The following is a 104,835-nucleotide window of genomic DNA, read 5'->3' as shown; positions in this document are numbered from 1 at the left end:
TTTAAAGTATTGTTATTGTGAGTTCCCCACGATGACTAAGTTGGGCTCAGTCACAAGTAATTTTGTTGTGGTTGTCTTAGACAGTAATGAGTGTGTTTTAGTTTGCCTCGAGTTTTAGGTTGCTGTAAATTTAATGTGTGTGATGTTTCTTACAACGTCATGTTGAGTCACTTGCTTTGTGTCTACCTTTATTAGGGCCTTAGCGGGGCGTGTTAACTGTATTGTTATCAATGTGGATGTTTTATAGGTAGACCAATGGCTTCGTGCTGCTCCTTGTGTAGGATAGATTGGTTCTACAATGATGATTTTTATTGCAAGTTATTTTAATTGGCTAATTTCTTTGTTAGACAGTGATTAATTTTGGTTTTGAGAATTGATTTAGAATTCTAGGATTAGTGGTAGTAGGTGGGATTAGTATTTTACTCGAGGCTTTTGATATCTTCAGTAGTAGTCAGTAGTATTTAAACATGTATATATTGATGTATATATTTTTCCATGCATTTCCTTATGTTTTCTTTTTCTTTTTTCTCTCCCCTCCCCCCTTCCAGTGAAGTTGTTTGTGCAACTTGGCTTGATTTGTATGGATTGTTTTGTTTGATGTTTGGTGCGGATATTAGATGGCATTTCGGTGGCAGTACTGGTAAGGATGGTTGTCTGTGTGTTCAGAGCCTAGACTATCCGAGGTACCGAAAGTACATAATATCCCATTGAATGTTGTGTTTTGTTTGTTTGGCATTGGTGATTTTTTAGTGTTGCATTAGGATGTTTTGAATTTGACTTAATGTTTACGTTTTTTTTTTGTTCCATTTTATTTCATGCAATAAATTCTGTAAATTGTTAGTTTTTTTGTTTTATTTTTAGTAGTTTGTGTTTTTATTTAGACTAAGGTTAAGGATAAGATTTGACCACCGTGGGTTTCACCACGGTTGCACTGACCAGTTACTAGTTAAGCCTAGGGAAGTGTAGATAGATAATATGGCCAATTACATAGGTTTATTCTCATCAAATGAAATATGGTCATTTGTTCTTAGTCTTTATGTTAATCATCATCATCTTCTTTTCGTGTCCAAGAACATGACGTAGAGTTCATTTTTCAGAGACTTCTGCACCTAAAGGGATAGTGTGGTCATCACTATGCCCAGCCGTTATTTGCTTTCCATAATGTGTCAGGTACACATCAGAGCTGGGTGGACTTAGGAACGTTCTACTGATTTTAACCCGCATTCAAACTCGACTTATTTTAGCAAATACTGTTAGTTTATTTAACCACATGCCACATACATTAATTTAACCTGCATTCAAGTTCGAGTCTTAATTTTGTAAATACTATAAGTTTTTTTAACAAAAGAGTTAATAGCTGGCCACATACAACATGAAAAACACAACCTCAACACAGAGGCGTACGCAGGGGGGGGGGGAGCACGGGGAGCGGCCGCTCCCCCTCTGGCCATTTTCAGCAAAGTGGCGCCTTTTTGGAAACTTTTTAAACTCAAAGTTTTAAACAATGATATTTGTTAAAAAAATATTTTTGGTCGGCACATCTATGTAAATCACAAGATTACTTTTCATGCAGCAATTAAGCATTATTGTACTAGTCTAGTACTGTCTACGTTTACAACACGTATTAACAGCTGCATCAGTTTGCCATTCTAAAAATAACCATTATGATGCAATGCAATGTTTAAAAAACATCTACGGGTGGTACCACTTGACAAGAGGGGTGTTAAGTTTAAATCCACGGTATAATGTATTTGTTTACGAATAATTGAATTCGAAAATGTTATACATAAAACTTCACACATAATTACTTTATATATACAGTTTGAATCGTGTGATTGATTTATAAAAAATTACAATACAGAAACAAATACAACTACTGTGACACCTCTATTTAAATTTACTTATGGGCAAACTGCGTAGCGGTGGGGAAAGTTCAACAACGTCATCACGATGAAGTAGTAGTATTCTTACAGTTTGGACGATACTGATTACGATTACAAATTATATTAAACAGTATCAAATTTAAATTAACTATTTTTTTAGTTTACTAGATCTAGATCTATATTAAATTTGAATAAGGCTATATTTTGTATTTAAAAAACAGCTCAACTTAAACTAACCCTGATAGCACTGTTAATTATCCGCTCAGCTGATGTATCGTTTGAACTTGTTTCCAATAGTTAGTAATTATCAAAAAGTAATCGCACCATTTAAATTATTTGGTGTATCATACTAACTATTTTGCGAATAAGACAACAGTTGCGCTTAGAATTCGTTAGTTAAAAGGTTATTAAATGGAAAGGAAACCAGAAAAGAATAAATATTCGGGGTGGGAGAGGAAGAGATTGAAAGAAATTTCAGATCGCCAACAATCGTCATCCAAATGTGTCAAACTGGATACATATTTTTCAAGCTGTATGCCTTTAACTGCTACAACAATACAACCAGAGGTTGATGTGTCTCAAGATACCCAAGTACAAAATGTACAAGCAACAACATCATCTAATATGCAGAATCAAGTCGTCGAGACTCAAGACAATAAGGTAATGTCTATAGACATTTTAGAAGACACACATTTAGAAGAGGATATTGACAGTACAATGCCAGTCAAACTTAAAGCTATAATCGATATAAATCTGGAATATCCTACAGATCCTTTTTTGTTTTGTGAAACACCCGTAACACCGGATCTGGTACGTGCATTACTTGAGTTTGGTCCTTGTCAACCAGGCCTCAAAGATACTTATAAAGATTTTCCCAAAAATGTAACTGGTCGGCACTTTAGTGCCAGTTGGTACAAGAAAAAAAACCACACAAAATGTGGTCGTGAAATAATACGACACTGGCTAGTATATTCGCCCAAGGCAAATTATATGATTTGTTTTGCTTGTTGGCTTTTTAAGCACAAGTCAGAAACTTGGGGCGATCCAAAATTGGGTTGTAAGAACTTTGCAAAAGGTCCCGACAAAATTAACAAACATGAAAACTCTGAAAGTCACAAGATTGCAGAGAGAGAACTTTTAATTACAAAGTTCCGACTTTACAACGACAGAACCATAATATGTGACATTTTAACACAAGAAAAAAGAAAATAGAAAAAAACAGAATAATACTGGAAAGTATTATAGATGCAGTTCTCTATTTGGGAAAACAGGGATTGGCGTTTAGGGGCCATCGTGAATCCCAAGGTTTAGGAGAAGCTACATTAAATGAAGGCAACTTTTTGGAACTTATTAAACTCATTTCTAAGAAAGATGATTTGCTAAAACAACATTTACTTTTCGGTGACAGAAATGCAACATACTTAAGTCCGGGTATGCAAAACGACTTAATTAAGTCTATATCAGCCCAAATTTTAAAGAAGATAGTAGGTGAAATTAAGATAGCTAGGTATTTCGCTGTAATTGTAGATTCGACTATCGACATTAGTAGAATGGATCAATTTTCTTTGTCAATCAGATATGTTACTGAACATGGAGACGCCATCGAAAGATTTATCCAATTTTGTGAGCTTCCTGAAGCTAGTGCAGAGGTTTTTTTTTAAAACGCCTCTTACAGCAGTCACAGACTTAGGGCTGTCAATGACCATGTGCTATGGTCAGTCCTACGATGGAGCAAACACCATGTCTGGTGAAATATCGGGCGTACAAAAACGAGTTAGAGAAATAGCTCCACATGCACTCTTCACACACTGCTGTGCTCATAATTTAAATTTAATTCTCTTAGATGCTGTTTTGTCTAATATTCAAACACAGCTGTTTTTTGGAGTTCTGGAAAGCATATATACATTTTTTACCGGAAGTCTACCTCGTCTTTCTATATTGCAAGAGGAGCAACGCAACAACATAGAAGCATTTTCATTAACACTGAAACGACTTAGTGATACAAGATGGGCTTCTAGAAAGACAGCAGTAGATTCTATATTGCAGAATTTACCAGCACTTGTTCTTGCATTGCGAAGAATAGTTGACGGTGAAGTTAAAAACTCTACTTCTAAACAGATTGCCGAAGGAAAGGGAATTCTTGTTACAATAGAGACCTTTGAGTTTTTAGTTGTTTTAATGTTTTGGAAAAGAATTCTGCATAAGGCTTTTAACGTATCCATTTATTTACAGAAGAGTAGCATTGATATGTTAACAGCCTTTCGATTAATTCAGATTTTTGAAAATGAGATGAGTAGCTGGAGAAATGAATTTGAATCAGAATTTGAGCAGATTGAGAACGAAGCCACTGAGCTCGCTGAGAAATGTGATATCCGTACGGAGTATAAGAAACACAGGTTATACAAACAGAAAATATTCCATGACGAACGAGCAGAGGATACTCAGATATCTGACTCTAGGAAAAAATTCATTGTTCAAACTTATTTAGTGTCACTTGACTCTGTCATAACTAGTACAAACACAAGTTTTCAAAATTTTAAAGATGTGTCTTCCAAGTTTTGTTGCTTAGACCCAAAAATTTAGCATTAGATGACAGTTTAATACAGTTGGAGCAATTAGCAGTGACGTACTCGGATGTTGTTGACAGTGTAACTGAAATAGTGCAGGAATTCGTATCATTTAGAACATTTTACCAAGAGGTTTTTAGTGTAAGCAGTGTAAACAAGGGAGTTTCAACTGAAAAAGAACCTCTAGAAATAGCGGTGACAGTAAACAGCATTCTGAAATTCATGATAGCTAATGACTTGTGTTCCATGTATCCAAACCTGGCCACTTTGTATCGTATATTTCTGACTTTACCAATAAGCAGTGCCGGAGTAGAAAGATCCTTCAGCCGTCTTAAACTCCTGAAAACATACATTCGTTCTACTATGAACGAAGACAGGTTGTCCAGCTTAGCCCTGATTACGATTGAACGACAATTAGCTTCTGATGTTGATTTAAAAGACGTAATTGATCATTTTGCTAAAATGAAACCTCGACGAAAAAGGATGTTGTAGTTCTAACAGAAGTCCTAGAGTACAGGATAAAACAAAATTGCTATCAAATATAGGCCTAACTAAATTATTGTTGTTTCTTTTTAAATTTAAAACGAATACCGTTTTGTACAACTGATTAAGCAATACAAATATCTTCATTTACGTGTCTTATGCATTCCAATTTTTAGAAGACATAATGCTATTATAAAGTGAATTGTACGAGGACGACAAAAACAGACTACGCCCTATATTATATATATATATATATATATATATATATATATATATATATATATATATATATATATACGTATATATATATATATACGTATATATATATATATATATATATATATACGTATATAGAACATATTACAAATTCGGCGCCTTTTTTGCTATTTTTCGCTCCCCCTACACTGAAAACCTGGATACGCCTCTGCCTCAACACCAACGCAATTAGAAATGAATCTCAACTATATTGTTTTACTGCTGAGAAAATAAACCGGGAGTGATCTCCCCTAAACTTTCTCGAATATTCTTATACGAGAAAAATGGCCCGTTGAGGAAGGATACAACGGGCGAAATAAAATGGCTAAAGTGAATGTTAAATTTTATTATTATTGTTTTTCTAACAACACTTTCTGTATGTAAATTCCAAGGAGGCCAATCTGTTTCGAATGCTGGGGTGTATTTTACTCTCTTGTGATGCTCCAAAGCCTGTACTTGCAAGTTAGGTAAGGTCAGTGTCAGATAACTTTTGCTTGTTAGGACTTTAGTTACAAAGGAAACATTTGACATTTTAAACACTTGTTTTACTATTTTTTATCAATTACAAGTAAAATAAAATTTATAAAAATGATTGACTTATGGGTGTTCTGCAGTAGTGAGTCGTTTTCTCAAAAAAATGGTTTTGCCATAAACTTCTATAGCCCAACTGCACAAGAAGTGCACAATCTGTGCTCAGATAGCACTAACGATCTTTATCTATAGTCGGTTATAAATTCAGCTGGTTGTAGCATATTTTCTCTATCATTAGCAGGTTTAGGTCATTGTGTCACCCTCCCCACCCCCTCTGCGCTCTTGTCGTCGGGATTGGTCAACTTTCCTCATAAAAGACTATGTAACTCACTCTAATTATTATTTAAGTGCAATTATCATTTTTCTGTATACATTTTGCCCCTTTTTTTTTCTTGGTGTCACTCCCCTAAATGGGGTCACACGGAGTGGTCCGCATTTAGAAACAGCCTGTTTTATCCTGACTGAGCAATGGAGATAACTCATTTGTAAGTTTGTCCTTGCCACATGAAATTCAAGTTATTTAATCTTAGTATTGTTGTAAAAATTGTTAGTTCATTTAACAACCCAGCTAAAACCATGCCACACACATAATGGTGAAATAGAAATCGATTGCAACACACAACTCAAATAGAATCTAAAAATAATCACATTTTATTGCTGTGACAAAAGTAATGTCAATATTTATTTAAGAAATTAACAATAACTAAAAAGCAAACAGGAAAAAATATTGATAAACAAAACTATCAGATTATTCATAATACCGCTTATTAGTTGACAATTTAAAATACAATACACATTTTCGATAATAAAAAATGATTATTAATTTTTTTAAAAATAACTTTATAGATACAATGACAAAAATAAATTTAAACGTTACTATTTTTAGTCGTGATGGCTGCCAGTAATAACAAAGCCTAGAGAAAAATTAAAATGTTATCATTGTGGAAAACTGATGCTTTTCCAATTTTACATGACATTTTATAAAAATATGGTAAATATATTTAAATGTATAATAAGTTTTATTAATAATTCTTAATAAAAATACTTCTAATACTATCGGTAACACTGCAGATTACAAAATCCAGAGTCCTATATTCAAACACTTATGACAGCACTAGAGAGGCTAAAAAATACCTGCAGCAAAATTGTGCTGCAGTGGATCCCGGGCCACTGCCAGATACAGGGTAACGAGATCGCAGACCAGCTGGCAAAAATTGGGGGAAAGAAACCACAACCGGAAATTTCGCTACACCCAAAAGAAATAAAAAGAATTATAAAAAACAAACAAACGCAAATGTGGTCTGTCACACACCCTCACTACATTAAAGACGACGGCTATTATAATTTAACACGAAAACAACAATACATAATCTTTCGACTTAGAACAGGCCACAACAGACTAAATCAACACATGCACAGAAAACTGAAGGTTGGGTGTAGCGAAATGTGCCCTAGTGGCGAGGCCCCGGAAAACACGGAGCATGTACTCCAGGAATGCACTTTGTATAGCCAGGCACGAGACAGACACTAGCCCCAGCCCACCCCACTCAGGGAAAAATTATATGGGGCACCTGACAAACTGGAGACCACAGTCCGGTTTGTCCACGAAGTTGGACTTGTTCTCTAAATCCTCCACCATATTCACAATTAAGAACGAAGAAGAAGAAAGAAGAAGACTGCAGATTAACTTGAGTTTCTACACACATTTTTAATATAATTTTTAAAAGCGAAGGCTTAAATCCTCATTAAAAATGTGCATCAAGTTAGTTGAAAAATTACAGAATCAGCAATATGAAAAAATTTAGTAGGGAAAAGCAGAAATACTTTTGTTTTCATTATGTTTTTTTTTGTTTAAATTAACAGTACACAATGCATATGTAAATGTGCATAAAGACCTAATATCCACCTTAGCTATATGTAGTAATTTAGTAAAATGTTGTGTTGGATATGACAAGTGATAAAAGAAACACATATTTGAACTAAGGTACAGTATGCACTTTAAAATCTAACTGTAGAACTGTTGCACAAGTTTGATAAATAACAACATAGAACAATAAAAATGGGGTTTAAGTCTTGATTGCTAAGCTCAGCTTGCTGTGAATCATTAGACTCAATGGTAATTTATAGAAGTGTGATAGGTGAATTTATTTCTCATGTTTTTTTAAACTACATAAATGTATAAAGTTGCAAAGGTGTATGGACAAACTGATGTAATGACAAGGGTACTAAACTATCAAAAACTTGTATGTAAGTATTACAAATGTGTAGTTTTTTAACAACCTCAACTTGACATTTTCCTATTTCAGGATCTTATTTATCTTACAGTATGGCTTCATGGCAGTAACTCCAGTTACAAAAGAAATATTTGACATTTTAAACACTTGTTTTACTGTGTTTTTATCAATTACAAGTAAAATAAAATGTTCTGCAGTCGTGAGTCGTTTTCTCAAAAACAATGGTTTTGATATAGGCCTAAACTTTATAACCCAACTGCACAAAAAGTGCACAATCTATATATAATTATCTTCTTGAAGACGATAGCAAACACCAAGCTGTAAGCACGCTCCCTACCCTACCACCCCCATCCCTACATGGTCTGGTGAACTGTGGTTCACACTAAACTAAATGTTTACAATCGTAGAGCCAGGTTTAGTGACGGCTATTAGGGGCAGATAATGTAGTTTGAAACTATTTTAAACTTAGGGGAGGTAACTAATAGGAGTTTGCTTTCAGGGGGGGGGGGGTGTATCGTCCTTAACGACCATCTGATAGTGTTTTAAAGCAAATATTTTCAGTGGCAGCATTGGTACTGTCGAATTCACAAATTATGAATTACTGAAAAATAGAAAATAAAACAACTAAATAGCGGCGCATGATACGCCTTGGGTCGGCTCGTCCAAATTATTACTATTATAAAAGCTTATAGATTAAGTTTAAGGTGCCAGAAAGTAGGTTGAAGTATCCATAACTTAGGTTACTCCTTTTTTATGATTTTTACCTCCCCTCCATCCAAAATCTTGTCTGAACTCTGTCAACATAGAGTATTTTAATTAATTTCTATTACAATTTATTAGAACAGTTTTCTAAATCGCAAATTATCGGCTAAAATTCGTTTTCTAACATTGCTTTTTTAATAATGCAAAAGTGTGACGTCACACTATCTGACATTCCCCCCTCCCCATCATCATACACCATAAAAAATTACGGACCCCCCACCGCCTACGAGTGTGACGTCATTTATGGACGACCCTTTGGCCTGTAGCTGTATGGATCCTGGATGTTACTTGTTTGTGTAGTTGTATAACATAAGTGTGCTTAAAACAGTGGGTGGAGAAGCATTTTTAGGACACTTCCGCCTTAATTGGGAAACGGAAAATTAATTATATCAAACAACTACATATAAAGTCGGTGATGAATGACTAAACTAATGAAAATAAAATACATGAGCTTATTTTGTATTCAGCGTTTGTCAGAATAAAGAGGAAGTATTATGATCGTGCTGGATAATTAACAGATATTTTGAAAGATTTTACAATCTTTCACCTCTCTACTTGATCATGGAAAAGGAAACACTGCGATTTTGCCTGTATGTCTGTAAACACGATTACTTGACAGAGCGACCTCTCCCGGCGCCCGGGGACGAACTATATATATATAGGGGTCCATGGGAGAGGTTATAACCCCCCCCCCACAGGGCCGGCGCTACATATAAGGCGAACTAGGCGGTCGCCTAGGGTGCTGTCCGTAGGGGGGCGCCTAAATGGGTTGGAAAAACAAATTGAAAGTTTGAAGGGGGGGTGCAAATCGAAAGTTTGACGGGGGTGCAAATCGAAAGTTTTTTTAGGGGGTTCCTAATCGAAAATTTGTCCGCGGGAAGGGTCGCTACGCCTCTGATAATACGGGGGTACGGGGGTAGGGGGGGTGGTGGCGCTTTTAATAAGTTTTGCCCCAAAATTAGGTGTTTTAAACGGACGCGAATTTTGAAAATTCATAATAAATTGTTTTGAAGATATGCACTTAAATTTTTTAGCTCCGTGCCCCAAAATATGGAAGAAGATTATGAATTCATTATTTATTGGGCTTAAAATATAATATTTTATGGAAGGTGGAAAACCTACGAAGGGGTTAGTTTTTCAAGATGGCCGCCGTTGTCATAGTTACCAAGAATTTTCCAAGAATTTTTTTAGTGGAAATGCATATGCGGATGTATCTTAATAAAGCTGTAAAGAAATAACTGTTTCTAACGAGTATTAAAAAAGTTTTTTTTCGACCTGAGCCCCCCCCCCCTTAAGCTATCCTCGAAGAACTGGATAATCTAGTATGATTTAGAAAAATTATCGGAGGACTCAACTATGACGCATTACATATTTTCTTATAACTTGCGGTAACAATAAATGCTTGATTGCACATTAACTCGAACAGTTTTTTGTTATTTTTTTAACTTCAATTCTTAACTTTGCCTTGGAGGTCAGTACAATGTGTTGCATATGTTTAATGTTTAAAAGAAATTTTAAATAATTCAACATGTTGGGGCTTAATCAGCGTTTCCATGTTTCAGATGATGCCATTCAACTATCTGCCAAACCTGGCGTGATAGACCTGGGTCTGACGTCATTGACCGTTAGGTGTGACGTCAACCAGACCAGCCAGCAGAACATGTCCGCCATCTTGTCCAGCATCGTATCACGTGCGTCCAACAGTTCCAGCCCCTACACAGAGCTGGCCTCAGTGATCACGTTTCTAGGTCAAAGGGTCAGTGTCCTGTCGTCTGAAGGTCTCACCGCCAACGGTTCCATTCAACCCACTGGTCACTCTTTTCTAGAGCTACACTGGGACCATTTAAGAGATTTGCAGGCTGGACACTACTTGTGTACAGTGCAAGGTCCAGATGCTGTCGGACATAATATCGATTGGATTGCTGTAACTGACGTCACAACAAGACATCCTGCAAACGACGAGCTCCAGGACGAGATCCGACAACTAGATCAGGATTTGAAGCTGGCCAATAAAAAAACTGGCACATCTTACTCTCGACCTTTCCAACATCAACCAGACAACACATTTGTTGTTTGGTCCAGGTTTCAGTCATAACAACTCCACCTTCGCAATTTCCAGAAACGTCTACATGAATGTCGGCGCTGCGGAGAATGTGTGCAAGTTTTACGGAGGTTACCTTGTGGAGATAGACGACGCTGAAGAATACGCGGCAGTACTGGCGTACTACTTAAACACCACTAGCTATGTGGATTCGGTCTATATCGGGATCTACAGAGATGCCCTACCAGGAGAATTTAACTAAGGCAAAGCGGGACAACAGCACTTTTTTTATGTTGGCCGAGGAACAGCCGATGGATGATACAGAATATGAATGTGTGTATCTGTTAAAGAGATTTAACTGGAAGATGGTCACGTATTTTTGCATTAACCATTATCAGGTTTTGTGCGAGTTTCCGCGTGCCGTTTAAACATTGTTTAAATATTGTTTAAATAGTGTTTAAATATTGTTTAAATAGTGTTTAAATATTGTTTAAATATTGTTTAAATATTGTTTAAATATTGTTTAAATATTGTTTAAAAATTGTTTAAATATTGTTTAAATATTGTTTAAATATTGTTTAAAAATTGTTTAAATATTGTTTAAATATTGTTTAAATATTGTTTAAATATTGTTTAAATATTGTTTAAATATTGTTTAAATATTGTTTAAATATTGTTTAAATATTGTTTAAATATTATTACATCTTGCACAATTCAACCAATATAAAAATGTTAAAAGTATCGCTAACATTTTGACACTTCTACTTTTTATTACGTATCTATTTTTCATATACATAACTTAAAAAAAAAACTCTACTATATGTGAGCGGGTGAATGGATGATTTATTTTGTATTATTTTATTGATTGCGAATCTGTGAGTGAATGGTCCACTGGGCAGCGGCTACGGGGTTTCCCCTTCCGCTCGAAGCGGTCAGTATAAAAGCTGACCGCTCGGATAATTTCGTTCTTTTTGACCGCAAGAATGTAGGTCAAGTCAGTTGTCTGTGGTATTTTTTTTATATTGTATCTTTATGTTATTTGTATGAATGCGACTGCCGATGTATTCTCGTTTTATTTCTTTTTCGTCTAAACGAGATAGTGGGCATCGGCATGTCTGTTCCACACGTGGTGTATTCTTTTTGTTAGTTTAAAATGTGTTTTTGGTATTTTCTAAACCCTTGGCGTGTTTTATACCACGTGGTTTTGGTCGTTTATGTTTAGGAGGGTTTCCTAAACTGGTGCGAATGCGTGTGTGTGAATATACTTGATTGTTTTACTTTGATATGATGTGTTATTGTGGGTTCCCCCACGATGACTAAGATTGGCTTAGTCAATAGTCGGTTGTGTTAGACAGTAATGAGTATTTTAGTTTGCCTCGACTTTTAGGTTGTTTAAAATTAATGTGTGTGCTGTTTCGTGCAATGTAATGTTGAGTCACTTGCTTTGTGTCTGCCTTCATTGGGGCCTTAGCGGAGTGTGTTAACTTCAATGTTATCAATATGGATGTTGTATAGGTAGACCAATGGCTTCGGGATGCTCCTGGTGTAGGAAAGATTAGTTCTACAATGAATTTGTTTTACACGTTATTTTTAAGTTGCTAGTTCTTGGTTAGACAGTGGTTAGTTGTGTTTTTGAGAATTGTTTTTAGAATTGTAATAGTAGGGATTATTTTACCTCAAGGCTTTAATGAAACGTTACGCGAATCAGCATTGTTTGATCGGGTCGCAGCTATCCGGGTTTTCTAAAGAAGATTAATTTTGACGATTAGTCCTGAGCCGTAAATACTACTACAACTTTTTTTTGCTGTTTCAACAGTTTAAGACAAAGTTATGAAACATGCCTGTCTACTTTAAAAATCCAATAGCCGACAAGTCAAACACGGGAACACATTGTAGGCCTATCTATCTTTAGAAATTGTTTATAGTATCATCCAATCGGGTCAATCGCCTAGCATCACGTGACCACACACTCTGCTGTGCCACACGATGTGTAGATCACGGCAGTTCGATTCAGTCGGACGACGGCCGATGCGTTTATTTTTATTTTCGTCCCATTTAAAAACTACTATTCAATTATTGGCGGAACAAAATCAAATAATTTCGGTCGGGTTTTACGCCGCGGGTTAATAAAATGTCTTGAGATTTCAGGAGAATTTTTAAAATTTCAGGAGAATTCCAGGAGGTTTTTATATTTTTTCAAATTCCAGGAGAATTCCAGGAGATTTTTACGTTTTTTAAGATTCCAGGAGTTTTCCAGGACCTCCTGGAATTTCAGGAGGCCGCACGAACCCTGGTCAAAGCCCATCCAACCTCTTCACCTTTTCCGGAATCGGAGTTTAGATTATTATAAAATGGCCTATGAGGTTTTTAATACGGTCGTCTGTACGGGCAAAGGTTTGTTTCGACCGTTGATTTATTATACAATTATATGTTTGTATCATAGTGAAGATGTTATAATATTATGTACAAATAAAAAACTTAATTATACACACACCTGCTTTAGTTTATTTTGACTGCAACTTCTCAAGCACAAGAGTGACTTTCCCTCGTCGGCTTCGTGAAAGACAAAGAAAGAAATCAGGTAAAGCTAGCATTATTAAAATGTTAATTATTCGCCCCGTAAATACACTGCTAGTTTCGATACAAATCTATCCGATTACAATACGATCCTTCATGTACTTCATGAGAAAGAAATGAATCGATATTTTATATGTCCGCCCAAAACACAGTGGCCACGAACGAGACTTCACGAAGCGAAAACCCTAATAGATCTAGAAATCTATAAAGTAATAAAGTTAAATAAAGTATAGATTCTAGATTAGATCTAGATACGACGTAGATCTAGGAACCTTTTTTTTTACATATGTTATATTATAGGCCTGCTATTTAGTCATTTACTATTTATTTAACAAACTTACTAAATAATACTACATGACACATGAAGTATTTTGTTGGATTATTATTTATTAGTATTAGGCTACGTGTTATTAGATCTAGTTTGTATTATACTTTTGGGTAATTAATAATACTAATAGTGTAATAGTCTTAGACATTTGTAGTAAATTTATAAGTAATCTATCATCATTTTATATGTGACTCAATAAATTTTAGTAATTACTAGACTACCCGTCATCCCTTGGATAACTGTGGGTTTCTGGGGTCATCCATCAAAAAACATCACGTCTGTCACTCAGAGGCATAGCAACCCTTCCCGGCGCCCTGGAACAAACTTTTCGATTTGAACCCCCCCCCCCCGCAAGATTTCGATTTGCAACCCCCCCCTCAAACTTTTGATGTGCACCCCTTCCCCCCCCCCCCCCCCACTCAAACTTTCGATTTGAATCCCCCTAAACCTTTCAATTTATTTTTCCAAACCATTTTGGCGCCCCAACATATGTCCTTCCGCCCCCCTTCCCCCCTCCACCTCCCCCGCCTCCCCTTCCCCCCCGCCTCCCCCCTCCTCGCTACGCTACTGCAGTGTCACTTATCGTCACAAAAAACAGACCCCACATTCAAAAATATGTTTTTTATCTTTTAAAAACACCGAAAGCAACGATTTCGGACTATCCCTTCATATACTGACGTCACAGGTGACCTACTCAACTCTACTTCACCTGCCCAGTGTCCCGCCAAGTCTCAGACAACAAAAACGATTCCAGCCGAGCATGTCTCTGACCACACTATCCCTTCATTTGCTTATGTCAAAGAAACAGATGAACCCTACTTCACCTGCCCTAAGCCCCGCGAGGTCCTGATAGTCAACCTTATCATTCACATATAGGGCTTAAGAAAAAATAATTGAAAACGTAAAAAAAAAAAAAAAGTTCTATTAATGTGAGCGGCTGGAGTGTATTTTTATTATTTGTAACTTAGAAGGCGAATGTATCGTTTCGTTTCATGTCGTAAACTGTTCGTCGTTTTAGTTGTGTAGTCCCGTATTATGGCGCCGCTGTCTCACTGTTTATGTTCCTGGTTATAGCTAGTTTATATATATTTCGTTTATATTGTTGTCATTGTTTATATTAAGTGTCTTTTTATAATATTCTGTTGCATGTTTCGTCGTGTTTGGTTTGTTATCCGTGAATTAGGGACTATTTGTTTACGTGTAGTGTGTGAGGTGTGTGGAAGTCGGTTTCCGGCTTGTTCAACTCTGTCTTTTGTGTGGAAAGCAGCGGTGAAGGGAGCAGGCAGTCTCTCTGGTCATCGGGTGAAAAGAATAGCAAATTCGCACCATCCAGCCTTATTTATTTTGTGTTTGTGTTCGTCATAGTCCTGGACGAAGTCCGAAATTGGGTGTTTTGTTTGATGTAAAAAGTTTGTTTCGTTTGGTTCTGTTTTGTGTCAGTTTTATCTATTCTTTTTTTATAACTTTTGGTTCCATATTTTGTTGAATAAATCTATATTAGTCATTCTTGATAAATAAATTTTATTAACTGTAAAAGTTTTGTTTTATTTTATTATCTTATTATTTAGACTAAGGTTAGGGTTTAACCACTGTGGGTTCTACCACGGTTGCACTGACCGGACAGATTAGTTAAGCCTAGAAGGGTAGATTTTAGGTATCCCCCCCCCCCCTAGCAGGGCTTACAAATTGGTAGCACGAGTGGGGTCAGTGCTTTAGTCTAGCTAAATTTTTTTCTGATAGGACTATGTGTAGCTTAGATAAATTTTTGTTCTTGATAGGCCCTTTTTGGAACCATATGTGTTTAGTTTTTGTTTAGTGTAGGAATTGTTTGTAGTCTTAACACCCAATTAGGACGAGATGGCGGAGGCTGCATCGACCAACATAATCATCGTCCCACCCAGGGAGGTCCACATTAGGAGGTTTCATGGAGACAGCCATGCCTCTGAGGTGGATCGCTTCATTGAAGAAGTCCGGGCTGCCTGGAAGGTCAGGAAGGATCTCACGGCCGATGAGCAGAAGGACCTCCTCTGGCAGTACCTGGGCGAGGCAGTGCGGGAGGAGCTGAGTTGCAGGGGTGACGACCTGAACCGCGACCCGGAAGCCACCATCAGGCTCCTCCGGGAGGTGTATGGCGAGAAGAGGAGCGTCTCGCAGCTCATGGCTCAATTCCAAACGGTGCAACAGGGCCCACATGAGTCAGTGAGGGCCTACTCACACCGCCTACACCGGGCATTCAAGACCCTTGTTGCAAGGCAGGGCACCCTGCAGGTCCCACAAACCGACACTACTATATCTAGATATAGAACCTAGATAACAAAAAAATCCCATGTATTCTCGAATTAGATGATCATTGAAGCTAAACAAAGATTTATATAAAATAATTAAGGCCCGAAATAGATTCTAGATGTAGAATTTACATTAAGTCTAGATCTAGAATTTACATTGAGTCTAGTGACCTAGATCTAGATCTAGAATCTAGGCCCTGCCCTAGGCTAGATTCTAGATTCATAACTTTCCTTCGACAGCTGATCTTTAGATCTAGAGAAATTTATTGTAAAACTAAATGAAAAAAGACAGTTTAAAATTGATATAAGTGTTGGAACGTAATAAATACAGCAAACGGACGTATTGTTTAAGTTATAGCCGGCAGAAAATTAGCTTTGTAACGCGTTAAACTTTTGAATGGGCCACAAAGTCTATGATGGAGTCCGCCATTTTTATTGTACCAAAAAGTAAACACATCAAGGGACGTCACTATTCCCACAAAGTTTAGTCAATGTTTTAACATTTTAAAAAAAAAATGGGTTAATCTACCTATGAATAAATCAATAAATTAATTAACGCCTTTAAATAAATTTGTGATTAACAGTCTGTCTGCATTAAAAAATTATTCTCTACCTACATACTATTTTACAGCTCTCCAGATAGAGTCGAACATATCACAATACTCGATCGGACAAACAAACAAACAAATAAATATTCAAACATGTAAACAAACTTGACTTTTAGTAGTATATAGATTAGGAGGATTTATGTTAGTTCACATCCAGTGACTGATTAAAACACCCAGTACTCTTGGTATTTTTAATATAGTATAGATGCGATAGTATTGGTAACTATTAATTTTAATAATTTATAGATCTAGGCCTAAATCAAAATAGTAAAAATTCTAGATGATCTAGCCTAAAAAATGTTTATCACAAATGTGCCAAATACATAATTGAATTATATTAGTAATAAAACAGATAGTATTAGTTACCTCACAAGTTAAAGACAGTTACAAGTACTATGGACGTTTCGACCCAAGGTCTTCGTCAGCACACAACAGTGTGATTACAGATTAGACAAATAAAGACAAACAGTAACACATTTTTTGACTTAGCTCGACAGTGAAAACACGTCTTGTCTGCTAGCCACGATATCCAAAAGAAAAGACGCGTGAGAAGGACGCTTGGACACCGTATAGGGGTGGGGTTGGGAGCGTGGTGTATGCGGGAGGGGGGGTTGTTAGGTGAAAGATATCTGTTCATTCAAGCCATCGGGTGCCCGTGTACCAAATTTAAGTATTAGTCGCGTTTCAGTGCTAAGGCGATTTTTGAAATTGTGGCAAAACCGAACGGCGGTTACACAAAAGTCCTTTTTTAAAGGACTTTTGTGTAACCGCCGTTCGGTTTTGCCACAATTTTAACATTGCTAAAGAGTATGACCTACACTTAACAACACATTTTAGGTATAAACCATTTAAATGTGAATTGTGTGAAAAATGCTATGCAGATAAACAATACCTAAAAGCTCACATTAGATTGCATAATGGAGAATCAATTGACAAATGTGAGAAATGAAATTACGTAACACCTCATCTGTCTACTTTCAAGAAACACCAATTTATTCTTTCAAATCTTCAAGCAGACAAATGTGTTGAAAAATTGCACACTTGTGATATTTGCCAAAAATGTTTTTATTCTTTAGATCACTTTTTATCTCATCAACTGGTACATATACCTACCAAGCTTTATATATGTGGTCATTGCGACAGAGGATTTAACTTACCTGATGATTATGATCTACACCTGACAAAAACACATTATAAATATAAGCTTTTAAATGTACAAATGTGAGAAATCTTTCACCAAGAAAGAAGCAATAAGAGTTCATACAAGCAAACACACAATGGATTTACTGTTTAAATGCTCTAAATGTGAATACACAGCTAACAAATAAACTCCATTCTCAGTTCACCAGAGAAACCACATGAATACAAAACCTTACAAATGCAATGCTTGTGACTATTCAACTGCTTCTGAAGGTACTCTAGTAAATCATTTAAGGATTCACTCTGGTGAGAAGCCTTTTTGTTGCAACCTATGTGATAAAAGATTTAGTAGGCGTTTACATTTACTCTCCCACAAACAGTATATCCATCTTAATGATACCGCTGATGACACACTATGCATAGGATAATACTGCTGTGACTGAAGAAATGTAAATTTATGCTGCAAATTTTTTATTTTTTTATTTTGACATTGTTAGTAAAACACTGGTGCTTTTTGCATGCCACTAATTCTGTTTATACCCAATCACAGTTAGACGTTGATTGTGGACGGGGGGGGGGGGGTTAAATCTGCTCAAGTTACAGCTATTTCCAACAGTGGGCTTGTGTTTCTTTTAATGTCATCGTAACACAAAGTGTTTTTTTAACTTTTAAAAGTTTTTTTGTAAAAGCTTGTCATATATTGAGTAATGTATTTAGTTATGTATTCAAAGTCTGTGTTATCTTCTTTCCAATGTGAAGCTTATCTGAAGTTTTGGTAACTGTATTTTCTTATATAACTTGTAATAATTTGATTTACATAAGCACCTTTGAAGTTAGAAATGTTTCTGACAATATTTAAATTAAACTGTATAATAAAGTGTAAATAAACTTCAAATAGCAGCACTTTTGTTTTTGTTATTAGTTGTAGCCTAAACTCTATTACTACCTGTTAAGCTGTTTAGTTCTATCAATTTTATTTTTAAGAAGTATTAATATTTTGCATAATTAAGGTCTTAATGTTTTGTACTGGGCTTTGTCTATCAGTAGAATTGATGTCACAATCAGCAGTGTTTTAACACCATAATAAATTTCATATATAATTATTTTATCAAAATTGTAGATCCCTATCAACTTTTGAGCGATTTCCGATAACCGGAAGTGGTACTTTTTCTACTTTGAATTTTTCAAAAGCCTATAACTTGAGTACTATTTCAGATAGAAAAATGAAATTTCACATGTAAGTAAAAGATCAAATTTTCAACCATTTGTCAAATTTTGAGTAATTTTCGTTGACCGGAAGTACTAATTTACGCTATTTCCGTTTCCAAAAAAACGCATGTAAATTTATAAAGTACTAACAATATTGCGCACTATTATAAACATCTTTATTTGGCGTTCGCTTGGTGCGCAATTCTTTTTTCTATGAGATTCTATTCTATTTTAAAAAGTTTAAGTATTTAAAATGGATTAAAAATCATAACTATATCCGGAGTTCCCATCCCCTGTTTTTATATATAAGAACTTGAATGCAGGTTAAATTAATGTATGTGGTTAAATAAATTAACAGTATTTACTAAAATAAGTCTCGAGTTTGAATGCGGGGTTAATGTCAGTAGAACTTTCCAGAGTTCACCCAGCTCTGATGTGTACTTGACTCACATTATGGAAAGCAAAGACGGCTGGGCATAGTGCTGACCACACTATCCCTTTAGGTGCTGAAGTCTCTGAAAAATGAACTCTACTTCATGTTCTTGGACACGAACGGGAATAGAAGATGATGATTCACATAAAGACTAAGGACAAATGACCATATTTCATTTGATGAGACTAAACCTATGTAATTGACCATATTATCTATCTACCCTTCCCTAGGTCAGTGCAACCGTGGTGAAACCCACGGTGGTTAAATCTTATCCTTAAAAATAAAACAAAAAAAAATTTACAGAATTTATTGCATGAAATAAAATGGAACAAAAAATATATAAATTAAGTCAAATTCAAAACATCCTAATGCAACACTAAACAATCACCAAACAAACAAAACACAACGTTCAATGGGATATTATGTACTTTCGGTACCTCGGAGTCTAGGCTCTGAACACACAGACAACCATCCTTACCAGTGCTGCCACCGAAACGCCATCTAATATCCGCACCAAACATCAAACAAAACAATACATACAAATCAAGCCAAGTTGCACAAACAACCTCACTGGAAGGGGGGGGGGGGAGAGAGAAAAAAGAAAAAGAAAACATAAGGAAATGCATGTAAAAATATATACATCAATATATACATATGTTTAAATACTACTGACTACTACTAAAGATATCTAAAGCCTCGAGTAAAATACTAATCCCACCTACTACCACACACTAGTCCTAGAACACTAAATCAATTCTCAAAACCACAACTAATCACTGTGTAACCAAGAAATTAGCCAATTAAAATAACTTGCAATAAAAATCATCATTGTAGAACCAATCTATCCTACACAAGGAGCAGCACGAAGCCATTGGTCTACCTATACAACATCCACATTGATAACAATACAGTTAACACACCCCACTAAGGCCCCAAATAAGGGTAGACACAAAGCAAGTGACTCAACCTGACGTTGTAAGAAACATCACACACATTAATTTTACAGCAACCTAAAACTCGAGGCAAACTAAAATACACTCATTACTGTCTAAGACAACCACAACAAAATTATTTGTGACTGAGCCCAACTTAGTCATCGTGGGGAACTCACAATAACAATACTTTAAAATAATAAAGTAAAATACATAAACGCACTCAAACCAGTTTGGGAAACCATCCTAAACACAACGACCTAAACCACGTGGTCTAAAACACGCCAAGGGTTTTAGAAAATACCAAAATACATTTCAAATCTTTCAAAAAAGAACACACCACGTGTATACCAAACAAGCCGATGCCCACTATCTCTTTTCAGACGAAAAAGAAAGAAAACGAGAAACATCGGCAGTCGCTTTCATACCAATCACACATATACAAATACAATAAATAATTATCATTTAAAATTTTTTTTTAAAAACCCACGTTTTCTGATTGAACAGTAAGCCAGAAGAGGGAAAATACCGAACCTTGTTTTTATCAAATTACAATTACTAGGTTATGTCCCTTTTTTGTACAAATCAACAGCAGTCTAAAATGATCAATAAAATTTTTCCATAGATCAATTTAGTAATAATAATAATTGAATATTGTATTGTCATTGGAAACAAAGCTTCCCTGAAAATTTAAGTGCGTTAGCTAACTGGGAAGTGCCCGAAATTTCGATCGCAATATTTGATGGAAAGACAAACAAACAGACGCGAAAGCAAGTTAAAGAAAACGTGGGAAAAAACAAATACCTTCACGCACGAGGTGAGCCCACACAGAAACTGACCTGATCTACATCTCGCCTCGGGTCAACTGAAAGAAATTATCCGAGCGGTAAGTTTTTATACTGACCGCTTCGTGCGGAACGGGAAACCCTGTAGCCGCTGTCAAGTGGACCATTCACGCAGATTCGCACACAATAAAATTATAATTATACAAAATATGACATCCATTCACCCGCTCACACTAACATTAGTAACACTGACCTTACCTAACTTGCAAGTACAGGCTTTGGAGCATCACAAGAGAGTAAAATACACCCCAGCATTCAAAACACATTGGCCTCATTGGAATTTACATTCAGAAAGTGTTGTTAGAAAAACAATAATAATAAAATTTGACACACGCTTTAGCCATTTTATTTCTTTAAATTTTCGTGTTAGAATTTGAAAAGATTCACTACATTAGAATTTACATTACAAGGCTATTTTTTTAATAGTAAGGAATACAAAATTAAATAATAACTAGCCAAAAATTACATTATGTTGAAACTAAGATACCAAAATGTAACAATTGCAGCTCTAGTCTTCCTTTTCTTCAAATTTATAATTTTTATGCTGTTTTTGTAAAAAAAAAAATAATGTCATTTATGACATTGAAATGTGTGGTTAATCTTTAAATTGTACAGCCTATATTAGGGGTTCCCAACCTTTTTTTACTCTAGAGCACATTCTAAAATATCGGTAGGGTGGCGGGCACCACCTATTTTAAATCGACAAACTCCTTCCATAACTTGTCATTTTCCCATAATTTATTATTTTCTTATAGTCATAATGTATTAATAAATAATAAACAAAAATGTTTCAAAATAATAAAATTATTTGGCATTTTTTTCAAATAGCATACACACAAAGAAATGTGTTTGCAAAACGTAAAGAAAGTAAACAAAACACATAAATACAAAGAAAACATGTAATTAAAAAATATAATAAAGTCAATGTGATCTTTGGCATCGCAGTTAATTGGCCAGAGCTTCATAATTAGGAGCCTATTACTATAATCCTGTTAGCAGAAAATCATAAAGATGCTCATCGGTGAGTCGAGATCTATATCTTGATTTTATTAAGTTCATGTTTGAAAATAAGATTAGCATAAATATGTCGAACCGAAAAATGATTCAATTTTATATGCCGCTTTTTTCAACAATGGGAACTTTTCTCACTTCGGGTTTTCTGCCTGTGAAGGCACTAGCCGTTCCAGGTTAGCGTAAATAGTGCAGTCTGGTTCGCCGCTAGACAAGTTGGGACAAGTATCGAACATATTTAATAAACCTAAAAAAAAAATTAAAACTGTAACAAATGAATAATAATAAATTATATTTTAAAATAATGCTTATGAAAAAAATTCTGTCTTTGTCGAATAGTTAGAGGCGGACACATACGAATCGTTCAGCGGGCGCCATGGCGCCCCCGGGCACAGGGTTGGGAACCCCTGGCCTATATGAATAAGTGAAGAAAATTATTTTATACTCTTTTCAATCACACAGCATGCAGAGAGGAGTCTGAGATTTGGCATAAAGTTCATATTGAGAAGGTGTGAAGAAAGATAAAAATCTATATATAACATGTTACAAATGCATTTAAAAAAACTTTAAAAAAACATCTAGCAAAAATAAGAAAGTGACCATAAGCCTTAGCAATGGTTGGACCAACATGAAACTTGGGGTTAGTTCCATAAGACATGTAAATAGTGGGGAGGGAGAGGAAGTTTCTACATTTGGTCTGTTTGAGTTATACATTGCAGCCAGTAGAGTTTGGTCATAGGATTTGTGATTCTATACCTCTCAATATAATGATTAAAGGCATTTAGCAAAAGATGAAAAGGTTTTTACAAAAGTATTTTGTCTGCTCAGAAGTTTTGATGTCACTGTACCTGTTGGCCAGATGCCACTGTGACTGCCGGCCTGATGTCATTGTACTTGTCTAATGGAGGTTGTTTTACCTGTCAACCTGATATTCTGTCTTGTCGCTGTTTGTCTGATTGAGCTGTTTGTGAGTAGTGTAAATGTGTAAAGTTAAGAATTGTTTAACAGTAGGGCCTACATATATTGTAAACATCTAGTAAATGTAAATAATACATTGAACTTGAACAGCGTGCTTTATTTTAGTTAGCTTCTGTTATTGTTAATGTGTAATTTGTTTCATCAGGTTCCTTATCCCAATGAATGTGCATTGTCAATTTTATATAATCTGAAACAGGCAAATTAACTGTGTGGCCTGAACAAGACCATGCCGGTATAAAAATAAAATCCTGGGTCCCTAAAGTGATAGCTTACTTCCTATCATACATATTTACAAATAACACAAAAAGAAGTAGGATACTTAAAGAAAAAATGTACACATGCAGCTGACAATAGGATGCTATTTCCTTTTACAGTCAGAATACAATTTCTTTTTAGAGGATGTATAATAATTGACGAGGTATACTCTTTGACAAAAGAACCTTTTTATAATACAAATATTTATTAACTATGGCTCACTATTGGAAGTTATGTGCAGAGAAAAATTATAAGAAATTTAATAATTTGCTATAGATATTAATTGTTTATGTTAAAAAATGATTTTAAATTGGTTTTAAGTCATGATGAATTTCTTTGACTATATAAAGTAAATTTAAAAGAAAACATTTCCTTACCAACATCACATTCCTCTGTCTTACATAAAGAATGAATTTTTTTTTTAGAGTTTTTAAATCTAAGAAAATCTTTTGTGTAAAACATCATTTCGACTACAACTTCTAGAAAACCTTTAATGACAAATACCACTTTCATATAGCTTGTCTCATAAATGAACTTTTTCATGTGCACTTAATTAAGAACGTTGAAAAAACCATTTATGGCCCAAAAAAGTTAAACAATACTGAGTAAGTCATTTAGGATTAACATCAAATTAATATGGCTTTTTTCCTCAAATGAACAAAATTGTCTTAATAAATCCCACTAACAAGCAGACTTTATAAGGACAAACATCACATTCATATGTGGCCTTTCATCTGAATGAATCTTTTTTGTGTTCTTAAATTAGAATATTAAGTAAACATTATATTTAACATCACATGCATATGGTTTATCTCCAGAATGAACATTTGTATGCATTTTTAAAACAGAATTTCTAGAAAGCCTTTTCAGACAAACATCACATTCATATGGCTTATCTCCAGAATGAACAATTTTATGTCGTAAGGGATCCTGCGTATCCACAAATTTTTTATGACAAACATCACATTCATGTGACCTTTCTAATGAATGAACTTTATATTGCTGTAATAGATTATTCTTATTTGCAAAGATTTTATGTCAAACATCATAATTATATGCCTTTTCTCTTAAATGAATCTTTTTATGTTTACCTAAGATAGAACTTCGAGTAAACCTTTTATGACAAACATCACATTCATGTGGTTTATCTCCTGAATGAACCTTTTTATGTGTTCTTAAATGAGAACTATTTGAAAATCTTTTCAGACAAACATCACATTCATATGGCTTATCTCCAGAATGAACAATTTTATGTCGTAAGAGATCCTGCGCATCCACAAATTTTTTATGACAAACATCACAATTTTCTCCTGAATGAATCTTTTTATGTTTACCTAAGTTGGATTTTCGAGTAAACCTTTTGTGACAAACATCACATTCATATGGCTTATCTCCAGAATGAACATTTTTATGCATATTACTTTCAGAACTTTGAGAAAATGTTTGATGATAATAAACAATTTTATTTCCGTTGTCCCTAGACAATTGTAGATTTTCTGAATGAACTTTTTTATGTCTTTTTAAATTAGAACTTATAGAAAACCTTTTATAACAAACATCACATTTATATGGCCTTTCTCCTGAATGAACTTTTTTATGTTCTCTTAAATGAGAACTTTGAGAAAACCTTTTAAGACAGACCTCACACTTATATGGCTTATCACCAGAATGAACTTTTTTGTGTAATGATAAATGTATCTTCTGACTAAACTTTTTATGACAAACAGCACATTCATGTGGCCTTTCTCCTGAATGAACCATTTTATGATTTCTTAAATAACAAATATGAGAAAACCTTTTATGACAAACATCACATTCATGTGGTTTATCTCCTGAATGAATCCTTTTATGTGCTTTTAACTGAGAACTAGAAAATCTTTTATGACAAACATCACATTCATGTGGCCTATCTCCTGAATGAACCATTTTATGTTCTCTTAAATTAGAACCTTGATAAAACCTTTTATGACAAACATCACATTCATGTGGTTTATCTCCTGAATGAACTTTTTTATGTAGTTTAAAATTAGAATTTCTAGAAAACCTTTTATGACAAACATCACACTCATATGGCTTATCTTCAGAATGAGCATTTTTATGCATATTACTTTCAGATCTTTGAGAAATTTTATTTTCGTTGTCCCTAGACAATTGTAGATTTTCTTCAAGTCCATTTTCTTGTATATCCTCAAAAAATAAAAATTCTGTTGTGAAATCTTGTTTTAAATTTTCAGTAGTTGATAATTCTGGTTTTAAACTTTCAGATGTTAAAAATTCTGCTGATGCAGCAGGTTTCTTATTAGTTTTTTCAATTGAAAATGTATTATCAGGTTTAACATCTTGATACTTTTTAAATGACATGTTAGGTTTTATATCCTGAACATTAAAAAATGATAATTCTGGTTTTACTTTTATGTCATTAGAAGAAGAAAATTCTGAATTAATATCAGGTTTAACATCTTGAGAAGTTTTAAATGACATGTTAGGTTTTATATCCTGGAAATTAATCAATGTCAATAATTCTGTTTTGATGCCAGCAGAAGATAAAAATATGGCCGATAGATCTGGTTTCAAATCTTCAGAAGATGAAAACTCTGTCAATTCATTTGACTGTATATCTACAGTAGATGAAACTGCAGCTAACACATCTGTTTCCTCCTCCATGCTGGGCAGCTTCTTAGATATGAACTGATGATTAAAAAAATGTAAATGTTAAACTGGTGATTAAATAATCAAAACAACTTATTACTAATAACATGGCAAAATTTGTAACACATGCCAGACTTTTATCAGTCTGATTACTAATGATTACTCAGTCAGATGTAATTTTAAAATAGACAACCAGTAATGCAAAGTAATCAGGACTGCATATTAATATCTGAAGCTACCAGTTTCTTAAAAATTCTTTTAAAAAATAGAAATACTAAGATATTAATAACAAAAATCAAAACTTTATTTGCTTTTGTTAGTTTTTAAATGTAAGTAATAAGTGCTTAATCTTATCCAAATATGTAATAAAAGTGTTAAAATTAATTTTAATTACAGTTCTAAATTGTCATAAACAGCTTAATAAACACTTGATCTCTTCAGGCAGCTTGGCACTAATTTGCACTTTTTGTAGTTATGTGACAATATTTGTACACAATAGGACTTGTAATTTCTTGCAACAATTGTAAAAACTTTCAATGCTATTTTATTTGTATGGCTGGCAACTAATATATGTGCATGCATAAAAGTTTTGTGTATATGGATTTATTAATATGTTTACAGGTAGTGCAAGGAAGGCTAGGGGACGATACTGTTACTCTTCTAAACTAGCTTAGCTATTTTAAACTACGGAATGAACACAACACCAATGGTGTCCTCTTCCAGTTTTAGAATATAAAGAAATGAACTTTTTCATTCAAATTTGACTTAGATCTAGATTTTATAAATTTACTTAGCAAGACCTACACTATGTATACAATTTTCTCGGTCAAACTAATGGAGAGGTTGCACACACATGACCAAAACCACATGATGTTTACATCCGTCGCCATGTTGATGCCCTAGCCAAGCACTGGTCTTCTCTATGTATTTTATATTGCTAGTCTTTAAGTTTGTTTTAAAAACTAGCCACCCACAGAACAGTAACAATATTAAAAATTTGAAGAAACTTAAATTCTTCAGGAACCTATTTTTTTTATTTTTGTCCAGCTAATTGACAATATGAATATAATAAATAACTGTAAACATCTATCGGAATCTATCCAATCAAAAGTGAAAGTCACAACTCCAGAGAGTCAGCCTCAAGAAAACCCAAGAATCTAGAAAGTTCGACCTCACAACAACTGTTGTGGTCTTGGATGCACACTATTAAGTATGAAAAGGTCTATTAGTCATTAATGTCAACTATATTGAAAAAAAAAAGAAAAATTACTATACAGGCATATATTAAAACAATACAAAATAACTGTATTAAACAACAAAATCAACACAACAGACATGCGAATAGACAATTTTTCAAGGGAAACTACTCTATTATTGTTTTTGAAAGATGGCCACTGCTTGTATTTACTCATTGTTGTCTCGAACGGGGTAGTTTAAAGTTTACTCCAGGATATTTTTGGCTGGTTTGGTCATAGATTGTGATTTGTTATTCAATTATCTGTTATATTATGTAAAATATGTCATAAATATGGCCAAATGAAAGAAATATTCATTAGTTACCTCCATCGCACATTACTAGCTAGTAGCTACTTTGGAAATTATGATGCTAAACTAAGGTTTTACCGAGAAGAGTTATGGTGACTTATATTGATTAATATTATTATTATGAGATCTCATCCAACTTTCTCAGCCATCTGCATAATTTTACCCCACTAAGTAGGCTGTTCGGTTCAACGCTTCCGGGTTTGTCATTTTCGTGGCATCTCACGGCTCATGCGCTTACTAAAATGGCGATCAGTTTCGCTTTCACTAAACAGTAGAGGGATAAAACTAATAATTACGAGGCCATCGTTAATTTTAGACATCGGAACTATCCGTTTCTATTTCAGTCTGTTATTAAAGAATTCCCAGATGTACTTTTGACCTAATTTCTTTGATTGTCTCGCAAGCGGCGCGTAAGTGAAAACAGCTCTATGTATTCTTGTCTTTTAAATCAAATAACTCTGAAATATAGCTTTGCTCATAAACCAGCTTATGTTGCTCATAAATTTTAAAGTATTAATTTAACACACATTACAATTAACTGGTAATAATTTATGGGGTTAATGAAATTTGCTCGTGAGAAAACGATCACCCCCAATAATGCCATTTTATTATAATCTTGTTTAGTGAAAATGAGGCGCGGGAAAATGTGTGCTGCGCAAGAATCCAATCATTTGGCTAGATTTATGACTGTTTTTTTATGTCACACCTAAAAATAGAATGTTTACACTTTCTTTGTTGATGATCGTTTTTATTATTTTATAAGCTGAAAGTATGATTGCAGATTTTGTAACTTGTTATACTTACCCTTTATCAATTTTAAAATCATAGCATGCTGATTGTAAACATATCTAGCCATGAAACACAGAAATATAAAGTTGCAATTGCGATGACGACACAATAAAAAATTACGTGTTTTCCGTGACCTTTTTTTTTCACTAAATGATCAATCTAAGGTAATCTATTTTTTTGGGTACGTAAAATCGCCCGCGGTTATTAATGTACGAAAAAGTTACCTCATTGTCAAGGCTTTAATAGAAGTATATCTATATATATAATTCTCTTCTTGGAGCCGTTAGAAAACAAGCTGCAAGTGCCTCCTTGCAGTCCCCTCTCTTTCTCTCAATCACTATCACTACCACCCCCACATTGTCTGGTGAGCTGTGGTCACGCTAAATGTTTACAAAGCTAAATGTTTACAAATCGTAGAGCCGTAGAGCCGGGTTTCTATTAGGGGCAGATTATTTAGTTCGATTTTAAACTTACAGGAGGTAACTAAGAAATAACTAAGAGAAGGCTGCTTTCACGGGGGGGGGGGGGGGGGGGGGGGGTAGGGTCGATTTTAGGGGAAAGGGGGGGTTAGTGTTTTAAAGCAAATATTTTCAGTGGCAGCATTAGTTCTGTCGAATTCACAAATTATGAATTACTGAAAAGTAGAAAATAAAACAAATAAATAGCGGCGTATGATACGCTGCGGGTCGGCTCGTTGTAATATATTTGTGTCAAATAGTATAAATAAATAATAAACCTAAATCAATGGCTAAATATATCAATATATGCCAGAAAATAACTTTAAACAGCAGTGTTTGCGAGCAAGATTTGCTATATAAACAGCAGCCATTTGTAAAATAGAGTGGCTTCCCCCTGAATCTCGCGCTATATCCGCTATAAGTTTACAAAAAAAAACTTAAACAAGAAGGCTGCTATAGTAAATGAGCATGGTTGCATCTATTGGAAAGGCGCTTGTCTTCATTTATTACTGAAAAGTTTTAATTCAATTGTTTAAAAACAGGTACATAAATAAAACAAAGAAAATTTTTTGTATTTTTCAAAACATAAATCCTCCTCAAAATGTGAAATAATTATTAAAATTTAAGGAGTCACCCGTTTTTCACATTACTACATGTACCCAAAAAGATTACCCAATCTAATAATACTTGACCTAGGCATGCAGTTTTGACACTTAAGAGACCATTATTTAAAGTTTTTAAGCTACTCAAACTGTACCCATGTTTACGCTTGACCTTAAATGTCGGAAGCAAAAAAAAAAAAAAAAAAATCTGCCAAAAATAATTTTGTCATCTTCAAATTGCTTAAAATACGCAGAAAAAAACGCCATTTTTCGCGTGATAATTATTTTTAAAGTTAATGTTAAGGTGGTCTATCGAACAAAACAGAAAAATTGCCCAATCGTAGGCCAAGGTGTGGTAGCCATGTTCCGGTTAGCAACCATGGACGCTTTCAAGTTAGTGAGTCTCGCTACTAATATTAATAAATTGTAATTCTAGTTCTAGAATCTAGATCTAGATTCTAGAAGGGCATTCTAGGGCAATATCTAGATCTAGAATCTAGTGCTAGGGAGGCCTACTACTCTAGATAAAGTACTACTAGACTCGCTACTATTAATAATTATGGTCGCCTGTACGGGCAATGGTTTGATCGACTGTTGATTTATTATACAATTCTATTTTTATATCATAGTGAAGATGTTAGGCTTTAGTATTATATACAAATAAAAAAGTCAATAATACACGCACCTGCTTTAGTTAATTTTGACTTCAAGCACAAGAGTGACTTTCCCTCGTCGGCCTCGTGAAAGACAAAGAAAGAAATCAGGTAAAGCTAGCATTATTAAAATGTTAATTATTCGCCCCGTAATTACATGGGCAGTTTCGATACAAATCTTACCGATTACGATACGATCCTTATTTATAAGTATCATGAGAAAAAAATGATTAATATTTTATGTCCGCCCAAAACACGGTGGCTACGAAACCGCGAGAACGAGAATTCATGAATCGAAAAGCCTAGTATAAAGTAGATCTAATAAAGTACAAATGTTTTTTAAAAAAAGTTTGATCTTTCTGCATAATCTGAAATGACCAGAAATGAGTCTCAATCTCTACTTAACTAACTACTAGATCTAGATCTAGATTCTAACTACTTCACTTTATTAGTACGAAGTGACTACTCGGAAGAAAGATCTAACTAAATCTCTAGATTTCTATAGTACTATAAAATTGTAATTCAGGAATTCTTGTTCTAGAAATCTAGTTCTAGATTCTAGGAGGGCATTCTAGGGCAATATCAGAATATCTAGAATCTAGTGCTAAGTAGACCTGCTACTAGATCTAGATTCTAGATCTAGTACTTCTAGTGGACGTCCTACGAGTAGGAACCTTTATAACTTTATTTTATTACATTTACAGTACTATACTAATTACTATAGTAGATAGGCCTACTTACTATAGATACTAGATAGGCCTGCTATTTAATATTTAAAAAATTATTTATTATTATATTTATTATATTTATTTACAAACTTACTAGACTACTACTAGATCTAGGCCTACTAAATAATACTACATGACACATGAAGTATTTTGTTAGAATATTAGGTAAAACCTTAATTTAGCGTCGGTTATTATTCCGGAATGGTATAGCAGTAAAAAAAAAGGAAAACTATGGCAAAGTCTGTCACACAGTTCCGGAAGTACTGTAAACCATACTTTATTTGGCGTCATCTTTTATTTTTAATACAGATCGTTTAAAATTTGGATAGATTTATTTTAATTGCGTGTTAAATACTACTTTATCACTCATTTTGTATAGGCCTAACTAGTTATTTTTAAGTGTTTCAGCTAAATATTTCTGCTACTAAACATTGTTTAACAGGGTTTGTACGCAGTCTGGAAAAAGTCTTGAATTTAGAAAAGTGAATTTCATCAGACTTTAAAAAGTCTGGACGGGTCTACACTGTGGAATGATGTTTTTCGGTGGGTATCGCAGAAGAAACCCGATTTCTCAGTTACTACATCATTGGGGGAGGGGGGGGGGAAGTGTAAGACTTGTCTTTTTGTTGTTGTTGTTGCGTGACTGACCGTGAAAATGTTTAGGGCTAGACTAACCCGCCCACCTAGTAACTAAGGTCACTGATGATAATCACTGATATCTAAACGTCTATGAACTCACTGTGACCCCAAGTACGTAGATGGTGCTGTTTGGCTAGGTGAGGGAGGAGGGGGAATATAAGTTACGGTACAGTTCATGATATGTCATATTAGACTGGGCTACTGTGACCTCACAGTGACCCCTCCACCGTCTCTTGTTGTGTGTGTTTGGGAGGGGGGTGGGATACCGGTAGTTTTTAATAGCAGACAAAAGTTTCTCAGCTAAAAGTACAAATAATGGCGTGGTTACAAAGGTCTTGTTTCATTTTCAAAATAGGGTAAGATCCGTTTCTAGTCACTTTTACTATTTTTGTAATCATTTAATCATTTTTACTATTTTCGTAATCTAGATTTTTATTTACTTGGCCTAGCAGCTAGCTAGATCTAGATTTAATTAATTAATGGCCGCAAATCAGCTGCAAGCCAAAAACGTTAAATTATTACATTTGACTTCATTATTTAATATTTATATTTATTATATTAATATATATTTCTTTTCATTTTTAGATCTACTAATTTAAATCTACTATTATTCTTGTTTCCTTTTGTCGATTAAACTTAATAAAATTAAAACATTAAAAAATTAATTTGCTACAATCGACTTTCACTTTGTTTATATTTAAATCTATTTCAATGTTCAAATAAACCATGGTTTACCGTAACTCTAGTTACCGAAACTCAACAAACATTATCCGATAATTTCCGAAGCTAAACTAAGGTTTTACCGTTCCTAGATCTTCGTCGTATCTAGATCTACTAGGCATGCTGCCCAGCTTCGCTTAGGCTTTCGAAAACATTGAGAATTTGAATGCTTAATTAATTCGCCCGAGGGTCGGTCTACTACCTCAGGAGTTATGAAGAGGTTCCTACGTGGACAACTTTTTTCGATTTATAGCTCATATAAGGCGCCGGTCAGTCGAGGTCAGTTTTGACCCCCTCATCGTAGACTTTTCGGCCAACCGGCCCTCGTGTTCTGTGTCCCCAAGGCAAGATCCTGCCAAATTTGAAGCGCCTGCGGCGCCGGGAAGTGCCCTATCGGACACCCGACAACTTTGCTTTATATATTATAAATAGCAATGTAAACAGAAAGTGATATTTCAGCCTCACACACACACAACAAGGACCATTATTCGACCACACAGGCGACACGTATAGGGAAGACGATACAGACAAACAGTAGCTTCCTTTTAAAAAAGGAAGCTACTGTTTGTCTGTATCGTCCCATTCGGGGTTCAAAGGTCACGCCAGCCCGCGTCTACCGTGTACAAGTAGGATAGTGCTCTGCCATGAAAGCTTTATTTTTGTAGAGCCGATTGGCAGAATCGGCTACACGTCTGACTTGATGCATGGAAGGCGAGGCGATTAGGTGCCGGGTGGAATGGTAGGTTCGGATCCCGCCTGGGTTCTGACTGTTCTGTCTTTACTTGGACTATATTATGTACCTTTGTCTACCCTTGGCGTTGAAATATCACTTTCTGTTTACATTGCTATTTCAGTTACAACGCCTGTTTCCACCCCCCGCCATGTCTACTCTTTATATATTATAGAGATTAGCAAATTGCAAAGATAAACAAAGATTTCAATAAAGTAATTAAGGCCTGAAATACTTTAGTATAGAAATGTATTGTTTGAATAGATTCTAGATCTAGGTAGGGTCTACATCTGTGTAAGTCTAGTTTTTTCGTAGATCTAGATCATCTAGATCTAGATCTAGAATCCTAATCGAATTTTTTTTTTTAAGTTTAGCCCGAGCAAAATAAAAAAAAAAAATAGATTAACCAAGTTGACTTGGTGCGTCTCGAACCCGCACCACCTGCGTGAGTTTAAGTACACTATCATCTCCGCTATATAGGCACCTTAAAAACACGGAGAATAAAAGACGTATTTTAAAATCTTAACTTACGCGAATATGCCTATTCTTTCAAATTAATTTTTTATCCCAAATTAGCCAGTTCCAAACAAAGACTTTGTATAAAATAATTATGTCTTGAAATAGTTTAGTCCTAATATAGAAATTTATTTTTGGAATAGATTCTAGAGAAGTTAGAGGCTAAATCTAGATCTTAGCGTCTACGTCTCGATCTAGATCTAGATATTGCGTAGAATTGTAGATTTAGATCTAGTCTAGATCTAGAATCTCTAGATCTAGAATCCAAATAAATAAAATAAATTTTATGAGTTTAGGCCGGAAAAATTGTATTGTGTACATTTCATAGTGTACGTAGATCTAAAAAAAAATTAAATGAAATAGTTCATTTCTTTTTATTCTAAACACGGCATTTGACGTCATTAGTAAGCAATAGTGACGTCACAGTTTTATGCGTTCTTTTACACATCTATTAATGCTTTTCCGGTTGCATAAATAATACTGTTTCTCTACATTCGAATACGCCTTTATTTTTTATTTTTCTTCTTTAAATAAAATTGTGGTTATACATTTAAAACATCTAACATATTATCTTCAACAAAAGTCCGTAAAAAATTCTTCATATATCGCTGCCGATTCTGACGTGATGTCCGGCGAAAATATTTTGCGGACAGACAGAGAGAGAGAGAGAGAGATGTGCGAACGTGGGGTTTTATATATTAGGATAATTATGTCTTGAAATAGTTTAGTCCTAATATAGAAATTTACTAGGCATGCTGCCCAGCTTCGCTTAGGCTTTCGAAAACATTGAGAATTTGCATGCTTAATTAATTCGCCCATATAAGGCGCCGGTCAGTCGAGGTCAGTTTTGACCCCCTCATCGTAGACTTTTCGGCCAACCGGCCCCTGTGTTCTGTCGCCCCAAGGCAAGATCCTGGCAAATTTGAAGCGCCTGCGGCGCCAGGAAGTGCCCTATCGGGCACCCGACAACTTAGCTTTATACATCATCTAGATCTAGATCTAGAATCTCTAGATCTATATGATCTAGAATCTCTAGAATATCTAGATCTAGATCAATATCTAGATCTAGAATCTCTAGATCTAGAATCCAAATAGATAAAATAATTTTTTTAAGTTTAGGCCGAGAAAATAGTATTGTATAGGCTACATTTCATAGCGTACGTAGCTCTAAATCATATTTGAATGAAATAGTTCATTTATTTTTATTCTAAACTCGGAAGATGACGTCATCAGTTTCGTGCTCTTTTTTTAGCGTAAACAATAAGTGACGTCATTGTTAAATGTGTTCTTGTCCCAAGTTTATACACTTTTCCGGTTGCATAAATAATACTGTTTCTCTATATTCGAATACGCCTTGATTTTTTATTTTCCTTTTTTAAATAAAATTGTGGTTATACATTTAAAACATCTAACATATTATTTTCAACAAAAGTCCGTAAAACGTTCTTCATATATTGCTGCCGATTCTGACGTGATGTCCGGCGAAAATTTTTTGCGGACAGAGAGAGAGAGAGAGAGAGAGAGATGTGCGAACGTGGCCCATTATAGATTTAGACTAGGCATGCTGCCCAGCTTCGCTTAGGCTTTCGAAAACATTGAGAATTTGAATGCTTAATTAATTCGCCCGAGGGTCGGTCTACGACCTTAAGAGTTATGAAGAGGTTCCTCCGTGGACATTTTTTTTCGATTTATAGCTCATATAAGGCGCCGGTCAGTCGAGGTCAGTTTTGACCTCCTCATCGTAGACTTTTCGGCCAACCGGCCCTCGTGTTCTGTGTCCCCAAGGCAAGATCCTGCCAAATTTGAAGCGCCTGCGGCGCCGGGAAGTGCCCTATCGGACACCCGACAACTTTGCTTTATATATTATAAATAGCAATGTAAACAGAAAGTGATATTTCAGCCTCACACACACACAACAAGGACCATTATTCGACCACACAGGCGACACGTATAGGGAAGACGATACAGACAAACAGTAGCTTCCTTTTAAAAAAGGAAGCTACTGTTTGTCTGTATCGTCCCATTCGGGGTTCAAAGGTCACGCCAGCCCGCGTCTACCGTGTACAAGTAGGATAGTGCTCTGCCATGAAAGCTTTATTTTTGTAGAGCCGATTGGCAGAATCGGCTACACGTCTGACTTGATGCATGGAAGGCGAGGCGATTAGGTGCCGGGTGGAATGGTAGGTTCGGATCCCGCCTGGGTTCTGACTGTTCTGTCTTTACTTGGACTATATTATGTACCTTTGTCTACCCTTGGCGTTGAAATATCACTTTCTGTTTACATTGCTATTTCAGTTACAACGCCTGTTTCCACCCCCCGCCATGTCTACTCTTTATATATTATAGAGATTAGCAAATTGCAAAGATAAACAAAGATTTCAATAAAGTAATTAAGGCCTGAAATACTTTAGTATAGAAATGTATTGTTTGAATAGATTCTAGATCTAGGTAGGGTCTACATCTGTGTAAGTCTAGTTTTTTCGTAGATCTAGATCATCTAGATCTAGATCTAGAATCCTAATCGAATTTTTTTTTTTAAGTTTAGCCCGAGCAAAATAAAAAAAAAAATAGATTAACCAAGTTAACTTGGTGCGTCTCGAACCCGCACCACCTGCGTGAGTTTAAGTACACTATCATCTCCGCTATATAGGCACCTTAAAAACACGGAGAATAAAAGACGTATTTTAAAATCTTAACTTACGCGAATATGCCTATTCTTTCAAATTAATTTTTTATCCCAAATTAGCCAGTTCCAAACAAAGACTTTGTATAAAATAATTATGTCTTGAAATAGTTTAGTCCATATATAGAAATTTACTAGGCATGCTGCCCAGCATCGCTTAGGCTTTCGAAAACATTGAGAATTTGAATGCTTAATTAATTCGCCCATATAAGGCGCCGGTCAGTCGAGGTCAGTTTTGACCCCCTCATCGTAGACTTTTCGGCCAACCGGCCTCTGTGTTCTGTCGCCCCAAGGCAAGATCCTGCCAATTTTGAAGCGCCTGCGGCGCCGGGAAGTGCCCTATCGGGCACCTGACAACTTAGCTTTATACATCATCTAGATCTAGATCTAGAATCTCTAGATCTATATGATCTAGAATCTCTAGATCTAGATGATCTAGAATATCTAGATCTAGATCAATATCTAGATCTAGAATCTCTAGATCTAGAATCCAAATAGATAAAATAATTTTTTTAAGTTTAGGCCGAGAAAATAGTATTGTATAGGCTACATTTCATAGCGTACGTAGCTCTAAATCATATTTGAATGAAATAGTTCATTTATTTTTATTCTAAACTCGGAAGATGACGTCATCAGTTTCGTGCTCTTTTTTTAGCGTAAACAATAAGTGACGTCATTGTTAAATGTGTTCTTGTCCCAAGTTTATACACTTTTCCGGTTGCATAAATAATACTGTTTCTCTATATTCGAATACGCCTTGATTTTTTATTTTCCTTCTTTATATAAAATTGTGGTTATACATTTAAAACATCTAACATATTATTTTCAACAAAAGTCCGTAAAACGTTCTTCATATATTGCTGCCGATTCTGACGTGATGTCCGGCGAAAATTTTTTGCGGACAGAGAGAGAGAGAGAGAGAGAGATGTGCGAACGTGGCCCATTATAGATTTAGACTAGGCATGCTGCCCAGCTTCGCTTAGGCTTTCGAAAACATTGAGAATTTGAATGCTTAATTAATTCGCCCGAGGGTCGGTCTACGACCTCAAGAGTTATGAAGAGGTTCCTCCGTGGACATTTTTTTTCGATTTATAGCTTATATAAGGCGCCGGTCAGTCGAGGTCAGTTTTGACCCCCCCCCCCATCGTAGACTTTTCGGCCAACCGGCCCTCGTGTTCTGTCGCCCCAAGGCAAGATCCTGCCAAATTTGAAGCGCCTGCGGCGCCGGGAAGTGCCCTGTCGGACACCCGACAACTTTGCTTTATATATTATAGAGATTAGCAAATTGAATAGATAAACAAAGATTTCAATAAAGTAATTAAGGCCTGAAATACTTTAGTATAGAAATGTATTGTTTGAATAGATTCTAGATCTAGATAGGGTCTACATCTGTGTAAGTCTAGTTTTTTCGTAGATCTAAATCAGGGGTCTCCAAACTTTTCAGTCCGAGGGCCGCATTAACTATCAAATTTCAGTTCGGGGGCCAGTTTCTTTCAGGCTTGTCTTTGATTTTTCTGGGCAAAGTTCCTCATCATCACCAACAAACGATTTTTCCTTGGTCAAAAACATCTCCGCGGGCCGGATGATAGGACTTCGCGGGCCGCATCCGGCCCGCGGGCCGTAGTTTGGAGACCCCTGATCTAGATCATCTAGATCTAGATCTAGAATCCTAATAGAATTTTTTTTTAAGTTTAGCCCGAGCAAAAAAAAAAAGATAGATTAACCAAGTTGACTTGGTGCGTCTCGAACCCGCACCACATGCGTGGGTTTAAATACATTATCATCTCCGCTATATAGGCACCTTAAAAATTTCGGATAATGAAAGACGTATTTTAAAATCTTAACTTACGCGAATATGCCTATTCTTTCAAATTAATTTTTTTATCCCAAATGTTGAAATTAGCCAGTTCCAAACAAAGATTTTGTATAAAATAATTATGTCTTGAAATAGTTTAGTCCTAATATAGAAATTTATTTTTGGAATAGATTCTAGAGAAGTTAGAGGCTAAATCTAGATCTTAGCGTCTACGTCTCGATCTAGATCTAGATCTAGATATGAGTTTAGGCCGGAAAAATTGTATTGTGTACATTTCATAGTGTACGTAGATCTAAAAAAAAAATTAAATGAAATAGTTCATTTCTTTTTATTCTAAACACGGCATTTGACGTCATTAGTAAGCAATAGTGACGTCACAGTTTTATGCGTTCTTTTACACATCTATTAATGCTTTTCCGGTTGCATAAATAATACTGTTTCTCTACATTCGAATACGCCTTTATTTTTTATTTTTCTTCTTTAAATAAAATTGTGGTTATACATTTAAAACATCTAACATATTATCTTCAACAAAAGTCCGTAAAAAATTCTTCATATATCGCTGCCGATTCTGACGTGATGTCCGGCGAAAATATTTTGCGGACAGACAGAGAGAGAGAGAGAGAGATGTGCGAACGTGGGGTTTTATATATTAGGATAATTATGTCTTGAAATAGTTTAGTCCTAATATAGAAATTTACTAGGCATGCTGCCCAGCTTCGCTTAGGCTTTCGAAAACATTGAGAATTTGCATGCTTAATTAATTCGCCCATATAAGGCGCCGGTCAGTCGAGGTCAGTTTTGACCCCCTCATCGTAGACTTTTCGGCCAACCGGCCCCTGTGTTCTGTCGCCCCAAGGCAAGATCCTGGCAAATTTGAAGCGCCTGCGGCGCCAGGAAGTGCCCTATCGGGCACCCGACAACTTAGCTTTATACATCATCTAGATCTAGATCTAGAATCTCTAGATCTATATGATCTAGAATCTCTAGAATATCTAGATCTAGATCAATATCTAGATCTAGAAACTCTAGATCTAGAATCCAAATAGATAAAATAATTTTTTTAAGTTTAGGCCGAGAAAATAGTATTGTATAGGCTACATTTCATAGCGTACGTAGCTCTAAATCATATTTGAATGAAATAGTTCATTTATTTTTATTCTAAACTCGGAAGATGACGTCATCAGTTTCGTGCTCTTTTTTTAGCGTAAACAATAAGTGACGTCATTGTTAAATGTGTTCTTGTCCCAAGTTTATACACTTTTCCGGTTGCATAAATAATACTGTTTCTCTATATTCGAATACGCCTTGATTTTTTATTTTCCTTCTTTATATAAAATTGTGGTTATACATTTAAAACATCTAACATATTATTTTCAACAAAAGTCCGTAAAACGTTCTTCATATATTGCTGCCGATTCTGACGTGATGTCCGGCGAAAATTTTTTGCGGACAGAGAGAGAGAGAGAGAGAGAGATGTGCGAACGTGGCCCATTATAGATTTAGACTAGGCATGCTGCCCAGCTTCGCTTAGGCTTTCGAAAACATTGAGAATTTGAATGCTTAATTAATTCGCCCGAGGGTCGGTCTACGACCTCAAGAGTTATGAAGAGGTTCCTCCGTGGACATTTTTTTTCGATTTATAGCTTATATAAGGCGCCGGTCAGTCGAGGTCAGTTTTGACCCCCCCCCCCCCCCCCCCATCGTAGACTTTTCGGCCAACCGGCCCTCGTGTTCTGTCGCCCCAAGGCAAGATCCTGCCAAATTTGAAGCGCCTGCGGCGCCGGGAAGTGCCCTGTCGGACACCCGACAACTTTGCTTTATATATTATAGAGATTAGCAAATTGAATAGATAAACAAAGATTTCAATAAAGTAATTAAGGCCTGAAATACTTTAGTATAGAAATGTATTGTTTGAATAGATTCTAGATCTAGATAGGGTCTACATCTGTGTAAGTCTAGTTTTTTCGTAGATCTAAATCAGGGGTCTCCAAACTTTTCAGTCCGAGGGCCGCATTAACTATCAAATTTCAGTTCGGGGGCCAGTTTCTTTCAGGCTTGTCTTTGATTTTTCTGGGCAAAGTTCCTCATCATCACCAACAAACGATTTTTCCTTGGTCAAAAACATCTCCGCGGGCCGGATGATAGGACTTCGCGGGCCGCATCCGGCCCGCGGGCCGTAGTTTGGAGACCCCTGATCTAGATCATCTAGATCTAGATCTAGAATCCTAATAGAATTTTTTTTTAAGTTTAGCCCGAGCAAAAAAAAAAAGATAGATTAACCAAGTTGACTTGGTGCGTCTCGAACCCGCACCACATGCGTGGGTTTAAATACATTATCATCTCCGCTATATAGGCACCTTAAAAATTTCGGATAATGAAAGACGTATTTTAAAATCTTAACTTACGCGAATATGCCTATTCTTTCAAATTAATTTTTTTATCCCAAATGTTGAAATTAGCCAGTTCCAAACAAAGATTTTGTATAAAATAATTATGTCTTGAAATAGTTTAGTCCTAATATAGAAATTTATTTTTGGAATAGATTCTAGAGAAGTTAGAGGCTAAATCTAGATCTTAGCGTCTACGTCTCGATCTAGATCTAGATCTAGATATGAGTTTAGGCCGGAAAAATTGTATTGTGTACATTTCATAGTGTACGTAGATCTAAAAAAAAAATTAAATGAAATAGTTCATTTCTTTTTATTCTAAACACGGCATTTGACGTCATTAGTAAGCAATAGTGACGTCACAGTTTTATGCGTTCTTTTACACATCTATTAATGCTTTTCCGGTTGCATAAATAATACTGTTTCTCTACATTCGAATACGCCTTTATTTTTTATTTTTCTTCTTTAAATAAAATTGTGGTTATACATTTAAAACATCTAACATATTATCTTCAACAAAAGTCCGTAAAAAATTCTTCATATATCGCTGCCGATTCTGACGTGATGTCCGGCGAAAATATTTTGCGGACAGACAGAGAGAGAGAGAGAGAGATGTGCGAACGTGGGGTTTTATATATTAGGATAATTATGTCTTGAAATAGTTTAGTCGTAATATAGAAATTTACTAGGCATGCTGCCCAGCTTCGCTTAGGCTTTCGAAAACATTGAGAATTTGCATGCTTAATTAATTCGCCCATATAAGGCGCCGGTCAGTCGAGGTCAGTTTTGACCCCCTCATCGTAGACTTTTCGGCCAACCGGCCCCTGTGTTCTGTCGCCCCAAGGCAAGATCCTGGCAAATTTGAAGCGCCTGCGGCGCCAGGAAGTGCCCTATCGGGCACCCGACAACTTAGCTTTATACATCATCTAGATCTAGATCTAGAATCTCTAGATCTATATGATCTAGAATCTCTAGAATATCTAGATCTAGATCAATATCTAGATCTAGAAACTCTAGATCTAGAATCCAAATAGATAAAATAATTTTTTTAAGTTTAGGCCGAGAAAATAGTATTGTATAGGCTACATTTCATAGCGTACGTAGCTCTAAATCATATTTGAATGAAATAGTTCATTTATTTTTATTCTAAACTCGGAAGATGACGTCATCAGTTTCGTGCTCTTTTTTTAGCGTAAACAATAAGTGACGTCATTGTTAAATGTGTTCTTGTCCCAAGTTTATACACTTTTCCGGTTGCATAAATAATACTGTTTCTCTACATTCGAATACGCCTTTATTTTTTATTTTTCTTCTTTAAATAAAATTGTGGTTATACATTTAAAACATCTAACATATTATCTTCAACAAAAGTCCGTAAAAAATTCTTCATATATCGCTGCCGATTCTGACGTGATGTCCGGCGAAAATATTTTGCGGACAGACAGAGAGAGAGAGAGAGAGAGATGTGCAAACGTGGGGTTTTATATATTAGGATAATTATGTCTTGAAATAGTTTAGTCCTAATATAGAAATTTACTAGGCATGCTGCCCAGCTTCGCTTAGGCTTTCGAAAACATTGAGAATTTGCATGCTTAATTAATTCGCCCATATAAGGCGCCGGTCAGTCGAGGTCAGTTTTGACCCCCTCATCGTAGACTTTTCGGCCAACCGGCCCCTGTGTTCTGTCGCCCCAAGGCAAGATCCTGGCAAATTTGAAGCGCCTGCGGCGCCAGGAAGTGCCCTATCGGGCACCCGACAACTTAGCTTTATACATCATCTAGATCTAGATCTAGAATCTCTAGATCTATATGATCTAGAATCTCTAGAATATCTAGATCTAGATCAATATCTAGATCTAGAATCTCTAGATCTAGAATCCAAATAGATAAAATAATTTTTTTAAGTTTAGGCCGAGAAAATAGTATTGTATAGGCTACATTTCATAGCGTACGTAGCTCTAAATCATATTTGAATGAAATAGTTCATTTATTTTTATTCTAAACTCGGAAGATGACGTCATCAGTTTCGTGCTCTTTTTTTAGCGTAAACAATAAGTGACGTCATTGTTAAATGTGTTCTTGTCCCAAGTTTATACACTTTTCCGGTTGCATAAATAATACTGTTTCTCTATATTCGAATACGCCTTGATTTTTTATTTTCCTTTTTAAAATAAAATTGTGGTTATACATTTAAAACATCTAACATATTATTTTCAACAAAAGTCCGTAAAACGTTCTTCATATATTGCTGCCGATTCTGACGTGATGTCCGGCGAAAATTTTTTGCGGACAGACAGAGAGAGAGAGAGAGAGAGAGATGTGCGAACGTGGCCCATTATAGATTTAGATCTAGATCTAATCTATACTTTATTACTTTATAGATTTCTAGATCTATACTAGGGTTTTCGCTTCGTGAAGTCTCGTTCTCGCGGTTTCGTGGCCACCGTGTTTTGGGCGGACATATAAAATATCGAATCATTTCTTTCTGATTGTAATTTTATTGTATCGTAATCGGATAGATTTGTATTCGAAACTACCCATGTATTTACGGGGCTAATAATTAACATAAAAATGCTAGCTTAACCTGATTTGTTTGTTTGTCTTTCACGAGGACAACGAGAGAAAGTCACTCTTATACAGCTTGTGTTTGAAGTCAAAATAAACTAAAGCAGGTGCGTGTATAATTGACTTTTTTGTTTGTACAAAATATAATAACATCCTCACTATGATATAAAAATAGAATTGTATAATAAATCAACGGTCGAAACAAACCATTGTCCGTACAGACGACCGTATTAAAAACTTCCTAGGACGCCATTTTATAACTAGCTGAATCCCGTGCTCCGCCACGGTAAATCTTTTTAAAATATACCAACTTTGGAACAGAACAAAACAAACAAAAACAAAACACAAACACAAACAAAACACAACTACAACCACAACACAATCACAACACAACCACAACACAACCACAACCACAACACAACCACAAAACAACCACAACACAACCACAACACACGGTAAATCTTTTTTAAATGTGCCAAGTTGGGAACAGAACAAAACTAAATACAACACAAACGAACGCAAAGAAAAAACAAAAACGAAAAAACAAACACAACACTCAACATAAACTCAATTTAAATGTAATCATAAAGGCATATTGCTCACAGTCTATCCCGTAGATCCAAATCGCGCCCTTTCCGAGCGCCGGCGGAAAATTTCGATTTACACCCTCCCACCTCCCTCAAACTTTCGATTTCCACCTTCCTCCCCCCCCCCTCTTGCTACGCCTCTGTTATAAAACCCCTAGCTTTTCCGCAAATAAATTAAAGGCAGTATTTAGAATATCCGTGCTTTACCGACCATATTGCACTTTATAAATTCATGCATTTTTTTCAGTACTTTTAAAAATTTACAATAAAGTTTCATGACTAAAACCATTGCGCACCTAATGAACGTGATGACTTAATATAGTAATGGAGAATAGTTGATTAAAAATTATAATTAGTAAACAGTACATTCAGTGAATAAAATAAATAAAAGATAGCCTTTTATCAATCAATGCTAATAATAATATTCCAACAATAATGTACTCTTACACGTCTGCATAATTTGCATTCACATTTTGCTAATTATATTATTCCAACAATTATTCCGTCTTGCAGATTTTGCATTCACATTTTTAGCGTGAGTTCAATTTATCTTTGAGTTACCTCCATTGGCAAAATTACTAAGCAGTTTAATTAGATTTTTCTACCGTACTGTTATTATTTTATTAATATGTATCCACTTTTTCTGGGAATATTAACGAAAACGATATTTGACATTGATCCTTTTAATATGTTTTAGCAATGTGCGTGTATTTAATATTCTCTTTACGTTATGCAAAATTGTACAAACAGTGGAAATTATAAAATAGCTCTATGCCGTTATATAAAAAAACCCTACTCTACTACTTATAATAAGACACTGCGGTGCACTGAAAAGCACAGCATGGTGCGATGTTTACTTTTATGGTTTCAAAATCTATAGCGATGACAGACTGACACACGCTCAGCCCGCTTATATTATAGATAATCTAAACGCCGATTCCGGAAAAGGTTAAGGTGTGGGATGGGCTTTGACGGACTGATTGATTGAGTAATAATAAAACACTTCCCCAGAGTAAAAAACATTTTTTAGTAGTACTGACGTAGTGCGGTAAAATTATGCCGATGGCTGAGAAAGTTAGATGAGAAGATCTCATAATAGGGTAAGGAGGGCGTTAATAGCCACACTTTTTAGCACCTGTACATTTTTAAAGATTTCTACTAATCTAAGAATTTTTACTTTCTCGTATATACGTAGTATAGAGAAAGTATTGTAATCGTGCAAAAAAAAAATCGAGATTTTTACAAATCTCGACGTTTTACACCTCACTGATACGGAAAAACATAATTTTGCAATCTTGTCCGTATGTCTGTGTGTCTGTAAACACGATAACTTGAGTACCGTTACAGCTAGGTTGATGAAATTTCATATATAAGTATTTTATCAAAATCGTAGATCCGTATCAACTTTTGAGCGATTTCCGATAACTGGAAGTGGTACATTTTCTACTTTGAATTTTTCAAAAGCCTATAACTTGAGTACTATTTCAGATAGATAAATGAACTTTCACATGTAAGTAAAAGATCTAATTCTCTACCTTTTTTCAAATTTTGAGTGATTTCCGTTGACCGGAGGTACTAATTTACGCAATTTCCGATTTCTCAAAAAACACATGTAAATTTATAAAGTACTAATAATATTGCGCACTATTATGAACATCTTTATTTGGCGTTCACTTGGTGCGCGATTCTTTTTTTGTATTCTACTTATACAGTTGAAAAATTAAAAATGGATTAAAAATCATTTCTCTTTCCCGTGTCACCGTAGTGTTATAGAAGAATATATATATTTTTAATAGAATATTGCAAAATTATATAAACGCTTGTTTTATAGAAGATTATCGGAGAAAGGTTAGGGGAGATCATTCCCGGTTTATTTAACTTGTAATATTCTTTTAGTTATTTTATTTTAGTTAATGTAAATTTCATACATTATTTAAAGTACCACAAGTTCTATCAATTTTATTTTTAAAAAGTATTAATATTTTGCATAATTAAGGTCTTAATATTTTGTACTGGGTTTGTCCATCAGTAGAGGTGATGTCACAATCAGCAGTGTTTTAACACTATCTTAACCAATTTCTCCTCTTTGTTTTTAAAGAGCTAATAATTACACACATTATTTTTTAATTTTCTGTTTTTAAAATGTACATTAACTTGGTTTTAAATTTCAATTAAATAGTTAATTCTGTCTCATCTGAAAAATAGGCCAATTTCTGTTTCTTTTAATTTTTATTACCTGTTGGATTTTTTAAAGTTGTTAATTTTGTTTATAAATTTTGACATAATTTTTTTCTCAGCAGTAAAATATTATTGTTGAGATTCATTTCTAATTGCGTTGGTGTTGAGTTTGTATTTTTTTATGTTGTATGTGGCCAGCTATTGACTCTTTTGTTAAATAAACTAATAGTATTTACAAAATTACGTCTCGAATTTTAATGCAGGTTAAATTAATGTAAGTGGCATGTGGTTAAATAAACTAACAGTATTTACTAAAATAAGTCTCGAGTTTTAATGCGAGTTAAAGTCAGTAGAACGTTCCGGAGTTCACCCAGCTCTGATGTGTACCTAAATCACATTATGGAAAGCAAAGACGGCTGGGCATAGTGCTGACCACACTATCCCTTTAGGTGCTGAAGTCTCTGAAAAATGAACTCTACTTCATGTTCTTGGACACGTACGGGAAAAGAAGATGATGATGATGATTCACATAAAGACTAAGAATAAATGACCATATTTCATTTGATGAGACTAAACCTATGTAATTGACCATATTATCTATCTACCCTTCCCTAGGCTTAACTAATAACTGGTCAGTGCAACCGTGGTGAAACTCATGGTGGTTAAATCTTAACCTTAGTCTAAATAAAAACACAAACTACTAAAAATAAAACAAAAAAAACTAAACAATTTACAGAATTTATTGCATGAAATAAAATGGTACAAAAAAAACGTAAACATTAAGTCAAATTCAAAACATCTAAATGCAACACTAAACAATCACCAAACAAAACACAACGTTGAATGGGATATTATGTACTTTCGGTACCTCGGATAGTCTAGGCTATGAATACACAGGCAACCATCCTTACCAGTATTGCCACCGAAACGCATTCTAATATCCGCACCAAACATCAAACATAACAATCCATACAAATCAAGCCAAGTTGCACAAACAACTTCACTGGAAGGGGTAGGAGAGAGAAAAAAGAAAAGGAAAACATAAGAAAATGCATGGAAAAATATATATACATCAATATATACATATGTTTAAATACTACTGACTACTACTAAAGATATCTAAAGTCTCGAGTAAAATACTAATCCCTACTACTACCACTAATCCTAGAATACTAAACAAATTCTCAAAACCACAATAAATCACTGCCTAACCAAGAAATTAGCCAATTAAAAATAACGTGCAATAAAAATCATCATTGTAGAACCAATTTATCCTACACAATGAGCAGAACGAAGCCATTGGTCTACCTATACAACATCCACATTGATAACAATAAAGTTAACACACCCCGCTAAGGCCCCAAATAGAGGTAGACACAAAGCAAGTGACTCAACATGACGCTGTAAGAAACATCACACACATTAATTTTACAGCAACCTAAAACTCAGGCAAACTAAAATACACTCATTACTGTCTAAGACTAACACAACAAAATTACTTGTGACTGAGCCCAACTTAGTCATCGTGGGGAACCCACAATAACAATACTTTAAAATAATTAAGTAAAATACACAAACACACTCAAACCAGTTTGGGAAACCATCCTAAACATAACGACCTAAACCACTTGTGTAATAGATTGAAATAATTGTGAGGTCAAGGGAACTCACTCTTCTGTATTAGTTATATTGATAATATTCTTATCTTGAGTGATGTCCCTTGTGTACTTCCTTCCGCCTCTCTCTGGTATTACCATCATGATGTAGTTAGACCCATTAAATGTGTTATATACAACCACAGGCTTCTGTCGTCAATCTATTATAACTGGCGACGAAGGATAAACATCTACTAGAAAGAGCACCTACTTACGCAAAAAAGAGGTTTGCTAGAGCTTATTAGCTAATTATTTCTAGAATTATGGCGCTGTATGGCCAAATAAAAGAATTTGATGCGAATGATGAAATCATTCAAGATTACCTAGAGAGGTTAAGCTTTTACCTAGAAGCTAACAACTTGACGATAGAAGCCAAAAAGAGAGCTGTTTTGTTAACAGTCATAGGGCCTCAACAATTTAGGCTACTAAAAGACTTATGCACACCAGCTAGTCTAACTACCAAGAGCTTTAACGAGCTGAGCAAATTGCTAACAGACCACCATGCGCCTACCCCATCAAAGTTTTTATGTAGAGCTAGATTTAACGGTAGGACTCGTCAACCAAACGAGTCAATATCAGAATATGTTGCTGCTTTACGTCATTTAAGTAGATTTTGTGAATTCGGAGACACGCTGTCTGACAGATTATGTGAAAAGTTTGTGACAGGTGTAAACAGCCCTGATATTCAAAGAAAGTTGCTGCTCGAGTCAAATCTAACATTAGAAAAAGCAATACAACTTGCAATGTCATTCCAGCAGTCATCAGATGCGGCGAGATCTTTAGCACCTTCAGGGATCCATGCAGTAAACAGCAGGTTAGTCAACAAACATCAACCCCATCAGAGCATTCCAACTTATGCTAAACAGCCTGCTCGTTCAAATCCTAGATCTAAATCTAGTAATAATTATCAAAAATGTCATCGATGCAAAGGTCCCCATGCATCTCATCGGTGCAAGTTCAAGTCTGCAACTTGTTATAAGTGCAGTGAGCAAGGTCACATTGCTAAGGCCTGCTTTGCAAAGTCTTCGTCTGTTGCTAAATCTAGCCAGTCAAGACAGTACCGCAACCAAAGGCAGCACTATGTTAACTCTCACCAAGACTACCTAACCCAACCAATGAACCACTCTACCTGTGAAAATGCTCAAACTGATTCGCAGCCGGATTTCAGCCTGTTCTCTGTAAAATCAAAAAGTCATGCTCCCATCAATGTACCAGTTAATATCAACGGTAAGAGCATCAGCTTCCAACTTGACACTGGAGCATCGCTAACAGTCATAACAAAGAAAGATTTTGACGCTGTCACAGGAGGATCAGTGTCTCTACAGCCGTGTCACAAGTGTCTAACAACATACACTGGTGACAATGTTCCGGTAATAGGAGAGTGTATGGTTCATGTAAGTTATAATGGTCAAAGTGTTAAACTTCCTCTTCTTGTGGTTGAAGGAAATGGACCGCCATTACTAGGTAGGAACTGGTTAAGTGATCTTAAGTTAAATTGGGAGAGTATTTGTTCATTGAAGAATGTAAAAGAATCTAGTCTTACTTCACTAGATAAAGTTATATCTGAAAATAAATGTGTTTTTGGTAATCATGGATTACTAAATGATAGAACAGTGAAGTTAAGCATTAAAGATACAAATCCAAGATACTGCAAAGCTAGAGTTCCACCTTATGCAATGAGGAATAAAATTGAAAATGAGCTAAGTAGATTGGAATCTAATGGCATTATAAAGAAGGTAGACTATTCCGATTGGGCGACACCCATTGTGCCAGTGTTAAAGAAGGATGGTTCTATAAGAATTTGTGGAGATTATAAAACTACACTGAATAAGCAAATAGAGCTAAATAGGTACCCTATACCTAACATTGAGGAAATTTCTTTGAATTTGGCAGGAGGAGACAAATTCACTGAATTAGACTTTAGTCATGCTTACACTCAACTAGAACTGCATCCAGATTCAAAAGTCTATACGACAATAAACACACATAAAGGACTCTACCAATATGAAAGACTATGTTTTGGCATATCATCTAGCCCTGGAATTTTCCAAGCTGTCATGGACAGTATTTTTAAGGACATTCCAAATGTTTGTGTGTACTTTGACAATGTGTACATAACTGGTAAGAATGACACTGAACATCTTAAAACACTTGATAAAGTATTGAAAATTGTTGGTGAAAAAGGTTTAAAGATAAACAAAGATAAATGTCAATTCATGCTGACAGAAATTAGTTTTCTTGGTTATATATTAAGCAAGCAAGGTATCAGACCTCAACCTGAGAAAACAAAAGCCATTAAAGAAGCACCCAAACCTGAAAATACCCAACAACTAAGAGCTTTTTTGGGCTTGATAAATTACTATGCAAAGTTCATAGGGAATCTGTCTGGTAAACTATCACCACTGTACAAGCTGCTACAGAAAAATGCAACTTGGCACTGGGGTAAACAACAAGAAGCTGCTTTTAATACAGCAAAAGAGGCTTTGTCTGCTGACACCTTACTAACTCACTATGACCCAGGGAAAAGACTTGTATTGACATGTGATGCTTCACCAGATGGTGTAGGAGCAGTCTTGTCCCACATGGATGAGAAGGGTGACAGACCCATTGCTTTTGCCAGTAGATCTTTGAACCAGGCTGAGAAAAATTATTCTCAGTTAGATAGGGAAGGCTTAGGCATCATTTTTGGTGTTAAGAAATTTCATAAGTTTCTGTTTGGTAGGAAGTTCACCATCTTTACAGATCATAAACCATTGCTAGGTTTATTTGGAGAAAACAAAACCCTACCTGAGCATGCCTCACCAAGAATTCAAAGATGGGCTATCACACTAACTGCATACAATTATGAATTGAAATACAAACCTGGATCTGAGAATAGTGCAGATAGTCTTAGTAGATTACCTTTAAAAAACCAAAGCCTGAGCTATATACCAGAAGATGTATTTGTTCTCTTCACTATCATGGATAACTCCAATATAAATGTGAATGATATTAAAAGAGAAACACAAAAAGATGAGTGCTTAATAAAAGTATATGAGTACTGTAAGAATGGTTGGCCTGAAGAGTCAGTGAATGAGGACTTAAAGCCATATAAAATAAGAAAAACAGAGTTAAGTCTAAAAGATGGAGAAGATGCAGTCCATTATCAGTCAGAGTTGCCTAAACAAAGTATTTGTAACTTAATAAATGATTATGGTGATATGGCAATTTCAAATTCTTTTAAAGAGAATACATTAGTAAGAAGGAATGTGATCATCAAACAACTTTGCTAACATCATTAGCACTTACAGAAACTAAAAGGGTAACATCAAAAGAAGAAAAAGATTTTTGCAATTTAATACACCCATTTCAAATACTGGATCACAGTTGCAAAGTGATATGGTCCAGAATAGTACTTTTAAACAGTATTTTTGGTTACCAGGAAAGCACTATCAGATTACCTGAGAAAATTGATCAATCAAAGAAATCTATGTCAGTCAAGGATCTGAATAACAGCATAATACTTTCAGATGCCAATTCAAAAATAGTTCCATTAGATCATGACAAACATTCATTGAAAGAGAATTTGGTGTTAATAAGAATGTGTATCTAAGAAATTATGGGAGAAAGGAAAAATGGATACCAGGTCAAATTGTTCAATGTACAGAACAACTTGTGCAGATAATAAGTGTGAATCTGTCAATCCCACCAAGTCTGATCAGTTCACACCAACTCAGTTTGTTTCACAACCAAGTTCTGTTGATATGAGTGAACCAAGTTGTCTGGAGTCAGAAAATGTAAATTCTGGAGTTAATGATTTAAATCCTAGACCTCCTGAGATAGAGAATCCAGATGGTCAGAATATTGAGTCACCAAATCAAAAGCCACTGAGAAGGTCAAGCAGGACAATCAAGGTCCCAAATAAGTTAGACCTATGATTTTAAAGGTCAAAAGGACTTTGACATCATTGTTTTGTATCTTGATTATGTTGTGGCATATTGTGCATTGTTTGTAAGGATGTAATCTACCATAATGTTCATGTTACAATATACTTGGTGATTTTAGGATACTATCAATTGTTCTATTGAGAGATGTGTTATTGTGTTCTAAGGGTAAAGGGATGTAATAGATTGAAATAATTGTGAGGTCAAGGGAACTCACTCTTCTGTATTAGTTATATTGATAATATTGTTATCTTGAGTGATGTCCCTTGTGTACTTCCTTCCGCCTCTCTCTGGTATTACCATCATGATGTAGTTAGACCCATTAAATGTGTTATATACAACCACAGGCTTCTGTCGTCAATCTATTATAACTTGGTCTAAAACACGCCAAGGGTTTTAGAAAATACCAAAATACATTTCAAATCTTTCAAAAAAGAAAACACCACGAGTATGCCAGACAAGCCAATGCCCACTATCTCTTTTCAGACGAAAAAGAAAGAAAACGAGAATTATCGGCAGTCGCTTTCATACCAATCACACATATACAAATACAATAAAAAACACAAATACCTTCACGCACGAGGTGAGCCCACACAGGAACTGACCTGATCTACATCTCGCCTCGGGTCAAAAGAAAGAAATTATCCGAGCGGTAAGTTTTTACTGACCGCTTCGTGCGGAACCGGAAACCCTGTAGCCGCTGTCAAGTGGACCATTCACGCAGATTCGCACACAATAAAATAATACAAAATAAGACATCCATTCACCCGCTCACACTAACATTAGTAACAAACAAATGTTGTCCGACACTGACCTTACCTAACTTGCAAGTACAAGGTTTGGAGCATCACAAGAGAGTAAAATACACCCCAGCATTCAAAACACATTGGCCTCATTGGAATTTACATACAGAAACTGTTGTGAGAAAAACAATAATAATAAAATTTGACACACACTTTAGCCATTTTATTTTATAAAATTTTCACGTTACAATTTGTAATAATTCACTACTATAGAATTTAGATTACAAGGCTATTTTTTTAATAGTAAGGAATAAAAAATAAAATAATAACAAGCCAAAAATTACATTACGTTGAAACTAAGATACCAAAATGTAACAATTGCAGCTCTAGTATTTCTTTTCTTCAAATTTATAATTTTTATGCTGTTTTTGTAAAAAAAAAAGTTAATGTTAATTTATGACATTGAAATGTGTGGTTAATCTTTAAATTGTAAAGCCTTATGTGAAGAAATTTATTTTATTATCTTTTCAATCACATAGTATGCAGAGAGGAGTCTGAGATTTGGCATAAAGTTCATATTGACTTGAGGTGTAAAGAAAGATAAAATCTATATATAACATGTTACAAATGCATTTAATTTAATAAAATAAAACATTTAGCAAAATTGGTTTTAAGGCATGATGAATTTTTTGACTATAAGAAGTAAATTTAAAAGAAAATATTTCCTTACAAACATCACATTCCTCTGTCTTATAGAATGAATTTTTTTTGAGTATTTAAATTTGAGAAAACCGTTTGTGAAAAACATCATTTAGACTACAACTTCTAGAAAACCTTTAATGACATATACCACTTTCATATAGCTTGTCTCATAAATGAACTTTTTCATGTGCACTTAATTGAGAACGTTGAAAAAACCATTTATGGCCAAAAAGTTTTTTATGTGTAGTTAAACTATTCTGAGTAAATCATTTAGGATTAACATCAAATTCATATGGATTTTTTCCCAAATGAAAAAAAATTGTCTTAATAAATCACACTTACAAGCAAATTTTATAGGACAAACATCACATTCATCATGTGGCCTTTCATCTGAATGAATATTTTTGTGTTCTTAAATTGGAATATTGAGAAAACATTATATTATATTAAACATCACATTCATGTGGTTAATCTCCTGAATGAACCTTTATATGTATCCACAAATTTTTTATGACAAACATCACATTCATGTGACCTTTCTAATAAATGAACTTTTTAATGCTGTAATAGATTATTCTTATTTGCAAAGATTTTATGTCAAACATCACAATTATACACCTTTTCTCCTGAATGAATCTTTTTATGTTTACCTAAGTTAGAACTTCGAGTAAACCTTTTAGGTCAAACATCACAATTATACACCTTTTCTCCTGCATGAATCTTTTTATGTCTACTTAAATTAGAACTGTGAGAAAACCTTTTATGACAAACATCACATTCATGTGGCTTATCTCCAGAATGAACATTTTTATGTTTTTTTAAATCAGAATTTCTAGAAAACCTTTTATGACAAACATCACATTCATGTGGCTTATCTCCAGAATGAACATTTTTATGTAATTTTAAATCAAAATTTCTAGAAAACCTTTTATGACAAACATCACATTCATGTGGTTTATCTGCAGAATGAATAATAATATGTTGTAATAGATCTTCCTTCTCCACAAAGATTTTATGACAAACACCACATTTATGTGGCCTTACTCCTGAATGAATCTTTTTATGTTTACCTAAGTTAGAACTTCGAGTAAACCTTTTATGACAAACATCACATTCATACGGCTTAACACCAGAATGAACATATTTGTGATAACTTAAACCAGAACTATGAGAAAACTTTTTATGACAAACATCACATTCATGTGGTTTATCTCCTGAATGAATATTTTTATGCATTTTTAAAACAGAAATTCTAGAAAACCTTTTATGACAAACATCACATTCATGTGGTTTATCTCCTGAATGAACATTTTTATGCATTTTTAAAACAAAAATTCTAGAAAATCTTTTCAGACAAACATCACATTCATATGGTTTATCTCCAGAATGAACATTTTTATGTCGTAATAGCACTTTCTTATTTGCAAAGTTTTTATGACAAACATCACATTCATGTAACCTTTTTCCTGAATGAATCTTTTTATGTTCACTTAAGTTATAACTTCTAGAAAAACTTTTATGACAAACATCACATTCATGGGGTTTATCTCCTGAATGAACTTTTTTATGTTCTCTTAAATGAGAACTTCTAGAAAACCTTTTATGACAAACATCACATTCATGTGGTTTATCTCCTGAATGAATCTTTTTATGTCTTCTAAACTGAGAAATTTGAGAAAACTGTTTAAGACAAATCTCACACTCATATGGCTTATCTTCAGAATGAACATTGTTATGCATATTACTTTTAGAACTTTGAGAAAATGTTTGATTATAATAAACAATTTTATTTCCGTTGTCCCTAGACAATTGTAGATTTTCTTCAAGTCCATTTTCTTGTTTATCCTCAAAAAATAAAAATTCTGTTGTGAAATCTTGTTTTAAATTTTCAGTAGGTGATAATTCTGGTTTTAAATTTTCAGATGTTGAAAATACTGCTGATGCAGCTGGTTTCTTATTAATTTTTTCAATTGAAAATGTATTATCAGGTTTAACATCTTGATAAGTTTTAAATGACATGTTAGGTTTTAAATCCTGAACATTAAAAAATGATAATTCTGGTTCTATTTTTATGTCATTAGAAGAAGAAAATTCTGAACTAATATCAAGTTTAACATCTTGAGAAGTTTTAAATGTCATGTCAGGTTTTATATTCTGAGAATTATAAAATGTCAATAATTCTGTTTTGATGCCAGCAGAAGATGAAAATATGGTCGATAGATCTGGTTTCAAATCTTCAGAAGATGAAAACTCTGTCAATTCATTTGACTGTATATCTACAGTAGATGAAACTGCAGCTAACACATCTGTTTCCACCTCCATGCTGGACAGCTTCTTAGATATGAACTGATGATTTAAAAAATGTAAATGTTAAACTGGTGATTAAATAACCAAAACAACATATTACTAATAACATGGCAAAATTTGTAACACATGCCAGACTTTTGTCAGTCTGATTACTAATGATTACTCAGTCAGATGTAATTTAAAAATAGACAACCAGTAATGCAAAGTAATCAGGACTGCAGATCAATATCTGAAGCAACAAGTCCTTAAAAATTATTGTTAAAAATAGAAATAGTAAGATATTATTGACAAAAATCAAAACTTGATTTGCTTTTGTTAGTTTCAAATGTAAGTAATAAGTGCTTAATCTTATCCAAATATGTAATAAAAGTGTTAAAATTAATTTTAATTACAGTTCTAAACTGTCATAAACAGCTTAATAAACACTTGATTTCTTTAGACAGCTTGGCACTAATTTGCACTTTTTGTAGTTTTGTGACAATATTTGTACACAATAGGACTGGTAAGTTCTTGTTCTCTCTCACTTAAATTCAAGTCCTGTTAGCCGAGGAGAGATAAAAAAAATTGGAACTAAATCAATTGTTGTGAACAGGATTTATATTGATAACAAAAAACATTGACACCAAAGAGACCATTATTTAAAGTTTTAAGCTACTCAAACTGTACCCATGTTTACGCTTGACCTTCAATGTCGGAAGCAAAAAAAAAAAATCTGCCAAAAATAGCTTTGTCATCTTCAGATTGCTTAAAATACGCGAAAAAAACGCCATTTTTCGCGTGATAATTATTTTTAAAGTTAATGTTAAGGTGGTCTCTCGAACAAAGCAGAAAAAATTGCCCAATCGTAGGCCAAGGTGTGGTAGCCATGTTCTGGTTAGCAACCATGGACGCTTTCAAGTTAGTGAGACTCGCTACTATTAATATGGTCGTCTGTATGGGCAATGGTTTGATCGACTGTTGACTTATTATACAATTCTATTTTTATATCATAGTGAAGATGTTAGTCTTTAGTCTTTAGTATTATGTACAAATAAAAAAGTCAATAATACACGCACCTGCTTTAGTTTATTTTGACTTCAAGCACAAGAGCGACTTTCCCTCGTCCGCCTCGTGAAAGACAAAGAAAGAAATCAGGTAAAGCTAGCATTATTAAAATGTTAATTATTAGCCCCGTAATTACATGGGCAGTTTCGATACAAATCTATCCGATTACGATACGATCCTTATTTATAAGTATCATGTACTTCATGAGAAAGAAAGGATTCGATATTTTATGTCCGCCCAAAACACGGTGGCTACGAAACCGCGAGAACGAGAATTCATGAATCGAAAAGCCTAGTAGATCTATAAAGTAGATCTAATAAAGTACAAATGTTTTTTAAAAAAAGTTTGATCTTTCTGCATAATCGGAAATGATCAGAAATGAGTCTCAATCTCTACTTAACTACTTAACTAACTACTAGATCTAGATTCTAACTACTTCACTTTATTAGTATTAGTAGGCTACTAGTACTAGATCTAGATAGTTACTAGTAAATACTAATAGGCCTGCTATTTAATATTTAAAAAAAAAAATATTATATTTATTTACAAACTTACTAGACTACTTCTAGATCTAGATCTAGGCCTACTAAATAATACTACATGACACATGAAGTATTTTGTTAGAATATTAGGTAAAACCTTAGTTTAGCGTCGGTTATTATTCCGGGATGGTATAGCAGTAAAAAAATAGTAAAACAATGGCAAAGTCTGTCACACAGTTCCGGAAGTACTGTAAACCATACTTTATTTGGTGTCATCTTTTATTTTTAATACAGATCGTTTAAAATTTGGATAGATTTATTTTAATTGCGTGTTAAATATTATTATTCATTTTGTATAGGCCTAACTAGTTATTTTTAAGTGTTTCAGCTAAATATTTCTGCTACTAAACATTGTTTAACAGGATTTGTACGCAGTCTGGAAAAAGTCTTGAATTTAGAAAAGTGAATTTCATTAGACTTTAAAAAGTCTGGACGGGTCTACACTGTCTGTGAAATGATGTTTTTTGCTGGATATCACAGAAGAAACCCGATTTCTCAGTTACTACGTCATTGGGGGAGGGGGGGGGGGGAGGGGGAAGTGTAAGACCTGTCTTTTTGTTGTTGTTGTTGCGTGACTGACCGTGAAAATGTTTAGGGCTAGACCAGGGGTCTCCAAACTTTTCAGTCCGAGGGCCGCATTAACTATTAAATTTCAGTTCGGGGGCCAGTTTCTTCCAGGTATGTCTTTGATTTTTCTGGGCAAAGTTCCTCAGCCTTCACCAACAAAAGTTTTTTCCGTGTACGAAAAGATCTACGCGGGCCGGATGAGAGGACATCACGGGCCGCATCCGGCCCGCGGGCCGTAGTTTGGAGACCCCTGGGCTAGACTAACCCACCCCTCCTAGTAACTAAGGTCACTGATAATAATCACTGATATCTAAACGTGTATGAACTCACTGTGACCCCTAGTACGTAGATGGTGCTGTTTAGCTAGATGAGGGAGGTGGGGGGAATAAAAGTTACGGTACAGTTCATGATATGTCGTATTAGACTGGGCTACTGTGACCTCACAGTGACCCCTCCACCGTCTCTTGTTGTGTGTGTTTGGGAGGTGGGATACCGGTGGTTTTTAATAGCAGACAAAAGTTTCTCAGCTATAACCACAACATGGTTACAAAGGTCTTGTTTCATTTTCAAAATAGGGTACGAACCGTTTCTAGTCACTTTTACTATTTTTGTAATCATTTAATCATTTTTAATATTTTCATAATCTAGATTTTTATTTACTTGGCCTAGCAGCTAGCTAGATCTAGATTTAATTAATTAATGGCAACAAATCCGCTGCAAGCCAAAAACGTTAAATTATTACATTTGACTTCATTATTTAATATTTATATTTATTATATTAATATATATTTCTTTTCTTTTTTAGATCTACCAATTTAAATCTACTATTATTCTTGTTTCCTTTTGTCGATTAAACTTTAAAAAAATTAAAACATTAAAAAATTAATTTGCTACAATCGACTTTCACTTTATTTATATTTAAATATATTTCAATGTTCAAATAAACCATGGTTTACCGTAACTCTAGTTACCGAAACTCAACAAACATTACCCGATAACTTCAGACGTTAAACTAAGGTTTTACCAAATATTACTTGTTATTAGTTTGTAATTGTAATATACTTTTGGGTAGGCTATAGGCCACTATAGGGTGATTAATACTGCTAAGAGTCTATACATTTATAGTATATCTATAGGTAATCTATCATCATTTAAGTACGTAAAATCGGCTGGCTAGTAATGTGAATGGAAGGTGACTCATTAATTTTAGTAATTATTGGGAGGATTTATGTTAGTTCACATCCAGTGACTGATTAAAACGCCCAGTGCTCTTGATATTTTTACGTTGAGTGCAATCTAAAAATAGGTAGCCTATCAGGAGTATAGTATTGATAGTATTGGTAACTATTAATTTTAATAATTTATAGGCCTAAATCAAAATTATAAAAATTCTAGCCTAAAAAAAGTTTCATCACAAATGTGTCAAATACATAATTGAATCATAGAGTAATAGTATGTAATATAACTAAAGAAGAGTGTAAATTGTCAATATAGAATTTTCAAATGTAGCTGTTATAAAATATTGTTTGTATTTCCCTGCAAGGACTACAAAAATATTTCTCATTCAGACTTTTATTAGAAGAAACATTAGTTGTCAGTAACATTTTCTGTCATTACTAATATTACAAGAACTTTACATTTTTAATTTAAAATAATTAAAGAGTATCAAATATTTCTCTTTCAGCTCTAACTGTTTGATCAAGTGAATACATCCTATTAATTTAATAACTCTAGCATTATAGAACAAAAGAAAATGAGAGAGCAAGTAGGTCACTGTGACATCTGTTCATGAACATTTTCATCTTTTGAAAGATTACGAACACATTGGATTAAAAAGCACACGTAAGTGCAAGCCATAGGCTGTTGTTTTTGTGATTTTATAGTTGCAGAGGAGCCGTTGTTCGCTACACATAAAAAAGAATTTCATCCAAAGGATAGGATGGCGTGTGAGTTTTGTGCTTATACCACCAGGAAATGGAGTAAGCTGAAAAAACATCACATTAAAGTTCATGTGGCTTTCTATAAAGAAAACATTGCTGCTGAATTACTAAAGAAAAACTTCAAAAAGAAAACAGTGTTATCTTCTTGTAAATTCTCAACAGATTACAGATTAACTTCTTCAAATTGTGGAAATGTTGAATTCAGATGCTCAATACTGAAGGAGGAAAAAAATTTATTATCAACTAATGAAAAGACAGCTGAGTTGTACCCCACTATATTCAAACCGTGTGAAAAATTGCAGATAAATCATAAAAATCAAACAACTGGACCTCAAAAGTTACAGTTATATGAATGTGCCCTGGAGAATTGTAAAACTTGTCAACTATACCATAATGGTAAACAGAGAGGCAGCGAGCCTCCAGCTGAGAATTTTGTGTGTGACATTTGCCAAAAAAGTTTTAAAACCTTATCTCATTTGGCTTCTCATAAAATTGTGCACACTCCATTGAAATGTTACATATGTTGCCACTGTGATAAAAGTTTTAACATTGGAGATGAATATGATCTACACTTAACAACACATTTTAGGTATAAACCATTTAAATGTGAATTTTGTGAAAAATGTTATGCAAATAAACGTTATCTTAATGATCACATGAGATTGCATACTGGAGAATCAATTCACAAATGTGAGAAATGCAATTACATAACCACTCATCTGTCTCGGCTAAAACAACATCAAAAGATTCATCTAAACCTTCAATTAGTTGTTGGTTTTGAAAATGTACAAACTTGTGATAATTGCCAGAAAAGCTTTGTTTCTTTAGCTCACCTGTTGTCCCATCAACTGATGCATACACCTTTGAAGCTTTACATAAGTAGTCATTGTGGCAGAGGCTTTAACTTACCAGACGAATATGACCTGCACCTTGTAAAGAGACATTTCAAGTACAGACCTTTCAGATGTTCATTGTGTGAGAAATCTTTTACCATCAAAAAAAATTTAAGAGTTTACATGAGCATACACACTGTGGATTTAATGTATAAGTGTTCAAATTGTGAATACACAACAAATGATAAAAGTCCTTTCTCAGAACATAAAAGAGTTCACATGAACAGTAAGCCTTTCACATGCAATGCTTGTGACTATTCAACAGCTTCTAGAAGTTCTCTAAGAGGTCATTTAAGGACTCACTCTGGTGAGAAGCCATTTTGTTGCAACCTATGTGACAAACGATTCAGTCAATATGTAACTTTAATCTCACATAAACAGCATATTCATCTAGTTTAAACATACTACTGAAGACACACTACAAACAGTGTTATGATGTGTAGTTAATCAAGGTATGTTGGTGTTGGTGTGAAAGATATAATGATGACATAATGATGAAAGATAGTGACATTTTGTGTAGAAACTGGTTGCTGTGTATTGTGCGTGTGAGTTAATCTTAGTCTTGGTGAAAGGGTGTATATGACCAGTGTGACTCAGTCAGTAGCGAGAATTGTGAGACATTCATATGGATGACGATTATAAGCAGAATGTGTATAATAAATTACTTACTTACTTAATCCTCATCACTCCCTGTGGAGTATAGGGCAGCAACAAATCTCCGCCATTCCACCCTGTCCTGGGCGAGCCACTTTAGTTCATGCCAGGTTTTGCCAGTAGCCTGTACTTCTTCTTCTATCTCCCTCCTCCATGTTCCCAGTGGTCTTCCTCTATTTCTCTTTCCACTTCAGCGCCATGTTGGGGAGTCTTTTTTTTTGCTCATGCGTAGGACATGGCCCAGCAATCTCCATCTCCTCGTTCGAACTTCTGAAACAATGTCGTTTAATCCTGTCCTTCGCCATATTTCCTTGTTTGGGACTTTGTCATCCCACTTTATCCTGAGGATGCTTCGGAGGGATCTTCTTTCAAAGCCTCTGAGTCGGCTCTCTCCAGAATGTGTATAATAAATATCAGAAGAAAAACCTATTTTCATCTTGTCAATAAATTGTCACCTGTGTCGTCTAGACGTGTAATGGTATAATGACTGCCTATGTTGTCTGATATTCTCACATGGGGGGGGGGGGGTTGTAAAATGTTTAATCTGCTCAAGTTACAGCTATTTCCAACTGTGGGCTTGTGTCTCTTTCAAGGCCATCATACTGTAAATTTTTTTTTTTTTTTACTTTTTATAAGTTTTTTTATATCTGCTTGTCACATATCAAGAAATGTATTGTGTTATTTATTGGAAGTCTGTGTTACCTTCTTTCTATTTGAAGCTTATCTGAAGTTTTGGTAACTGTATTTTCTTATATAACTAGTAATTTGATTTATGTTGACACATTTACTAGTAATAGTTAAGCCGTTTAGGCTTTTATATTCTTGTCTTTAACATATGATAAAGCTTTTCTATTGCTTATGATACACATTGAAATTTATTGGACACATAAGAAAATAAACTTGTTAATTAACAGTTTTTCTGAAATATCTGCAGCGATGTAACACCTCGTCAATCTCTGTTGAGGCTACATCATAGGATTAATTTAAACCCATAACGAGACAAATGGTGTTGAAAAATTACACACTTGATTCTTTATGTCATCTTATCAACTTTAAATGTAATTATCAAACCAATACAGCATTTTGATAGTAGTGACAGTTTAATTTTGGATGATGACTGTTACACTTGCTTTTCTTTTAAACTTTTAATATTATTTAAGTTATTTAAGTTCCTGTAAATTATCAAACTTTATTTAAATTACCACAAGTTCTATCAATTTAAAAAAGCATTAGTATTTTGCAAAATTAAGGTCTTAATGTTTTGTACTGGGCTTTGTGCATCAGTAGAAGTGATGTCACAATTAGCAGTCTTTTAACACTATCTTAACCAAATTCTCCTCTTTATTTCTAAAGAGCTAATTATTACACAAATATTTTTTTTTAATTTTCTGTTTTTTTTTTTAAATTTACATTAATTTGGTTTTAAATTGTCAATTAAATAGTTAAATTCTGTCTAATCTGAAATATATGCCTATTTCTGTTTTTTTTATTTACCTGTTGGATTCTTTAATTTTGTTAATTATGTTTATAAATTTTGACATAAATTTTTCTCAGCTGTAAACATTATTGTTGAGATTCATTTCTAATTGCGTTTGTGTTGAGGTTGTATTTTTCAAATTGTATGTGGCCAGCTATTAACTCTTTTGTTAAATAAACTCATAGTATTTACAAAATTAAGTCTCGAACTTGAATGCAGGTTAAATTAATGTATGTGGCATGTGGTTAAATAAACTAACAGTATTTTCTAAAATAAGTCTCGAGTTTGAATGCGGGGTAAAGTCAGTAGAATGTTCTAGAGTTCACCCAGCTCTGATGTGTACCTGACTAACATTATGGAAAGCAAAGACGGCTGGGCATAGTGCTGACCACACTATCCCTTTAGGTGCTGAAGTCTCTGAAAAATGAACTCTACTTCATGTTCTTGGACACGAAAAGAAGATGATGATGATTTACATAAAGACTAAGAACAAATGACCATATTTCATTTGATGAGACTAAACCTATGTAATTGACCATATTATCTATGTTATGATGCATGTTTGACTGGGGAAATCGGTAAGGCACGATTGATGGTGCGGCCGTATATTGAACGAGTGAATGTGTGACGAGATAGGAAAGATAGTGACGTTTTAGGTTAGAGAGTTGGTTGCTATGAACTTGTGGGTGAGTTAGTCGAATCCTTATTGTTGGTGTGAATGGACGTGTGTTGATTGACAGGACTCAAGTTGAGAGATAGGGTTTAGGAAGATAGACATATGTAGGTACAAGATTAAAAGATTCGTACAAGGATTTCTTGGTTCATCTTATTTCTGATCGTTTATCGTTGATCTGTCTGAATATAATATAGCCTTAGTGGTTCTCAAGGTGTAATACTCTCTCCCTGGTATTGGAGAGGAGTCAAATGGTTGTTGGCTGAGTCAAGTAAATTAAACCCTCTCACTACACTGCAACATAGCGCAGTAGAACAGCAACCTAATAACCATAACCATCTATCTACCCTTCCCTAGGTCAGTGCAACCATGGTGAAACCCACGGTGGTTAAATCTTATCCTTAACCTTAGTCTAAATAAAAACACAAACCACTACAAATAAAACAAAAAAACTAAACAATTTACAGAATTTATTGCATGAAATAAAATGGTACAAAAAAAAACGTAAACATTAAGTCAAATTCAAAACATCCTAATGCAACACTAAACAATCACCAAACAAAACACAACGTTGAATGGGATATTATGTACCTTCGGTACCTCAGAGTCTAGGCTCTGAACACACAGGCAACCATCCTTACCAGTGCTGACACCGAAACGCATTCTAATATCCGCACCAAACATCAAACAAAACAATACATACAAAACAATACGTCCTAAACACTACGTACAAAACAATATATACAAAACACCCAGCCAAGTTGCACACACAACCTCACTGGAAGGGGGTGGGGGAGAGAGAAAAAAGAAAAGGAAAACATAAGAAAATGCATGGAAAAATATATACATCAATATATACATATGTTTAAATACTACTGATTACTACTAAAGATATCTAAAGCCTCGAGTAAAGTACTAATCCCACATACTACCGCTAATCCTAGAATTCTAAATCAATTCTCAAAACCACAATTAATCACTAACCAATAAATTAGCCAATTAAAATAACTTGCAATAAAAATCATCATGGTAGAACCAATCTATCCTACACAAGGAGCAGCACGAAGCCATTGGTCTACCTATACAACATCCACATTGATAACAATACAGTTAACACACCCCGCTAAGGCCCCAAATAAGGGTAGACACAAAGCAAAAAATTCTGTCTTTGTCGAATAGTTAGAGGCGGACACATACGAATCGTTCAGCGGGCACCATGGCGCCCGCGGGAACCCCTGGCCTATATGAATAAGTGAAGAAAATTATTTTATTATCTTTTCAATCACATAGCATGCAAAGACGAGTCTGAGATTTGGCATAAAGTTCATATTGAGAAGGTGTGAAGAAAGATAAAAATCTATATATAACTTGTTACAAATGCATTTAAATAAACTTTAAAAAAAAACATCTAGCAAAAGTAAGAAAGTGACCATAAGCCTTAGCAATGGTTGGAGCAACATGAAACTTGGGGTTAGTTCCATAAGACATGTAAATAGTGGGGAGGGAGAGGAAGTTTTTACATATGGTCTGTTTGAGTTATACATTGCAGCCAGTAGAGTTTGGTCATAGGATTTGTGATTCTATACCTCTCAATATAATGATTAAAGGCATTTAGCAAAAGATGAAAAAGTTTTTACAAAAATATTTTGTCTGCTCGGAAGTTTTGATGTCACCGTACCTGTTGGCCAGATGCCACTGTGACTGCCGGCCTGATGTCATTGTACTTGTCTAATGTAGGTCGTATTAACTGTTAACACGATATTCTGTCATGTCACTGTTTGTCCGATTGAGCTGTTAGTGAGTAGTGTAAATACTATAAAGTTAAGAATTGTTTAACAGTAGGGCCTACATATATTGTAAACATCTAGTAAATGTAAATAATACATTAAACTTGAACAGCGTGTTTTATTTTAATTAGCTTCTGTTATTGTTAATGTGTAATTGGTTTCATCAGGTTCCTTATCCCAATGAATGTGCATTGTCAACTTTATATAATCTGAAACAGGCAAATTAACTGTGTGGCCTGAACAAAATCATGCTGGTATAAAAATAAAACCCTCGGCCCCTAAAGTGATAGCTTACTTCTCCTATCATACATATTTACAAATAACACACAAAGAAGTAGGATACTTAAAGAAGAAATGTACACATGCAGCTGACAATAGGATGCTACTTCCTTTTACAGTCAGAATACAATTTCTTTTTCGAGTATCTATAATAATTGACGAGGTATACTCTTTGACAAAAGAAGCTTTTTATAATACAAATGTTTATCAACTATGGCTCACTATTGGAAGTTATGTGCAGAGAAAAATTATAAGAAATTTATTAATAACAATTTGCTATAGATATTAATTGTTTATGTTAAAAAATGATTTTAAATTGGTTTTAAGTCATGATGAATTTCTTTGACTATATAAAGTAAAATTATAAGAAAATATTTCCTTACCAACATCAAATTCCTCTGTCTTACATATAGATCTAGAATGAATTTTTTTAGACTATTTAAATTTGAGAAAATTGTTTATGTAAAACATCAATTAGACTACAACTTCTAGAAAACCTTTAATGACATATACCACTTTCATATAGCTTGTCTCATAAATGAACTTTTTCATGTGCACTTAATTGAGAACGTAAAAAAACCATTTATGGCCAAAAAAAAGTTTTTTTATGTGTAGTTAAACTATTCTGAGTAAATCATTTAGGATTAACATCAAATTCATATGGATTTTTTCCCAAATGAACAAAATTGTCTTAATAAATCACACTTACAAGCAAATTTTATAGGACAAACATCACATTCATCATGTGGCCTTTCATCTGAATGAATATTTTTGTGTTCTTAAATTGGAATATTGAGAAAACATATTATATTAAACATCACATTCATGTGGTTAATCTCCTGAATGAACCTTTTTATGTGTTCTTAAATGAGAACTATTTGAAAACCTTTTCTGACAAACATCACATTCATGTGGCCTTTCACCTGTATGAACCTTTTTATGTCTTCTTAAATGAGAACTATTTGAAAATCTTTTCAGACAAACATCACATTCAAATGGCTTATCTCCAGAATGAACAATTTTATGTCGTAAGAGATCCTGCGTATCCACAAATTTTTTATGACAAACATCACAATTTTCTCCTGAATGAATCTTTTTATGTTTACCTAAGTTAGATTTTCAAGTAAACCTTTTATGACAAACATCACATTCATACGGCTTATCTCCAGAATTAAATAACTATTCTGAGAAAATCATTTAGGACAAACATCTAATTCATATGGCTTTTCCCCCAAAAGAACAAAATTATCTCTTAATAAACCACATTTCCAAGCAAACCTTATAGGACAAACATAACATTCATCATGATTCAGGTGGCCTTTCCGAATGAATCTTTTTATGTGTTCTTAAAGTAAAATTTCTAGAAAATCTTTTATGACAAACATCACATTCATGTGGCCTTTCACCTGAATGAACCTTTTTATGTTTACTTAAGTTAGAACTATCTAAAAACCTTTTCTGACAAACATCACATTTATGTGGCCTTTCACCTGTATGAACCTTTTTATGTCTTCTTAAATGAGAACTATTTGAAAATCTTTTCAGACAAACATCACATTCAAATGGCTTATCTCCAGAATGAACAATTTTATGTCGTAAGAGATCCTTCATATCCACAAATTTTTTATGACATACATCACAATTATACATCTTTTCTCCTGAATGAATCTTTTTATGTTTACCTAAGGTAGACCTTCGAGTAAACCTTTTATGACAAACATCACATTCAAATGGCTTATCTCCAGAATGAACATATTTGTGATAACTTAAACCAGAACTTTGAGAAAACCTTTTATGACAAACATCACATTCATATGGCTTATCTCCAGAATTATATGCCTTTACTTCTGAATGCTTCTTTTTATGTGTACTTAAGTTACACCTTTGAGAAAACTTGTGATGACAAACATCACATTCATATGGCTTATCTCCAGAATGAACATTTTTGTGATATGACAAATTTATCTTCTGACTAAACTTTTTATGACAAATATCACATTCATATGGCTTTTCTCCAGAATGAACATTTTTATGTATTTTTAATTCACAATTTCTAGAAAACCTTTTATGACAAACATCACATTCATGGGGTTTATCTCCTGAATGAATCTTTTTATGTGCTCTTAACTGAGAACTAGAAAATCTTTTATGACAAACATCACATTCATGTGGCCTTTCTCCTGAATGAACCATTTTATGTTCTCTTAAATGAGAACTTTGAGAAAACCTTTTAAGACAGACCTCACACTTATATGGCTTATCTTTAGAATGAACATTGTTATGCATATTACTTTCAGAACTTTGAGAAAATGTTTGATGATAATAAACAATTTTATTTCCGTTGTCCCTAGACAATTGTAGATTTTCTGAATGAACTTTTTTATGTCTTTTTAAATTAGAACTTATAGAAAACCTTTTATAACAAACATCACATTTATATGGCCTTTCTCCTGAATGAACTTTTTTATGTTCTCTTAAATGAGAACTTTGAGAAAACCTTTTAAGACAGACCTCACACTTATATGGCTTATCACCAGAATGAACTTTTTTGTGTAATGATAAATGTATCTTCTGACTAAACTTTTTATGACAAACAGCACATTCATGTGGCCTTTCTCCTGAATGAACCATTTTATGATTTCTTAAATAACAAATATGAGAAAACCTTTTATGACAAACATCACATTCATGTGGTTTATCTCCTGAATGAATCCTTTTATGTGCTTTTAACTGAGAACTAGAAAATCTTTTATGACAAACATCACATTCGTGTGGCCTTTCTCCTGAATGAACCATTTTATGTTCTCTTAAATTAGAACCTTGATAAAACCTTTTATGACAAACATCACATTCATGTGGTTTATCTCCTGAATGAACTTTTTTATGTATTTTTAAATTAGAATTTCTAGAAAACCTTTTATGACAAACATCACACTCATATGGCTTATCTTCAGAATGAGCATTGTTATGCATATTACTTTCAGATCTTTGAGAAATTTTATATTCGTTGTCCCTAGACAATTGTAGATTATCTTCAAGTCCATTTTCTTGTATATCCTCAAAAAATAAAAATTCTGTTGTGAAATCTTGTTTTAAATTTTCAGTAGTTGATAATTCTGGTTTTAAACTTTCAGATGTTAAAAATTCTGCTGATGCAGCAGGTTTCTTATTAATTTTTTCAATTGAAAATGTATTATCAGGTTTAACATCTTGATAAGTTTTAAATGACATGTTAGGTTTTATATCCTGAACATTAAAAAATGATAATTCTGGTTTTACTTTTATGTCATTAGAAGAAGAAAATTCTGAATTAATATCAGGTTTAACATCTTGAGAAGTTTTAAATGACATGTTAGGTTTTATATCCTGGAAATTAATAAATGTCAATAATTCTGTTTTGATGCCAGCAGAAGATAAAAATATGGCCGATAGATCTGGTTTCAAATCTTCAGAAGATGAAAACTCTGTCAATTCATTTGACTGTATTTCTACAGTAGATGAAACTGCAGCTAACACATCTGTTTCCTCCTCCATGCTGCACAGCTTCTTAGATATGAACTGATGATTTAAAAAATGTAAATGTTAAACTGGAGATTAAATAATCCAAACAACTTATTACTAAAAACATTGCAAAATTTGTAACACATGCCAGACTTTTGTCAGTCTGTTTACTAATGATTACTCCGTCAGATGTAATTTTAAAATAGACAACCAGTAATGCAAAGTAATTAGGACTGCATATTAATATCTGAAGCTACCAGTTTCTTAAAAATTCTTTTTAAAAATAGAAATACTAAGATATTAATAATAAAAATCAAAACTTTAATTGCTTTTGTTAGTTTTTAAATGTAAGTAATAAGTGCTTAATCTTATCCAAATATGTAATAAAAGTGTTAAAATTAATTTTAATTACAGTTCTAAACTGTCATAAACAGCTTAATAAACACTTGATCTCTTCAGGCAGCTTGGCACTAATTTGCACTTTTTGTAGTTTTGTGACAATATTTGTACACAATAGGACTTGTAATTTCTTGCAACAATTGTAAAAACTTTCAATGCTATTTTATTCGTATGGCTGGGAACTAATATATGTGCATGCATAAAAGTTTTATGTATATGGATTTATTAATTTGTTTACAGGTAGTGCAACGAAGGCTAGGGGACGATACTGTCACTCTTCTAAACTAGCTTAGCTATTTTAACCCTTTATTTACGGAATAATGTTCTGCATGAGATTTTTACTTAAACAATGCGTTACTATATTGCTTTTGGCACATTCAAAGCATATTTCGAAGGAAATTTCGTTTCATAAATTTGTAATGGCCCAAACAGATATTGGTACTTATAAGTACCGTCAGTAAACTAGGACATTTTTTTTTCAAAAAATTTTTTTTTACAAAACAGGAACAAACGATACAATTTATTAACTAATAACACGGCAATCATTATAACAATCACTTTTTGTAATTTTCACACATAAATATAGCACAACAGTATATTTAGAACACGATTTTTACTGGATTTTCTATCGGAACACATCTTAGACCTCAAACACAGCAAAAGTAGTCAACATGTCATGCTTCCTCAATCTTGTCTGTGGTCTTTCTGGTGTAGCAATGGTTGCCGGAATGAATATTCTTTTGCTGGAAGCTTCCAATAACTAGTACAACGAGCCGCATAAACAAACAAAAGCCTAGTCATTCAGCACACAACTACTAGTAATACTAGTATAATTGTAGCCTACTAGAATGTTATGACAAGTCTACACCTGACGGTACTTATAAGTCCACTTGTAAACATCGATCTAATACAAAGGCAATTTGATTAAAAGTATATAACTAGAAGTTAAACTCGTTTACCTGACTATTGAAGGTGCCAATAAAAAATATTTGGGGTTGAAAACTTGAAAAATAAGGTAAAACAAAGGGAAATCAAGAACATGTGTGAGAACTGTCAGAAAAATTGATAACTACCGCTATAGCAAGACATTGAAAATGCCGCCACACCAGTAATTTTCAAAAAACATTGATCCCACCGACTACCGGCGACTCAGGGGAGACAATACTATTAATTACTTCAATAATTTAAAATAATTCGTATTAAATTAAAAATAATACAGGCACTTAATTAAAGTGGTACTTATAAGTACCGTCAGTAGATAAAGGGTTAAACTACGGAATGAACACTACACCAATGGTGTCCTCTTCCAGTTTTAGAATATAAAGAAATGAACTATTTCATTCAAATTTGACTTAGATCTAGATTTTATAAATTTACTTATCAAGACCTACACTATGTATACAATTTTCTCGGTCAAACTAATGGAGAGGTTGCACACACATGACCAAAACCACATGATGTTTACATCCACAGCCGTGTTGATGCCCTAGCCCAGCACTGGTATTCTCTATGTATTTTATATTGCTAGTCCCTAAGTTTATTTTAAAAACTAGCCTCCCACAGAACAGTAACAATATTTGAAGGAACTTAAATTATTCAGGAACCTATTTTTTTTTTTATTTTTGTCCAGCTGATAGACAATATGAATATAATAAATAACTGCCAAAATGTAAACATCTATCGGAATCTATCCAAACAAAAGTGAAAGCCACAACTCCAGAGAGTCAGCCTCAAGAATACCCAAGATTCTAGAAAGTTCAACCTCACAACAATCGTTGTGGTCTTGGATGCACACTATTAAGTATGAAAACGTCTATTAGTCATTCATGTCAACTATATTGAAAAAAAAAGGAAAAACTATACAGGCATATATTAAAACAATACAAAAAAATTTAATTAAACAAAAAAATCAACACACCAGACATGCAAAGAGATAATTCTTCAAGGGAAATCACTCTATTATTGTTTTTGAAACATGGCCTCTGTTTGTATTTACTCATTGTCTCGAACGGGGTAGTTTAAAGTTTATTCCAGGATATTTTTGGCTGGTTTGGTCATAGATTGTGATTTGTTATTCAATTATCTGTTATATTATGTAAAATATGTAATAAATATGGCCAAATGAAAGAAATATTCATTAGTTACCTCCAGCGCACAGTACTAGCTAGTAGCTACTTTGGAAATTATGATGCTAAACTAAGGTTTTACCGAGAAGAGTTATGATGACTATTATTAGTTAATCTCCTTACCAAAACCGGAAGTCAGAGCCTGACCCTGAAATGTCATGCTCTTTTGGTTTTTGCATTTTAAGTGTTTTTGGGGGGGTCCTATATACAAAAATGAAAAAACTGCTAATCTAGCGATATCTCATCATTATTTTAATGCGAAATGCTAAGGAAATGGATACTATGGCTTAAATGCCAGAAAAATTTGCGAGATATGTAGTTATAATTAATACAAGCAGGAGAAACTGAACTTCAACGAAAAACGACCGACCACCGGGCAACAGCGCTCGACAGCTCCTAGATAAATATATGTTTCAGATATTTACCATGATAAATTACATTGATGATGTTTCCCCTTTCCAAAATCCAATTCAACATAGAAATACCATGCCTCTGCTATTTTTAGTAACGTTATGTCATTGTTACGCTAGTTGTCAGATAGAAACAACTAATTTTTCCTTTTTTTTGCGGAATGCACTGTTAAGTCTAGTATTTTAATTATAATTCAGTTGTAGCGTGTGTAGAAATTGTGGACATTATTATTGTATTAAAGTATAAGAAATTTTATAAGTATATTGATGTTTTCCTTCACTGCAAGCCAAGTAGGCCGACTGCACTGTTAGTTTTATTGAACATAATTCGTGACCGGTCGTTAATCTTGTAAATACTAGATCTAAATACTTTGTGGTCTACCCGACTGCATAATTTATATGAAATTATATGTAGTTTTTAATTAGGCCTTAGTGTTGTATTTTAAACAATGCTCATTCCGAGCCTTTTTTATGCTAAATCTAATTAGGCTTACTGGCAATTTTTTTTATTTTTAGACTTGGTCAACCTCGTAATGCTGTTGTGTTAGTTAAACATATATAGGAACTGTGTGTAAAATTTACGCAGTTACTCAGTTACAACGTAGTACGATATCAATAAATAAAGTAGTAGGCCTATTTATTTCCTTTTAGCAATCTTTTGATACAAAATGTCTAATATTTTATTTTCCAATACATCGTAGTGTGTGGCAGAGTAAACAGAACGGTGCGGTAGGTGACCTAGAATCTCCGAGTTGGAATCCGAAGTAAACAGTTGTGCTTTATTTTATTGTTTCACATAGGAAATGCCACGAGCGGCTTTATTTTCTTTCTTTTTTAAAAATATTTTTTTGATCGAAATAATATTTTATAAAATAATTATTCAAGATTTTCCAAACATCGTCGCTCGCATCGCTCGCGAGATCGACTTCTTACATTTTCTTGTCTGCGGGAGAAAAATGTTGACACGGTCGAGGGTTTACCATGAGTTCAGCAGGCCTACCATAACATATGTCACAGCATTAACGATTGAGATCGTCTGTGGGCAATCCCACCTAATGCTACTACAGAAGAGAAAAATAATTATAGAGTATTTATTTTAAAGTTTTAAAAAAAGTTGATTTATCATCTTACCTAATACTGTATTGTCTTAGAATGCCTAGATCTAGATTTCTGTCAGATCTATTTTTAGTTTTGGATATTAATTTTATTATCATCTTCATGGGTATTGATTGTTCAATTTATCATGGAAGGCCTAATGTCTTAAATTGTACATTATACATAGAATTTATAATAAATATGTCTGATATTTCTTTAATAAACATAATGAATATAAAGTTTTATTTCCAACAAAATGTTTTGCTTTTTTTTTGGTAACTAAAATACCCAATGTTGTCGTAATTGCTATGACATTATGCTAGGAATGGACAAAATAAACCAACGTAACTTTTTGAGTTTTTTTGATGGTGAAAAAGAGTTTCGCATTTTAAGAAGTTAATTGGTCATTTTGTTTTTGTTTGTTTTCTTGGCCCCTAATTAAGCTAGACCATTAAATTTGGTCTCAAATTAACCAGTAAGTGATATAGTTTGTAATGATATATCATAAGTGACAGACAATTTTAATTAAAAAATTTAATAAGAAAACCTACTATTATTGAGTAATATTATTATAATATGAGATCTGATCCAACTTTCTCAGCCATCGGCATAATTTTACCCCACTAAGTCAGTACTAGAGGAGCTTACACTTTTCGGACACACATAGCGAAAAAACGCAACGTAAAAATTCCATGCGGTCTCATTCAGTAACCGCTTAACATAGAAAACAAAAAAAAGTATCATATCTATCCGCAACCATTCTATAGTGACTGGGGGGTCTTAACGTGTGTTCGAACACATGTAATACAGTTTTACATGTGTTCGGACACCTTTACCCGTCATCGGACATAGCACTTTTTGTTCATTTAGAATAATTTAAAGTCAATTTAATGAATAAAAACATATATTATATGCATTTATATTGTGTTATTGATTGTTTGTGAGGTAATTTTAATAGTATAAAACCTTTTTCCCACACTCCCAAAGTTCATCCCATTCAGCCATTGCGGCTCGCGCAGTACGCTGCTAAGCCAGCCAGGTCACATGATTCCCCCTCCTCTTTCGCATTCCACTGCCTTCTTGACCTTATTTTGACCCTTTCCCTTCAATAATCAGCCCCTTTTATGCTCTAAATTCTTATTTAATAATATTTTTGTGTTGCTGTCCGATCCCATGTAAGGTCAAAAAAGTTAGCGAACACCCCTTTTTTATTGTTCAAGCACAAAAAAACCCATTAACCTTGACATTTACGATGTTCCATACATATATAGAAGCTATTTATAGTGTAACCTTTTAGCTAAGCATTGATTGGTTCAAGTTTTGCCCCTAAGTCCAACCCTAGGTCACTTCATCCGGCTGGTGTAAAAATAGAAATGTGCGTACCATGCAACGTTAAAAAATTTCTAAAAATAATTCTTGAGAAAGGAAACGGAAGTACTTGACACGGAAGTGTTCATAAATGAACAGTTTACGTGCAGGCGCCGTGGTTTCGCGTGAGACATGCTAATTAAAGTTTCTATGAGCCAAAAACCGACGAAGTGTTTGGTCCTACGTAATTTTTGGTGTGTGTCCGAAAAGTGTAAACTCCTCTACTTCTACTACATTAACTACACTACTTATACTACACTGAGTCACACTCCATTGATAATCTGGATTTTAAATACTTAAATGTAAGCTCGAAAAACGTTTTTTTTTTCTCTGGGGAAGTGTTTTATTATTACTCAATCAATCAGTCCGTCAAAAGTTTTCAAAACCCTTCACCTTTTCCGGAATCGGCGTTTAGATTATTATAAAATGGCGTCCTATGAGGTTTTTAATATGGTCGTCTGTACGGGCAAAGGTTTGTTTCGAACGTTGATTTATTATACAATTCTATTTTTGTATCATAGTGAAGATGTTATAATAGTATGTACAAATAAAAAACTTAATTATACACACACCTGCTTTAGTTTATTTTGACTTCAAGCACAGGAGTGACTTTCCCTCGTTGGCCTCGTGAAAGACAAAGAAAGAAATCAGGTAAAGCTAGCATTATTAAAATGTTAATTATTCGCCCCGTAAATACATGGGCAGTTTCGATACAAATCTATGCGATTACGATACGATCCTTATTTATAAGTATCATGTACTTCATGAGAAAGAAATGAATCGATATTTTATGTCCGCCCAAAACACGGTGGCCACGAACGAGACTTCACAAAGCGAAAACCCTAATAGATCTAGAAATCTATAAAGTAATAAAGTTAAATAAAGTCTAGATTCTAGTGTCTAGATACGACGTAGATCTAGGAACCTTTTTTTTCTACATTTACTATATTATAGGCCTGCTATTTAGTCATTTACTATTTATTTAACAAACTTACTAAACAATACTATTACTTAGGGACTTGGATGAAATTTCATTTTTAAAAAAATAAAAAATGTAGTAGCACCAGTTTATAGAGCTCATTTAGACAAGAACAAAGATACTTTTATTTTAATTTTAGCTCAAACGGTTACGAAGTTATGAATTTTTAATGTATTTAATTTTCGGGTTTTTTTACTATGGGGTTTTCTCAATTTTTTGCTTCCCTACTTTTTTGGATGCGAACTAAAATCTCTGTAACTTTTTAAATAGCAGGTATTTTTTAATGAAAATTCACTAAGATCAAGCTTATGATATCAGTAAAAGAGTAAGATAAAAATAATTGAATTGGATGAGAATGATCATAAAAAATAATGTAAACAAAGAGGGTCACCCCCCTAAAATTTTTGAATAAGCGTATTTGATAGGCTACACACAATCTGTTGCCAAATTTTTATTATATGGAATATCTTACTGAAAATTGGCCTGAATAGTGCCAACACTGTATACCTTAACAGAAAGTCAAAATATTTTACTTAGCTTATGTGGTTTTATTACAATGTTGGACAAAATAAAAAAGTCATTTTTATTCTGCGCAACTACTTTTTTTGCAAGAAAGAAGTACAATGTTGAGCTGATTTTAGATTACTTTGCTTATATGCAAGAAATATTGTAAACATGAAGGTTATTATATACTTTGATATTTCCTTTGTTCAAATTTGATTTTAAAAATATTTTATTTAATGAAAAAGGGGTTTAAACTCATATACCCCCCTTAATTTTAAACAATAAATTCTGCTATAGGCAACACATAATCTGTTGCCAAATTTTTATTATATGGAATATCTTAATGAAAATTGGCCTAATTGGTGCCAACATTGTATACATCCACACAAAGTAAAAATATTTCACTTAGCTTATGTGGTTTTGTTACAATGTTGGTCAAATTTAAAAAGTCATTTTTGTTCTGCGCAACTACTTTTTTGCAAGAAAGAAGTACAATGCTAAACTGATTTTAGATTACTAAAATTGTATCTAAATGTTGTCAATATGCATGATATTTCATCCCTGTTATGTGTATGTTATCATAGAATTGATATAATTTAATTTACAATTATTGTTGAACAAATAATTTAATAATTGAAATGATTTTTTTTATTGGTGGAGTAATGATCACCATTTAATGTTAAAGGTAAGTTTTATAATTAAGAAACATCTGTCATATATTTAAGTGACATCTCATGCTGTGTGGATAACATGTGTAAGTCTGTTAGCTTGTATCACTTTTTTACTTTAAAAAATAACACCATCAATGATTTAAAAATGAAATCTGATTAAACATCTACTGAAGCTGTGTCTCCTCTGACTGATAGCTTTTAGAACTGTAATAAAAACCAGCAACATCCATTCTTAAGTGGACCTATTTCTCCTTCATTGAAGTTGCTTATGAGTAGATCCACATCTTTTGATTCTCTATCCCCTTGTGAACTGGTACATTTTATCTAGGGCCAAGACTAGTAAAAACAACTGAGATGTATACTACAGCAAAAATACAGTAGTATCATATGTACTTCAAATAGGCCTACAGATGAAGACAGAACATTGTACAAGGATTGTAGTAATTTAGTAATAAATCTAAAATGAACAAAGTCCTAGAGCTATAAAGAAAATATAGGACTCCTAAAATGTTTGAATATTAGTAATATTGGTAATAAAAATTCGCTTGAAAAGCAATCAAAAGGCTAAATGTTTAATATAGAATTACCCTATTGGCCTGTATCTTATTATAAAAAAATTTATAGACCAAATGATAGGCAAATGGAATTTTATATTAGATTCTAGATCTAGGCCTAGATCTATATCAAGCTTTAAAATTTAAGAAAAATGTGGAAAGTACACAAGATACTATAATGATAGCTAATATAAAATATAGAACTCATTCAAGAACAATATAGATCTATATCTAGGCCATACAATTAAAATGAAACAATAATTCAACTTGAAAAATTTCGCAGAAATCTATTTTTAGATCTAACTCAAAATTACAAAAAAAATGAATCTAAATAGAAAATATGCGCACAAAGTCAACAAAAAATCATAGTTTTATCAATATAAAATATAATTCTATAGTTTAAAATGATTTTAAAGTCAGATTCGTGTGGATGTTGCTGGATTTACAAATCAATTCAATTGAGAGCAATGGCGTCATTAACAACACAAGTACACTTCCGGTTTCAACCTCTGTCTTTCCCGGTAGTCGTAAAATGGCTTAAGGCTATACTTTCTAAACTATTTATAAAAAAATACTTTGCTATCGATTAACATTATGAAAATTTACACACATAAAGAAAAATGGTGATTATGGTCGGAGGGCTTTTTAATGGCCTTCCTTGTTAGTAAGTTTTTATGGTACAAAGAGTTTTACGTAGCCAAAGTTTGGCTCCAAAAATCCATTTTCACCTTCAACAAAATCTCAAAACAAAAATACCGTAACATATGAAATCCATTTGTTTTTCAGAATCAGTCATCAAATTATTAGTAGCATCGGCGATTTTTAATAAAAAAAATTTTTTTCGATCATCACCCGCGACCGCACGGCTAAATCGACGAAACTCGGTATGGGCAGAAAACTCTCGTTTTTAGTGCCTCAAAATCTACGTCATCCAAGTCCCTACTATTACTACATGACACATGAAGTATTTTACAGTAAAATTTAAAATTTTTTACTATTTTGTTAGATTATTATTTACGAGCCGGCCCGCGGCATAACATACGCCGCTATTTAGTTGTTTCTAATTTTCAATAATTCATAATTTGTGAATTCGACAGTACCAACACTGACACTGAAAATATTTCTTTAAAACACTATAAGTAGCTCGTTAAGGACCATAACCCCCCCCCCTTCCTTCCCCCCCCCCTCCCCCCCCCCCCCCCCTACGTTTAAAATCGTTGGCTCTGCTTGTAAACATTTAGAGTGAACACAGCTCACTAAAACCATGTAGGGGTTGGGAGGTAGGGAGAGCGTTTGCAGCTTGTATTCTAACGGCTCGAAGAAGAGAATTATATATATAGATTAGGCTACGTGTTATTAGTTTGTATTATTAATTATACTTTTGGGTAATTAATACTAATAGTGTAATAGTCTTATACATTTGTAGTAAATTTATAAGTAATCTATCATCATTTTATATGTGACTCAATAAATTTTAGTAATTATAAGGAGGATTTATGTTAGTTCACATCCAGTGACTGATTAAAACACCCAGTTCTCCTTGGTATTTTTAATATAGTATAGATGCGATAGTATTGGTAACTATTAATTTTAATAATTTATAGATCTAGGCCTAAATTAAAATAGTAAAAATTCTAGATGATCTAGCCTAAAAAATGTTTATCACAAATGTGCCAAATACATAATTGAATTATAGAGTGATTAAGTAATATATTGTATTGAAAGAACAGTGTAAATTTTTGACATAAAATATTTAATTTGTCATGAGCTGTTATAAAAATCTTAGACATCATGTCTTATTTATATATATATAATTCTCTTCTTGTAGACCCTAGAAAACACCAAGCTGTAAGCCCGCCTAGCAACTTCCTCTCTAGGCATATCGCTACCACCTCCATCCCAACATGGTCTGGTGAGCTGTGGTTCACGCTAAATGTTTACAATCATAGAGCCGGGTTTAGTGACTGCTAGAGGGCTGGTACCAGCCATATTAGGGGCAGATAAAACGTTTGAAATGAATTTAAACTTAGGGGAGGGAACTAAAAGGAGGCTGCTTTCACTGGGGGGGGGGGGGGAGAAAGAAGGGTTTTAGTGTTTTAAAGCAAATATTTTTAGTGGCAGCATTGGTACTGTCGAATTCACAAAGGATGAATTACTGAAAATTAGAAAATAAAACAATATATGGCGGTGTATAATACGCCACGAGTCTGCTTGTATTAAATAATCAATTAGTAATTTAACTATTAAGCATAATTTTAAATGTACAGTTGATATTTAATAGACTATTTAAATTAATTAATTTATTTTTTGAATGACAACCATATAGCGAAACAACATAATTGTGCCCAACCATTACTTACATTTAACATAAGGCAATTATTTATTATTATAATATAAATAACCAACTGTACATCAAGCCTCTAAGCTGAAAGTAACTACTAAAAATCTAGAATAGTGATGGAGCCTAACTATTTTAAAATTTAGACTGTCTAGCTCTAAAGAAGATCTTTTTGTTTAAATGTCACTATTTGTGTTTCCCGGCTAGGCTGAAAGAAATATTTCTTATTTAATTTATTAGAAGAACCTTAGTTGTCATTAACATTTTCTATCATTACTGATATAACAAAATTTTAAATTACATTTTTAATTTAAAATAATTAAATATTATCAAATATTTCTCTTTCAGCTCTAACTGTTTGATCAAGTGGATACCTCTGATTAATTTAATAACTCTAGCATTATAGAACATAGAAAATGAGAGAGCAAGTAGGTCACTGTGACATCTGTTCAAGAACATTTTCATCTTTTCAAAGATTACAAAAACATTGGAACAAAACGCACACAGAAGAGCAAGCCATAAACTGTTGTTTTTGTGATTTTATAGTTGCAGAGGAGCCGTTGTTTGCTAAACATAAAAAAGAATTTCATCCAAACTATCGGATGGTGTGTGAGTTTTGTGCTTTTACCACCAGGAAATGGAGCAAGCTGAAAAAACATCACACAGAAGTTCATGTGGCTTTGTATAAAGAAAACATTGCTACTTGTTTACATAATGACAACTTTAAAAATAAATCTGTGATATCTTCATGTAAATACCCAACAGATTACAGATCCACTTCTTCAACTTGTGGAAATTTTGAAGTCAAGTGCTTAATACAGAAGGAGAAAGAAAATGTATCATCAACTAATGAAAAGACAGCTGAGCTTTACCACAATAAATTCAAAACATGTGACGAATTGCAGTTAAATCAAGAACATAAATTAAACATACCTCAAAAGTCACAAAGTTTAACTTGGCAAAAATGTGAATGTGCTCTGGAGAATTGTAAAGCTTGTCAACTTCCCCATAATGATAAAGAGATAGTCAGCGAGCCTCTAGCTGAGATTTCTGTGTGTGATATTTGCCAAAAAAGTTTTAAATCCGTATCTCATTTGACTTCTCATAAACTTGTGCACACTCCAATGCAATGTTACATATGTTGCCACTGTGATAGACATTTTAGCATCGCTAAAGAGTATGATCTACACTTAACAACACATTTTAGGTATAAACCATTTAAATGTGAACTTTGTGAAAAATGCTATGCAGATAAACAATACCTAAAAGCTCACATTAGATTGCATAATGGAGAATCAATTCACAAATGTGAGAAATCCAATTACGTAACACCTCATCTGTCTACTTTCAAGAAACACCAACTTATTCATTCAAATCCTCAAGCAGACAAATGTGTTGAAAAATTGCACACTTGTGATATTTGCCAAAAATGTTTTTATTCTTTAGATCACTTTTTATCTCAACTGGTACATATACCTACCAAGCTTTATATATGTGGTCATTGCGACAGAGGATTTAACTTTCCTGATGATTATGATCTACACCTGACAAAAACACATTATAAATATAAGCCTTTTAAATGTACATTATGTGAGAAATCTTTCACCAAGAAAGGAACATTAAGAGTTCATACAAGCAAACACACAATGGATTTACTGTTTAAATGCTCTAAATGTGAATACACAACTAACAAAAAAACTCCATTCTCAGTTCACCAGAGAAACTACATGAATACAAAACCTTACAAATGCAATGCTTGTGACTATTCAACTGCTTCTGAAGGTACTCTAGTAAACCATTTAAGGATTCACTCTGGTGAGAAGCCTTTTTGTTGCAACCTACGTGATAAAAGATTTAGTAGGCGTTTACATTTACTCTCCCACAAACGGCATATCCATCTAATTTAATGGTTCCACTGACGACACACTATGCATAGGCTAATACTGCTGTGCCTGAAGAAATGAAAATTTATGCTGCAAATTTTTATTTTTCTTTTATTTTGACATCATTATTAAAACACTGGTGCTTTTTGCATGCCACTAATTCTGTTTATACCCAATCACAGTTAGATGTTGATTGTGGACGGGGGGGGGGGGGGGGGGGGGGAGGTGTTAAATCTGCTCAAGTTACAGCTATTTCCAACAGTGGGCTTGTGTTTTTTTTTATGTCATAGTACCACAAAGTATTTTTTTAACTTTTAAAAGTTTTTTGTAAAAGCTTGTCATATATTGAGTAATGTATTTAGTTGTGAATTCGAAGTCTGTGTTATCTTCTTTCTAATGTGAAGCTCATCTGAAGTTTTGGTAACTGTATTTTCTTATATAACTTTTATCATACACTTTAAATTTTTTTAGACACATAAGAAAATAAACTTGTTAATTAACAGTTCTTATGAAATATCTGCAGTTATGTAACACCTCATTGATAGCTGTATAGGATTAGTTCAAACCCATCGAAACTCGAAAGTGTTGTTTACCAGACGAATCGATGCAATTTCAGTAATTCATAATTTGTGAATTCGACAGTACCAATGCTGCCACTGAAAATATTTGCTTTACAACACTATCAGATGGTCGTTAAGGACGATACACCCCCCAACCCCTTAAAGCAAACTCCTCTTAGTTACCTCCCCTAAGTTTAAAATCGTTTCAAACTACATTATCTGCTCCAAATAGCCGTCACTAAACCTGGTTCTACGACTGTAAACATTTAGTTTAGCGTGAACCACATTTCACCAGACCATGTAGGGGTGGTAGGGAGCGTGCTTACAGCTTGGTGTTTTCTATCGTCTCCAAGAAGAGAATTATATATATATATATATAGATCGTGCACTTTTTGTGCAGTTGGGCTATACAGTTTAGGCCTATATCAAAACCATTGTTTTTGAGAAACGACTCACGACTGCAGAACATTTTTTATTTTACTTGTAATTGATAAAAACACAGTAAAACAAGTGTTTAAAATGTCAAATGTTTCTTTTGTAACTGGAGTCCTAACAAGCAAAAGTTATCTGACACTGACCTTACCTAACTTGCAAGTACAGGCTTTGGAGCATCACAAGAGAGTAAAATACACCCCAGCATTCAAAACACACTGGCCTCATTGGAATTTATGTTTATGTACATAAAGTGTTGTTTAAAAAAATAATAATAAAAATTGACTTACACTTTAGCCATTTTTTATTATTAAAAGTTTCATTAAAATTTCAAATGATTCACTATTTTAAAATTTACATTACAAGGCTTTTTTTTTTTAATAAGGAATATTAAATTAAAACACAATGAAAATTCACATGTTAAAACTAAGATACCAAAATGTAATGATTGCAGCTTTAGTCTTTCTTTTCTTCAAATTTATAATTTGTATGCTGTTGTTGTAAAAAATTAAATGTTAATTTATGACATTGAAATGTGTGGTTAATCTACAAATTGCATAGCCTAAATGAATATGTGAAGAAAATTATTTTATACTCTTTTCAATCACATGCAGAGAGGAGTCTGAGATTTGGCATAAAGTTCATATTGAGAAGGTGTGAAGAAAGATAAAAATCTATATATAACATGTTACAATTGCATTTAAATAAATTTAAAAAAAAACATCTAGCAAAAATAAGGAAGCAACCATAAGCCTTAGCAATGTTTGGAGCAACATGAAGCTTGGGGTTAGTTCCATAAGACATGTAAATAGTGGGGAGGGAGAGGAAGTTTTTACATATGGTCTGTTTGAGTTATACATTGCATCCAGTAGAGTTTGATCATATGATTTGTGATTCTATACCTCTAAATATAATGATTAAGGACATTTAGCAAAAGATGAAAAAGTTTTTACAAAAAATATTTTGTCTGCTCAGAAGTTTTGATGTCACTGTATCTATTGGCCAGATGCCACTGTGACTGCTGGCCTGATGTCATTGTACTTGTCTAATGGAGGTTGTTTTACCTGTCAACCTGATATTCTGTCATGTTGCTGTATGTCTTACTGAGCTGTTTGTGGGTAGTGTAAATGTGTAAAGTTATGAATGAGAATTGTGTTTCAGTACTTATATTGTAAGCATCTAGTAAATGTAAATAATACATTGAAATTGAACAGCATATTTTATTTTAGTTAATTTCTGTTATTGTTAATGTGTTTTATCAGAATTGGTAAACTCCCTTGTACCAATGAATGTGCATTGTCAATTTTATATAATCTGAAACAGGCAAATTGACTGCGTGGCCTGAACAAAACCATGCCGGTATAAAAATAAAACCCTGGGTCTCTAAAGTGATAGCTTACTTCTTCAATCATACATATTTACCATTAACACAAAAAGAAGTAGGATACATAAAGAAAAAAATGTACACATGCACGTGAAATAATAGAATAAATTTCTTTTTTACAGTATGTATAATAATTGTCAAGGTATACTCTTTGACTAAAGAACCTTTTCATAATACAAAAATGTATTAACTATGACCCACTTTTGGTTAACCACTAGTTAAATTTATGTGAAAAAATTTATGAGAAAAAAATTATAAGAAATTTAATAGTAAAATTTGCTATAGATATTGTTTACGTTAAAAAATGACATTAAATTTCTTTTAAGTTATGATGAATTTCTTTGACAAAAAAAAAAAACATTTCCTTACCAACATCACATTCCTCTGTCTTACTTATAGAATGAATTTTTAGAGTATTTAAATTAGATATTTTAGATAATCCCTTGAGAAAAACACCATTTAGACTAATACTTCTAAAAAATCTTTAATGACAAATACCACATTTATGTGGCTTGTCTCCTGAATGAACTTTTTTATGTGCACTTAATTGAGAACGTTGAAGAAACCATTTATAGCCAAAAAAAAAGCTTTTTATGTGTAGTTAAATAACTATTTTAAGTAAATCATTTAGAACAAACAGCAAATTCATATGGCTTTTTCCCAAAAGAACAAAATCATCTCTTAATAAATCACATTTCAAGGCAAACCTTATAGGACAAACATCACATTCATCGTGATTCAGGTGGCCTTTCATCTGAATGAATCTTTTTATGTGCTCTTAAATTAGAACTTAAAGAAAACCTTTTATGACAAACATCACATTCATGATGCCTTTCTCCTGAATGAACCCTTTTATGTTTACTTAAGTAAGAACTATCTGAAAACCTTTTCTGACAAACATCACATTCATGTGGTTTATCTCCAGAATGAATCTTTTTATGTGTTCTTAAAATAGAAATTTGAGAAAACCTTTTCTGACAAACATCACATTCATGTGGCCTTTCACCAGAATGAACCATTTTATGTCCTCTTAAATGACCACTTCGAGAAAACTTTTTATGACAAACATCACATTCATGTGGTTTATCTCCTGAATGAACTTTTTTATGTTCTCTTAAATGAGAACTTTGAGAAAACCTTTTATGACAAACATCACATTCATGTGGTTTATCTCCTGAATGAATATTTTTATGTGTTCTTAAATGAGAACTTTGAGAAAACCTTTTATGACAAACATCACACTCATGTGGTTGATCTCCAGAATGAATATTTTTATGTCTTCTTAAATGAGAACTTTGAGAAAACCTTTTATGACAAACATCACACTCATGTGGTTTATCTCCAGAATGAATCTTTTTATGTGTTCTTAAATCAGAATTGGTATAAAACCTTTTATGACAAGCATCACATTCATGTGACCTTTCACCTAAATGAACAGTTATATGTTTTCTTAAATTCGAACTATATAAAAATCTTTTCATACAAACATCACATTCATATGGCCTTATTCCTGAATGAATCCTATTATGTTGATTTAAGTTAGAACTTTGAGAAAACCTTTTATGACAAACATCACATTCATATGGTTTATCTCCAGAATGAAAATTTTTATGAATTTTTAAATCAGAAATTCTAGAGAACCTTTTATGACAAACATCACATTCATGTGGTTTTTCTCCTGAATGAATCTTTTTATGTCTTCTAAATTGAGAAATTTGAGAAAACTGTTTAAGACAAATCTCACACTCATATGGCTTATCTTCAGAATGAACATTTTTATGCATATTACTTTCAGAACTTTGTGAAAATGTTTGATGATAAACAATTTTATTTCCGTTGTCCCTAGACAACTGTAGATTTTCTTTAAGTACATTTTCTTGTTTATCCTCAAAAAATAAAAATTCTGTTGTGAAATCTTGTTTTAAATTTTCATTAGGTGATAATTCTGGTTTTAAATTTTCAGATGTTGAAAATACTGCTGATGCAGCTGGTTTCTTATTATTTTTTTCAATTGAAAATGTATTATCAGGTTTAACATCTTGATAAGTTTTAAATGACATGTTAGGTTTTATATCCTGGAAATTAATAAATGTCAATAATTCTGTTTTGATGCCAGCAGAAGATGAAAATATGGTCGATATATCTGGTTTCAAATCTTCAGAAGATGAAAACTCTGTTAATTCATTTGACTGTATATCTACAGTAGATGAAACTGCAGCTAACACATCTGTTTCCACCTCCATGCTGGACAGCTTCTTAGATATGAACTGATGATTTAAAAAATGTAAATGTTAAACTGGTGGTTAAATAATCAAAACAACTTATTACTAATAACATGGCAAAATTTGTAACACATGCCAGACTTTTGTCAGTCTGATTACTAATGATTACTCAGTCAGATGTAATTTTAAAATAGACAACCAGTTATGCAAAGTAATCAGGACTGCACAATAATATCTGAAGCTACCAGTTTCTTAAAAATTATTGTTAAAAATAGAAATACTAAGATATTAATAACAAAAATCAAAACTTGATTTGCTTTTGTTAGTTTTTAAATGTAAGTAATAAGTGCTTAATCTTATCCAAATATGTAATAAAAAGTGTTAAAAATTAATTTTAATTACAGTTCTAAACTGTCATAAACAGCTTAATAAACACTTGATTTCTTTAGGCAGCTTGGCACTAATTTGCACCTTTTGTAGTTTAGTGACAATATTTGTACACAATAGGACTTGTAATTTCTTGCAACAATTGTAAAAACTTTCAATGCTATTTTATTCGTATGGCTGGGAACTAATATATGTGCATGCATAAATGTTTTGTATATATGGATTTATTAATTTGTTTAGAGGTAGTGCAAGGAAGGCTAGGGGACGACACTGTTACTCTACTAAACTGGCTTAGCTATTTTAAACTACGGAATGAACACTACACCAATGGTGTCCTCTTCCAGTTTTAGAATATAAAGAAATGAACTTTTTCATTCAAATTTGACTTAGATCTAGATTTTATAAATTTACTTATCAAGACCTACACTATGAAATGTATACAATTTTCTTGGTCAAACTAATAGAGAAGTTGCACAAACATGATGTTTACATCCGCCATGATGATGCCCTAGCCCAGCACTGGTCTTCTCTATGTATTTTATATTGCTAGTCCCTAAGTTTATTTTAAAAACTAGCCTCCCACAGGACAGTAACAATATTTGAAGGAACTTAAATTATTCAGGAACCTATTTTTTTTATTTTTGTCCAGCTGATAGACAATATGAATATAATAAATAACTGCCAAAATGTGAACATCTATCGGAATCTATCCCATCAAAAGTGAAAGCCATAACTCCAGAGAGACAGCCTCAAGAATACCCAAGATTCTAGAAAGTTCGACCTCACAACAATTGTTGTGGTCTTGGATGCACACTATTAAGTATGAAAAGGTCTATTAGTCATTCATGTCAACTATATTGAAAAAAAAAAGAAAAATTACTATACAGGCATATATTAAAACAATACAAAATAACCATATTAAACAACAAAATCAACACAACAGACATGCGAATAGACAATTTTTCAAGGGAAACTACTCTATTATTGTTTTTGAAACATGGCTGCTGCTTGTATTTACTCATTGTTGTCTCGAACTGGGTAGTTTAAAGTTTATTCCAGGATATTTTTGGCTGGTTTGGTCATAGATTGTAATTTGTTATTCATTTATCTGTTATATTATGTAAAATATGTCATAAATATGGTCGAATGAAAGAAATATTCATTAGTTACCTGTATCGCACATTATAAGCTAGTAGCTGCTTTGGAAATTATGATGCTAAACTAAGGTTTTACCGAGAAGAGTTATGATGACTATTAATATTGATTAATATTATTATTATGAGACCTCATCCAACTTTCTCAGCCATCGGCATAATTTTACCCCACTAAGTCAGTACTAATACTACTACATGAACTACACTACTTATACTACACTGAGTCACACTCCATTGATAATCAGGTTTTTAAATGCTTAAATGTAAGCTCTAAAAATGTTTTTTACTCTGGGGAAGTGTTTTATTATTACTCAATCAATCAGTCCGTCAAAGCCCATCCAACCTCTTCACCTTTTCCGGAACCGGCGTTTAGATTATTATTAGCAATACTCACAAACCTAGTGGGAGTGGTTCGTTGCTAACAACAACATGGCTACCTAAGCGGATGCTTAGTTTCGGACATTTTTCTTATATGCTCAAGTGACTTTCTAGGAATTAGTTTTAAAAGGGTTTACCTCATGAAAAATCGAGTTTTTTTCACGTGATGTAAACTAATTATAGATGGCAGTGCCAAATATGCCAGAGAAACTCTATAAATTACTTTGCATAATGAAGACCGAAGGTAAAAAAGTGGTGCCGATAAACATTCGTATATCTTTTTAAATATTAGTTACTACGATGTAGATCGGTGACCGAAAGTACATCAATATTAGATATAAATATTAAATTTAGCAGTCTGTGGAAAAATAAATCGAATGTTACATGCGGTTTTTCTTTTTACAAATTCTCTAAAACAGTCAACATCAAAGGTCAAAATTGTATGACCCACATGACTGCTATTGGGCAGGAGACGTTTGTCTAGGTGGCCCTATCACAACTAAAAAGGTTGTATTCTTAATTTCAATGGATGCGTGGTCCTGGCATAATTTTTTTCAGCTTATTTTGCTAGCGTAATTAGACTAATTAAGCCTAATTATGGATATTTCACCTTGCTTTTGGATTATACTATGACTCTAAAACCACAACAATCTGTTATTTTTTTTTTTGTTGATCCCTGGAATTAGTATTTAGGCCTAATTATTTGTTTTCAAATTTGTTATAGCTTAATTAATTTGTCTTAATTCTTATTAATTTCATAAATTTTAATTAGGCTAATTATAATATTATTTTCACTGGTCTTCGTTGATACATTTATTAGGCTTAATGATGTTAATATTATTACGATTTTAGAGGCCTGATAAATTAAATGACTTTAGCGTTGGGTCTAAGTTTACATTACTAATTAGTACTTAGTAAACCAAGTACGCATAGACTAGGACATGTTTCGCATCGGCGAAACTTTGTGAATAACACACCTGTCCCAAGTCCAGTGAGAGAGGAGGGTTAGATTCATTGGTAATCTATCGTTTTGGGTACGTAAAATCGCCCGCGACTAGTAATGTGAAAAACAGGTGACTCCTTACATTTTAATAATTATTTCACATTTTGAGGAGGATTTATGTTTTAAAAATACAAAAATGTTTCCTTGTTTCATTTATGTACCTGTTTTTAAACAATTGAATTAAAACTTTTCAGTAATAAATGAAGACTAGTGATGTTTCCAACAGATGCAACCATGCTCATTAACTATAGCAGCCATCTTGTTAAAGTTTTATTTTTATAGACTTAAAGCGCAAGATTCAGGCGGAAGTCACTCTATTTTACAAATGGCTGCTGTTTATATAGCAAACCTTGCTTGTAGACACTGCTGTTTAAAGTTAATTTCTGGCCTATATTGATATATTTAGCCATTGATTTAGGTTTATTATTCATTTATCTTGTTTTATTTGACACAAACATATCACAATATACTTCTATTACAGCCTTGACAATGACGTAACGTTTTCGTACATTAATAGCCGCGGGCGATTTTACGTACCCAAAACGATAGATTACCGATTCATTTTACAATGAAATCACTAGAATTTTATAAATTGCCCAGATTAAGCATTGCTAAAACACTTACACTAGTTAATAAAACATGGATGGGATAGAATATCTTTGAAAAGTTTAGATCTATTCTATATTCTTAAACATATTTTATTGACGCATATTGGTCATCAAATTCATTAATCTGGGTTTAGTTTTCCTTTTTAAACATCCTTCCATTAAAAAAAGGAAATCAAATATTTTTAAAAATATAGATCTAGATCTAATTCCATCTTGCGATTTTTATTCTGACGAAGACAGTGTCCATATGAATAGAAATGTGGTAATAAAATAAAATGTACTGTGCATATTCTGCTAAAATCAAATCAGCTGCAAGGTCAACCCTGCAGAGTTCTTCTCTTCAGATAGGCATATGGTTGTCACGGATTGTTTGGCTTGCAATGCTGGGAGTGGCCAATGGACACCAGCGAGTTGACGAGATTCCTACCGTAATGTTGTTGACATGGAATAAAAATGTGCTTTTTTTAGTTTTAGGACCACAAAACTAATAAAAGATAAAATTTTATGAAAAACTTAAGCCTAAAATTAATTCAGAAATGTAATATTTTAGAATCAATGCTATACAAGTTGCAGATCCAGAGAACTTGAAAATAATTTGTTGAGTTTAAGGCTACATTTCTATTTATTTTCATCAAGCCTAAGTTATAACCCAATGTTTCACTTTTGTAAGACAAACATTGATTGGCTGTAAAGGAACTCCGTGATCGATTTCTGACAGCCCCACTTTATAGTTATTTTGGTTTACAAAACTTTGCAGATCAAGTTTTTAGATAACTATGCAAATTTAAACACCATGACCTATTTTTTCTATTTTTAGCTTACAACGTGTACATTACATGTGAAAACCAAATTTTTTTTGCTTTTTTTTTTTAAATTTTTATTTAGTTACCGAAAATTTTAAAAACATCAAATACACCCAATCTTTAGTAAAGTCCGAAAAAAACCATACAGACAGGATTTTATAACCATATTAATTGTAACTACGCCGTGCCTGATTTTTAAATTAATTTATGCTCCTCTCAAATACCTTTGAGACTTTTCTCGCTGGTGTCCATAAATAAAAATCAGTAATTAAGCTCCAAATGAGTTTATTATCAACAAATTAAGTATTTGATTGATTAGAGATTGATCTCTAGTTTTCATTGGTAATGTTTAAATCGAAAAATAACAAATTTTATAATTAATGAGTATCGCTATTATTAATTATTATAAAATGGCGGTAATCTATCGTTTTGGGTACGTAAAATCGCCCGCGGCTAGTAATGTACGAAAAAGTTACCTCATTGTCAAGGCTGTAATAGAAGTATATTTTGATATATTTGTGTCAAATATTATAGATAAATGAATAAATAACCTAAATCAATAGCCAAATATATCAATAGGGTAAAGGAGGGCGTTAAGAGCCGTGTGGTATTAAGCCCCAATCAACACCCCACCCCCACAAAACCCCCAATAACACTGCTAATCTACTTCTGAGGTAACAACCACTGCTGTTCTTTGATAACAGAGAAGCAGAGGATTAATTTTATGTAATTTATGACCCACTTGGTCCAATAGGGAGAGGATGAGACAGGATTTAATCCCACTGCTCTTTCCCTAAAATTTCTCATCTCCATAAAACCATTTTGTGAACTTTTTTTCCAAATAGACATAACTTGGGAAACTTTACTTTGTAATAAACCAAATGAATTTTTCAAGCCCATTCTTTGTTCCTGTATTAGAGCATTGGTTGTTGTACATTTTAACACTATTTTTATAGCTATGGCTAGAATAGTTTTATTTTGGTGAATTTTTTTTGCACAGTGATTATTGGTAAAAGTAAAGTTTCCCTTTCAAACCTGGCGGTCTATGGGGCAAGTGAAGTAGAGTTCACTTGTTTCTGTGACCTCGGCATATGAAGAGATAGTGTGGTCAGCACTATGCCCAGCCGCTTTTACTTTCCCTAACATAAGTTAGGTACCCATCAGAGTTGGGTGGACTCAGGGACGGTCTACTGACTTGAACCCGGATTCGAATTCGAGACTTACGGGTTAGCAGTCCAGCTCTCTACCGCTAGACCACTCCGTCCCTTATTGGTGCCAAAACAAAATGGCCGACATTTGTCCCATTTTACCATGCTATAAAGTTTGTATCATTATCAGAGTAAAACTTGACTGATCATTACCATAATGGTTTTATTTGTTAGATAATAACTAAATCTACATGATAGATAATAACTAAATCTACATGAATACATTAATTTTGTCCACTAGCTTGCCTGTTTAGAAAAGTTATAACAGATACTGTTATGTGGCTCTTGAAACCCTAAGTGCAAGTTTCTCATTTATTAGACCACTGAATATGACACTGGTATAGGAATAGTTAACACAAAATGTATTAATTGTTAAACAGACTTGTGTCTAAATGATAGAAATACAATTCTAACCTGCTAAAAAGTAAAAATTCAGCCATCTGATGTTAGCAAGGTAATTTTAAACTGGTACATGTACTTATTACCCCTAAGGGGCAATACAGCTGACTCAGCCCTACCTGTTTCTAACCAACCATAAAACTTCTACAGATCTCAGACAATCTGGGGTGGCATGTTATGTAATATATGACCTTCATGGTCTAGCAGGGTGGAGACCAAAGAGGAATCAGTACCACTGCTCTCCCATCACAATTTCTCACCCCAATGATACCCAGCCCCCACCTGTATCTAACCCACCATAAAACTTCATCTCTTTGTAGGTAACATGGACTTAGTTCTTAGATCTCAGCCAACCAGAGATAGCATCTCCTTATGTAATTTATGGCCCTCAGGGTCCAGCAAGGAGAACAAGGGGAATCCAGTACCACTGCTCTCCCCTCACAATTTCTCACCCCAATGATACCCAGCCCCTACCTGTATCTAACCCACCATAAAACTTCATCTCTTTGTAGGTAACATGGACTTAGTTCTTAGATCTCAACCAACCAGAGATAGCACCTCCTTATGTAATTTATGGCCCTCAGCGTCCAGCAAGGAGAACAAAGGGGAAACCAATACTACTGCTCTCCCCTCAACATTTCTCACCTGTTATGTAATGTATAGCACACATGGCTTATCAGGGGAAAGCATTAAGGCAGATTAGTTAGTACCACCCCTTTTTACATACAAGAATGTTAACTCTGGACAGCTACACACTAGTATACTAGCTACACACTAGGCATACTAATGTGCCTACTGCAAACTACTAGACTTTAGGGCTTAGGCCCTATGTACACCTGCAATTGTATCAATTGTAGACTGGGCCCATTGGGGCCTAGTGATAGCTAGTATCAGTTAAAGTGTGTGTACACAGCATTAACTATTTTGGGGTTAGAAATTATTATTTTTATTGCGGTGTTAGTCTAAACAAGGAGATAATACTTATTGCCCCATCGCCCGGCTCCTTTCACCCCAAATGCTGATTTTGGGGGTATGACAATAAATGTTCAATTAAACCCATTTAAAGTATATTTAATACACTTTGTTATTATTTTTATATTGTGTAAGATATGTTAGAATAATTTTGCCATATTTTCAATACTAAAAAATTCTTAGATTAGTAGAAATCTTTAAAAATGTACAGGTTCTAAAAAGTGTGGCTCTTAACGCCCTCCTTTACCCTATAGTCAAGAAATTAACTTTTAACAGCAGTGTTTGCGAGCAGGATTTCCTATAGGCCTATACTATAGGTTGAATTATGGATTTTTTAAAATAAAATATTCTGTTATTTCAAATACACCATTAACTTCCTTACCCCTTAAGAGAACATTTGACACCTCATTTAAATATCTAGCTTACTCGGTTGACGAGAAAATAGAGAATTTGAAAATTAATCAAAAATGGAAAATGAATGACAAATCAGCGTTCTTGGCCCTCGACCGGCATAGGCCACGCAGCGTTGACGAGGTTAACCACCGGTCACGAATGCAGCAACTGTCGGCCCACAGTGAAGAAAAAATCAATATACTAATAAAATTACTAATACAATAATAATGTCCATAATTTTACTTTTTCCACACATGCTACAATTGAATTATAATTAAAATACTAGACTTAACAGTTCATTCCGTAAAAAACAAAAACTAGTTGTTTCTGTCTGGCAACTAGCGTAACAATGACGCAACGTTACTAAAAATAGCAGAGAGAAATTGTCGCATGGTTACTTACGGGGTAATTGGATTTTTGGTAGAGATCATCCATAATACTGTAAATATACATGGTAAATATCTCAATTATATATTAATCTACCATTATACGGGCCGTTTTCCCCGTTATACGGTCGTTTTTGGCCGCGGTTCAGTTTATACGGAGAGTGCTCCACTGGAAATCCTCTCATTATTTACAACTACAATTCTAGCGTTTTTTTCTGGCATTCTAAGGCATATTATCCATTTTATTAGCATCTTGTGTTAAAATAATGATAAGAATTTGCAAGATTAACAGTTTTTTCATTTGTCGTGGATTGGACCCTAAAATAAACGTAAAAACCATCAGAAAACGACGCGTGACGTTTCAGGGTCAGAGGTCAATCCAGCCATCTAAGCAATGAGGCGGCCTACTATACTATATTATATAGTATATAAACAGCAGCCATTTGTAAAATATAGTTGCCTTCCCCTGATCTCGCGCTATAAGTTAACAAAGAAAGAACTTAAACAAGATGTCTGCTATAGTAAATGAGCATGGATGCATCTGTTGGAAACATCGCTAGTATTCATTTATTATCGAAAATTTTTAATTCAATTGTTTGAAAACAGGTACATAAATGAAACAAGGAAACATTTTTTAATTTTTCAAAACACAAATCCTCCTCAAAATGTGAAATAATTATTAAAATTTAAGGAGTCACCTGTTTTTCACATTACTAGTCGCGGGCGATTTTACGTACGTACCCAAAACGATAGATTACCATTGAAAATGGCGTCCTATGAGGTTTTTAATATTCAATATGGTCGTCTGTACGGGCAATGGTTTGTTTCGACCGTTGATTTATTATATAATTCTATTTTTATATCATAGTGAAGATGTTATAATATTATGTACAAATAAAAAAGTCAATTATACACACACCTACTTTAGTTTATTTTGACTTCAAGCACAAGAGTGACTATAAAGAAAAGCGTGGATCTCTTCCTAAACATAAATAAAGGTATCCTATAGATACTAAAATGACCCACGCTTTTCTTTATAGTTATTTAAATAGTAGTCTATAATTTATTTTCTACTTTTTAGTGCATTAGTTCATAAAAGCTTGTTATTAAAACGGTTTTTTATGAATTTTTGTTCAGTACTTTACATGTTTTATTTACAATAGTGTTACATGACTAAAAACCATTGCGCGCCTATTGAACGTGATGGCGCAGCTATTGAAGGTGATGACGCGTGTGGTGTGGTTGGATAGACATGCCTACTAATTCGGTCAACATTTTAATTAATTCATAAAAAATTAATTAGGCATCCAATTAAGTCAAATTTAATTTCAGATTGCATTGTCTTCATGTCTTGACCCACGTGCCAAATGTGAATCGTATCAGTCAAGTAGAAGTTTCCGAATTTTCACTTCAGCATTTCGATCTAGACAGACTGACGACAGACTGACGAGGAAGTGAGTTAAATAAAAGCTTGTAATAAAGTAATAAAGTTAAATAAAGTATAGATTCTAGATTAGATCTAGATACGACGTAGATCTAGGAACCTTTTTTTACATTTACTATACTATAGGCCTGCTATTTAGTCATTTACTATTTATTTAAGAAACTTACTAAATAATACTACATGACGGACACATGAAGTATTTTGTTAGATTATTATTTAGGCCTATTAGGCTACTTGTTATTAGTTGTAATATACTTTTGGACTTTTGGGTAATCTATATACTACTAAAAGTCAAGTTTGTTTACATGTTTGAATATTTATTTTTTTGTTTGTTTTTTTTTTTTTTTTTGTTTGGCTGATTGACTATTGTGAATAATTCTATTCATCGTGGAGAGCTGTAAAATAGTATGTAGGTAGAGAAAATTTTTTGTTTTAAGACAGACTGTTAATCACACATTTATTTAAAGACGTTAATTAATGTATTGATTTTTTCATAGGTAGAGTAACCCTATTTTTTTAAAAAGATTAGAACGACCACTACACTCGGCGGGACCGTGACGTCACAGTTTTTGTTTACTCTTTAGTACAATAAAATGGCGGCGTCTATCGAAGAAGATTGTGTTCCCATTCCAATGTTTAACGCGTTCTAAAGCTAATTTTCTGTCGGCTTTAACTTTAACAATACGTCCGTTTGCTGTATTTATTACGTTCCAACACTTATATCAATTTTCAACTGTCTTTTTCATTTAGTTTTACGATAAATTTCTCTAGATCTACAATCTGTCCAAGAAAGTTATTTATAGATCTAGATCTAGAATCTAGAATCTAAATCTAGGTAAAATCAAAGATTTATTAGTTATAGATCTAAATACAAACAAAAAAAGAAACGAGACTTAAGCAAACAAGTCGTAGATCTAGAATATAGATAATTCTATCTAGATTTAGATAATAATGAGTTTCTATATGTAATAGATTGAAATAATTGTGAGGTCAAGGGAACTCACTCTTCTGTATTAGTTATATTTATAATATTGTTATCTTGAGTGATGTCCCTTGTGTACTTCCTTCCGTCCTCTCTGTGTGTTACCATCGTGATGTAGTTAGACCCAATAAATGTGTTATATACAACCACAGGCTTCTGTCGTCAATCTATTATAACTGGCGACGAAGGATAAACATCTACTAGAAAGAGCACCTACTTACGCAAAAAAGAGGTTTGCTAGAGCTTATTAGCTAATTATTTCTAGAATTATGGCGCTGTATGGCCAAATAAAACAATTTGATGCGAATGATGAAATCATTCAAGATTACCTAGAGAGGTTAAGCTTTTACCTAGAAGCTAACGACGTGACGATAGAAGCCAAAAAGAGAGCTGTTTTGTTAACAGTCATAGGGCCTCAACAATTTAGGCTACTAAAAGACTTATGCGCACCAGCTAGTCTAACTACCAAGAGCTTTAACGAGCTGAGCAAATTGCTAACAGACCACCATGCGCCTACCCCATTAAAGTTTTTATGTAGAGCTAGATTTGACAGTAGGACTCGTCAACCAAACGAGTCAATAACAGAATATGTTGCTGCTTTACGTCATTTAAGTGAATTTTGTGAATTCGGCGATACGCTGTCTGACAGACTATGTGAAAAGTTTGTGACAGGTGTAAACAGCCCTGATATTCAAAGAAAGTTGCTGCTCGAGTCAGATCTAAAATTGGAAAAAGCAATACAACTTGCAATGTCATTCCAGCAGTCATCAGATGCGGCGAGATCTTTAGCACCTTCAGAGATCCATGCAGTAAACAGCAGGTTAGTTAATAAACATCAACCCCATCAGAGCATTCCAACTTATGCTAAACACCCTGCTCGTTCAAGTCCTAGATCTAAATCTAGTAATAATTATCAAAAATGTCATCGATGCAAAGGTCCCCATGCATCTCATCGGTGCAAGTTCAAGTTAGCAACTTGTTATAAGTGCGGTAAGCAAGGTCACATTGCCAAGGCCTGCTTTGCAAAGTCTTCGTCTGTTGCTAAATCTAGCCAGTCAAGACAGTACCGCAACCAAAAGCAGCACTATGTTAACTCTCACCAAGACTACCTAACCCAACCAATGAACCACTCTACCTGTGAAAATGCTCAAATTGATTTGCAGCCGGATTTCAACCTGTTCTCTGTTAAATCAATAAGTCATGCTCCCATCAATGTGCAAGTTAATATCAACGGTAAGAGCATCAGCTTCCAACTTGACACTGGAGCATCTCTAACAGTCATAACAAAGAAAGATTTTGACGCTGTCACAGGAGGATCAGTGCCTCTACAGCCGTGTCACAAGTGTCTAACAACATACACTGGTGACAATGTTCCGGTAATAGGAGAGTGTATGGTTCATGTAAGTTATAATGGTCAAAGTGTTAAACTTCCTCTTCTTGTGGTTGAAGGAAATGGACCGCCATTACTAGGTAGGAACTGGTTAAGTGATCTTAAGTTAAATTGGGAGAGTATTTGTTCATTGAAGAATGTAAAAGAATCTAGTCTTACTTCACTAGATAAAGTAATATCTGAAAATAAATGTGTTTTTGGTAACTCTGGATTACTAAATGATAGAACAGTGAAGTTAAGCATTAAAGATACAAATCCAAGATACTGCAAAGCTAGAGTTCCACCTTATGCAATGAGGAATAAAATTGAAAATGAGCTAAGTAGATTGGAATCTAATGGCATCATAAAGAAGGTAGACTATTCCGATTGGGCAACGCCCATTGTGCCAGTGTTAAAGAAGGATGGTTCTATAAGAATTTGTGGAGATTATAAAACTACACTGAATAAGCAAATAGAGCTAAATAGGTACCCTATACCTAACATTGAGGAAATTTCTTTGAATTTGGCAGGAGGAGACAAATTCACTGAATTAGACTTTAGTCATGCTTACACTCAACTAGAACTGCATCCAGATTCAAAAGTCTATACGACAATAAACACACATAAAGGACTCTACCAATATGAAAGACTATGTTTTGGCATATCATCTAGCCCTGGAATTTTCCAAGCTGTCATGGACAGTATTTTTAAGGACATTCCAAATGTTTGTGTGTACTTTGACAATGTGTACATAACTGGTAAGAATGACACTGAACATCTTAAAACACTTGATAAAGTATTGAAAATTGTTGGTGAAAAAGGTTTAAAGATAAACAAAGATAAATGTCAATTCATGTTGACAGAAATTAGTTTTCTTGGTTATATATTGAGCAAACAAGGCATCAGACCTCAACCTGAGAAAACAAAAGCCATTAAAGAAGCACCCAAACCTGAAAATACCCAACAACTAAGAGCTTTTTTGGGCTTGATAAATTACTATGCAAAGTTCATAGGGAATCTGTCTGGTAGACTATCACCACTGTACAAGCTGCTACAGAAAAATGCAACTTGGCACTGGGGTAAACAACAAGAAGCTGCTTTTAATACAGCAAAAGAGGCTTTGTCTGCTGACACCTTACTAACTCACTATGACCCAGGGAAAAGACTTATATTAACATGTGATGCTTCACCAGATGGTGTAGGAGCAGTCTTGTCCCACATGGATGAGAAGGGTGACAGACCCATTGCTTTTGCCAGTAGATCTTTGAACCAGGCTGAGAAAAATTATTCTCAGTTAGATAGGGAAGGCTTAGGCATCATTTTTGGTGTTAAGAAATTTCATAAGTTTCTGTTTGGTAGGAAGTTCACCATCTTTACAGATCATAAACCATTGCTAGGTTTATTTGGAGAAAACAAAACCCTACCTGAGCATGCCTCACCAAGATTTCAAAGATGGGCTATCACACTAACTGCATACAATTATGAATTGAAATACAAACCTGGATCTGAGAATAGTGCAGATAGTCTTAGTAGATTACCTTTAAAAAACCAGAGCCTGAACTATGTACCAGAAGATGTATTTGTTCTCTTCACTATCATGGATAACTCCAATATAAATGTGAATGATATTAAGAGAGAAACACAAAAAGATGAGTGCTTAATAAAAGTATATGAGTACTGTAAGAATGGTTGGCCTGAAGAGTCTGTGAATGATGAATTAAGGCCATATTAAATAAGAAATAAAAACCTTTGTGAAGATAATATAAAAGATGGAGAAGATGCAGTCCATTATCAGTCAGAGTTGCCTAAACAAAGTACTTGTAACTTAATAAATGATTATGGTGATATGGCAATTTCAAATGTTTTAAAGAGAATACATTAGTAAGAAGGAATGTGATCATCAAACAACTTTGCTAACATCATTAGCACTTACAGAAACTAAAAGGGTAACATCAAAAGAAAAGAAAAAGGATTTTTGCCATTGAATACACCCACTTCAAATACTGGATCACAGTTGCAAAGTGATATTGTCCAGGATATTACTTTTAAACAGTATGTTTGGTTACGAAAAAAGCACTATCAGATTACCTGAGGAAATTGATCAATCAAAGAAATCTATGCCAGTTAAGGATCTGAATAATAGCATAATACTTTCAGATGCCAATTAAAAAAGTAAATCATGACAGAACACCCATTGAAAGAGAATTTGGTATTAATAAGAATGTGTATCTAAGAAATTATGGGAGAAAGGAAAAATGGATACCAGGTCAAATTGTTCAATGTACAGGACCTGTGCCTTATAAAGTTAAAAATAACTTGTGCAGATAATAAGTGTGAATCTGTCAATCCCACCAAGTCTGATCAGTTCACACCAACTCAGTTTGTTCCACAACCAAGTTCTGTTGATATGAGTGAATCAAGTTGTCTAGAGTCAGAAAATGTAAATTCTGGAGTTAATGATTTAAATCCTAGACCTCCTGAGATAGAGAATCCAGATGGTCAGAATCTTGAGTCACCAAATCAGAAGCCACTGAGAAGGTCAAGCAGGACAATCAAAGTCCCAAATAAGTTAGACCTATGATTCTAAAGGTCAAAAGGACTTTGACATTATTGTTTTGTATTTTGATTATGTTGTGGCATATTGTGCATTGTTTGTAAGGATGTAATCTACCATAATGTTCATGTTACAATATAATTGGTGATTTTAGGATACTATCAATTGTTCTATTGAGAGATGTGTTATTGTGTTCTAAGGGTAAAGGGATGTAATAGATTGAGTTAATTGTGAGGTCAAGGGAACTCACTCTCTGTATTAGTATTATATTTATATTGTTATCTTGAGTGATGTCCCTTACATGTTGTTATCTATAAATAGTTCTCTCTCGCCACTTCCTCTCTCTCTTTGCATCATGGCGTCTGTACATAATAAAGACTGTTAACAACCAACGCGGCTTCTCGTCAGTCATTACAATCCACTTCACTATATACTAAAATATTTTAGACCATTATTATTTTGTATAAATCTTTGTTTCGACTATGCAAATGTTGAAGTGCTGGCTCCAGGGCGTATTTGCGTAGCTTAAGATTCATACGCTGCTTCGATACCGGTAATTTTGCTAAATTATAAACGTAAATTCTAAATATAGCTCAGTCGTAGATCTAAAATATAGATAATGTTCTATCTAGATTTAGATAATAATGATTTTCTATATACTAAACTATTTTAGACCTTTATTATTTTATATAAATCTTTGTTTGGAATATGGTAATTTTGAAATGCTGGCTCCGGGCCTATTACAGAAGCCAATGATTAGATCTAGATCTAGATTCTAGATATAGCAAGAAAAACTAAACTTAAGACTTAAGCAAGCGAGTCGTAGAATCTAGATCTAGATAATTCTAGCTAGATCTAGATAATTTCAGACCTTCTTTATTTTATATAAATCTTTGTTTGGCTAATTTAAGAAAAAAATTAATTTGAAAGTCACTGCTACTAGACTTAGTTCTAGATCTATGCGCGTAAATCAAGTTGCATAAGGAGACTCAAAGTATAGTATAAAAATTCACTTGTGACGTCACGAGTAAATAGCTAAGTTGGTAGTGTAGACGGCTCTCATGCGGGTGGCACAGGTTCTAGACCAATATGTCAATGAAATTTAAATTTATTTTTTTTAGATGTGAATGATAAAGTTGCCTATCTGAACTTGGCAGGATACAGGGCAGGTGAAGTAGAGTTCATCTGTTTCTTTGTCTTAAGCATATGAAAAGATAGTGTGGTCAGAGACATGCTCGGCTGGAATCGTTTTTTAAACGATAAAAACATGTTGTCTGACAATTGGCGGAACACTGGGCAGGTGAAGTAGAGTTGAGTAGGTCACCTGTGACGTCAGTATATGAAGGGATAGTACGAAATCGGTGTTTTCGGTGTTTTTAAAAGATAAAAAACATATTTTTGAATGTGGGGGTCTGTTTTTTGTGACGATAAGTGACACTGCAGTAGCGTAGGGAGGAGGGGATAGGGGGACATATGTCCCCCGGCGCCGACCTTAGGGGGCACCAAAATGGGTTGAAAAAATAAATTGAAAGGTTGAGGGGGTGCAAATCGAAAGTCTGAGTGGGGGGGGGGTTCAAATCGAAATCTTGAGGGGGGGGGTGCACATCAAAAGTTTGGGGGGGGGGGGGGGTTGCAAATCGAAATCTTGCGGGGGGGGGGGGGGGTTCAAATTGAAAAGTTTGTCCCCGGGCGCCGTTAAGGGTCGCTATGTCTTTGAGTGAGAGACGTGATATTTTTTGATGGATGACCCCCGAAACCCACAGTTATCCAACGGATGACGGGTAGTCTACTTAATACTAATAGTGTAATAGTCTTATAGTGTCTTATACATTTGTAGTAAATTTATAGGTAATCTATCATCATTTTATATGTGACTCAATAAATTTTAGTAATTATTAGGAGGATTTATGTTAGTTCACATCCAGTGACTGATTAAAACGCCCAGATCCCAGTACTCTTGGTTTTTTACTTTCTCGTATATACGTAGTATAGAGAAAGTATTGTAATCGTGCAAAAAAAAAAAAATACGGAAAAACATAATTTTGCAATCTTGTCCGTATGTCTGTGAGTGTGTGTATCTGTGTGTCTGTGTGTCCGTGTGTAAACACGATAACTTGAGTACCGTTACAGCTAGGTTGATGAAATTTCATATATAAGTATTATATCAAAATCGTAGATCCGTATCAACTTTTGAGCGATTTCCGACAACCGGAAGTGGTACTTTTTCTACTTTGAATTCTTCAAATGCCTATAACTTGAGTACTATTTCAGATAGATAAATGAAATTTCACTTGTAAGTAAAAGATCTAATTATCTACCTTCTGTTAAATTTTGAGTAATTTCCGTTGATCGGAAGTAGTAATTTACGCTACTTCCGATTTCTCAAAAAACTAATGTAAATTCTTAAAGTACTAATAATATTGCGCACTATTATGCGCTTTTTTATTTCGCGTTCACTTGGTGTGCAATTAATTTGTCTACGAGATTTTATTCTATTTTTAAAACTTTAAGTATTTAAAATGGATTAAAAATCATGTCTATAGCCCGAGTTCCCATCCCCTGTTATTTTATATAAAAATATTCGAGAAAGTTTAGGGGAGATCACTCCTGGTTTATTTTAAATAGTATAGAAACTATAGATGCCATAGTATTATTAGTATTGGTAACTATTAATTTTAATAATTTATAGATCTAGGCCTAAATCGAAATAGTAAAAATTCTAGATGATCTAGCCTAAAAATGTTTATCACAAATGTGCCAAATACATAATTGAATTATAGAGTGATAGTAAGTTAAATATATTGTATTGAAAGAACAGTGTAAATTGTTAACAAAAAATATTTAATTTGTCATGAGCTGTTATAAAAATCTTAGACATCATGACTTATTTATATATATATATATATAATTATCTTCTTGTAGACCCTAGAAAACACCAAGGTGTAAGCCCGCCTAGCAACTTCCTCTCTAGGCATATCGCTACCACCTCCATCCCAACATGGTCTGGTGAGCTGTGGTTCACGCTAAATGTTTACAATCATAGAGCCGGGTTTAGTGACTGCTAGAGGGCTGGTACCAGCCATATTAGGGGCAGATAAAACGTTTGAAACGAATTTAAACTTAGGGGAGGTAACTAAAAGGAGGCTGCTTTCACTGGGGGGGGGGGGGGGGAAGAAAGAAGGGTTTTAGTGTTTTAAAGCAAATATTTTTAGTGGCAGCATTGGTACTGTCGAATTCACAAAGGATGAATTACTGAAAATTAGAAAATAAAACAATATATTGCGGTGTATAATACGCCATGAGTCTGCTTGTATTAAATAATCAATTAGTAATTTAACTATTTAGCATAATTTTAAATGTACAGTTGATATTTAATAGACTATTTAAATTAATTAATTTATTTTTTGAATAACAACCATATAGCGAAACAACATAATTGTGCCCAACCATTACTTACATTTAACATAAGGCAATTATTTATTATTATAATATAAATAACCAACTGTACATCAAGCCTCTAAGCTGAAAGTAACTACTAAAAATCTAGATTAGTGATGGAGCCTAACTATTTTAAAATTTAGACTGTCTAGCTCTAAAGAAGATCTTTTTGTTTAAATGTCACTATTTGTGTTTCCCGGCCGGGCAGAAAGAAATATTTCTTATTTAATTTATTAGAAGAACTTTAGTTGTCATTAACATTTTCTATCATTACTATTATAACAAAATTTTAAATTACATTTTTAATTTAAAATAATTAAATATTATCAAATATTTCTCTTTCAGCTCTAACTGTTTGATCAAGTGGATACCTCTGATTAATTTAATAACTGTAATAGATTGAAATAATTGTGAGGTCAAGGGAACTCACTCTTCTGTATTAGTTATATTTATAATATTGTTATCTTGAGTGATGTCCCTTGTGTACTTCCTTCGGTCCTCTCTGTGTGTTACCATCGTGGTAGTTAGACCCAATAAATGTGTTATATACAACTACAGGCTTCTGTCGTCAATCTATTATAACTGGCGACGAAGGATAAACATCTACTAGAAAGAGCACCTACTTACGCAAAAAAGAGGTTTGCTAGAGCTTATTAGCTAATTATTTCTAGAATTATGGCGCTGTATGGCCAAATAAAGAATTTGATGCGAATGATGAAATCATTCAAGATTACCTAGAGAGGTTAAGCTTTTACCTAGAAGCTAACGACGTGACGATAGAAGCCAAAAAGAGAGCTGCTTTGTTAACAGTCATAGGGCCTCAACAATTTAGGCTACTAAAAGACTTATGCGCACCAGCCAGTCTAACTACCAAGAGCTTTAACGAGCTGAGCAAATTGCTAACAGACCACCATGCGCCTACCCCATCAAAGTTTCTATGTCGAGCTAGATTTGACAGTAGGACTCGTCAACCAAACGAGTCAATATCAGAATATGTTGCTGCTTTACGTCATTTAAGTGAATTTTGTGAATTCGGCGATACGCTGTCTGACAGACTATGTGAAAAGTTTGTGACAGGTGTAAACAGCCCTGATATTCAAAGAAAGTTGCTGCTCGAGTCAGATCTAAAATTGGAAAAAGCAATACAACTTGCAATGTCATTCCAGCAGTCATCAGATGCGGCGAAATCTCTTACGCCTTCAGGGATCCATGCAGTAAACAGCAGGTTAGTCAACAAACACCAACCCCATCAGAGCAATCCAATTTATGCTAAACAGCCTGCTCGTTCAAATCCTAGATCTAAATCTAGTAATAATTATCAAAAATGTCATCGATGCAAAGGTCCCCATGCATCTCATCGGTGCAAGTTCAAGTTAGCAACTTGTTATAAGTGCGGTAAGCAAGGTCACATTGCCAAGGCCTGCTTTGCAAAGTCTTCGTCTGTTGCTAAATCTAGCCAGTCAAGACAGTACCGCAACCAAAAGCAGCACTATGTTAACTCTCACCAAGACTACCTAACCCAACCAATGAACCACTCTACCTGTGAAAATGCTCAAACTGATTCGCAGCCGGATTTCAACCTGTTCTCTGTGAAATCAATAAGTCATGCTCCCATCAATGTACAAGTTAATATCAACGGTAAGAGCATCAGCTTCCAACTTGACACTGGAGCATCACTAACAGTCATCACAAAGAAAGATTTTGACGCTGTCACAGGAGGATCAGTGTCTCTACAGCCGTGTCACAAGTGTCTAACAACATACACTGGTGACAATGTTCCGGTAATAGGAGAGTGTATGGTTCATGTAAGTTATAATGGTCAAAGTGTTAAACTTCCTCTTCTTGTGGTTGAAGGAAATGGACCGCCATTACTAGGTAGGAACTGGTTAAGTGATCTTAAGTTAAATTGGGAGAGTATTTGTTCATTGAAGAATGTAAAAGAATCTAGTCTTACTTCACTAGATAAAGTTATATCTGAAAATAAATGTGTTTTTAGTAATCCAGGATTACTAAATGATAGAACAGTGAAGTTAAGCATTAAAGATACAAATCCAAGATACTGCAAAGCTAGAGTTCCACCTTATGCAATGAGGAATAAAATTGAAAATGAGCTAAGTAGATTGGAATCTAATGGCATTATA

At 33.9% G+C, this 104,835-nt stretch overlaps 7 protein-coding genes across 12 annotated transcripts; 3 read left to right on the top strand and 4 right to left on the bottom strand.

Moving 5' to 3' along the window:
• Positions 1–2,294: 2,294 nt before the first annotated feature.
• Positions 2,295–4,942, top strand: LOC131935797 (zinc finger MYM-type protein 1). The gene is made up of 4 exons (XM_059292453.1): positions 2,295–2,765; positions 3,155–3,314; positions 3,460–4,279; positions 4,426–4,942. Exons 1-4 carry the CDS (start codon positions 2,295–2,297, stop codon positions 4,940–4,942), a joined length of 1,968 nt encoding a protein of 655 aa, XP_059148436.1.
• A 19,255-nt stretch (positions 4,943–24,197) lies between these two features.
• LOC131935791 (zinc finger protein 436-like) lies at positions 24,198–30,137 on the bottom strand. The gene is made up of 2 exons (XM_059292442.1): positions 30,086–30,137; positions 24,198–26,045 (listed from the first exon to the last, which is right to left on the bottom strand). The coding sequence occupies exon 2, from the start codon at positions 26,019–26,021 to the stop codon at positions 24,396–24,398; it is 1,626 nt and encodes a 541-aa protein (XP_059148425.1). The 5' UTR covers positions 26,022–26,045; positions 30,086–30,137; the 3' UTR covers positions 24,198–24,395.
• Positions 30,138–51,558: 21,421 nt separating this feature from the next.
• Positions 51,559–58,075, bottom strand: LOC131935790 (zinc finger protein 883-like). 3 transcript variants are annotated; one of them, XM_059292439.1, is made up of 3 exons: positions 55,990–56,059; positions 55,327–55,471; positions 51,559–54,973 (listed from the first exon to the last, which is right to left on the bottom strand). In XM_059292439.1, the coding sequence occupies exon 3, from the start codon at positions 54,947–54,949 to the stop codon at positions 53,309–53,311; it is 1,641 nt and encodes a 546-aa protein (XP_059148422.1). In that variant the 5' UTR covers positions 54,950–54,973; positions 55,327–55,471; positions 55,990–56,059; the 3' UTR covers positions 51,559–53,308. The 3 variants fall into 3 exon arrangements, with proteins under 3 accessions (XP_059148422.1, XP_059148424.1, XP_059148423.1); XM_059292441.1 differs by lacking the exons at positions 55,327–55,471; positions 55,990–56,059 and adding an exon at positions 58,044–58,075; XM_059292440.1 differs by lacking the exon at positions 55,327–55,471 and having other exon boundaries at positions 55,990–56,090.
• A 951-nt stretch (positions 58,076–59,026) lies between these two features.
• On the top strand, positions 59,027–60,319 carry LOC131935796 (zinc finger protein 664-like). The gene has a single exon (XM_059292451.1). It carries the CDS (start codon positions 59,027–59,029, stop codon positions 60,317–60,319), a length of 1,293 nt encoding a protein of 430 aa, XP_059148434.1.
• Positions 60,320–65,996: 5,677 nt separating this feature from the next.
• LOC131935789 (zinc finger protein 271) lies at positions 65,997–74,332 on the bottom strand. The gene is made up of 2 exons (XM_059292438.1): positions 74,262–74,332; positions 65,997–68,348 (listed from the first exon to the last, which is right to left on the bottom strand). The coding sequence occupies exon 2, from the start codon at positions 68,322–68,324 to the stop codon at positions 66,093–66,095; it is 2,232 nt and encodes a 743-aa protein (XP_059148421.1). The 5' UTR covers positions 68,325–68,348; positions 74,262–74,332; the 3' UTR covers positions 65,997–66,092.
• LOC131935793 (zinc finger protein 501-like) lies at positions 74,147–80,780 on the top strand. Of its 3 annotated transcripts, none has more exons than XM_059292448.1 (3): positions 74,147–74,161; positions 74,293–74,340; positions 79,084–80,780. In XM_059292448.1, exon 3 carries the CDS (start codon positions 79,152–79,154, stop codon positions 80,640–80,642), a length of 1,491 nt encoding a protein of 496 aa, XP_059148431.1. In that variant the 5' UTR covers positions 74,147–74,161; positions 74,293–74,340; positions 79,084–79,151; the 3' UTR covers positions 80,643–80,780. The 3 variants fall into 3 exon arrangements, with proteins under 3 accessions (XP_059148431.1, XP_059148429.1, XP_059148430.1); XM_059292447.1 differs by lacking the exons at positions 74,147–74,161; positions 74,293–74,340 and adding exons at positions 74,491–74,555; positions 78,226–78,309; XM_059292446.1 differs by lacking the exons at positions 74,147–74,161; positions 74,293–74,340 and adding an exon at positions 74,459–74,555.
• Positions 80,781–82,062: 1,282 nt separating this feature from the next.
• Positions 82,063–93,865, bottom strand: LOC131935792 (zinc finger protein 883-like). 2 transcript variants are annotated; one of them, XM_059292445.1, is made up of 2 exons: positions 93,827–93,865; positions 82,063–85,261 (listed from the first exon to the last, which is right to left on the bottom strand). In XM_059292445.1, the coding sequence occupies exon 2, from the start codon at positions 85,235–85,237 to the stop codon at positions 83,723–83,725; it is 1,515 nt and encodes a 504-aa protein (XP_059148428.1). In that variant the 5' UTR covers positions 85,238–85,261; positions 93,827–93,865; the 3' UTR covers positions 82,063–83,722. The 2 variants fall into 2 exon arrangements, with proteins under 2 accessions (XP_059148428.1, XP_059148427.1); XM_059292444.1 differs by lacking the exon at positions 93,827–93,865 and adding an exon at positions 85,619–85,663.
• Between the last annotated feature and the right edge of the window lie 10,970 nt (positions 93,866–104,835).

This window comes from Physella acuta, unplaced genomic scaffold (genome assembly GCF_028476545.2).
Source record: "Physella acuta isolate Inbredline_101_S28 unplaced genomic scaffold, ASM2847654v3 ptg000160l, whole genome shotgun sequence".
NCBI lineage: Eukaryota > Metazoa > Mollusca > Gastropoda > Physidae > Physella > Physella acuta.
This window is presented reverse-complemented; position numbering and strand designations above follow the sequence as displayed.

Coding starts and splice junctions, on each gene's coding strand:
- LOC131935792 (XM_059292445.1), bottom strand. CDS start 85,237: ATGGAGGTGGAAACAGATGTGTTAGCTGCAGTTTCATCTACTGTAGAT.
- LOC131935793 (XM_059292448.1), top strand. CDS start 79,152: ATGAGAGAGCAAGTAGGTCACTGTGACATCTGTTCAAGAACATTTTCA.
- LOC131935790 (XM_059292441.1), bottom strand. CDS start 54,949: ATGGAGGTGGAAACAGATGTGTTAGCTGCAGTTTCATCTACTGTAGAT.
- LOC131935797 (XM_059292453.1), top strand. CDS start 2,295: ATGGAAAGGAAACCAGAAAAGAATAAATATTCGGGGTGGGAGAGGAAG. Junction 2,766..3,154: donor ATAAAGATTTTCCCAAAAAT/GTAACTGGTCGG, acceptor TTGGGAAAACAG/GGATTGGCGTTTAGGGGCCA. Junction 3,315..3,459: donor TGCAACATACTTAAGTCCGG/GTATGCAAAACG, acceptor TTTGTCAATCAG/ATATGTTACTGAACATGGAG.
- LOC131935789 (XM_059292438.1), bottom strand. CDS start 68,324: ATGGAGGAGGAAACAGATGTGTTAGCTGCAGTTTCATCTACTGTAGAA.
- LOC131935796 (XM_059292451.1), top strand. CDS start 59,027: ATGGCGTGTGAGTTTTGTGCTTATACCACCAGGAAATGGAGTAAGCTG.
- LOC131935791 (XM_059292442.1), bottom strand. CDS start 26,021: ATGGAGGAGGAAACAGATGTGTTAGCTGCAGTTTCATCTACTGTAGAT.